Source organism: Anomaloglossus baeobatrachus, chromosome 8 (assembly GCF_048569485.1).
Source record: "Anomaloglossus baeobatrachus isolate aAnoBae1 chromosome 8, aAnoBae1.hap1, whole genome shotgun sequence".
In the NCBI taxonomy this organism is placed as follows: Eukaryota; Metazoa; Chordata; class Amphibia; order Anura; family Aromobatidae; genus Anomaloglossus; species Anomaloglossus baeobatrachus.
Genome location: NC_134360.1, coordinates 241,240,626 through 241,379,631, shown reverse-complemented (window position 1 = coordinate 241,379,631; position 139,006 = coordinate 241,240,626). Strand labels below are relative to the sequence as shown.

Genomic DNA, 139,006 nt, shown 5'->3' with positions numbered 1-139,006 from the left:
ATCCACCCATGCCTGTTAGTTGCACATGTCTGCTGATCAGATTAGCAGACATGTGCAGTGATAAATGCGGGCTCGCCACTCGTGCCAGTTGTAACAGCAGGAAGGCGACCTAGGATGTAAATATACCTCCTGGGTCATGAAGGGGTTAATGTCTAAACTGTTGGCAACAAAAGTGAGTACACCTCTAAGTGGAAATGGCCAAATTGTGCTCAAAGTGTTAATATTTTGTGTGGTCACCATTATTTTCAAGCACTGCTTTAACCCTCAGTCAGAGAGGACAGGCTTGTGTTCAGCCTTTAAGAGAACCAGGCCTCGTTGCCCATAGTGACCAATCACAGCACTTTACCTCAGTAGAGCTGAAAGCTAATCCCTGGTTGCTGTGGGGGATCCAGTCAGTGTTGGTCAGTGAGGCCTCCGCCACACACAGGTAGTCTTTCCTGTGACAACATTCATGGTATATAATTTCATTTTAATTTAGGACAATATTTTGTATTTAAAATAAAACAACTCAGATGCAATTGAAATGTAGACTGTTAGGTTTAATTAAAGGAATTCCACTTAAATATCCTGTGAAACGTTTATTAATTTCAACTATATTTCTACAAATCCTCATTTCAGGGTCTCAAAAGTAATTGGACAAATTTACTTTACTGTAACTAAAATGATCATTTTTAATGCTTTGTAGAGAATCCTTTGCAGCATTGACTGCTGAAGTCTGGAAGCCATGGATGTTACCACACACTGGGTTTCCTTCTTTGTGATGATTCAACGGACTTTACTGCAGAGACTTTGATTGTTTCTTGTTTGTGGATGTTTCTGACTTAGGTTTTGTATGATATGCGAAATGCAGCTCGATGGGGCTGAAATCTAATGATGACTCTGCCATTCCAGAATATTGCACTTTTTGCTTTTGCAGTATGCTTTGGGTCATTCTCCATTTGTCTGTGACGCTCCATCCAATCATTGCTGCATTTGGTGGAATCTGAGCAGAAAGTCTCACCCTGTGCACTTCACTATTCATCCGGCTGCTTCTGCATTCAGTCACATCATCAATAACCACTAATGCACCAGGGCTACTGAGAGCCCTGCATGCCCGGCCATCAGACCGCCTCCGCCATATGTTACAGAGGACGTGCTGTGCTCTGGATCAGGAGTCTGTTCCAAGCCTTCTCCAGACTTTCTTCTTCCCATCATTCTGGTACAGGTTGATCTTAGTCTCATCTGTCCTCTTCTGCTTTTCCAGAACTTTGAAGTGAACAACGGAGAACAGAAGGGGCTATACCATGCTAGTACATGCTAACCCTAACCCTATAGCCCCTTCTGTTCTCCGTTGTTCACTTCATTATGCCTTGGGGTACATGCATCCTTTCACCATCATGAGGTTCAGTTGTCCTGGTCTTTGTTTTTTCTTTTCCAAAACTTTGCGGTTTCTTTAGATATTTTTTGGCAAAGTTTTACCTGGCCTTTCTATTTTTCAGGCTGATTAATGGTTTGCGCCTTGTGGTGACCGCTCTCATGAAGTCTTTTTTTTTGTAGTAGACTTAGATAATGAAACACCAACTTCCTGGAGAAAGCTTTTGAGATAATTGTCCAAATAATTTTGCTCCCTTGAAAAAGATTCAGCTACATATTAAAGAGCTGTAATTCCTAAACCCTTGTGCCAATTAGGATGTGAATACCCTGAAATTAAAGCTGAGGGTCTGCACTTTAAGTCCATAGAGATTATATAACCTTATCCTGAATTTTTTGGTAAACAGCTAAAATGCCAAAATATGTGTCACCATCCAAATATTTTTGCATCTAACTGACTTTTCAAACTGCTTTTTATTCCACATTTTGTGTAGTTGTATTTTGAAAACACACCATTATTGGAATGGTTTTTTTATTATTATTTTTATAATGTTTAATGTACTGTTAATTATTATGACAGTTTTATAGGTTAGGTTGTTCTCAACACAGCAATATTAATTATATGTATTTTTTTGTTATTGTTTTAAGATAAAAGCCATGTTTTTAATGGCAAGACATTTTTCCATCATCATATTGAGGTTTTGGGTTTTTTTTATTCACTTTTACAAATTTAATTGAACTATTTTTTTTTTTACTTCTTTACTTATGCAAACTAAGGGAGTTGAACATGAAATGGGCTGATCACTGTAATGGACTGCTATACTCATATATACAGTACATTAGACCTGCCAGTTTTACACTGATATACTGTATTTAGTCTGTCAGTCCCTGCCTATAGCAAGGCCTGACAGATCTCCAGTGCTGGTGTGACGCCCTGGACTAGCCAGGTAGTCACAGATAGCCCCATGCACTACACCCGTCCCCCAAATAAGGTGTCAGCAGCCAACCTAGTAAACCCTGGTTACCTCCCTCTGTGTTTGATGTCCACACCATGGGGGCGGAGCCTGGCGGTTGGCCACGCACCAACCCCCCCACCCCCAGAGTTCAAATTCCCAGAGGCAGGAAGTTCAAGGGCAGATGAGTTCTGGAGGAGAGGAGAGATTAGTTTGAGGAGTGGAGAGGAGTAGTTGGTAGAGGAGCAACATCTGACTGTGCCCCGGGTAGGAGCCCCGGCACTTTGACCAGGAGGCAGACGGTGGTGGCCGTCTGCAGGAGCCGGGAAGACAGTCCTGGTGGAACCGTAGGTAGCCGGGACAGGGTAGTGGCCCGCCGATACCTAACCGGGGAACCGACTAGAAACTGGAGCACAAGTTGGGGGTACTCAGACCCTGAAACGCGGTCCCAAATCTGTTAATTAACTGATTGAGGTCTGGACTTTAGGTCCTTTCCCACCCAAAGTCCCGAAAGAAGGCAACAGTCCACCAATTCCGGATAATGGCCACCGCCAAGGGCCAAAGATCCACCGGGCCAGCGCCTACGGGCAAAGGGCTCTCCTGACGCACACGCCGGGGAGCGGGACTCCCGTCGCTGAAGCGTGGCTGTCCAAAACGTACAAAAAGGTGCAGGAGAAAAACGGACAGCACCAACCTTTTGGGGACCGAAGCGGCCGGCTGTGGGCACCGACTATCCACCGTTTGGTTTACCAGAGACTCCTGTGTGTTTATCCGAGTGAGTACTACTGGGCTCGCGGGCCGCGCACTGACACTGCACCACACCAACCGGGTCCTGGGGCCACCATCCCCTGCCCACGGAGGGGTTAACATCTCAAGCTGCCCCCAACATCTCCCCCGGGGTGGCCGATAACCGGCAGCGGTAGTGCTACATTCACCACAACCCGTGGGTGGCGTCAAGAACTTTCAACCTAAATACAAACACCCCCACTCGACACGCCAGCCCCTTTACAAGAGCGACGTGACCCCCGGACCGGAGACGCTCGAGCCACTGACACGCGAGCCCAGATCCGAGCGGCTCGGCTGCAGCCGAGCGCGGGGCGGTACACTTGCAATACAGGATATTCCTTGGCATCCAGTTCTCCGTTTGCAACTGGCTGTTGCTGCAGAAGCTCTGCTGTTAGTCAAGCGAAGTCCCCACAATGATTTTGCAGGGCACTGCTCCAGTGCTGATCACTAAGACATAAAAGTACGTCCCTTTTTTCGGGAACACCTTCCCAATGAGGACATTATGGTTCATCCTACACAAAGAAAGGAATTAAAGCCTACATATACATTTATTTTTGGGAAGTTGTATAATTAAAACTCTTGTGGTTTCACAACACCTGAGGTGCCGCAGCTTGCTGAGCACACTCTAGTAACTAAGGCTTGTATAGTTTTCATTAGATAAGACCACAGTATGGAGTTACTACACTTAAACTTTCCTTTACCTATCCTTGTTGCTTTCTGGTTGGGTGATTTTCAGTTACATGGGCCTGGGTTTTACCACTCTCACATGTGAATATATTTTAGGTGCTGGAGTACTGTGCATGCCTAATACATGACCCAACTAGGGCTCAATCCTAACTCTGGGTCCTTTGTTTATACACTAATAGATGATGAAATGCTTCAGGAGGAAAAGAGAATAATGGTAACTAGGAGTTATATAGTGGCAGTCACACAGTTGGGTCCTGCCCTTGTGCGGTTGGGAGCTACTGTAAAGGGAATGACCAGGTTGGTAGAGTAAAGCCTGCTTTACACGGGACGACCGATTGTGCGATTTCACAATCGATCGTACCCGCCCCCGTCGTTTGTGCGTCACGGGCAAATCGCTGCCCGTGTCGCACAAAGTCGTGAAACCCCCGTCACACGTACTTACCTGCTGTGCGACCTTGCTGTGGGTGGCGAACGTACACTTCCTGAATGGGGAGGGACGTTCGGCGTCACAGCGACGTCACACAAAGGCCGGCCAATAAAAGCGGAGTGGCGGAGAGGAGCGGGATGTAAACATCCCGCCCACCCCTTTCCTTCCGCATAGCCGGCGGGTGCCGCGGGACGCAGATAAGCTGTGTTCATCGTTCCCGTGGTGTCACACGGAGCGCCGTGTGCTGCTACGGGAACGATGAACAACCTGAAGCAGGAAAAATAAACGATATTATGAAACTGAGCGACGAGTACACGACTCCCGATTTGTGAGCGATACTGCGTTGCTCAGAGGTTTCACATGAGGCGACGTCGTGTACGATGCCGGATGTGCGTCACGAAAACCGTGATCCCGACGATGCATCGCACGATCGGTCGTCTCGTGTAAAGCACCCTTAAGACTAGAAACCAGATACTTACCTATTGGATTTCTGTCCCACAGAAGCTCTCCTGATTACATGATGCAATCATGGCTGCAAAGCAGAATTTTTTTTTTTTTTTTCGTTATTTCACTTCTTTATTGCGGAGATATCAGCAAAGTATTTCTCACCTGATAAGTTAACGTTTTAAAGTCCAAGTGGATGTTATCAGACAGTTTTCACTGGGGTCATGTACTTCTTCTCACTGCATGAGTTGCTCAAACATAAGCAGAAGGCAAAAAAGAACATACACTAACTATAGCTTTGGTTTCTCAGTGTGTGAAATTTACTTATGCAACTCTGATCTCCTGGTCTAACCTCCTGCATGATTAGAAAGTGCTGGGAGATTAGAGCACAAATGACACACAACTTTCAAATATGGTCCATGTGGGGGATAGGCATCACAACTGAGTTTAGCTGAGTCACATTACAAACCCTATTATCAGGTCTCCTCCTCTCATAGCATTATCAGCTCTGCTGTACTACACCCTCCCCAACACTGAATGTCCAGAGATGAGTCATTAATCGCACTTATGTCTGTTGTGCTCAACCTGTAATCTCTCTGAAGTAGAGATCAGGGCAGAGTCTTATTACATCTCCAGAACAGGAACACTGCTTCTTTGTGTGATGTAAATGACAGCCTATTCTACTCTTGTTGCAGAGAGAAGTTGCTTGAGCACAGCATAAATGAATGTGATTACTGACACAATCAAGAATCAGCAGAGCTGATAGAAGGGTTTGTAATATGACTTTGCTAAACTCAGTTACATTGCATCACAAACCACACTGACTCATGCAGGAGGTTACACCAGGAGATCAGGGCAGTATAATTACATCTAGCACAATAAGAAACCTAAGTGTCACGCTACAAGTGTGGCGAGCGCATTCAGACCAACTGAAGTCTGACGCACAACGAGAAACACACCACTATAACACCACAAACAAGGGGGACACCAGGAATACAATTACAATGGTGGGTCTTGGCGCTAGTGAGAGGGTAGATAGGACACCTCCTATTCTCACCTGTAGCTGTCCTTACTCTCCTAGCCAGTCCCTATATAGTCTCCGCAACTGTCGCCGAGCAGCACCCTGACACCTAAGAAAATCCTATAGATGCTCTGGGTAGTGAGAGGCATGGGAGGTTCACTAAACCCACTGTTGTCCTAATAAGACAAGAGGGTAGGGGAGGCAAACAGGGACTAAACAACCAAAATGAAGAAGATTCAACTTCATGACAAAGCCACAGCAGCTCCTTCCACCTAGGTGGCCACAGTACAAATGGTTTTGTATAATCAGCAACGCCTGCTGGGAAACCTAGCTACTTAAAAACAAGGGTGTGTGAATACAGAGCAGCAGCAGCTGACCTGAACTACTGGAGAGCTGCTAGCAGCAAAACTGACATTAATCAAAAGAAATGAAACATTTAAATGTAGAGTCCCACATGGAGATGAGAGGCTCCAGTCCAAAAACTGTCACTAGTCTCCAAAAACAGGGAGACGACCGTGACGCTAAGTTATGGTGGGGATGTGCTCTTTCTCTCCTATGTTCCTGCCTGCTTATGATTGGGTAACTCATACAGGGAGAAGAAGTACACACCCCACAGTGAAAACTATCCGATAATAAGGATGTAAAAGGGGCAATGAATAATAAGAAAAAGGCATTTAAAAAGCTAAAACAAGAAGGCAGCGAGGAAGCATTAAAAATATATAGAGAAAAAAATAAAATGTGTAAAAAACAAATATATTTAGCAAAAGTAGAAACTGAGAGACTCATTGCTAAGGAAAGCAAAACAAATCCCAAACTATTCTTTAATTATATAAACAGAAAAAAGATTAAAATTGATGGTGTTGGCCCTTTAAAGAATAATGAGGGTAAAATCATAGAAAGCGATGTGGGAAAAGCAAATGTTTTAAATACTTTTTTCTCAACTGTGTTCACACAGGAAAAGCATATGCCAGGGGAAATGCAGAGTGATCATGTAAATGCCCCATTAAGTATGACCTGCCTAACCCAGGAAGAAGTGCAGAACCGACTTAGTAACATTAAAATTGACAAATCACCAGGCCCTGATGGCATTCACCCTCGGGTATTAAGGGAGTTAAGTAATGTGATAGACAGGCCTCTATTCCTTTTATTTAAAGACTCTATAGAAACTGGGTCTGTTCCACTGGATTGGCGGCTAGCAAATGTGGTACCAATATTCAAAAAAGGGTGCAAAAGGGAACCTGGAAACTATAGGCCGGTAAGCTTAACATCTGTTGTGGGTAAAATGTTTGAAGGGTTTTTAAGGGATACTATTATGGAATGTCTCAATGTTAATAACTGTTTAACTCCATATCAACATGGATTTATGAAGGATCGCTCCTGTCAAACTAACCTGATCAGCTTCTATGAGGATGTAAGCTCTCACATGGACCGAGGAGAATCATTGGATGTCATTTATCTCGACTTCGGTAAAGCATTTGACACTGTCCCACATAAAAGACTGCTAAGTAAAATGAGAAAGCTTGGGCTCGGGGAAAATGTGTGTAGATGGGTAGGTAGCTGGCTTAGTGGTAGAAAACAAAGAGTGGTTATTAATGGTGCATACTCAGATTGGGCCAGGGTTACTAGTGGGGTGCCACAGGGGTCTGTATTGGGCCCCCTACTATTTAATATATTTATTAATGATCTGGTGGATGGTTTACAGAGTAAAATATCAGTATTTGCAGATGATACAAAACTATGTAAGGTAGTTAACACAAAGGAGGACAGTTTGCAACTACAGATGGACTTGAGTAAATTGGAGAATTGGGCTGAAAAATGGCAAATGAGGTTTAACACAGATAAGTGTAAGGTTATGCACATGGGAAGGAGAAACAGATGCTACAATTACTTACTAAATGGGAAACTGCTGGGGAAATCAGACATGGAAAAAGACTTAGGCATCTTAGTGAATAAGAATCTAAATTGGAGTGCCCAGTGTCAGGCAGCAGCCACCAAAGCAAATAGGGTGATGGGATGCATTAGAAGAGGTCTGGGGGCACGAGATGAAAACATCATTCTCCCTCTGTACAAATCACTAGTCAGACCACACTTGGAGTATTGTGTGCAATTTTGGGCGCCGGTGCTGAAGAAAGACATTACTGAACTTGAAAGGGTTCAGAGGCGGGCTACTAAAATAATAAATGGAATGGGTGCATTACAATACACGGAAAGGTTATCAAAATTAGGTCTATTTACTCTAGAAAAGAGAAGACTTAGGGGAGACCTAATAAATATGTACAAATATATCAGAGGGCCATATAGAGATCTCTCCCATGATCTGTTTGTACCAAGGACTATGACAAGAACAAGGGGGCATTCTTTTCGATTGGAGGAAAGAAAATTCCTACATCAGCATAGAAGAGGGTTCTTCACGGTAAGAGCAGTGAGGCTCTGGAACTCTCTTCCTGAGGAAGTGGTGATGGCCAACTCACTGAATGAATTTAAGAGAGGAATGGATGCATTTCTTGTTAGCAAAAGTATAGAAGGTTATAAATAGCATAATCTTACAGGTAGATAGAAGAGCGACCAAGATTATTAGAGGAATGGGTGGGCTGCAATACCAAGACAGGTTATTAAACTTGGGGTTAGTTAGTTAGGAAAAACAAAGGCTTAGGGGGATCTAATCACAATGTATAAATATATGAGGGGACAGTACAGAGACCTTTCCAAAGATCTCTTTACACCTAGGCCTGCGACTGGAACACGGGGGCATCCGCTACGTCTTGAGGAAAGAATGTTTAATCATAATCACAGATGAGGACTCTTTACTGTACGAGCAGTGAGACTATGGAGCTCTCTGCCGTATGATGTTGTATTGAGGGATTCACAAGTAAAATTTAAGCAGAGCCTGATCGCATTAATTGAAAAATATAATATTACCAGTTATATATATTGGATTTTATGACAGGGTGTTGATCCAGGGAACTAGTCTGATTGCCGGATGTGGAGTCAGGAAGGAATTTTTTTCCCCATTGGAGCTTATTTGACACATTGGGGTTTTTTTGCCTTCCTCTGGATCAACATGTTAGGCTACGGGTTGAACTAGATGGACTTAGAGTCTCCCTTCAACCTTAAAAACTATGAAACCCACTGGAACTTAACAAAAGGTAAATCACTATGTGCCAAATACTTTGCTTATATCTCTGCAACAAAGAGGCATTTTTTTTAAAAGTTATATTCCTCACTGCAGCCACTATTGCATTCTGTGTCCAGGTCAACACGAAAAATTTGGTGAAAGGTCCTCTTTAAACATCAAAGACACCATTAATAGAGAAATTAATGTAAACTCAGACAAGGTGGAGTATGTAAGTTTAATAGCCAATTAATCACAGGTTAGTAAAATGTTATGTGGTCTGCATGTGTGTATGTATAAATGGATCCAGTAGTTCAGATGGTCCAATAATCTGACACTTGATACCAGATTAATAGAATTTATTATGCTTCTGGATTTGATTGTCATATTTTTTTATTTATAAGGCCACAGATTATATATCAAAATGAGGAAAACCATTACATATATTTATAAATACAAATATCAGGTTGGTCACATTAAATCCTTAAAAAAGAGAAATCATTCAATAAATAGACATAGGAGATAAATAAATGAAGCGCTCATGGGTGAGCTTGATATGTGCATCATGTGCAGCAGGCAGGCGTGATGTTGAACCATTGTCCTGTTCGTCATATAACGTATTCCATGTGTGACCTCTGTCCATCCATTGGTAACGCCAAAATCAGCGTAGACATTAGTGCAAATCCATAGACCTGAATTACATTTCTAACTCCCTATCCTTCCAGATAATTACCAGTGACCACAGCTATGTGCATATTACAAGTATGAGAATGTGGTCTCCAGTATTGGAAGAGGCAGCTGGGAAATGTCAGATTCGTGAAGCAGGGGCTTATTAGGAGATAACAGGAAAGAGGACATGCAATAGTGGTCTTCATCCAGTGTCTCTTCAGATGTGCAAAACACCAATTACCAGAATGGCTGCAGACTATGGAGATTGCTTCTCTTTGCGGTTGCATTGCTAATTTGCAGGCTGTTAGATGTATCAGGATCAGTAATTATTTCTTTACTGTTGCCATTTTCTTTCAGAAATATTGGACGTCTCTCATCGCACTTTGTCCCTTTTAATTTTGTTTATCAGATCATCATTGAATCCACGTCTCTGCCTGAAAGAAAATGACATCAGTGAATTAGATGGATGCAAGCAGCGTCAATCTGGCTTGCCGGGGTACCGGGGAAACCCCCGGTAGGCCCCGACCTTGTTTTCAATCTAACATGTCTTTGAAAGCCTGCAGGGACCCTCGCCGAGTGTATTAACATGACCTGCGGCCGCGGCTCGCTAGACTATCGGCAGGTGATGATATTGTATGCAGCAGTCAGATTATGATAGCGCCAGTAGCTACAGAGGGGGTAGAGGGGGCAGTCCTGACCTGGAGGGGCGTACCTGGAGCTTATGAGCTACGAGTGCGGCAGGGGCAGAGCAGAAGCTCTTCCGAGAGGAAGAAAATGCATCTAGTGGTTTAGGAGCCAGGACCTGTGATGATGTCATGACCATGTGACCGTGTGGAAGATGATAGGCAGGAGCTGCCGAAGGAAATGTGCCCGGTAATGAGAAATGAGGGGTGTATGGGGGGGTGCAGGTTGAGTGACCTATGAGGGGTCCAGACTGTGACACAGGGGTGTTAAGTGATACAGGGTGTATGGATTATGGGGTTTCAGTGTGTTTGAGAGAGAGGGGTAATTTGGGCTACAGCCAGGCTGTGTGAGATATGTGTGATTTGGAGAGTGCAAGGTGTGTGCTCCAGTCCCTGCTGCGTGATATGAGTGAAGTCCAAACAGTAACCATATATCAGTAGAGATTAGGGAAAGATGGATAGCAGCAGTCAGAGCATGGGATGGGATTGGGAAAGTTGGGTGCTGAGCTGAGAGAAAGAGGTTCTTTTCCTCATCACCCAGCTTTTCTATGTTCTGATATCCATCTTGTCCTCAGCTCCCTAGCTCCCAGCTTTCCCATTTTCTGATATTATGGGAAAGCTGGGTGCTGAGGACAAGATGACTATCCGAACATAGAAAAGCAGGGTGCTGAGAAAAAGAACCGAGTGTCCAGAGTAATTATCCTGTACTCCAAGTGTCTTATCCTGTACCAAGTATCAATTGACATTTTCCTGTACCCCAAGTGTCAGTGTCATTATCTTGTACCCCAGTCTCAGTGTCATCCTGTACCCCAGTCTCAGTGTCATTATCCTGTACCCTAAATATCAGTGTCATTATCTTGTACCCCAGTCTCAGTGTCATTATCCTGTACCCTGAATGTCAGTGTCATTATCCTGTACCCCAAGTGTCAGTGTCATTATCCTGTTCCCTGAGTGTCAGTGTCATTATCCTGTACCTTCAGTGTCATTATCCTGTACCCCCAGTGTCAGTGTCATTATCATGTACCTTCAGTGTCAGTATCCTGTACCCCCAGTGCCAGTGTCATTATACTGTACTCCCAGTGTCACTATTCTGTACCCCTACAGGCAGTAGCATTATCATGTACCCTCAGTGTCAGTATCCTGTACCCCGAGTGTCATTGTCATTATCCCGTACCCTCAGTTTCATTATCCTGTACCCCAGGGTCAGTTTCATTATCCCATACCCCCAGTGTCAGTTTCATTATCCTGTACCCCCAGTGTCAGTGTAATTATCCTGTACCCCCAGTGTCAGTGTTATTATCTTAGGCTATATGTAATTACTCTTCAATAGGGCCTCTATATGTGATGATAGTACAGGCGGAGCCTCAATATTAATATATGGAAAAAAAAGCCTGATCTGTCTATAAAGCAGTATTGTCAGAATAAAAAACGGCTAGTAAAGTGTTTATCCAACATGTAAAACTAATTTGGAACCCAAAGTGAGGCTTTTACAGGGCCTCTGTCCCCACAGAATGACTGCTCACATCCAGTACAGACCCTGGGGGCCGATCATTACCTGATAATTATGCAAATGTGTGAAGGTGAAAAGAGAAGAGAATTTACCAGAGTCTCCAAATGGAAGAGTGTATTGGGTGGTAATGCTTCACACCTGCACATACTGACTCTTATAGGAGATTTCCCAAGTCAGTTGGGACAGACCCTATATGGGTGGATAGATGGGGGCATAGGGGGATTAATTTTAGTAAACTTTTCCATTTGAAAATGCTGGATAACATTTTGCTTCACTTTGAATATTGTTTGACTGATGGACTTGGTGGGTACCGTGGACAAGGAATGTCCGTGTGTAAGAAAAACTGCGACTGATATATAACTGATGTATAAGCATAACTTTCAACTATCCTTTTTTTGGGGATATAGTATTTGTTAAAGTGGGTGAGGCGAGTGCAACTGCCCAATAATCTGACTTCATCCAAACACAAGCACATACAGTACAATATGTGATCAGTAACCAACAGAAATTCTCTTACCGTTGCAAGTGCCAAAATTTTAGGCCGGGATGCCACCATTGGGTAAAATAAAGGGCCCAGTAGCAATTCTGGCGACCTAAAAATGAAAATAAATTTATGAATCACACTGGTATGTGAAAAGAAAATCTTCAAAACTACCAATAATGAACTTTACAACCATTTTATACCCTGTGCTTTCTGCATTCCACCTTAATCAGGGACCCCAGTGTTAAATGAAAAGGGCCATACTAATGAAAACCTCTTTAGGAGCATTTCTCATTGTCAACATTCAGTTTCCTTTCCTGATCTAGTCCTGCTCACACAGCTGATGGGCTCCTACAATGTATCTGTCTAGGTAATGGGGGGTCTCAGATGCCTCCCATTACTAATCTAGGGCTTAGTGGCAGCTGGGAGCTGTTATTAACCCCTTATTACCCTGATTGCCACCAAACTAGGGCAATCAGGAAGAGCCAGGTAAAGTTCCGGGATTTTAGCATCTAATGAATGTGACAATCTTGGGCAGCTGCAAGCTGCTGTTTTAGGCTGTGGGGCCCAATAAGCATGGGCCTCCCCAGCCTGAGAATACCAGCTCCCAGCTATCGGCTTTATCATGGCTGGGTATTAAAATTGGGGGGACCGCACACCGTGTTTTAAAATTATTTAAAAATGAAAAAAAGACACATGCGATTCCTCTTATTTTGATACACAGACAAGAAAATAGCATGAAAAGGGAGGAGGAGTGCAGCACAGCCATCCGGTGAGTATAAAATCCAAATTTATTTCAGTTCATTTAAAAATGGTCATAACCCTTTTTAAATAAACTCAAATACATTTTAGATTTTATACTCACCGGATGGCTGTGCTGCACTTCTCCTTTTTCATGCTATTGTCTGCTGCTCTGCACCAGTGTTGGATTAGCACCCTCCGGCTCCAGAGATCTCCTGGCTTCCATATCAAGTCCACGGTGTGATGAGTTCCTAAACCCCCTCCTACAGCCAAGAAAAGCGCACGGCTGGGGGCATGTTTTATCTGCGCAGGGTATCATAATATGGGGGAACCCTATGCTAAGTTATTTATTTATTTTTCCAGAATTAGAGATACACCCAGCGATTCTGTTTGGTTGCAGTCAGGCACGCTGTCACACAAAGTGGGGGCACGTCTGACTGCAACCAATCAGAGACACGGAGACTGCTGGTGGGCAGTGGAAGCAGTCAATATGTATGATGGATAATGAATGGCCCCAGAAGTAGTGTTAGAGTCATGTGGAGACTCAGTAAGTATAACGTGCCTTCTCTAATCCCTGTATCACTTCTACCACCATTTTAAAGGGTCAGATTCTGGTCCCTATAGACTTTTATATAGGGACCAGTGTCCTGCCAGACATTCAGGATCAAGTCCGGGCCTGAACCAGGGCCTGAACCCGGTTGGATCCGCTGATCCTGGGTATCTGTGAGCCCGCCCATAACTACTTAAAGATGACTAGACTGAGCTTCATGAGTAGGGTGTCACATGCTCCCCTAACATAGCAGGTCGACATCATCACTACATTTATAGGAGCCCCAGTAATATTTATCTACATACCACAACAAAGCATACAGGTACAATAACGATAACGACAATGACCAGCACAATTAGGGCAATTCCAAAGGCAGGAATAGTGGCTGGAGCAGCAACCTCAGCAGTAATTCCTGTAGAAAAATAAAATGGGGAAAATTATGTACATAATAAACATTCATAATATTGTTAGGTAAAATACCTTAAAAAAAAGCAGTGCTTTGTATCAGTGATACTGAGACTGGTCTAATTACCTTGTGGCTGATTTGATTGACTTAGAGCTACACTTTGTGTTGTTGTAGTTCCTGAGGTTGATGTTGTTGCAGGTCGTCGGGTTATTGTTGTAAACATGGCAGTTGTTGATGTAGATCTTGTGGTTGTGGTGGATGCAGGCCCTGGGGTTGTTGTGGATGCAAGCCCTGGGGTTGTTGTGGTTGCAGGCCCTGGGGTTGTTGTGGATGCAGGCCCTGTGGTTGTTGTGGATGCAGGCCCTGGGGTTGTTGTGGATAAATATCCTGGGGTGGTTGTGGATAAAGGCCTTTTGGTTGTTGTGGATGCAGGCCCTGAAGTTGTTCTTGTTGTTGAAGGCCCTGGGGTTGTTGTGGATTCAGACCCAGGGGTTGTTGTGGTTGGAGGTCCTGAGGTTGTTGTGGAAACAAACTCTGACATTGTTATGGTTGCAGGACCTGGGGTTGTTGTGGATGTAGGCCCTGGAGTTGTTCTTGTTGTTGAATGCCCTGGGGTTGTTGTGGATGCAGGCCCTGGGGTTGTTGTGGTTGGAGGCTCTGAGGTTGTTGTGGATGCAGGTCCTAGAGTTGTTGTGGATGGATGCCCTGGGATTGTTGTGGTTGTGGTTGCAGGCCCTGGGGTTGTAGTGGATGCAAGCCCTGGGGTTGTTCTTGTTGTTGAAGGCCCTGGGGTTGTTGTAGATGCAGGCCCTGGGGTTGATGTGGATGCAGGCCCTGGAGGTGTTCTTGTTGTTGAAAGCCCTGGGGTTGTTGTAGATGCAGGCCCTGGGGTTGTTGTGGATGCAGTTCCTGGGGTTGTTGTGGATACAGGCCCTAGGGTTGTTGTGGTTGCAGGCACTGGGGTTGTAGTGGATGCAAGCCCTGGGGTTGTTCTTGTTGTTGAAGGCCCTGGGGTTGTTGTAGATGCAGGCCCTGGGGTTGATGTGGATGCAGGCCCTGGAGGTGTTCTTGTTGTTGAAAGCCCTGGGGTTGTTGTAGATGCAGGCCCGGGGGTTGTTGTGGATGCAGTTCCTGGGGTTGTTGTGGATACAGGCCCTAGGGTTGTTGTGGTTGCAGGCCCTGGGGTTGTTGTGGATGGATGTCCTGGGGTTGTTGTGGTTGGAGGCTCTGAGGTTGTTGTGGATGCAGGTCCTAGAGTTGTTGTGGATGGATGCCCTGGGATTGTTGTGGTTGTGGTTGCAGGCCCTGGGGTTGTAGTGGATGCAAGCCCTGGGGTTGTTCTTGTTGTTGAAGGCCCTGGGGTTGTTGTAGATGCAGGCCCTGAGGTTGTTGTGGATGCAGGCCCTGAAGTTGTTCTTGTTGTTGAAGGCCCTGGGGTTGTTGTGGATGCAGGCCCAGGGGTTGTTGTGGTTGGAGGTCCTGAGGTTGTTGTGGAAACAAACCCTGACATTGTTGTGGTTGCAGGACCTGAGGTTGTTGTGGATGCAGGCCCTGGAGTTGTTCTTGTTGTTGAAGGCCCTGGCGTTGTTGTGGATGCAGGCCCTGGGGTTGTTGTGGTTGGAGGCTCTGAGGTTGTTGTGGATGCAGGTCCTAGAGTTGTTGTGGTTGCAGGCCCTGGGGTTGTTGTGGATGCAAGCCCTGGGGTTGTTGTGGATGCAAGCCCTGGGGTTGTTGTGGTTGCAAAACCTGGGGCTGTTGTGGATGTAGGCCCTGGAGTTGTTCTTGTTGTTGAAGGCCCTGGGGTTGTTTTAGATGCAGGCCCTGTGGTTGTTGTTGCTCCAGGTGCTGGAGTTGTTGCGGATGCAGGCAAAGGAGTTGTTGTGGTTGGAAGTCCTGAGGTTGTTGTGGAAACAAACCCTGGCATTGTTGTGGATGCAGGCCCTAGAGTTGTTGTGGATGGATGCCATGGGGTTGTTGTGGTTGTAGGTCCTGGGGTTGTTGTGGATACAAGCCCTGGCGTTGTTGTTGAAGGCCCTGGGGTGGTTGTGGTTGGAGGCCCTGAGGTTGTTGTGGATGCAGGTCCTAGAGTTGTTGTGGATGGATGCCCTGGGATTGTTGTGGTTGCAGGTCCTGGGGTTGTTGTGGATACAAGCCCTATTGTGGTTGCAGAACCTGGGGGTTTTGTGGATGCAGGCCCTGGAGTTGTTGTTGTTGTAGATGCAGGCCCTGGGGTTGTTGTGGTTGGAGGCTCTGGGATTTCTGTGGTTGTGGTTGCAGGCCCTGGGGTTGTAGTGGATGCAAGCCCTGGGGTTGTTCTTGCTGTTGAAGGCCCTGGGGTTGTTGTAGATGCAGGCCCTGGGGTTGCTGTGGATGCAGACCCTGGAGTTGTTCTTGTTGGTGAAGGCCCTGGGGTTGTTGTAGATGCAGGCCCTGGTGTTGTTGATGATGCAGGTCCTGGGGTTGTTGTGGATACAGGCCCTAGGGTTGTTGTGGTTGCAGGCCCTGGGGTTGGTGTGGATTGATGCCCTTGGGTTGTTGTGGATGCAAGCCCTGGGGTTGTTGTGGTTGCAGAACCTGGGGCTGTTGTGGATGCAGGCCCTGGAGTTGTTCTTGTTGTTGAAGGCCCTGGGGTTGTTGTAGATGCAGGCCCTGAGGTTGTTGTTGCCGCAGGTGCTGGGGTTGTTGTGGATGCAGTCAAAGGAGTTGTTGTGGTTGGAAGTCCTGAGGTTGTTGTGGAAACAAACCCTGGCATTGTTGTGGATGCAGGCCCTAGAGTTGTGGATGGATGCCCTGGGTTTGTTGTGGTTGCAGGCCCTGGGGTTGTTGTGGATGCAAGCCCTATTGTGGTTGCAGAACCTGGGGGTTTTGTGGATGCAGGCCCTGGAGTTGTTCTTGTTGTTGAAGGCCCTGGGGTTGTTGTGGATGCAGGCCCTGGGGTTGTTGTGGTTGGAGGCTCTGAGGTTGTTGTGGATGCAGGTCCTAGAGTTGTTGTGGATGGATGCCCTGGGATTGTTGTGGTTGTGGTTGCAGGCCCTGGGGTTGTAGTTGATGCAAGCCCTGGGGTTGTTCTTGTTGTTGAAGACCCTGGGGTTGTTGTAGATGCATGCCCTGGGGTTGCTGTGGATGCAGGCCCTGGGGTTGCTGTGGATGCAGGCACTGGAGTTGTTCTTGTTGTTGAAGGCCCTGGGGTTGTTGTAGATGCAGGCCCTGGGGTTGTTGTGGATGCAGTTCCTGGGGTTGTTGTGGACGGATGCCCTTGGGTTGTTGTAGATGCAGGCCCTGTGGTTGTTGTTGCTGCAGGTGCTGGAGTTGTTGTGGATGCAAGCCCTATTGTGGTTGCAGAACCTGGGGGTTTTGTGGATGCAGGCCCTGGAGTTATTCTTGTTGTTGAAGGCCCTGGGGTTGTTGTGGATGCAGGCCCTGGGGTTGTTGTGGTTGGAGGCTCTGAGGTTGTTGTGGATGCAGGTCCTAGAGTTGTTGTGGATGGATGCCCTGGGATTGTTGTGGTTGTGGTTGCAGGCCCTGGGGTTGTAGTGGATGCAAGCCCTGGGGTTGTTCTTGTTGTTGAAGGCCCTGGGGTTGTTGTAGATGCATGCCCTGAGGTTGCTGTGGATGCAGGCCCTGGAGTTGTTCTTGTTGTTGAAGGCCCTGGGGTTGTTGTAGATGCAGGCCCTGGGGTTGTTGTGGATGCAGGTCCTGGGGTTGTTGTGGATGGATACCCTTGGGTTGTTGTGGATGCAAGCCCTGGGGTTTTTGTGGTTGCAGAACCTGGGGCTGTTGTGGATGCAGGCCCTGGAGTTGTTCTTTTTGTTGAAGGCCCTGAGGTTGTTGTAGATGCAGGCCCTGTGGTTGTTGTTGCTGCAGGTGCTGGGGTTGTTGTGGATGCAGGCAAAGGAGTTGTTGTGGTTGGAAGTCCTGAGGTTGTTGTGGAAACAAACCCTGGCATTGTTGTGGATGCAGGCCCTAGAGTTGTACTTGTTGTTGAAGGCCCTGGGGTTGTTGTGGATGCAGGCCCTGGGGTTGTTGTGGTTGGAGGCTCCGAGGTTGTTGTGGATGCAGGTCCTAGAGTTGTTGTGGATGGATGCCCTGGGATTGTTGTGGTTGTGGTTGAAGGCCCTGGGGTTGTTGTAGATGCAGGCCCTGGGGTTGCAGGCCCTGGAGTTGTTCTTGTTGTTGAAGGCCCTGGGGTTGTTGTGGATGCAGTCCCTGGGGTTGTTGTGGATGCAGGTCCTGGGCTTGTTGTGGATAAAGGCCCTAGGGTTGTTGTGGTTGCAGGCCCTGGGGTTGTTGTGGATGGATGCCCTTGGGTTGTTGTGGTTGCAGGCCCTGAGGTTTTTGTGGATGCAAACCCTGCAGTTGTTTTTGTTGTTGAAGGCCATGGGGTTGCTGTGGATGCAGGCCCTTGGGTCGTTTTGGATGCAGGCCCAGGGGTTGTTGTGGATACAGGTCCTGCGGTTGTTGGGGATGCAGGCCCTGGGGTTGTTGTAGATGCGAGTCCTGGGGTTGTTGTGGATGTAGGCCCTGGGATTGTTGTGGATGGATGCTGTGGGGTTGTTGTGGTTGTAGGTTCTGAGGTTGTTGTGGAACCAAACCCTGGCAATGTTGTGGATGCAGGCCCTGGAGTTGTTCTTGTTGTTGAAGGCCCTGGGGTTGTTGTGGATGCAGGCACTTTGGTTGTTGTGGTTGGAGGCCCTGTGGTTGTCGTGATTGCAAGTCCTAGAGTTGTTGTGAATGCAAGCCCTGGGGTTGTTGTGGTTGCAGAACCTGGGGTTTTTAAGGATGCAGGCCCTGGAGTTGTTCTTGTTGCTGAAGGCCCTGGGGTTGTTGTGGATGCAGGCCCAGGGGTTGTTGTGGTTGGAGGTCCTGAGGTTGTTGTGGAAACAAACCCTGGCATTGTTGTGGATGCAGGCCCTAGAGTTGTTGTGGATGCATGCCGTGGTGTTGTTGTGGTCGGAGGTCCTGAGGTTGTTGTGGAAACAAACCCTGGCATTGTTGTGGTTGCAGGACCTGGGGTTGTTGAGGATGCAGGCCCTGGGGTTGTTGTGGATGCAAGCCCTGGGGTTGTTGTAGATGCAGGTCCTGGGGTTGTTGTGGATGGAGGCCCTGGGATTGTTGTGGATGCAAGCCCTGAGGTTGTTGTGGATTTAGGCCCTGGGGATATTGTGGATGCAGACCCTTGTGTTGTTGTTGTTGTTGCTGCAGGCCCTAGGGTTGTTGTGGATGCAGTCCCTGGAGTTTCTGTGGGTGCAGGCCCCTGAACTGTTGTGGATGCAGGCACTGGGGTTGTTGTGGATGCAGGCCCTAAGCTTGTTGTGGTTGTAGGCCCATGGGTTGTTGTGGAAGCAGTCCCTGGGGTTGTTGTAGATTCAGGCCCTGGAATTGTTGTGGATGCAGGCCCTGGGGTTGTTGTGGATGCAGGCCCAGGGGTTGTTGTGGTTGGAGGTCCTGAGGTTGTTGTGGAAACAAACCCTGGCATTGTTGTGGATGCAGGCCCTGGGGTTGTTGTGGATGCAGGCCCTAGAGTTGTTGTGGATGGATGCCGTGGTGTTGTTGTGGTTGGAGGTCCTGAGGTTGTTGTGGAAACAAACCCTGGCATTGTTGTGGTTGCAGGACCTGGGGTTGTTGAGGATGCAGGCCCTGGGGTTGTTGTGGATGCAGGCCAAGGGGTTAGTGTGGATGCAGGCCCTGGGTTTGTTGTGGATGCAGGCCCTGGGGTTGCTGTGGTTGTAGGCTCAGGGGTTGTTGTGGATGCAGGCCTTAGGGTTGTTGTGGAAGCAGGCCCTGGAGTTGTTGTAGATGCAGGTTCTGAGATTGTTGTGGATGCAGGCCCTGGGATTGTTGTGGATGCAGGCCCTGGGATTGTTGTGGATGCAGGCCCTGAGATTGTTGTGGATGCAGGCCCTGGGGTTGTTATTGTCGCAGGCCCGGGGGTTGTTGTGGGCCTTGGCGTTGTTTTTGTTCCTGGTCCTGGAGTTGTCGTTGCAGGTCCTGGGGTTGTTGTTATCACAGGTCCTGGGGTTGTTGTCGTTGCAGGTCCTTTGGTTGTTGTCGTCGCAGGTCCTGAGGTTGTTATAGGTCCAGAAGTAGCTGATAATGAAGTAGTTGTTTGTGATGTGGTAGGTACTGGAGTAGTTACTATGTCAGCTGTAAGAATGGATAAAAATGTTGGCAAACTTTTATCGTCAATACTAATATATACTGTTAGTAATATTCTATTTATTGTTTGCAGATTTTGCCATGGTAAAAGCTCTATGAAACACATCCTGGACTATTAAAAAAACTGTACCCAGTGGAAGCATGTTTAGATGTGTCTTGCCTTTACATACAAGAAAGGGGAATACAGTGGAACCTCGGTTAACGAGTAACAAGGTTTGCGAGTATTTCGCTATACGAGCAAAGCTTGCTGTAAATTTGTAACTCAGTTTACAAGCAAGCTTTGCTGTATGAGCAAATACTCACCGCACACACTTACGGTTCCATACTTCCACTGCGCTCTAACTCGCTCTTGCTGTCTGCACAAACACACACAAACACATATTATGCTCACCTTACCTTCTGTTCCATCGCCAGCCTCCCGCTTCTTGTAGTTCGCCGCTAACAGATGTATATCGGTTAACCATCACGACGAGGGAGGAACTTCCGCTGTCAGCTGCTACTCAAAGGCAACGCGCTGACCAATCAGAGGCAAGCAGCTCATGCCTTTGACATCAGCGTGCTGGCAACGGAAGTTCCTCCATCGTCGCGATGGTTACCCGATATACATGCTGTAACAGCGAGCTACAAGAATCCGGAGGCCGGCGATGGAAGGTAAGGTGAGCATAATATGTGTGTTTGTGCGTGTGTGGAATGGCACAATAGGGGACCAGGATGGGACATTGAACAAGTTGTGGAACAAATTGTCTGCATTGCAATGATTTCCTATGGGAAATCTTGCTTTGCTAGGCGAGTAACTTGGTTAACAAGCACACTCCCAAAACGGATTGTTCTCATAAACCAAGGTTACACTGTATATATACAAGGATGAGTGATGTGAGCAAAATAGACCATCAGAGGTGGCTGATTGGTTGCAGAGCTCATGCGACATAATTATATCACACAAGGGCAGCAAATTCAGCGCCGACATCACTCATATAAAGCAAAGAGACGTTAAGAATTATGTATCAAAGGAGGATCCAGAAATAAATTAAATATATTAAATCACAGATGAGACAAATACATTGAAAGTACTTATAAAACCTGTAGGTTTGCAAACAAAAAACAAAAATCCTATTTGACACACCCTTTTGTGTATTTTGTTTGTTCAAACCTACAAGTTTTTAATTGCTTTTATTGTATTTGTCTTGTATGGGATTTAATAAATATATTTCATTCATTTGGGGATCCTCCTTTCATACATAGTTCTTTATCTTTGGTTCATATAGTGTTCAGTATTTCATGAGACGATCCTTTTAGAACCAACCTCTCTGTCTCGACATTGCTGGTATGGCACCAATAGAAGAGGTTTCGTTTAAGCTAGTTTTATTTTCAGAAAACTCAAAAATGGGCAAACCCTTTAATCTAGGACAGTATGAAAGGTCAGCAAATAAACGCCAAACAAATAAAATTGAGTCCATACTCCTTTGATGGTCTGTACTTGCTTAGGATGGGCCGGTCTGGCCTTGTTTTTGCCTAGGGAGTTTGTGATACTATTATGTAGTTTGGAATAATCCCAGTGTAGACTTACTTCCAGATTGAATACTCAAAGGCTCAATCAATAAACCATCAATGGTGTTCGGTGGGGTGGCTTTTATCACTCCATTATAGACTGTATCAACCAACATCCTGGACGTAGGGGTTACTGTCTCATTTGCAAATTCTACATCCATCTCAGGCACTAAAGAGCCGCTCCTGCAGGAAAGATCCAAAAAGTCAGGTTAGAAGTGTGGAGTAATCAGTGTATTGTACAGGTGTGTTCAAAATAATAGCAGTGTGTACAAAAACATGAGTTAAGACCCACATGTTTATAATAGTTTTTATTTCCATGCATTGGGAACATTGCACATTGTTTTCTAAATCAAAACATGCAGAGAAATGTATATAATTTTTAACTACATAAAATATAGGATGCTTTGACTACATCCCACACTTTATTTGCACTTGTTGGCTTTGCCTCAGAAACGGCATTTTTTATGTCACCCCACAAGTGTTCTTTTGGAGTAAGGTCCGGGGATTGGGCTGACCACTCCATAACCTCAATTTTGTTGGATTGAAACCAAGATTTTGCTTGTTTACTGTTGTGTTTAGGGTTATTTTCTTGTTGAAACACCCATTTCAAGGGCATTTCCTCTTCCGCATAAGGCAACATGACCTCTTCAAGTATCTTGATATATGCAACAAACTGGCCCATCATCCCTGGTATGTGGTAAATAGGCCCGGCACCATAGTAAGAGAAACATGCCATTATCATGATGCTTGCACCACCATGCTTCATGGTCTTTAGAGTGTACTGTTGCTTGAATTCAGAGACTGGGGATTGTCTGACAAACTGTCCGCGGCCCTTGGACCCAAAAAGAACAATTTTGTTTTCATTGGTCCACAAAATGTTTCTCCATATCTCTCTAGGCTAATTAATGTGTTCTTTGGCAAATTGTGTCCGCTTCAGTATACACAGTGCGCAGAATTATTAGGCAAATGAGTATTTTGATCACATGATACTTTTTATACATGACGTCCTACTCCAAGCTGTATAGGCTGAGAGCCAACTACCAATTAAGTAAATCAGGTGATGTGCATCTCTGTAATGAGGAGGGGTGTGGTGTAATGATATCAACACCCTATATAAGGTGTGCTTAATTATTAGGCAACTTCCTTTCCTTTGGAAAAATGGGTCTGAAGAGGGATTTGACGGACTCTGGAAAGTCCAAAATTGTGAGATGTCTTGCAGAGGGATGCAGCAGTCTTGAAATTGCCAAACGTTTGAAACGTGATCACCGAACAATCGAGCGTTTCATGGCAAATAGCCAACAGGGTCGCAAAAAGCTTGTTGGGCAAAAAAGGTGCAACATAACTGCCCATGAATTGATGAAAATCAAGTGTGAAGCTGCCAAAATGCCAAAATGCCACCAGTTTGGCCATATTTCAGAGCTGCAACGTTACTGGAGTATCAGAAAGCACAAGGTGTGCCATACTCAGGGACATGGCCAAGGTAAGGAAGGCTGAAAAACCACCACCTTTGACCAAGAAACATAAGATAAAATGTCAAGACTGGGCCAAGAAATATCTTAAGGCCTCTGACACACATCAGTTTTTTCATGTACCGGAGGCACGTGCACACGTACACCAATGTTACCATATGGTAACCGGCACATTAACGTAAATCCACACGGAACGTTTGTGCGTGTTTAAAAACGGCCGACATGTCCGTGTTGCTCCGGCATCACGGGTGTCACACGGCCCGCACCCGTACCACACGGATGTAGTGTGGATGCGGTCCCGTGTGACACGTGCCGGAGAAACACGTGTCTTTATTATAAAATAAAAAAAACAAATACTCACCTCCTTCTTACCTGCAGAATCTTCCACTGCAGACAGTTGCTGCCGTCCGGCGCTCATTATGAGCGTGTTAAAGGAGGTGGGCGTGATGTCCCGGGCGCTGATCTCTGACCTCCACTCGTCCGGAAGCAGCATCAGCTGGGAGTGGGCGGGGCTGGAGCCGAAGATCAGCACCCTGGACAGCAGCAAGGACCAAGTGACTATGCAAATTACCGGTTCTCCGTGTGTTATCGCGGATAGCACACGGAGAACAAACGTGGACCGCACGTACCGGAGACAAGTACTTATCTCACGCAGCACGCAAGGTAAATACGTGTCTCGTGGCACGTGAGTGTGACACAGGCCTAAGACTGATTTTTCAAAGGTTTTATGGTCTGATGAAATAAGAGTGACTCTTGATGGGCCAGATGGATGGGCCAGAGGTTGGATCAGTAAAGGGCAGAGAGCTCCACTCCGACTCAGACGCCAGCAAGGTGGAGGTGGGGTTCTGGTATGGGCTGGGATCATCAAAGATCAACTTGTGGGACCTTTTCGGGTTGAGGATGGAGTGAAGCTCAACTCCCAGACCTACTGCCAGTTTCTGGAAGACAACTTCTTCAAGCAGTGGTACAGGAAGAAGTCAGTATCGTTCAAGAAAAACATGATTTTCATGCAGGGCAATGCTCCATCACATGCATCCAACTACTCCACAGCGTGGCTGGCCAGTAGAGGTCTAAAAGATGAAAAAATAATGACATGGCCCCCTTGTTCACCTAATCTCCATCCCATAGAGAATCTGTGGTCCCTCATAAAATGTGAGATCTACAGGGAGGGAAAAGAGTACACCTCTGGGAACAGTGTCTGGAGGCTGTGGTGGCTGCTGCACGCAATGTGGATCGTAAACAGATCAAGCAACTGACAGAACCTATGCATTCTAGGCTGTTGAGTGTCATCATAAAGAAAGGGGGCTATATCGGTCACTAATTTTTTGGGGGGTTTGTTTTTGCATGTCAGAAATGTTTATTTCTAAATTTTGTGCAGTTATATTGGTTTACCTGGTGAAAATAAACAAGTGAGATGGAAATAGATTTGTTTTTTATTAAGTTGCCTAATAATTCTGCACAGTAATAGTTACCTGCACAAACAGATATCCTCCTAAGATAGCCAAATCTAAAAAAAAAAAACCTCCAACTGCCAAAAATATTAAGCTTTGATATTTATGAGTCTTTTGGGTTGATTGAGAGCATAGTTGTTGATCAATAATAAAAAAAAAATCCTCTAAAATACAACTTGCCTAATAATTCTGCACACGGTGTATGTTTTTTTTTTAACAATGGGACTATTGCGGGGACTTCTTGGTCTTCTAAGGCTACGTTCACACACTGCGTTTTTTTGACACTGCGTTTTTGTGCGTTTATTGCGTCAAAAAACGGAAAAACCGCACCCGCGGCAAAAAGACGTGGCAAAAAACGCATTACTCACAGGTAATTTGAGACTGTCTTTGATCATGCTGGAGCTGATCATTGGCTGAGCCTTTGCCATTCTAGCTATTCTTCCATCCATTCGAATGGTTGTCTTCCGTTTTCTTCCATGGCTCTGTTTTTGCTTACCATTTTGAAGCATTGGAGATCATTTTAACTGAACAGCCGATCATTGTCTGCACTTCTTTATAAGGTTTACCCTCTCCAATCAACTTTTTAATCAAAGTACGCTGTTCTTTCTCAAACAACCCATATTTCTCAGGCTTTGAAGGTGAAATGCATGTACAACATGGGCTGGCTTCACCCTTAAATAAGGGCCCCCTTATTCACTCCTGTTTGTTCACAGAATGATTGACCACACTCATTTAACTCCACAGTGCTATTATTTTGAACACCCACACTTTCAATTATTGAAATACACAAAAACCTGCAAATCAAGAATGAATGCCTGGTCTGGTGCTTTTCTAAGGCTGGAAACACATCTATGCGAGTAAAATCGGTCCGAGTTGGCTGAAAAAAACTCGGCTGATTTTAGTTCACGTTAGGCATAGTGCAATCTAACTGCACTGCGATCCTGAGATTTTTCTCATGATTGCAGTGCGTGTGCACAATGCGTGTGCAATGCGTGTGTGATCCTTTTTTTTCTCAGCAGCTGTCATCTGCCATTCAGCTCTGCTACATGGCCGCTGACAGCAGCCACAGACAGAGCCATGTAGCAGAGCTGAATGGCAGATGACAGCAGACACAGACAGAGCTGCACGATCAGAATGAGCTCAGGTGAACTTCACCCGACTTCATTGTCATGCCGCGGCTCTGTCTGTGTCGCGTCCTGATTAGCGGTCACCCGTGAAGGACTCACCGGTGACCGCTAATCCCCTGAGTGACTGAATTGAGCAGCGCGATTAGCGCTGCTGTCACTCAAGTTACTCGCGGTTACCGCTGGATCCTCCCTCGTGACCGCAACTCACCTGTGACTTCATCGCTGTCACTCGGGCGACTTGCTGTCACTGTTGGAGGATCCAGCGGTGGCCACGAGTTACCTGACTGACATCAGCTGATCGCACTTCTCACCTCAGTTGCTGCGTGGAGGTGACAGGAGCGGCGGTGTCTTCTGCAGCTCCTGTCACCTTCATGTAGCACAGCTGGAAGCGACGAGGGACCTCCCTGGATTACGTCGGACATGGATGGGTTTATTGCGTACTTAATAAAGTGGTGAACGAGGGTCTTTGTTATTGTTTATTATTTCAAATAAAGGATTTTTTCACTGTGTGTGGTTATTAACTTTAATTTACAGGTTAATAATTGGGGGTGTCTCATAGACGCCTGACATGATTAATCTAGGATTTAGTGGCAGCTATGGGCTGCCATTAACTCCTTATTACCCCGATTGCCAACGTACCAGGGCAAATCGGGATGAGCCGGGTACAGTCCCAGAACAGTCGCATCTAATAGAAGCGGCCATTCTGGGCGGCTGCTGGCTGATATTGTTAGGCTGGGGGGCTCCCCATAACATGGAGCTCCCCATCCTGAGAATACCAGCCTTCAGCCGTATGGCTTTATCTGGCTGGTATTAAAATTGGGGGAGACCGCACGCCGTTTTTTTAAATTATTTATTTATTAATTTTAATGCACAGCATAGACACGCCCACCGGCTGCTGTGATTGGTTGCAGTGAGACAGCTGTCACTCAGCGTGGGGGCGTGTCTGACTGCAACCAATCATAGGTGCCAGTGGGCGGGTAAAGCAGGGAATACGAGATTGTTTAATGAGCGGCCGGCTTTTTCAAAAGAGGAGAAGCTGCCGGAGCAGTGTGAACGCCGTGCAGCGCCGCGCTGGTGATCGGGAATCGGTGAGTATGAGAGAGGGGAGGAGAGGGATAGACCGACATGGACAGAGAGTGACGGACAGAGATAGTGACCGACCGACCGACAGAGAGAGAATAGAGACCGAGAGGGAAAGACCGACTGACAGAGAATAGTGATTGACAGACATTGTGAGACCACTCGTTTCCAGTGTTTTAGGAAACATGCGAGAAATGTATTTAGAAAATCGGATGTGACTAGGATGGTGTGAGTGCCGTCCCGTGACATCCGATTTTTTACACGCTCCCATAGACTTGCATTGGAGAGACTCGCAGTAGAAACTCGCAAAAATGCAGCATGCTGCGATTTTTTTCTCGTGCGATTTGGACTGAGAAAAAAAATCGCAGATGAGAGCTGAATCATTCACTGACATGTGTCCGAGTGCAATGCGAGAATTTCTCGCATTGCTCTACTGCGAGAAACTCGCAAGTGAGAAGCAGCCCTATGAATCTACTCCACCAACTGGTAAATTGTTTGACATATGGTAATATAATTTATACTAAACAGTGAATAGTCTGGTTAGTTATATTGAACTGCTATTATTTTGAACAGTACTGTATATGACAGCAGACGGGGGGATATAGAGGAGGAGGATCGATCTATTGTAGGGATTACTGATTTTTGACCACCTGGTCATTCATTTCTATACAAATATATATTGACTATCACTTGTAAAATGTTAGAGTTTATCGAAAAGATAATGCAACTTTTCTATTTCAAAGGAACCTTTCACATTCAGAAACGCTATTTATGCCAAGATATAGGATTAATCTTCAGGTAAGTAGCAATTAAATCCTGACAGCTGTCGAGAAGTGCGGCTACAGGGAGAAAATATCTTTTTTTTTCCCCCTGCAGCTACTGGGTTCAGTCATTGAGGAGGTTCAGGGAGAAGTTACGGTCACTACTCAATACACAGTGAGTGCACAGTTATCACTCCTTTGCATGGCGACTGATAGTCTGCCGTGTACATACAATCTGCTGCAGAGCAGGTGGTCTATCAAAGTGTCGGGGAGTGATCAGTGATTGTAACCGCTCCCTGCACCACTGCAATGCCTAGAAGCAAGAATAAATCTTCCTGTAGCCGCTGCTCCATTAAACAAAACGCTGCTCTGTTAAACAAAATTTAAAGGCTTCTTACCTGCAGGTTACCCAAAACACATATTTATATATTTATGTAGGTAAATGGCATTTCTGATAGTGACAAAATGCCTTTATGAAACTGCTAAAGAGCAAAACAATTGTGCCAATTCATCAAACATTGTCAGCCCCTTTTGATGAATTTATAGTAAATTTTGTCAGTGCAAAAAAAAGAAAAAATACTTAAATGGAAGGTGCCGCAATTTTTTATTTTTGAATTAATAATTATTAATTATGTAATAAATTATTTTTAACACAAAATTAAATTCACTGTTTAAGGCCCTGTGCGCACACTGCGTTTTTACCCGCGGTTTTAGCCGCGGTTTTGCTGCAGAAATTTCTTGAGAAATGTTTGTAATCTTTCGGCAGACATTTCCCAGCAAAACCTATGGGGAAAAAAAATAGCTGTGCGCACACTGCGTTTTTTTCTCAAAAAAATTCTTTCTGCAGAATTTCTTGAGAAAAGTTCTTGAGAAAATGTGCATGTCAGTTCTTTTCCGCAGGTACCTGCGGTATTTCACTCCATTCACTGAAATGTAATCGCGAAATACCGCGGGTAGTAAATAATGTGCGGTATACCCTCGCTATAGCCACGATTTACCTGCGGTAATGCTCATCATTGCCTGTGTTTTGCAGGGAGTTATGTCATTATGCCAGGAAGAGGAAGCGGAGCAGAGGAAACACACACTTAACACTCCCTGGACGCCGCACGGAAGCACTTCCGTGTGACCTCCAGGTGCCCGTGCAGTCTGTGTCCCGCTCCAGTCCCGCCGCTGCCCACACTGCAGTGTAAGTGTCTGCCCGCAGTATCAGCAGCTTATCACATAGCAGTGCTGGCAGCCGCGGGGATGACAAGCGCTGCTGTCAGGAGGTTAGATGAGATCATTACATGCTGTGATGATCTCCTGCACTGCTGACGTCAGCGCTGTCACTGCCTTCTCTGCCCATCTTGCGGGCAGCCCGAGACTGTCACTAGCGGTGACGTCACGGGCTCCCGCGATACTGCTGAGAACGCGGTGGACATAGAAGTCAGTGACAGCTCTGACGTCAGCAGTGCAGAAGATCATCACAGCAGGTAATACTCTCATCTAACCTCCTGACAGCAGAGCTCGTCATCCCCTGCAGTGACCTGGGCTAAGCTATTGATGTTAGCTCAGGTCACTGCATTGCTCTCCCAGTCAATGGGGAACGTTCTGTTCTTCATTGACTGGGACAGTGAGTATGGTATGGATCGTCGTGGGACCCCCTTATTGGATTACGCCGGACGTGGAATTGATTGTTCTTTTCAATAAATTGGTGAAAGAGGGAATGTTTTGGGGAGTGTTTTTTCAAATAAAACTTTTTTTGTTGTCTATTTTTTATTTCTTACTGACTTGGTTGGTGATGTCAGGTATCTGATAGACGTGTGACATCACTAACCCCAGGGCTTGATGCCAGGTGACATTACACATCTGGCATCAACCCCATATATTACAACGTTTGCCACCGCACCAGGGCAACCGGATGAGCTGGGGCGAAGCGCCAGGATTGTCACATCCAATGGATGCACCATTTCTGGGGCGGCTGTGGCCTGCTATTTTTAGGCTGGGGAGTGTCCAATAACAGTAAACCTCCCTAGTCTGAGAATACCAGACCACAGCTGTCTGCTTTACCTTGGCTGGTGATCCAATTTGGGGGGGACCCCCACGTTTTTTGTTTTAAATTATTTAATGTAAAATAACAGCATGGGGGTGCCCTCTGTTTTGGATTACCAGCCAAGGTAAAGCTGCCAGCTGTGGTTTGCAGGCTGCAGTCGTCTGCTTTACCCTAGCTGGCTACAAAAGATAGGGGGGACCTCACGTCGTTTTTTTTTTAATTATTTATTTATTTTTTGGCTAAATACAAGGCTAAGCATCCTTTAGTGCCACATGAAAGTCACTAAAGGGTGCCAGCTTAGAATATGCAGGGAGGTGGGACATTGTATAGGTCTATCTATCTATCTATCTCTATATCTATCTATCTATATTTATCTATCTATTCATCTATCCATCTTTCCCTCTATCCATTATCTGTCTGTCTATCGATTATCTATCTATTATCTATATTATTTATTGCAGTTACAGCATAAAAAAAATGCAGGGACCAACCTGCGGAAAAACATGCGTTTATCCCGTGGTTTTGGTGCGTTTTTTTACTGCAGGTGCGGTAATCTTCAACTCCCAGAAGTTTCTCAAGAAATTTTCTTGAGAAAAATCACTTTTCTAGTGTGCACATAGCCTTAATAGTTGTTTTTTTAATTCTATTTTAATTCAAGAACTGAGGGCTGCCATTTTGCATTCGCAGGTGTGTAACGACACTTTCACCACAAAGACAGCAGCCCCTGTACATGGGTCGACGTCCAACCCTATCTCCTACACTGTAGCTGCTTCCTGCAGTGACGTGGGGAGATAGGCGTCATCTTTGTCAAGCCCACAGCATATGATGTGAACTTCCCTTTTGCCCTGTAACCGCTTTGCGCTAAGCATGAGCCCAGGGGTGACAGGAGAGGTTGCTGGGAGTGGAGGCTGGGGATGAGGTAAGTACCGACGGTGGGGAGCGGTGACAGGAGGAGGTACCTGGAGCAAAGATCTGGGATGAGGTGAGTACAGGCGTCAGGGAGCGGTGACAGGAGGAGCTGCTGGGACACCAGGGTGACAGGAGGAGGTACCTGGAGCAAAGATCTGGGATGAGGTGAGTAAAGGCGACAGGGAGCGGTGATTGAAACCTGACATCATTAGCACAATACCAGGCTGCAAATCACTGCTAATGGCCACTGTGTTTAGAACACAGCAGAGAAATCATCACACTGCTGTGCTCTGAACACACTAACACAGCACTACTATATCGCAGTAGACTGATATTGCAGAGTAGCTTACTGTATGGAGCACATTATACAGTGAAACAGTATATGGGGTACATTATACAGAGGTCAGTATATGGGGTACATTATACAGTGGAGCACTATATAAGGCACAATATACAATCGAGCACTATATTGGGCACATTATATAGTGGAACACTATGTAAGGCCCGTTTCACACGTCAGTGAAAAACAGTGACGTTTTTCACTGGCGTGTAAAACACGCACATGTCCCTGCGTGTGCCGTGATTCACGGCACACGTGGGTTGTCTAAGTGCAATCCGGGCTCCGTTCTCCGTGGCCCGTGATTGCACTTAGATAACAACTCACCTGCGCCCGCTCCCGCTGTCCATGGTGCTGATCGCTCCCGCGGTGCAGCATCCGGCCGGTGGTGACCCCCGCAGCAGCTGCTTCCGGGTCGGCTGTGTCGCGCATAATGAATATGCGCGACAATAATGAGCCGGCTCAGAAGCAGCAAGCTGCACGGGCTGCAGAGGACATCGCTGGACGCCGGGTGAGTAAAAATTATTTTTATTTTAAAAGCACGTTTTTTTCTGGCACGTGTTTCACGGACCACACCACTGCGTGGTCCGTGGGACATCAGTGATGCCAGAAAAAATGGACATGTCTCTGTGCGGCAATCACGCACACGCGGGTACGCCGCACGGAGACACGTGCAGTGAAAAATCACTGACGTGTGAGCAGACCCATTCATTATAATGGGTCTGCGTATGTCAGTGATTCTGGTACGTTTAAAAAAAAGCACAAACGTACCAGAATCACTGACGTATAAAAGGGGCCTAAGGCACATTATACAGTGGAGCAGTATATGGGGTACTTTATACTGTGAAGCACTATATTGGGCACATTATACTGTGGAGCACTATATGGGGCACATTATATTGGGGAGCACTATATGGAGCACATTATATTGGGGAGCACGATATGGGGTGCATTATATTGTGGAGCACTACATTGGGCACATTATACTGTGGAGCACTATATGGAGCACATTATATTGTGGAGCACTATATGGGGCGCATTATACTGTGGAGCAGTACATGGGGCACATTATACTGTTGAGCACTATATGAGGCACATTATACTGTGGAGCACTATATGAGGCACATTATACTGTGGAGCACTATATGGGGTGCATTATACTGTGTAGCACTATATGGGGCACATTATACTGTGGAGCACTATATGGGGTGCATTATACTGTGGAGCACTATATGGGGCACATTATATTGTGGAGCACTATATGGGGTGCATTATACTGTGTAGCACTATATGGGGCACATTATACTGTGGAGCACTATATGGGGTGCATTATACTGTGTAGCACTATATGGGGCACATTATACTGTGGAGCACTATATGGGGCACATTCTACTGTGAAGCACTACATGTGACACATTATACAGTGAAGCACTATATAGGGCACATTATACAGTGGAGCACTATATGGGGCACATTATACAGTGGAGCACTATATAGGGCACATTATACAGTGGAGCACTATATGGGGCACATTATACAGTGGAGCACTATATGTGGCACATTATACAGAGCAGCACGATATAGCGCACATTACACTGTGGAACACTATATGCAACACATTATACAGTGGGGCACAAAAAATGTTTTTTGATTTTTTTTTTATGGCACCTTCCCTTTAAAAAGACAGATAACTGAATGTGCAGTAGTGATGTCCCCGGCTGCCGCTGCTGATAATAATTATATTCCTCCCGGCTTATTATCACTGTATCCTTCACACTCATAAAATAAGAACTTACCTATATATTATTATGGTTATTATTCTAACGATGAAATATTTCCTTAAAAACACCAGAACCTGTAGAGAGAGATGAATAATTATATTGTAGGAGCCTTTAACTGAATACATTTTCTTTCCCTTTTTTACATAAATAAGACAACAAAAATGTCACTGCTGATATGTGTGGTTTATAGGAATTAATAAATCCCACAGTGCAGAGGATCAGATATGAGAATATAATCTGCATATATTCCCAAGTAGTACATGATAAGAGATACACATCCTATGACCATGGAGACTAACTACCGTAATTGTTACTTACTTTCTGTATTATTTCAGTGGACTGTCTTTGATAGTCTTCAGATGATCGGTCCTGGAGACTGGGCGTATAGGTTCTGTTTAAAATCTTGAATGTTAATGGTAGTACGTTATTAGCAGTTGTGGTTGTCACTAGCCTAGTAGTTGTTGGAGGCTTAGTACTAGTTGGAGACCCTGGGGTTGTTGTGGATGCAGGTCCTGGGGTTGTTGTGGATGCAATTCCTGAGGTTGTTGTGGTTGTAGGTCCTGGGGTTGTTGTGGATGCAGGCCCTGGGGTTGTTGTGGTTGGAGGCCCTGAGGTTGTTGTGGATGCAGGTCCTAGAGTTGTTGTGGATGGAGGCCCTGGGATTGTTGTGGTTGCAGGCCCTGAGGTTGTTGTGGAGGCAAGCCCTATTGTGGTTGCAGAACCTGGGGTGTTTGTGGATGCAGGCCCTGGAGTTGTTCTTGATGTTGAAGGCCCTGGGGTTGTTGTGGTTGGAGGCTCTGAGGTTGTTGTGGATGCAGGTCTTAGAGTTGTTGTGGATGGATGCTCTTGGATTGTTGTGGTTGCAGGCCCTGGGGTTGTTTTGGATGCAGGCCCTGGTGTTGTTGTGGTTGTAGGCTCAGGGGTTGTTGTGGATTCAGGCCTTAGGGTTGTTGTGGATGCAGACCCTGGGGTTGTTGTGAATGCAGGCCATGGGGTTGTTGTGAATGCAGGCCCTGTGATTGTTGTGGTTGTAGGTCCAGGGGTGGTTGCGGATGCAGAAACTGGGGTTGTTGTGGATGCAGGCCCTGCGGTTGTTGTAGATGCAGGTCCTGGGGTTGTTGTGAATGTAGTCCCTGGGATTATTGTGGATGCAAGCAATGGGGTTGTTGTTGTTGCAGACCCTTGGGTTGTTCTTGTTGTTGCAGACCATTGAGTCGTTGCTGTTGTGGATGCAGGCCCTGCGGTTGTTGTGGATGCAGGCCCTGCGGTTTTTGTGGATGCAGGCTCTGGGGTTGTTGTGGAAGCAGTCCCTGGGGTTGCTGTGGATGCAGGCACTGGAACTGTTGTGGATGCAGGCACTGGGGTTGTTGTGGATGCAAGACCTGGGGTTGTTGTTGTTGCAGACCCTTGGGTTGTTCTTGTTGTTGCAGACCCATGAGTCGTTGTTGTTGTTGCTGCAGGCCCTGGGGTTGTTGTAGATGCAGACCCTGGGGTTGTTGTGGAAGCAGTCGCTGGGGTTGCTGTGGATGCAGGCACTAAGGTTGTTGTGGATGCAGGCCCTAAGGTTGTTATGGTTGTAGGCCCAGGAGTTGTTGTGGATGCAGGTCTTAGGGTTGTTGTGGTTGTTGATGCAGGCCCTGGGGTTGTTTTGGATGCAGGCCCTGGTGTTGTTGTGGTTGTAGGCTCAGGGGTTCTTGTGGATCCAGACCTTAGGGTTGTTGTGGATGCAGACCCTGGGGTTGTTGTGGATGCAGGCCCTGTGATTGTTGTAGGTCCAGGGGTTGTTGTGGATGCAGAAACTGGGGTTGTTGTGGATGCAGGCCCTGCGGTTGTTGTAGATGCAGGTCCTGGGGTTGTTGTGGATGTAGTCCCTGGGATTATTGTGGATGCAAGCCCTGGGGTTGTTGTTGTTGCAGACCCTTGGGTTGTTCTTGTTGTTGCAGACCCTTGAATCGTTGCTGTTGTGGATGCAGGCCCTGCGGTTGTTGTGGATGCAGGCCCTACGGTTTTTGTGGATGCAGGCCCTGGGGTTGTTGTGGAAGCAGTCCCTGGGGTTGCTGTGGATGCAGGCACTGGAACTGTTGTGGATGCAGGCACTGGGGTTGTTGTGGATGCAGGCCCTGTGGTTATTGTTGCTGCAGGCCATGGGGTTGTTGTGGATGCAGGCTCTGGGTTTGTTGTGGATGCAAGCCCTGGGGTTGTTATTATTGCAGACCCTTGGGTTGTTCTTGTTGTTGCAGACCCATGAGTCGTTGTTGTTGCTGCTGCAGGCCCTGGGGTTGTTGTAGATGCAGACCCTGGGGTTGTTGTGGAAGCAGTCGCTGGGGTTGCTGTGGATGCAGGCTCTAGGGTTGTTGTTGATGCAGGCCCTAAGGTTTTTATGGTTGTAGGCCCAGGGGTTGTTGTGGATGCAGGTCTTAGGGTTGTTGTGGTTGTTGATGCAGGCCCTGGGGTTGTTGTGGATGCAGGCCCTGGTGTTGTTGTGGTTGTAGACTCAGGGGTTGTTGAGGATCCAAGCCTTAGGGTTGTTGTGGATGCAGGCCCTGTGGTTGTTGTGGATGCAGACCCTGGGGTTGTTGTGGAAGCAGTCCCTGGGGTTGCAGTGGATGCAGGCACTGGAACTGTTGTGGATGCAGGCACTGGGGTTGTTGTGGATGCAGGCCTTAAGGTTGTTGTGGATGTAGGCCCTGAGATTGCTGTGGATGCAACCCCTGGGGTTGTTGTTGTTGCAGACCCTTGGGTTGTTCTTGTTGTTGCAGACCCATGAGTCATTGTTGTTGTTGCTGCAGGCCCTGTGGTTGTTGTAGATGCAGACCCTGGGGTTGTTGTAGAAGCAGGCGCTGCGGTTGTTATGGTTGTAGGCCCAGGGGTTGTTGTGGATGCAGGTCTTAGGGTTGTTGTGATTGTTGATGCAGGCCCTGGGGTTGTTGGGGATACAGGCCCTGGTGTTGTTGTGGTTGTAGGCTCAGGGGTTGTTGTGGATCCAGGCCTTAAGGTTGTTGTGGATGCAGGCCCTGGGGTTGTTGTGGATGCAGACTCTGGGGTTGTTGTGGATGCAGACTCTGGGGTTGTTGTGGATACAGACCCTGGGATTGTTGTGGATGCAGGCCCAGGGGTTGTAGTGGATGCAGGCCCTGGGATTGTTGTGGTTGTAGGTCCAGGGGTTGTTGTGGATGCAGAAACTGGGGTTGTTGTGGATGCAGTCCCTGGGGTTGTTGTAGATGCAGGTCCTGGGGTTGTTGTGGATGTAGGCCCTGGGATTGTTGTGGATGCAAGCCCTGGGGTTGTTCTTGTTGCAGACCCTTGGGTTGTTGTTGTTGTTGCAGACCCTTGAGTCCTCGCTGTTGTGGATGCAGGCCCTGCGGTTGTTGTGGATGCAGGCCCTGCAGTTGTTGTGGATGCAGGCCCTGGGGTTGATGTGGAAGCAAGCCCTGGGGTTGCTGTAGATGCAGGCACTGGAACTGTTGTGGATGCAGGCACTGGGGTTGTTGTGGATGCAGGCCCTAAGGTTGTTATGGTTGTAGGCCCAGGCGTGTTTGTGGATGCAAGCCCTGGGGTTGTAGTTGTTTCAGACCCTTGGGTTGTTCTTGTTGTTGCAGACCCATGAGTCGTTATTGTTGTTCCTGCATGCCCTGTGGTTGTTGTAGATGCAGACCCTGGGGTTGTTGTGGAAGCAGTCGCTGGGGTTGCTGTGGATGCAGGCACTAGGGTTGTTGTGGATGCAGGCCCTAAGGGTGTTATGGTTGTAGGCCCAGGGGTTGTTGTGGATGCAGGTCTTAGGGTTGTTGTGGTTGTTGATGCAGGCCCTGGGGTTGTTTTGGATGCAGGCCCTGGTGTTGTTGTGGTTGTAGGCTCAGGGGTTGTTGTGGATCCAGGCCTTAGGGTTGTTGTGGATGCAGACCCTGGGGTTGTTGTGAATGAAGGCCCTGGGGTTGTTGTAGATGCAGGTCCTGGGGTTGTTGTGGATGTAGTCCCTGGGATTATTGTGGATGCAAGCCCTGGGGTTGTTGTTGTTGTTGCAGACCCTTGGGTTGTTCTTGTTGTTGCAGACCCTTGAGTCGTTGTTGTTGTGGATGCAGGCCCTGCGGTTGTTGTGGATGCAGGCCCTGCGGTTGTTGTGGATGCAGGCCCTGGGGTTGTTGTGGAAGCAGTCCCTGGGGTTGCTGTGGATGCAGGCACTGGAACTGTTGTGGATGCAGGCCCTGGGGTTGTTGTGGATGCAGGCCCTGGGGTTGTTGTGGATGCAGGCTCTGGGGTTGTTGTAGATGCAGGTCCTGGGGTTGTTGTGGATGTAGGCCCTGGGATTGTTGTGGATGCAGGCCCTGGGGTTTTTGTGGATGCAGGCTCTGGGGTTGTTGTAGATGCAGGTCCTGGGGTTGTTGTGGATGTAGGCCCTGGGATTGTTGTGGATGCAAGCCCTGGGGTTGTTGTTATTGCAGACCCTTGGGTTGTTGTTGTTGTTGCTGCAGGCCCTGGGGTTGTTGTAGATGCAGACCCTGGGGTTGTTGTGGAAGCAGTCGCTGGGGTTGCTGTGGATGCAGGCACTAGGGTTGTTGTGGATGCAGGCCCTAAGGTTGTTATGGTTGTAGGCACAGGGGTTGTTGTGGATGCAGGTCTTAGGGTGGTTGTGGTTGTTGATGCAGGCCCTGGGGTTGTTGTGGATGCAGGCCCTGGTGTTGTTGTGGTTATAGGCTCAGGGATTGTTGTGGATCCAGGCCTTAGGGTTGTTGTGGATGCAGGCCCTGGGGTTGTTGTGGATGCAGACCCTGGGGTTGTTGTGGAAGCAGTCCCTGGGTTTGCAGTGGATGCAGGCACTGGAACTGTTGTGGATGCAGGCACTGGGGTTGTTGTGGATGCAGGCCCTAAGGCTGTTGTGGATGTAGGCCCTGGGATTGCTGTGGATGCAAGCCCTGGGGTTGTTGTTGTTGCAGACCCTTGGGTTGTTCTTGTTGTTGCAGACCCATGAGTCGTTGTTGTTGCTGCAGGCCCTGTGGTTGTTGTAGATGTAGACCCTGGGGTTGCTGTGGAAGCAGGCCCTAAGGTTGTTATGGTTATAGGCCCAGGGGTTGTTGTGGATGCAGGTCCTAGGGTTGTTGTGGTTGTTGATGCAGGCCCTGGGGTTGTTGTGGATGCGGGCCCTGGTGTTGTTGTGGTTGTAGGCTCAGGGGTTGTTGTGGATCCAGGCCCTGGGGTTGTTGTAGATGCAGACCCTGGGGTTGTTGTGGATGCAGGCCCTGGTGTTGTTGTGGTTGTAGGCTCAGGGGTTGTTGTGGATCCAGGCCCTGGGGTTGTTGTAGATGCAGACCCTGGGGTTGTTGTGGATACAGGCCCTGGGGTTGTTGTGGATGCAGGCCCTGGGATTGTTGTGGTTGTAGGTCCAGGGGTTGTTGTGGATGCAGAAACTGGGGTTGTTGTGGATGCAGGCCCTGGTGTTGTTGTGGTTGTAGGCTCAGGGGTTGTTGTGGATCCAGGCCCTGGGGTTGTTGTGGATGCAGACCCTGGGGTTATTGTGGATGCAGGCCCTGGGGTTGTTGTGGATGCAGGCCCTGGGATTGTTGTGGTTGTAGGTCCAGGGGTTGTTGTGGATGCAGAAACTGGGGTTGTTGTGGATGCAGACCCTGGGGTTGTTGTAGATGCAGGTCCTTGGGTTGTTGTGGATGCAGAAACTGGGGTTGTTGTGGGTGCAGGCCCTGGTGTTGTTGTGGTTATAGGCTCAGGGGTTGTTGTGGATCCAGGCCCTGGGGTTGTTGTGGATGCAGGCCCTGGGGTTGTTGTGGATGCAGGCCCTGGGATTGTCGTGGTTGTAGGTCCAGGGGTTGTTGTGGATGCAGAAACTAGGGTTGTTGTGGATGCAGGCCCTGGGGTTGTTGTAGATGCAGGTCCTGGGGTTGTTATGGATGTAGGCCCTGGAATTGTTGTGGATTCAAGCCCTGGGGTTGTTGTTGTTGCAGACCCTTGGTTTGTTCTTGTTGTTGCAGACCTTTGAGTCGTTGCTGTTGTGGATGCAGGCCCTGCGGTTGTTGTGGATGCAGGCCCTGCGGTTGTTGTGGATGCAGGCCCTGGGGTTGTTGTGGATGCAGGCTCTGGGGTTGTTGTAGATGCAGGTCCTGGGGTTGTTGTGGATGTAGGCCCTGGGATTGTTGTGGATGTAAGCCCTGGGGTTGTTGTTATTGCAGACCCTTGGGTTGTTGTTGTTGTTGCTGCAGGCCCTGTGGTTGTTGTAGATGCAGACCCTGGGGTTGTTGTGGAAGCAGGCCCTAAGGTTGTTATGGTTGTAGGCCCAGGGGTTGTTGTGGATGCAGGTCTTAGGGTTGTTGTGGTTGTTGATGCAGGCCCTGGGGTTGTTGTGGATGCAGGCCCTGGTGTTGTTGTGGTTGTAGGCTCAGGGGTTGTTGTGGATCCAGGCCTTAGGGTTGTTGTGGATGCAGACCCTGGGGTTGTTGTGGATGCAGGCCCTGGGGTTGTAGTGGATGCAGGCCCTGGGATTGTTGTGGTTGTAGGTCCAGGGGTTGTTGTGGATGCAGAAACTGGGGTTGTTGTGGATGCAGGTCCTGGGGTTGTTGTAGATGCAGGTCCTGGGGTTGTTGTGGATGTATGCCCTGGCATTGTTGTGGATGCAGGCCCTGGGGTTGTTGTTGTTGCAGACCCTTGGGTTGTTCTTGTTGTTGCAGACCCTTGAGTCGTTGCTGTTGTGGATACAGGCCCTGTGGTTTTTGTGGATGCAGGCTTTGCGGTTGTTGTGGATGCAGGCCCTGGGGTTGTTGTGGAAGCAGTCCCTGGGGTTCCTGTGGATGCAGGCACTGGAACTGTTGTGGATGCAGGCACTGGGGTTGTTGTGGATGCAGGCCCTGGGGTTGTTGTGGATGCAGGCTCTGGGGTTGTTGTAGATGCAGGTCCTGGGGTTGTTGTGGATGTAGGCCCTGGGATTGTTGTGGATGTAAGCCCTGGGGTTGTTGTTATTGCAGACCCTTGGGTTGTTGTTGTTGTTGCTGCAGGCCCTGTGGTTGTTGTAGATGCAGACCCTGGGGTTGTTGTGGAAGCAGGCCCTAAGGTTGTTATGGTTGTAGGCCCAGGGGTTGTTGTGGATGCAGGTCTTAGGGTTGTTGTGGTTGTTGATGCAGGCCCTGGGGTTGTTGTGGATGCAGGCCCTGGTGTTGTTGTGGTTGTAGGCTCAGGGGTTGTTGTGGATCCAGGCCTTAGGGTTGTTGTGGATGCAGACCCTGGGGTTGTTGTGGATGCAGGCCCTGGGGTTGTAGTGGATGCAGGCCCTGGGATTGTTGTGGTTGTAGGTCCAGGGGTTGTTGTGGATGCAGAAACTGGGGTTGTTGTGGATGCAGGTCCTGGGGTTGTTGTAGATGCAGGTCCTTGGGTTGTTGTGGATGTATGCCCTGGCATTGTTGTGGATGCAGGCCCTGGGGTTGTTGTTGTTGCAGACCCTTGGGTTGTTCTTGTTGTTGCAGACCCTTGAGTCGTTGCTGTTGTGGATGCAGGCCCTGTGGTTTTTGTGGATGCAGGCTTTGCGGTTGTTGTGGATGCAGGCCCTGGGGTTGTTGTGGAAGCAGTCCCTGGGGTTCCTGTGGATGCAGGCACTGGAACTGTTGTGGATGCAGGCACTGGGGTTGTTGTGGATGCAGGCCCTAAGGTTGTTATGGTTGTAGGTCCAGGGGTGTTTGTGGATGCAAGCCCTGGGGTTGTTGTTGTTGCAGACCCTTGGGTTGTTCTTGTTGTTGCAGATCCATGAGTCATTGTTGTTGCAGACCCTGGGGTTGTTGTAGATGCAGTCCCTGGGGTTGCTGTGGATGCAGGCACTGGAACTGTAGTGGATGCAGGCACTGGGGTTGTTGTGGATGCAGGCCCTAAGGTTGTTGTGGATGTAGGCCCTGGGATTGTTGTGGATGCAAGCCCTGGGTATGTTGTTGTTGCAGACCCTTGGGTTGTTCTTGTTGCTGCAAACCCATGAGTGGTTGTTGTAGATGCAGACCCTGGGGTTGTTGTGGAAGCAGTCGCTGGGGTTGCTGTGGATGCAGGCACTAGGGTTGTTGTGGATGCAGGCCCTAGGGTTTTTGTGGATGCAGGCCCTAAGGGTGTTATGGTTGTAGGCCCAGGGGTTGTTGTGGATGCAGGTCTTAGGGTTGTTGTGGATGCAGACCCTGGGGTTGTTGTGAATGAAGGCCCTGGGGTTGTTCTAGATGCAGGTCCTGGGGTTGTTGTGGATGTAGTCCCTGGGATTATTGTGGATGCAAGCCCTGGGGGTGTTGTTGTTGTTGTTGCAGACCCTTGGGTTGTTCTTGTTGTTGCAGACCCTTGAGTCGTTGCTGTTGTGGATGCAGGCCCTGCGGTTGTTGTGGAAGCAGTCCCTGGGGTTGCAGTGGATGCAGGCACTGGAACTGTTGTGGATGCAGGCCCTGGGGTTGTTGTGGATGCAGGCCCTGCGGTTGTTGGGGATGCAGGCCCTGTGGTTGTTGTGGATGCAGGCCCTGGGGTTGCTGTGGATGCAGGCACTGGAACTGTTGTGGATGCAGGCCCTGGGGTTGTTGTGGATGCAGGCCCTGGGGTTGTTGTGGATGCAGGCCCTGGGGTTGTTGTGGATGCAGGCTCTGGGGTTGTTGTAGATGCAGGTCCTGGGGTTGTTGTGGATGTAGGCCCTGGGATTGTTGTGGATGCAGGCCCTGGGGTTGTCGTGGATGCAAGCTCTGGGGTTGTTGTAGATGCAGGTCCTGGGGTTGTTGTGGATGTAGGCCCTGTGATTGTTGTGGATGCAAGCCCTGGGGTTGTTGTTATTGCAGACCCTTGGGTTGTTGTTGTTGTTGTTGCTGCAGGCCCTGGGGTTGTTGTAGATGCAGACCCTGGGGTTGTTGTGGAAGCAGTCGCTGGGGTTGCTGTGGATGCAGGCACTAGGGTTGTTGTGGTTGCAGGCCCTAAGGTTGTTATGGTTGTAGGCACAGGGGTTGTTGTGGATGCAGGTCTTAGGGTGGTTGTGGTTGTTGATGCAGGCCCTGGGGTTGTTGTGGATGCAGGCCCTGGTGTTGTTGTGGTTGTAGGCTCACGGGTTGTTGTGAATCTAGGCCTTAGGGTTGTTGTGGATGCAGGCCCTGGGGTTGTTGTGGATGCAGACCCTGGGGTTGTTGTGGAAGCAGTCCCTGGGGTTGCAGTGGATGCAGGCACTGGAACTGTTGTGGATGCAGGCACTGGGGTTGTTGTGGATGCAGGCCCTAAGGTTGTTGTGGATGCAGGCCCTGGTGTTGTTGTGGTTGTAGGCTCAGGGGTTGTTGTGGATCCAGGCCTTAGGGTTGTTGTGGATGCAGGCCCTGGGGTTGTTGTGGATGCTGACCCTGGGGTTGTTGTGGAAGCAGTCCCTGGGGTTGCAGTGGATGCAGGCACTGGACCTGTTGTTGCTGCAGGCCCTGTGGTTAATGTAGATGCAGACCCTGGGGTTGCTGTGGAAGCAGGCCCTAAGGTTGTTATGGTTGTAGGCCCAGGGGTTGTTGTGGATGCAGGTCGTAGGGTTGTTGTGGTTGTTGATGCAGGCCCTGGGGTTGTTGTGGATGCAGGCCCTGGTGTTGTTGTGGTTGTAGGCTCAGGGGTTGTTGTGGATCCAGGCCCTGGGGTTGTTGTGGATGCAGACCCTGGGGTTGTTGTGGATACAGGCTCTGGGGTTGTTGTGGATGCAGGCCCTGGGATTGTTGTGGTTGTAGGTCCAGGGGTTGTTGTGGATACAGAAACTGGGGTTGTTGTGGGTGCAGGCCCTGGTGTTGTTGTGGTTATAGGCTCAGGGGTTGTTGTGGATCCAGGCCCTGGGGTTGTTGTGGATGCAGACCCTGGGGTTGTTGTGGATGCAGACCCTGGGGTTGTTGTGGATGTAGGCCCTGGGATTGTTGTGGATGCAAGCCCTGGGGTTGTTGTTGTTGCAGACCCTTGGGTTGTTCTTGTTGTTGCAGACCCTTGAGTCGTTGCTGTTGTGGATGCAGGCCCTGCGGTTGTTGTGGATGCAGACCCTGGGGTTGTTGTGGATGCAGGCCCTGGGGTTGTTGTGGATGCAGGCCCTGGGATTGTCGTGGTTGTAGGTCCAGGGGTTGTTGTGGATGCAGAAACTGGGGTTGTTGTGGATGCAGGCCCTGGGGTTGTTGTGGATGCAGGCCCTGGGGTTGTTGTATATGCAGGTCCTGGGGTTGTTGTGGATGTAGGCCCTGGGATTGTTGTGGATGCAAGCCCAGGGGTTGTTGTTGTTGTTGCAGACCCTTGGGTTGTTCTTGTTGTTGCAGACCCTTGATTCGTTGCTGTTGTGGATGCAGGCCCTGCGGTTGTTGTGGATGCAGGCCCTGGGGTTGTTGTGGATGCAAGCTCTGGGGTTGTTGTAGATGCAGGTCCTGGGGTTGTTGTGGATGTAGGCCCTGGGATTGTTGTGGATGTAAGCCCTGGGGTTGTTGTTATTGCAGACCCTTGGGTTGTTGTTGTTGTTGCTGCAGGCCCTGGGGTTGTTCTTGTTGTTGCAGACCCTTGAGTCGTTGCTGTTGTGGATGCAGGCCCTGCGGTTGTTGTGGAAGCAGTCCCTGGGGTTGCAGTGGATGCAGGCACTGGAACTGTTGTGGATGCAGGCCCTGGGGTTGTTGTGGATGCAGGCCCTGGGGTTGTTGTGGATGCAGGCCCTGGGGTTGTTGTGGATGCAGGCTCTGGGGTTGTTGTAGATGCAGGTCCTGGGGTTGTTGTGGATGTAGGCCCTGGGATTGTTGTGGAAGCAGTACCTGGGGTTGCAGTGGATGCAGGCACTGGAACTGTTGTGGATGCAGGCAGTGGGGTTGTTGTGGATGCAGGCCCTAAGGTTGTTGTGGATGTAGGCCCTGGCATTGCTGTGGATGCAAGCCCTGGGCTTGTTGTTGTTGCAGACCCTTGGGTTGTTCTTGTTGTTGCAGATCCATGAGTCATTGTTGTTGCAGACCCTGGGGTTGTTGTAGATGCAGTCCCTGGGGTTGCTGTGGATGCAGGCACTGGAACTGTTGTGGATGCAGGCACTGGGGTTGTTGTGGATGCAGGCCCTAAGGTTGTTGTGGATGTAGGCCCTGGGATTGTTGTGGATACAAGCCCTGGGGATGTTGTTGTTGCAGACCCTTGGGTTGTTCTTGTTGTTGCAGACCCATGAGTGGTTGTTGTAGATGCAGACCCTGGGGTTGTTGTGGAAGCAGTCGCTGTAGTTGCTGTGGATGCAGGCACTAGGGTTGTTGTGGATGCAGGCCCTAGGGTTTTTGTGGATGCAGGCCCTAAGGGTGTTATGTTTGTAGGCCCAGGGGTTGTTGTGGATGCAGGTCTTAGGGTTGTTGTGGTTGTTGATGCAGGCCCTGGGGTTGTTTTGGATGCCGGCCCTGGTGTTGTTGTGGTTGTAGGCTCAGGGGTTGTTGTGGATCCAGGCCTTAGGGTTGTTGTGGATGCAGACCCTGGGGTTGTTGTGGATGTAGTCCCTGGGATTATTGTGGATGCAAGCCCTGGGGGTGTTGTTGTTGTTGTTGCTGCAGACCCTTGGGTTGTTCTTGTTGTTGCAGACCCTTGAGTCGTTGCTGTTGTGGTTGCAGGCCCTGCGGTTGTTGTGGAAGCAGTCCCTGGGGTTGCAGTGGATGCAGGCACTGGAACTGTTGTGGATGCAGGCCCTGGGGTTGTTGTGGATGCAGGCCCTGCGGTTGTTGGGGATGCAGGCCCTGTGGTTGTTGTGGATGCAGGCCCTGGGGTTGCTGTGGATGCAGGCACTGGAACTGTTGTGGATGCAGGCCCTGGGGTTGTTGTGGATGCAGGTCCTGGGGTTGTTGTGGATCCAGGCCCTGGGGTTGTTGTGGATGCAGGCCCTGGGGTTGTTGTGGATGCAGGCCCTGGGGTTGTTGTGGATGCAGGCTCTGGGGTTGTTGTAGATGCAGGTCCTGGGGTTGTTGTGGATGTAGGCCCTGGGATTGTTGTGGATGCAGGCCCTGGGGTTGTCGTGGATGCAAGCTCTGGGGTTGTTGTAGATGCAGGTCCTGGGGTTGTTGTGGATGTAGGCCCTGGGATTGTTGTGGATGCAAGCCCTGGGGTTGTTGTTATTGCAGACCCTTGGGTTTTTGTTGTTGTTGTTGCTGCAGGCCCTGGGGTTGTTGTAGATGCAGACCCTGGGGTTGTTGTGGAAGCAGTCGCTGGGGTTGCTGTGGATGCAGGCACTAGGGTTGTTGTGGTTGCAGGCCCTAAGGTTGTTATGGTTGTAGGCACAGGGGTTGTTGTGGATGCAGGTCTTAGGGTGGTTGTGGTTGTTGATGCAGGCCCTGGGGTTGTTGTGGATGCAGGCCCTGGTGTTGTTGTGGTTGTAGGCTCACGGGTTGTTGTGAATCTAGGCCTTAGGGTTGTTGTGGATGCAGGCCCTGGGGTTGTTGTGGATGCAGACCCTGGGGTTGTTGTGGAAGCAGTCCCTGGGGTTGCAGTGGATGCAGGCACTGGAACTGTTGTGGATGCAGGCACTGGGGTTGTTGTGGATGCAGGCCCTAAGGTTGTTGTGGATGCAGGCCCTGGTGTTGTTGTGGTTGTAGGCTCAGGGGTTGTTGTGGATCCAGGCCTTAGGGTTGTTGTGGATGCAGGCCCTGGGGTTGTTGTGGATGCTGACCCTGGGGTTGTTGTGGAAGCAGTCCCTGGGGTTGCAGTGGATGCAGGCACTGGACCTGTTGTTGCTGCAGGCCCTGTGGTTAATGTAGATGCAGACCCTGGGGTTGCTGTGGAAGCAGGCCCTAAGGTTGTTATGGTTGTAGGCCCAGGGGTTGTTGTGGATGCAGGTCTTAGGGTTGTTGTGGTTGTTGATGCAGGCCCTGGGGTTGTTGTGGATGCAGGCCCTGGTGTTGTTGTGGTTGTAGGCTCAGGGGTTGTTGTGGATCCAGGCCCTGGGGTTGTTGTGGATGCAGACCCTTGGGTTGTTGTGGATACAGGCCCTGGGGTTGTTGTGGATGCAGGCCCTGGGGTTGTTGTGGTTGTAGGTCCAGGGGTTGTTGTGGATGCAGAAACTGGGGTTGTTGTGGGTGCAGGCCCTGGTGTTGTTGTGGTTATAGGCTCAGGGGTTGTTGTGGATCCAGGCCCTGGGGTTGTTGTGGATGCAGACCCTGGGGTTGTTGTGGATGCAGACCCTGGGGTTGTTGTGGATGCAGACCCTGGGGTTGTTGTGGATGCAGGCCCTGGGATTGTCGTGGTTGTAGGTCCAGGGGTTGTTGTGGATGCAGAAACTGGGGTTGTTGTGGATGCAGGCCCTGGGGTTGTTGTAGATGCAGGTCCTGGGGTTGTTGTGGATGTAGGCCCTGGGATTGTTGTGGATGCAAGCCCTGGGGTTGTTGTTGTTGCAGACCCTTGGGTTGTTCTTGTTGTTGCAGACCCTTGAGTCGTTGCTGTTGTGGATGCAGGCCCTGCGGTTGTTGTGGATGCAGGCCCTGGTGTTGTTGTGGTTGTAGGCTCAGGGGTTGTTGTGGATCCAGGCCCTGGGGTTGTTGTGGATGCAGACCCTTGGGTTGTTGTGGATACAGGCCCTGGGGTTGTTGTGGATGCAGGCCCTGGGGTTGTTGTGGTTGTAGGTCCAGGGGTTGTTGTGGATGCAGAAACTGGGGTTGTTGTGGGTGCAGGCCCTGGTGTTGTTGTGGTTATAGGCTCAGGGGTTGTTGTGGATCCAGGCCCTGGGGTTGTTGTGGATGCAGACCCTGGGGTTGTTGTGGATGCAGACCCTGGGGTTGTTGTGGATGCAGACCCTGGGGTTGTTGTGGATGCAGGCCCTGGGATTGTCGTGGTTGTAGGTCCAGGGGTTGTTGTGGATGCAGAAACTGGGGTTGTTGTGGATGCAGGCCCTGGGGTTGTTGTAGATGCAGGTCCTGGGGTTGTTGTGGATGTAGGCCCTGGGATTGTTGTGGATGCAAGCCCTGGGGTTGTTGTTGTTGCAGACCCTTGGGTTGTTCTTGTTGTTGCAGACCCTTGAGTCGTTGCTGTTGTGGATGCAGGCCCTGCGGTTGTTGTGGATGCAGACCCTGGGGTTGTTGTGGATGCAGGCCCTGGGGTTGTTGTGGATGCAGGCCCTGGGGTTGTTGTGGATGCAGGCCCTGGGATTGTCATGGTTGTAGGTCCAGGGGTTGTTGTGGATGCAGAAACTGGGGTTGGTGTGGATGCAGGCCCTGGGGTTGTTGTGGATGCAGGCCCTGGGGTTGTTGTAGATGCAGGTCCTGGGGTTGTTGTGGATGTAGGCCCTGGGATTGTTGTGGATGCAAGCCCTGGGGTTGTTGTTGTTGTTGCAGACCCTTGGGTTGTTCTTGTTGTTGCAGACCCTTGAGTCGTTGCTGTTGTGGATGCAGGCCCTGCGGTTGTTGTAGATGAAGGTCCTGGGGTTGTTGTGGATGTAGGCCCTGGGATTGTTGTGGATGCAAGCCCTGGTGTTGTTGTTGTTGTTGCAGACCCTTGGGTTGTTCTTGTTGTTGCAGACCCTTGAGTCGTTGCTGTTGTGGATGCAGGCCCTGGGGATGTTGTGGATGCAGGCTCTGGGGTTGTTGTAGATGCAGGTCCTGGGGTTGTTGTGGATGTAGGCCCTGGGATTGTTGTGAATGTAAGCCCTGGGGTTGTTGTTATTGCTGACCCTTGGGTTGTTGTTGTTGTTGCTGCAGGCCCTGGGGTTGTTCTTGTTGTTGCAGACCCTTGAGTCGTTGCTGTTGTGGATGCAGGCCCTGCGGTTGTTGTGGAAGCAGTCCCTGGGGTTGCAGTGGATGCAGGCACTGGAACTGTTGTGGATGCAGGCCCTGGGGTTGTTGTGGATGCAGGCCCTGGGGTTGTTGTGGATGCAGGCCCTGGGGTTGTTGTGGATGCAGGCTCTGGGGTTGTTGTAGATGCAGATCCTGGGGTTGTTGTGGATGTAGGCCCTGGGATTGTTGTGGAAGCAGTCCCTGGGGTTGCAGTGGATGCAGGCACTGGAACTGTTGTGGATGCAGGCAGTGGGGTTGTTGTGGATGCAGGCCCTAAGGTTGTTGTGGATGTAGGCCCTGGCATTGCTGTGGATGCAAGCCCTGGGTTTGTTGTTGTTGCAGACCCTTGGGTTGTTCTTGTTGTTGCAGACCCATGAGTCATTGTTGTTGCTGCAGGCCCTGTGGTTGTTGTAGATGCAGACCCTGGGGTTGTTGTGGAAGCAGACCCTAAGGTTGTTATGGTTGTAGGCCCAGGGTTTGTTGTGGATGCAGGTCTTAGGGTTGTTGTGGTTGTTGATGCAGGCCCTGGGGTTGTTGTGGATGCAGGCCCTGGTGTTGTTTTGGTTGTAGGCTCAGGGGTTGTTGTGGATCCAGGCCTAAGGGTTGTTGTGGAAGCAGTCCCTGGGGTTGCAGTGGCTGCAGGCACTGGAACTGTTGTGGATGCAGGCAGTGGGGTTGTTGTGGATGCAGACCCTGGGGTTGTTGTGGATGCAGGCCCTGGGATTGTTGTGGTTGTAGATCCAGGGGTTGTTGTGGATGCAGAAACTGGGGTTGTTGTGGATGCAGGCCCTGGGGTTGTTGTAGATGCAGGTCCTGGGGTTGTTGTGGATGTAGGCCCTGGGATTGTTGTGGATGCAAGCCCTGGGGTTGTTGTTGTTTCAGACCCTTGGGTTGTTCTTTTTGTTGCAGACCCTTGAGTCGTTGCTGTTGTGGATGCAGGCCCTGCGGTTGTTGTGGATGCAGGCCCTGGGGTTGTTGTGGAAGCAGTCCCTGGGGTTGCTGTGGATGCAGGCACTGGAACTGTTGTCGATGCAGGCACTGGGGTTGTTGTGGATACAAGCCCTAAGGTTGTTATGGTTGTAGGCCCAGGGGTGTTTGTGGATGCAAGCCCTGGGGTTTTTGTAGTTGCAGACCCTTGGGTTGTTCTTGTTGTTGCAGACCCATGAGTCGTTGTTGTTGCTGCAGGCCCTGGGGTTGTTGTAGATGCAGTCCCTGGGGTTGCTGTGGATGCAGGCACTGGAACTGTTGTGGATGCAGGCACTGGGCTTGTTGTGGATGCAGGCCCTAAGGTTGTTGTGGATGTAGGCCCTGGGATTGTTGTGGATGCAAGCCCTGGGGTTGTTGTTGTTGCAGGCCCTGGGGGTGTTGTGGATGCATGCCCTGGGGTTGCAGGTCTTGGAGTTGATATGGTTACAGATCCTGTGGACATTGTTGCAGACTCTGGGTTTGTCGTGCTTGCAGACCCTGGGGTTGTTGTTGCTGCAGGCTCTGCAGGTGTTGTCGATACAGGCCCTGGGGTTGTTTTGTTTGGAAGTCCTGGATTTGTTGTGGGTGCAGGCCCCTGTGTTGTTGTGGTTTGAGGCCCTGTAGTTGTTGTGGATACAGGCTCTTCTGGTGTTGTGGTTGCAGGCTCTGGGGTGGTTGTGGTTGCAGGCATTGTGGTTGTTTTGGATGCAGGCCCTCGGGTTGTTGTGGTTTGAGGCCCTGGGGTTGTTGTTATCGCAGGCCCTGGGGTTGATGTTGTTGTTTCAAGTCCTGTGGTTGTTGTTTTTGTTGCAGGTCCTGGGTTTGTTCTTTCTGTGGTTGCTGTTTTAGGTCCCGTGGTTATTGCAGATCCTGGGGTTGTTGTGGGTGCTGGGGTTGTTGTTGTTGCAGGCCCTGGAGTTGTTGTTCCCAGTCCTAGGGTTGTCTTTGTTCCGGGTCCTAGGCTTGTTGTTTCAAAGCCGAGAGTTGTCATTGCTGGGCCTGGGGTTGTCGTTGCAGGTCCTGGAGTTGTCGTCACAGGTCCTGGGGTTGTCGCCACAGGTTCTGGGGTTGGTGCTGGTCCAGACGTTGTTGATAATGGAGCAGTTGTTTGTGATGTGGTAGGTACTGGAGGAGTTTCTGTTTGATCTGTAAGAATAGATACAAATATTTTCAAACTTTTATTGTCAATACTAATCTATGCTGTTACTAATATTCTATTTATTGTTTGCAGATGTTGCCATGGTAAAAGCTCTATGAAACACATCCTGAACTATTCAAAAAGCTGTACTCAGTGGAAACCTGTTTAGATGTTTATTGGCTTTATTTCACGAATACTGACATGTTTTCAATTTTGCTGGCTACTGTCCAGTGAAAATGTCATTACTGTTCTTCTACACAAGTTGCTCCTGAGATCTCGAAAGGATCTAGTTACCAACCACATTAATGCTCACATGTTAATTAACTTAAGCGGGCTTTACACGTTGCGACATCGGCAATGAGATATCGTCGGGGTCACGTCGTTAGTGACGCACATCTGGCGCCGTTACCGACATCGCAGCGTGTAACGCAAATGAGCGACGATCAACGAGCACAAAAACGTTAAAAATCGTTGCTCGTTGTCACGTCGCTCATTTCCATAATATCGCTGCAACGACAGGTACGATGTTGTTTGTCGTTCCTGCGGCAGCACACATCGCTGTGTGTGACGCCGCAGGACCGACAAACATCTCCTTACCTCCGTCCACCGGAAAAGGAGGAAGGAAGGAGGTGGGCGGCATGTTCCGGCCGCTCATCGCCGCTTCTCCTTTTCTATTGGGCAGCGGTTCAGTGACGCTGCTGTGACGCTGAACGAACCGCCCCCGTCGCAGCGTATAAAGCCCGCTTTAGTTTATCTGTGAACATTGGTGCAGATTTGGATTTAACTCCTGATGTCCAAGAGGTTAGGGTACTTCTCACACAGCGAGATCGCTAGCGAGTCACAGGTCTTAGAACAGGAATGGCTGTAACAAGATCAGCAGAGTGCAGCAGCCTCAGGCTTCAGTCTCTGTACTCCGTTGAGTCAAATAGACCAAGTATACCATATTAATCCCTTACCTACTGCTTTAGGCCCCCTTCACAACTCTGTGTCTCCTGTGCCCGTGATGTCTGTTTTCAGATATATAGGTGGCACTCTCACATGCATACTAATTAATATCTTAGAAATTATCCTCCTTATTTTTACCCAGCCGTGTGTCCATGTGAAACACCTGCGAGACCGGATGCTCCACATGGAAATAAGTCCATTTTTTTCTGGCAACAGGGGTCAAATCCGAAAAGCACATAGATGACTTCCGTGTGATACCCATGTGACGGGTACCGTAAAAAAATAGATGTAATAAAAAAAAACATTATTTTTATGTGTAAAAGATGTGAAAAGCTAGAAAAATTATAGATAAGTGCTAGATAGATAGATTACATAGATTAGTTACATGAATAGCTAGAGGGATAGATATATAGATAGGGGGATAAATAAAAAAAAAGATAGCAGCACTCCAAAATACAAATAAAACAAAGTGGACTTTATTAGCCCATGTGGTGTGGCAACGTTTCGCCTGTGACCAGCCTTAATCAAGCAACATTGTAAGTGAACATAAGTTATATAGTGAAGTTACATAATTAAATTAAGGCATACAATTACAGTACAAATCAATTGATACATACTAATATATGCATAGTTAACAATAAAGTGCAATGTGCTAATAGTGACTTTACAGCAACTAACATGTTGCAGAATTATGAGACAATATACTGTATAATATCAAATAAAGTGCAAATAGTGTTAGAATGAATAAAGACACAGGTGTACAGTATAAATCCATTTAGCTATGACTCACCCACCAATACAGCATACTAATGTTATTCGCGCCAAATAAAGACATCCTGATCTGTGGTTAAGTCATGCTGTCACCACTCGTCCCTGTCCGCAGCTGCTCACACACTACTGTGACCCACTGCAGTCACCTAGGGTGGATTCATGAGGTCATTTCAAATCACTGCAGTGACTGCTCGACCAGTCAGTGATGAACCATCTATTCTTCATTGACTGGGACAGTGAATCTGAGAAAGTCGTGGAACCCCTTTTGGATTATGCCGTACCTTGGATTAGGGTTTTTGCAGGGCAATAAATTGGTGAATGAGGGTGTATTTTATCTAATCATTTTCTATTTTTTATGTCTTTCAGATTCACTTTTGGGGAACATCATGGAACATTGCTATGGATTACAGCAGACTTTTTTTTTTAAATACATTTTTAATAAATTGAAGAATGTTGAGTTTGAAATTAAGGCTATCTTATACTATTGCATGCCTCTTTTCACTTCAGTATTATGTGATATATTGTGAATTTTTACTATAATATTAAATATATTTTTCTTTTTTCACAGATTCCAGCTTTAGAAGATGACTTATCCACTGTTATTGCATCTTATGAATAATATTTAAATGCATTCTATTAGAATAAAACTATTATGGCTTATTGGCCTGGGAAGTGCAATTATCTGGCTGTTTATCTTTCCACCTCAATAAAGTGGGGTGGGTTTTTTTTGCATTTTATGTTATTATTCTTTTCCATAGTGTATGGTAATAGATAGGTTTGAGGGGGATCAATGAGCCCGGGAGGCCCTTTTATGCCTCTGGTATCCAGATCACCGCTTATATGAGGGAACTGTAGTGTCCAACGACACTAATGGAGGCCATGCCCGGTCCTTACTATGTGAATCAGTATATTTTTTTTATTTTTATTGATATTGACTCTTACACATGGCTCCATTCTTTATGCTTCTGGAGTGATTATCAGCAAAGGAGATTGCAGTCTAGTGGACAGTAAAATGCACTCATGCACTGCCTTGTGTTATTAGTCTCCACTAGATGGCGATTACATCCTTATTGATGTTCATTGCGCAGATGCAGCTTTACCCACTGCCTTTCCTTATCTAAGATGGCGCCCCGAGGCTTCATGCAGTGACTGCACAGATACAGACACTCCCTGCACTTCCTTTCTTCATTTTTAGTGAACTCTGAAGTGACACCCCCTTTAATCTACACTGCAGTTCAAAAGTTTAGGGTCACTTAGATATTTCCTTATTTTTTAAAGAAAAGCAAATTTTTTTCAATGAAGCTAACATTAAATTAAACAGAAATCCACTCTATACAATGTTAATGTGGTAAATGACTATTCTAGCTACAAATGTCTGGATTTTTATGCAATATCTACATAAGTGTATAGAGGTCCATTTCCAAAAACCACCACTCCAGTGTTCTAATTGTACATTGTGTTTGGTAACTGTGTTAGAAGGCTAATGGATGTTTTGAAATCCCTTGAAAACCCTTGTGCAAGTATGTTAGCACAGCTGAAAACCGTTTTGCTGATTTGAGAAGCTATAAAACTGACCTAACTTTGAGCTAGTTGAGAATCTGGAGCATTAAATTTGTTGGTTCTGTTAAACTCTCAAAATGGCCAGAAAAAGAGAACTTTCATGTGAAACCTGACAGTTTATTCTTGTTCTTAGAAATGAAGGATATTCCATGCAAGAAATTAAGAAGAAAGTGAAGATTTCTTACAACGGTGTGTACTACTCCCTTCAGAGGAGCGCACAAATAGGCTCTAACCAGAGTAGAAAGAGAAGTGTGAGGTTCCGCTGCACAACTGACCAACAAGACAAGTACATTAGAGTCTCTGAGTTTGAGAAATCGACGCCTCACAGGTCCTCAACTGGCAGCTTCATTAACTAGTACCCGCAAATTGCCAGTGTCAACGTCTACAGTGAAGATGCTGGCTCCGCAATGCTGGCCTTCAGGGCAGAGTGGCAAAAGAAAAGCCATATCTAAGACTGGCTAATAAAAGGAAAAGATGAATATGGGCAGAAGAACACAGACATTGGACAGAGGGAGATTGGAAAAAAGTGTTATGGACAGACGAATCGAAGTTTGAGGTGTTTGGAACACACAGAAGAATTTTTGTGAGACGCAGAACAACTGAAAAGATGCTGGAAGAGTGCCTGACACCATCTGTCAAGCATGGTGGAGGTAATGTGATGGTCTGGGGTTGCTTTGGTGCTGGTAAAGTGGGAGATTTGTACAAGGTAAAAGGGAGTTTGAATAAGGAAACTATCCCTCCATTTTGCAACGCCACGCCATACCCTGTGGACAGCGCTTGATTGGAGCCAATTTCATCCTACAACAGGACAAAGACCCAAAGTACACCTCTAAATTATGCATGAACTACTTAGGGAAGAAGCAGACAGCTGGTATTCTATCTGTAATGGAGTGGCCGCCCAGTCACCAGATCTCAACCCTATTGACCTGTTGTGGGAGCAGCTTGACCGTATGGTGCAAAAAAGTGCCCATCAAGCCAATCCAACTTGTGGGAGGGGGGAAGCACGGGGTGAAATATCTCCAGATTACCTCCGCAAATTAACAGCTAGAATGCCAAAGGTCTGCAAAGCTGGAATTGCTGCAAAGGAGCATTCTGTGCCGAAAGCGAAGTGTGAAGTATTATTTCAAGTAAAAATCATTATTATTCTAACCTTGTCACTCTCTGGACTAGATTTTCTATTCATTATGAAACTCATTTGATAAATAAAAGTATGAATTTTCAAGGCAAAGACAAAATTGTATGTGACCCCAAACGTTTGAACTGAACAATATAAAAGAAATATTTAGCCAGCTTACTGGTGTCCATGAAAGTTAGTGGATTACTTTCCATAACGGTAGAATATCCGCAGGGAAACAGGGTGGGAGCCAGCCCCACAATCCAGAATTGAGAAGAAAAAGAGCTGTGGAATCCAGCAGAAAACTCATGCAAAAAAATTATTATCTTAAAGTAAAAAATATCATTTTATTGCAAACTTCATTAAAAATGTAGCATTCCACTAACGTGTAGTCCGGTGTACTGTCACCTCTCTCTATTCTTTTTTGCCCCATGTGGTGGAATGCTACATTTTTAATAAAGTTTGCAATAAAATGATATTTTGTACTTGAAGATAAAACATTTTTTGCATCTGTTTTCTACGGCTTTTTCTTCTAAACTTTTGAACTGTAGTGTAAGTATAAAAGGTCACCAAAAGAAATCCCTTGCGAATAAACAATATAAAAAAACAGAGTCTGTACTACTTTAATGGTCTGTGTGTGCTTAGGATGGCCCGGCCTGGGCTAGTTTATGCTTAGGGAGGTTTGTGATACTATTATGTAGTTTGGAATAATCCCAGTGTAGACTTACCTCTAGATTGAAGACTATAAGGCTCTACCTCTAAACCATCAATTTTATGCTGTGAGTTGTTTAACACTCCATTATAGACTGTATCAACCAACATCCTGGGCGTAGGGGTTACTGTCTCATTTGCAAATTCTACTTCCATGTCAGTCACTAAAGAGCCGCTCCTGCAGAAAAGATCCAAAAAGTCAGGTTAGAAGTGTGGAGTAATCAGTGTATTGTATGTGACAGCAGAAGGGGAGATATAGAGGAGGAGGATCATTATGATAAAGAATACTGATTTTTGACCACCTGCTCATTCACTTTTATAGAAGTATATATTGACTATCACTTACAAAATTTTCAAGTTTATTGAAAAGATAATGCAACTTTTTTTTTTTTTAAATGATCCTTTCACATTCAGAAACACTATTGATGCCAATATATATTGTTAATCTGCAGGTAAATAGAAATGTAACCATGACAGCTGGCGAGAAGTGCGGCTACAGGGAGAAAATGAAGTTTTATTCTCCCTGCAGCTACTGGCTCCAGCCATTGAGGAGGTGTAGGGAGCGGTTACAATCACTACTCAACACACAGTGAGTGCACGGTTATCACTCCCCAGCACACATACTATCTACATACACACTGCAGAGCAGGCGTTCTATCAAAGTGCCTGCGAGTGATTACAGGAGGTAAAAGAGAAAGCGGTGTATAACGGGGCGCTGCAGACCATAAATGAAGGAATAATAATTCAATTTATTGCACTACGCGTTTCAAGGAGATAGATATATATATATATAGATATATATATATATATTTATTTAAAAAAACAATAAATTAATCAACAGTTATAACCACTGGGGAACACTTCAATATTAAACAAAGACAGAATTGCAATTCATCATATGTAATATATCTATTGGAATGCAGCTGCAGCCTTCAGTATATTGGTCGTACGATTCAGCCTATGCATTGTCGATTGAACAAACATAGGCACAATATCAGGCAAGGAATGCTGAATCATAGTGTTTCCAAACACTTCGCACAGGAACATAACACCCCCCCCCCCCCCCCCCGATAAATTAAATATAATTATAATTAAACAGATCCCAGACCATGCTGCAGATATTTATGGGGTCCTAATATGGAAGGAGTATTACTGGATATATAAAATGGGCACCCTAATACCTGAGGGCTTGAACATTACCCTTGAGAATGTATAGGGCAGTGTTTACAAGCTGCATTTTTTTGGTAACCACAAAGTTGCACGTTTTGGCCCTAAAAATCACACCCGCTGCAGAAACGCATCCAAAGAAATGCATGCATTTTTGACACATTCAAGGTTCATCTTGGCTGGATCTAGCAAACACCCCCCCACCCCCAAAAATGCACTGTGTTGACTGCAAAATAAAAATCTTATAGACTTACTGGGGAATGTAAGTGCATGTAATTGGGTGCATCTTTGTGATCTCACGTATGTGCCAAGTAACGCAGTAAAAGATGCAGTGTGTGAACATGTCCTAAGGAATTATCTGCAATGTGTTTTTATCCTGAATGATCCTGTATCTTTATTTTTTTTATTTGTTTTCATTAATGTATTATTATTCTTGTAATCTTTTAAATATATTTATATTTTATCAGTGTATTTGATTACATATCCAATTTAAATTGTCTTAATATACAATTGTGCTATCCAGTTCCACTTTATTTATTCTGCCATGTGTGTTATATCTAAAAAAATGGACTAACTGTTGATTACGGTAATTTTTTGTTTTTTTATATATACTAATTGATTAATTGATTTTATTTCCTGTTTATATATATATATATATATATATATATATATATATATATATATAAAGTGCCTTGCGAAAGTATTCGGACCCCTTGAATTTTTCAACCTTTTCCCACATTTCAGGCTTTAAACATAAAGATAAAAATTTTAAATTTTATGTTGAAGAATCCAGAACAAGTGGACACAATTGTGAAGTTGAACGATATTTATTGCTTATTTTAAAGTTTTTTAAAAAATAAACTGAAAATTGGGGCGTGCAATATTATTCATCCCCTTTAAGTTAATACTTTGTAGCGCCCCCTTTTGCTGCGATTACAGCACAACTCTCTTGGGGTATGTGTCTATTATTTGCACATCGAGAGACTGAAATTCTTGCCTATTCTTCCTTTGTAAACAGCTGGAGCTGAGTGAGGTTGGATGGAGAGCGTTTGTGAACAGCAGTTTTCAGCTCTTTCCACAGATTCTCGATTGGATTCAGGTCTGGACTGTGACTTGACTATTCTAACACCTGGATACGTTTATTTGTGAACCATTGCATTGTAGATTTTGCTTTATGTTTGGGATCATTGTCTTGTTGGAAGACAAATCTCCTTCCCAGTCTCAGGTCTTTTGCAGACAACAACAGGTTTTCTACAAGAATGGTCCTGTATTTGGCTACATCCATATTCCCATCAATTTTAACCATCTTCCCTGTCCCTGCTGAAGAAAAGCAGTCCCAAACCATGATGCTGCCACCACCATGTTTGACAGTGGGGATGGTGTGTTCAGGGTGATGAGCTGTGTTGCTTTTATGTCAAACATATCGTTTGGCATTGTGCCCAAATAGTTTGATTTTAGTTACATCTGACCAGAGCACCTTCTTCCACATGTTTGGTGTCTCCCAGGTGGCTTGTGGCAAACTTTAAACAACACTTTTTATGAATATCTTTGAGACATGGCTTTCTTCTTGCCACTCTTCCATAAAGGCCAGATTTGTCCAGTGTACAACTGATTGTTGTCCTATGGACTGACTCTCCGACCTCAGCTGTAGAGCTCTGCAGTTCATCCAGAGTGATCATGGGCCTTTTAACTGCATCTCTGATCAGTCTTCTCCTTGTTTGAGATGAAAGTTTGGATGGACGGCCGGGTCTGGGTAGATTTGCAGTGGTATGATACTCCTTCCATTTCAATATGTTCGCTTGCACAGGATGTTTAAAGTTTTGGAAATCTTTTTGAATACTTTCGCAAGGCACTATGTATATATATATATATATATATATATATATATATATATATATATATATATATACATTTCTGAAGGTAAATAGTATTTCTGGAAGTGATTAAATAAGAACAAAAAGAAAATTGCTCCCATTCATCTAACATTCTCGGCCACTTTTTGAGGAATTTATCATAAATTTTGTCAGCGCAAAAAAAAAAACATGAGGGAAAAATACTTCCAGGGAAGGTGCTGCAAATTTTATTTTTGTATGAATAGTTATTGATTATGTAAGAAAAAAATAATTCAAAATTAAATTCACAGTTTTAATACTTTTTTTATACTATTGTTATTCAAACGCCACAGCTGTGGGAGATCGGCACCATCTTCATGATGCCCGCAATGTACACTATGGTCTACACTTTTCCCCTGTAACCACTCTCTGCTAAGAGTGAGCAGAGACAGGAGGAACAGGCGGGATACCAGGGTGACAGGAGGAGGTGCCGGAAGCGGAAAGCCGGGATGAGGTGAGTACAGGTGGTGGGGAGCGGTGACTGCAATTTGCAACCTGACATCATTAGTATACTACCACGCTGCCGATCACTGTTCATGGGCACCATGTTCTGAGCACAACAAAGATATCATTTGCTCTGAACACACTGACACAGCTCTGCTATATCCCTGTAAACTAATATAGCAGAGCTGTGTACTATATGGAGCACCATGAGGTATATTATTAAGTGGAGCACTACATGGGGCACATTATACAGTGGCGCACCATATGGGGCACATTATATAGTGGAGCACCATATGAGGCACTTTATATAGTGGAGCACCATATGAGGCACTTTATATAGTGGAGCACCATATGAGGCACTTTATATAGTGGAGCACCATATGAGGCACTTTATATAGTGGAGCACCATATGGGGCACATTATATAGTGGAGCACCATATGGGGCACATTATATAGTGGAGCACCATATGAGGCACTTTATATAGTGGAGCACCATATGGGGCACATTATATAGTGGAGCACCATATGAGGCACTTTATATAGTGGAGCACCATATGAGGCACTTTATATAGTGGAGCACCATATGAGGCACTTTATATAGTGGAGCACCATATGAGGCACTTTATATAGTGGAGCACCATATGAGGCACTTTATATAGTGGAGCACCATATGAGGCACTTTATATAGTGGAGCACCATATGGGGCACATTATATAGTGGAGCACCATATGGGCACATTATATAGTGGAGCACCATATGGGGCACATTATATAGTGGAGCACCATATGGGCACATTATATAGTGGAGCACCATATGGAGCACATTATATAGTGGAGCACCATATGGGGCACATTATATAGTGGAGCACCATATGGGGCACATTATATAGTGGAGCACCATATGAGGCACTTTATATAGTGGAGCACCATATGGGGCACATTATATAGTGGAGCACCATATGAGGCACTTTATATAGTGGAGCACCATATGAGGCACTTTATATAGTGGAGCACCATATGAGGCACTTTATATAGTGGAGCACCATATGAGGCACTTTATATAGTGGAGCACCATATGAGGCACTTTATATAGTGGAGCACCATATGAGGCACTTTATATAGTGGAGCACCATATGGGGCACATTATATAGTGGAGCACCATATGGGCACATTATATAGTGGAGCACCATATGGGGCACATTATATAGTGGAGCACCATATGGGCACATTATATAGTGGAGCACCATATGGAGCACATTATATAGTGGAGCACCATATGGGGCACATTATATAGTGGAGCACCATATGGGGCACATTATATAGTGGAGCACCATATGGGGCACATTATATAGTGGAGCACCATATGGGGCACATTATATAGTGGAGCACCATATGGGGCACTTATATAGTGGAGCACCATATGGGGCACATTATATAGTGGAGCACCATATGGGGCACATTATATAGTAGAGAACCATATGGGGCACATTATATAGTGGAGCACCATATGGGGCACATTATATAGTGGAGCACCATATGGGGCACATTATATAGTAGAGAACCATATGGGGCACATTATATAGTGGAGAACCATATGGGGCACATTATATAGTGGAAAACCATATGGGGCACATTATATAGTGGAGAACCATATGGGGCACATTATATAGTGGTGCACTATGGGACACATTATACAGTGCTGCATTATTGGACACATTATACAGTGGAGTACTATGGGGCACATTATATAGTGGAGAACCATATGGGGCACATTATATAGTGGAGCACCATATGGGGCACATTATATAGTGGAGCACCATATGGGGCACATTATATAGTAGAGAACCATATGGGGCACATTATATAGTGGAGCACCATATGGGGCACATTATATAGTGGAGCACCATATGGGGCACATTATATAGTAGAGAACCATATGGGGCACATTATATAGTGGAGCACCATATGGGGCACATTATATAGTGGAGCACCATATGAGGCACTTTATATAGTGGAGCACCATATGGGGCACATTATATAGTGGAGCACCATATGGGGCACTTTATATAGTGGAGCACCATATGAGGCACTTTATATAGTGGAGCACCATATGGGGCACATTATATAGTGGAGCACCATATGGGGCACATTATATAGTGGAGCACCATATGGGGCGCATTATATAGTGGAGCACCATATGGGGCACATTATATAGTGGAGCACCATATGGGGCACTTTATATAGTGGAGAACCATATGGGGCACTTTATATAGTGGTGCACTATGGGACACATTATACAGTGCTGCATTATTGGACACATTATACAGTGGAGTACTATGGGGCACATTATACAGTGGAGCACTATATGGGGCCCAGTATACAGTGGAGAACTATATAAGACAAATTATACTGTGGACCATTATATGGAGCATATTACACAGTGGAACACTATATGGGACACAGTATACAGTGCAGCACTATATGGGGCACATTATACTGTAGAGCACTGCATGGGAAGAATATACAGTAGAGCACTATGAGTCACATTATACATTGAAGCACATAACTGGAGCACTATATGGGGCACATTATACAGTGGAGCAATAAATGGGGCACATTATACAGTGGAGTACTATATGGGGTGCTTTATACAGTGGAGTACTATATGATACACATTATACAGTGGAGCACTATATGGGTCAATTATACAGTGGATCACTATATGGGGCACATTATACAGTGGAGCACTATATGGGGCACATTATACAGTGGATCACTATATGGGGCACATTATACAGTGGAGCACTATATGGGGCACATTATACAGTGGATCACTATATGAGGCGCATTATACTGTGGAGCACTATATGGGGCACATTATACAGTGGATCACTATATGAGGCGCATTATACTGTGGAGCACTATATGGGGGATTTTGTACTGTGGAGCACTATATGGGGCACATTATACAGTGGATCACTATATGAAGCGCATTATACTGTGGAGCACTATATGAGGCACATTATACAGTGGATCACTATATGAGGCGCATTATACTGTGGAGCACTATATGAGGCACATTATACAGTGGATCACTATATGAGGCGCATTATACTGTGGAGCACTATATGAGGCACATTATACAGTGGAGCACTATATGAGGCACATTATTCAGTGGAGCACTATATGTCCACATTATACAGTGAAGCACTATATGAGGCACATTATACAGTGAAGCACTATATGAGGCACATTATACAGTGGAGCACTATATGAGGCACATTATACAGTGAAGCACTATATGAGGCACATTATACAGTGGAGCACTATATGGGGCACATTATACAGTGAAGCACTATATGGGGCACATTATACAGTGGAGCACTATATGGGGCACATTATACAGTGGAGCACTATATGGGGCACATTATACAGTGGAGCACTATATGGGGCACATTATGCAGTGAAGCACTATATGAGGCACATTATACAGTGGAGCACTATATGGGGCACAATATACAGTGGAGCACTATATGTCCACATTATACAGTGAAGCACTATATGAGGCACATTATACAGTGAAGCACTATATGAGGCACATTATACAGTGAAGCACTATATGAGGCGCATTATACTGTGGAGCACTATATGAGGCACATTATACAGTGGAGCACTATATGAGGCACATTATTCAGTGGAGCACTATATGTCCACATTATACAGTGAAGCACTATATGAGGCACATTATACAGTGAAGCACTATATGAGGCACATTATACAGTGGAGCACTATATGAGGCACATTATACAGTGAAGCACTATATGAGGCACATTATACAGTGGAGCACTATATGGGGCACATTATACAGTGAAGCACTATATGGGGCACATTATACAGTGGAGCACTATATGGGGCACAATATACAGTGGAGCACTATATGGGGCACATTATACAGTGGAGCACTATATGGGGCACATTATACAGTGGAGCACTATATGGGGCACATTATACAGTGGAGCACTATATGGGGCACATTATACTGTGGAGCACTATATGGGGCACATTATACAGTGGAGCACTATATGGGGCACATTATGCAGTGAAGCACTATATGAGGCACATTATACAGTGGAGCACTATATGGGGCACAATATACAGTGGAGCACTATATGTCCACATTATACAGTGAAGCACTATATGAGGCACATTATTCAGTGGAGCACTATATGTCCACATTATACAGTGAAGCACTATATGAGGCACATTATACAGTGAAGCACTATATGAGGCACATTATACAGTGAAGCACTATATGAGGCACATTATACAGTGGAGCACTATATGAGGCACATTATACAGTGAAGCACTATATGAGGCACATTATACAGTGGATCACTATATGAGGCGCATTATACTGTGGAGCACTATATGGGGCACATTATACAGTGGATCACTATATGAGGCGCATTATACTGTGGAGCACTATATGGGGCACATTATACAGTGGATCACTATATGAAGCGCATTATACTGTGGAGCACTATATGAGGCACATTATACAGTGGATCACTATATGAGGCGCATTATACTGTGGAGCACTATATGAGGCACATTATACAGTGGATCACTATATGAGGCGCATTATACTGTGGAGCACTATATGGGGCACATTATACAGTGGATCACTATATGAGGCGCATTATACTGTGGAGCACTATATGAGGCACATTATTCAGTGGAGCACTATATGCGGCACATTATACAGTGGAGCACTATATGAGGCACATTATTCAGTGGAGCACTATATGTCCACATTATACAGTGAAGCACTATATGGGGCACATTATACAGTGGAGCACTATATGGGGCACATTATACTGTGGAGCACTATATGAGGCACATTATACAGTGAAGCACTATATGGGGCACATTATACTGTGAAGCACTATATGAGGCACATTATACAGTGAAGCACTATATGAGGCACATTATACAGTGGAGCACTATATGAGGCACATTATACAGTGAAGCACTATATGAGGCACATTATACAGTGGATCACTATATGAGGCGCATTATACTGTGGAGCACTATATGAGGCACATTATACAGTGGAGCACTATATGAGGCACATTATTCAGTGGAGCACTATATGTCCACATTATACAGTGAAGCACTATATGAGGCACATTATACAGTGAAGCACTATATGAGGCACATTATACAGTGGAGCACTATATGAGGCACATTATACAGTGAAGCACTATATGAGGCACATTATACAGTGGAGCACTATATGGGGCACATTATACAGTGAAGCACTATATGGGGCACATTATACAGTGGAGCACTATATGGGGCACATTATACAGTGGAGCACTATATGGGGCACATTATACAGTGGAGCACTATATGGGGCACATTATACAGTGGAGCACTATATGGGGCACATTATGCAGTGAAGCACTATATGAGGCACATTATACAGTGGAGCACTATATGAGGCACATTATTCAGTGGAGCACTATATGAGGCACATTATACAGTGGAGCACTATATGAGGCACATTATACAGTGGAGCACTATATGAGGCACATTATTCAGTGGAGCACTATATGTCCACATTATACAGTGAAGCACTATATGAGGCACATTATACAGTGAAGCACTATATGAGGCACATTATACAGTGAAGCACTATATGAGGCACATTATACAGTGGAGCACTATATGGGGCACATTATACTGTGGAGCACTATATGAGGCACATTATACAGTGAAGCACTATATGAGGCACATTATACAGTGGAGCACTATATGGGGCACATTATACAGTGAAGCACTATATGGGGCACATTATACAGTGGAGCACTATATGGGGCACATTATACAGTGGAGCACTATATGGGGCACATTATACAGTGGAGCACTATATGGGGCACATTATACAGTGGAGCACTATATGAGGCACATTATACTGTGGAGCACTATATGGGGCACATTATACAGTGGAGCACTATATGTCCACATTATACAGTGAAGCACTATATGAGGCACATTATACAGTGGAGCACTATATGGGGCACATTATACAGTGAAGCACTATATGGGGCACATTATACAGTGGAGCACTATATGGGGCACATTATACAGTGGAGCACTATATGGGGCACATTATACAGTGGAGCACTATATGGGGCACATTATACAGTGGAGCACTATATGAGGCACATTATACAGTGGAGCACTATATGGGGCACATTATACAGTGGAGCACTATATGGGGCACATTATACAGTGGAGCACTATATGGGGCACATTATACAGTGGAGCACTATATGAGGCACATTATACAGTAGAGCACTATATGGGGCACATTATACAGTGAAGCACTATATGAGGCACATTATACAGTGGAGCACTATATGGGGCACATTATACTGTAAAGCACTATATGAGGCACAATATTCAGTGGAGCACTATATGAGGCACATTATACAGTGAAGCACTATATGAGGCACATTATACAGTGGAGCACTATATGGGGCACATTATACAGTGAAGCACTATATGGGGCACATTATACAGTGGAGCACTATATGGGGCACATTATACAGTGGAGCACTATATGGGGCACATTATACAGTGGAGCACTATATGGGGCACATTATACAGTGGAGCACTATATGGGGCACATTATGCAGTGAAGCACTATATGAGGCACATTATACAGTGGAGCACTATATGAGGCACATTATTCAGTGGAGCACTATATGGGGCACATTATACAGTGGAGCACTATATGAGGCACATTATACAGTGGAGCACTATATGGGGCACATTATACAGTGAAGCACTATATGGGGCACATTATACAGTGGAGCACTATATGGGGCACATTATACAGTGGAGCACTATATGCGGCACATTATACAGTGGAGCACTATATGGAGCACATTATACAGTGGAGCACTATATGGGGCACATTATACAGTGAAGCACTATATGGGGCACATTATACAGTGGAGCACTATATGCGGCACATTATACAGTGGAGCACTATATGGGGCACATTATACAGTGGAGCACTATATGAGGCACATTATACAGTGGAGCACTATATGAGGCACATTATACAGTGAAGCACTATATGAGGCACATTATACAGTGAAGCACTATATGAGGCACATTATACAGTGAAGCACTATATGAGGCACATTATACAGTGGAGCACTATATGGGGCACATTATACTGTGGAGCACTATATGAGGCACATTATACAGTGAAGCACTATATGAGGCACATTATACAGTGGAGCACTATATGGGGCACATTATACAGTGAAGCACTATATGGGGCACATTATACAGTGAAGCACTATATGGGGCACATTATACAGTGGAGCACTATATGCGGCACATTATACAGTGGAGCACTATATGGAGCACATTATACAGTGGAGCACTATATGGGGCACATTATACAGTGAAGCACTATATGGGGCACATTATACAGTGGAGCACTATATGCGGCACATTATACAGTGGAGCACTATATGGGGCACATTATACAGTGGAGCACTATATGAGGCACATTATACTGTGGAGCACTATATGGGGCACATTATACAGTGGAGCACTATATGGGGCACATTATACAGTGGAGCACTATATGGGGCACATTATACAGTGGAGCACTATATGAGGCACATTATACAGTAGAGCACTATATGGGGCACATTATACAGTGAAGCACTATATGAGGCACATTATACAGTGGAGCACTATATGGGGCACATTATACAGTGGAGCACTATATGGGGCACATTATACTGTAAAGCACTATATGAGGCACAATATTCAGTGGAGCACTATATGTCCACATTATACAGTGAAGCACTATATGTCCACATTATACAGTGGAGCAGTATATGGGGCACATTATACTGTGGAGCACTATATGGGGCACATTATACAGTGGAGCACTATGCCAGCCGTCCTCAGTGACACCTCCCACATTTCAGTATTACTTTGCAGTCACTGACAAAATGGCTCCGCTCTATGATCTGAAACTTCATCCTCCCTTATATTTTTGTAAACACCCAAAAGGGGGGAGGATCTGTGACATCAGACACATGTGACCAGGCCCCACCCCCGACTTTCACTTTAGTTGTAATGCAAGCTAGTTGTACATGAGGTTTTCATGCCAAATTTCAGCAGCTGCTCCCCCTAGTGTTTAAAACTGGAAAAGATCAAACTTTGTAAATTATTTTTCATATTTAACTCCATTAAAACATAGGATCATATTTAAACAAAAAATTAAAACATTAATATTTTATATTTTCTTTCAGTTGTTGAAACTTTTTTTTTTTTTTTTGGCACCTTCCATTAAAAAAAACATAAATGAATGTGGCAGTAGTGATGTCGCGGCTGCTGTTGATTATAATTATTATATTCCTCCCGGCTTATTATCACTGTATCCTTCACACTCATATATAAGAACTTACCTATATGTTATTATGGTTATTCTTATAACGATGAAATATTTGTTTAAAAACACCATCATCTGTAGAGAGAGATGAAAGGAGAGAAGGGTGAGGGTACAGTAATGACAGTGGGAATCCCCCATCATCCTGTGCGGTGGCTTCTAGTCCGCTCTGCTGCAGTCTATACTCCTAGATGGGAGCGACGCAGCAGATGACGGACAAGTCACTACAGGAGGGGAAATGGAGCAAATGTTGTAAATTTCGTACATGTTCATATCAGTCGTAGATTGTTATAGTAACAGTCAAAAAGGAAAAAATCTGAATCGGGAATTATATCGTAGGAGCCTTTCATTGAATACATTTCACCTCCCTTCTTTACATAAATAAGATACAAAACCAATAGAAAATGTAGCCAAAGACAATACAATAGTAAAATATGAAATTTTATTAAAGATCATAATAAAAACCAATAAACTGCAAGGGATAGTAATGAAAAAAGTGCCGAGGCACCACAAGACTCAAACAGTGAATTGCAAACAGACAATAAATAGATTGTATCTATATATATAATTGCCTTATTCTGTCTGTCTGTCTTGCTCCAAAATTGTGTCCTTACGGTGACATGTCCTTACGGTGACAAACAGCTGATTGGCCGCTGGGCTCGCCATGGCTCCGCCCCCCACACGGATTGGCCGCTCACCCAGGCTCTCCCCCCCCCCGCACGGATTGGCCATGTCCTTACGGTGACAAACAGCGGATTGGCCGCTGGGCTCGCCATGGCCTCGCCCCCCGCACGGATTGGCCGCTCGGCCTCACGGATTGGCTGCTCGCCCAGGCTCCGCCCCCCACACGGAATGGCCTCTCGCCCCGAGGTGAGCACATGAAGGTCCTGCAGCGGCGGAACACACACACACGCACACACATAAGAACAGACACACACACACACACACACATCAGATCACACTCACTCTCACACACACATCAGATCGCATCCACATACTCACAACATCCCGTGATATCGCTTGCTTCTCGGCGGCGATACTGTGCAGTGACCTTCCAGGACCTGCCGGAGGATCACATGGCCGGAAGGATGTGGTATCTCCGGATGTTGTGATTGTGTGCGCGCGTATGTGCGATATCGTCAGTGTGTGTGTGTGAGTGTATGCGATCGGATGTGTGTGAGTGTGTTCTGATGTGTGTGTGTGTGAGTGTATGCGATCAGATCTGTGAGTGTCGGCAGAGGAGCACGGCGTGCAGCACAGCTGCTGAGACCGCCCACCGGTGGGCACAGGGAGAAGTGGGGTGTGTGTGTGTGTATGCGCTCAGATGTGTGCGTGTATACTGTCTGATGTGTGACTGTGGAGCACGATGGGGAGTGCGCAGCATGGGGGATGGAGCACGATGGAGGGTGCGCAGCATGGGGGATGGAGCACGATGGGGGGTGCGCAGCATGGGGGATGGAGCACGATGGGGGTGCACAGCATGGGGGATGGAGCACGATGGGAAGTGCGCAGCATGGGGGATGGAGCACGATGGGGGGTGCGCAGCATGGGGGATGGAGCACGATGGGGAGTGCGTAGCATGGGGGATGGAGCACGTTTGGGAGTGCGCAGCATGGGGGATGGAGCACGATGGGGAGTGCGCAGCATGGGGGATGGAGCACGATGGGGAGTGCGCAGCATGGGGGATGGAGCACGATGGGGAGTGCGCAGCATGGGGGATGGAGCACAATGGGGGGTGCGCAGCATGGGGGATGGAGCACGTTTGGGGGTGCGCAGCATGGGGGATGGAGCACGATGGGGAGTGCGCAGCATGGGGGATGGAGCACGATGGGGAGTGCGCAGCATAGGGGATGGAGCACCATGGGGGGTGCGCAGCATGGGGGATGGAGCACCATGGGGGGTGCGCAGCATGGAGGATGGAGCACGATGGGGGGTGCGCAGCATGGGGGATGGAGCACGATGGGGGGTGCACACCTCCCCCTAAAACACACACACACACACACACACACACACACACACACACCGCCACACACGCACTGCACAACACACCAAACACACACTGGGAACCACAAACACTGCCCTATACAGACACCCACACAAACAAACAACGCCGCACACACAAATATACGCACATACCGCACAACACACACATTGCACAAAACATACCTCCCACCAAAACACACACACACACCCCACACCCACACAAACCGCGCAACACACACACACAACGCTACAGACACACAGCGCTCCACAAATAACGCAACACACAAACAACACCACTCTCACCCCCCGCCACACCCAGACAACACCCAGAACATTTACAGCGCCCTACACAAACACTTGGTAACTACACACAACATCTATCTATCTATCTATCTATATATATATATATATATATATATATATATATATATATATATATAACAAAAATCATACATTAACTACACAATACGTAAATTCTAGAATACCCGATGCGTAGAATCGGGCCACCTTCTAGTAAAGATATAAATATGTATTACATTCTAATTATCTGTCCCCATCAAGGGTATAGCAGTAATTGAAATAGATGTAAAACTACAAAAAACGTATAATCTAATTAACTGTTTGCATATCGCTAAAGGGCATGTATACAGGCAAAAGGAGCCAAGGACAAATACCCAAGAGATCCCATCATACGGGTTAATTACTTGTTGCCATTAGCCACTGCTGAGCCACACCAACACGTGTTTCGGCCGTAGCCTTCGTCAGGGAGGTGTGGTGACATCTATTTACATGTGGTTACATCTATTTCAATTACTGCTATACCCTTGATGGGGACAGATAATTAGAATGTAATACATATTTATATCTTTAAACAATCTATTTATTGTCTGTTTGCAATTCACTGTTTGAGTCTTGTGGTGCCTCGGCACTTTTTTCATTACTATCCCTTGCAGTTTATTGGTTTTTATTATGATCTGTAATAAAATTTCATATTTTACTATTGTATTGTCTTTGGCTACATTTTCTATTGGTTTTGTTTGGTGCAGTAGCTCGACTCTATTTTGGAGATTATTCATTTATTATCTATTATTAACTTTGTTTAATTGTGCATATCTCCTTGTGGCGACACAAATCGGTGCTTATAAATAAGATACAATAACGTCACTGCTAATATGTGTGGTTTAGGTTTATAGGAATTCATTACATTAGATAATAAACCCCACAGTGGAGACATCAGATAGGAGATTATAATCTGCATATATCCCCCAATAGTACATGATAAGAGTTACACATCCTCTGCCATGTGTGGACTGGACCCTAATAATATAAATATGAATGTGGAGATGAATTCATTGTTACTTACTTTGTGTATTATTTCAGTGGACTGTAGTTTATATTCTGCAGAAAATGGGTCCTGGAGACTGGGTGTATAAGGTCTGTTTAAAAACGTTATAGTTAATGGTTGTACGTTATTAGCAGTTGTGGTTGTCACGAGCCTAGTAGTTGTTGGAGGCTTAGTACTGGTTGGTGGAGTTGTTGTGAAGGCAGGCCCTGTTGAGGCAGGCCCTGGAGTTATTGTGGAGGCAGGCCCTGGGATTGTTGTGGAGGCAGGACCTGTAGTTGTTGTGGAGACCAGCTCTATGGTCGCAGTTGTTGTTGCTGCTGTGGTGGTGAAGGCCGGTTTTGTGGTCGCAGTTGTTGTTGTTGCTCTGGTGGTGGAGGCCGGCTCTGTGGTCGCGGTTGTTGTTGTTGCTGTGGTGGTGGAGGACGGCTCTGTGGTCACAGTTGTTGTTGTTGCAGCTGCTGTGGTAGTGGAGGCCGGCTCTGTGGTCGCGGTTGTTGTTGTTGCTGTGGTGGTGGAGGCCGGCTCTGTGGTCGCGGTTGTTGTTGCTGCTCCTATGGTGGTGGAGGCCGGCTCTGTGGTTGCGGTTGTTGCTGTGGTGGTGGAGGCCGTCTCTGTGGTCCCGGTTGTTGTTGCTGCTGTGGTGGTAGAGACCGGCTCTGTGGTGGCGGTTGTAGTTGTTGCTGCTGCTATGGTGGTGGAGGCCGACTCTGTTCTCGCTGTTGTTGTTGTTGCTGCTGCTGTGGTGGTAGAGGCCGGCTCTGTGGTCGCGGTTGTTGTTGTTGCTGTGGTGATGGAGGCCGACTCTGTGGTCCCGGTTGTTGTTGTTGCTGTGGTGGTGAAGACCGGTTCTGTGGTCGCGGTTATTGTTGTTGCTGCTCCTATGGGGGTGGAGGCCGGCTCTGTGGTCGGGGTTTTTGTTGCTGCTGCTGTGGTGGTGGATGCCGGCTCTGTGATCGCGGTTGTTGTTATTGTTGCTGCTGTGGTGGTAGAGACCGGCTCTGTGGTGGCGGTTGTAGTTATTGCTGCTACTATGGTGGTGGAGGCCGACTCTGTTCTTGCGGTTGTTGTTGTTGTTGATGCTGCTGTGGTGGAAGAGGCCGGCTCTGAGGTCGCGGTTGTTGTTGTTGCTGTGGTGATGGAGGCCGGCTTTGTCGTCCCGGTTGTTGTTGCTGCTGTGGTGGTGGAGGCCGGCTCTGTGGTCAGGGTTTTTGTTGTTGCTGCTGTGGTGGTAGAGACCGGCTCTGTGGTGGCGGTTGTAGTTATTGCTGCTGCTATGGTGGTGAAGGCCGACTCTGTTCTCGCGGTTGTTGTTGTTGTTGTTGCTGCTGTGGTAGTAGAGGCCGGCTCTGTGATCGCGGTTGTTGTTGTTGCTGTGGTCGTGGAGGCCGGCTCTGTGGTCGCGGTTGTTGTTGTTGCTTTGGTGGTGAAGGCCGGCTCTGTTGTTGTTGTTGTTGCTGTGGTGGTGGAGGCCGGCTCTGTGGTCGCGGTTGTTGATGCTGTGGTCGTGGAGGCCGGCTCTGTGGTTGCAGTTGTTGTAGCTGCTGTTGTGGTGGAGGCTGGCTCTATGGTCGCGGGTGATGTTGTTGCAGCTGCTGTGGTGGTGGAGACTGGCTCAGTGGTAGCGATTGTTATTGTTGCTGTGGTGGTGGAGGCCGGCTTTGTGGTCGCGGTTGTTGTTGTTGCTGTGGTGGTGGAGGCCGGCTCTGTGGTCACAGTTGGTGTTGCAGCTGCTGTGGTAGTGGAGGCCGACTCTGTGGTCGCGATTGTTATTGTTGCTGTGGTGGTGGAGGCCAGCTCTGTGGTCGTGGTTGATGTTGCTGCTGTGGTGGTGGAGGCCGGTTCTGTGGTCGCATTTGTTGTTGTTGCTGCTGCTGCTGTGGTGGTGGAGGCCGGATCTGTAGTCGCAGTTGTTGTTGCTGCTGTGGTGGTGGAAGCCGGCTCTATGGTCGCAGTTGTTGCTGCTGCTGTGGTGGTGGAGGCCGGCTCTGTAGCTGCGTTTGTTGTTACTGCTGCTGTGGTGGTGGAGGCCAGATCTGTAGCTGCGGTTGTTGTTGCTGCTCCTGTGGTGGTGGAGGTGGACTCTGTGGTCGCGGTTGTTGTTGCTGCTGCTGTCGTGGTGGAGGCCGGCTCTGTGGTCGCAGTTGTTGTTGTTACCTCTGTGGTGGTGGAGACTGGCACTGTGGTCGCAGTTGTTGTTGTTGCTGCTGTGGTGGTGGAGGCTGGCTCGGTGATCGCGGTTGTTGTTGTTGCAGCTGTAGTGGTGGAGGCTGGCACTGTGGTCGCAGTTGTTGATGTTGTTGTTGCTGCTGTGGTGTTGGAGGCCGGCTCTGTGGTTGCAGTTGTTGTTGCTGTTGCGGTGGTGGATGCCAGCTCTGTGCTTGCAGTTGTTGTTGTTGCTGCTGTGGGGGTGGAGGCCGGCTCTGTTCTTGCTATTGTTGTTGTTGTTGCTCCTGTGGTGGTGGATACCGGCTCTGTAGTCGCAGCTGTTGTTGTTGATGCTGTGGTGGTTGAGGTCGGCTCTGTGGTCGCAGTTGTTGTTGATTCTGTAGTGGTGGAGGCCGGCTCTGTGGTCGCTGTTGTTGTTGTAGTTGTTTCTGCTATGGTGGTGGAGGCAAGCTCTGTGGTCGCAGTTGTTGTTGTTGCTGCTGTGGTGGTGGATGCCGCCTCTGTGGTCGCAGTTGTTGTTGCTGCTGTGGTTGTGGGCGCCGGCTCTGTGGTCGCAGTTGTTGATGATGTTGCTGCTGTGGTGGTGGAGGCCAGCTCTGTGATCGCGGTTGTTGTTGGTGCAGCTGTGGTGGTGGAGGCCGGCTCTGTGGTTGCACTTGTTGTTTCTGTTGCGGTGGTGGATGCCAGCTCTGTGGTTGCAGTTGTTGTTGTTGCTGCTCTGGTGGTGGATGCCGACTCTGTGCTTGCGATTGTTGTTGTTGTTGTTGTGGCTCCTGTGGTGGTGAATGCCGGCTCTGTAGTCGCAGTTGTTGTTGTTGATGCTGTGGTGGTTGAGGTCGGCTCTGTGGTCGCAGTTGTTGTTGCTTCTGTAGTGGTGGAGGCCGGCTCTGTGGTCGCTGTTGTTGTTGTAGTTATTTCTGCTGTGGTGGTGGAGGCAAGCTCTGTGGTCACGGTTGTTGTTGTTGCCTCTGTGGTGGTGGAGACTGGCACTGTGGTCGCAATTGTTGTTGTTGTTGCTGCTTTGGTGGTGGAGACCGGCTCGGTGATCGCGGTTGTTGTTGCAGCTGTGGTGGTGGAGGCTAGCACTGTGGTCGCAGTTGTTGTTGTTGTTGCTGCTGTGCTGGTGGAGGCCGGCTCTGTGGTTGCAGTTGTTGTTGCTGTTGCGGTGGTGGATGCCAGCTCTGTGGGTGCAGTTGTTGTTGTTGCTGCTGTGGTGGTGGAGGCCGGCTCTGTGCTTGCGATTGTTGTTGTTGTTGTTGTTGCTCCTGTGGTGGTGGATGCCGGCTCTGTAGTCGCAGTTGTTGTTGTTGATGCTGTAATGGTTGAGGTCGGCTCTGTGGTCGTAGTTGTTGTTGCTTCTATAGTGGTGTAGGCTGGCTCTGTGGTCGCTGTTGTTGTTGTAGTTGTTTCTGCTGCGGTGCTGGAGGCAAGCTCTGTGGTCGCGGTTGTTGTTGTTGCTGCTGTGGTGGTGGATGCCGGTTCTGTGGACGCAGTTGTTGTTGCTGCTGTGGTCTTGGACGCCGGCTCTGTGGTCGCAGTTGTTGTTGATGTTGCTACTGTGGTGGTGGAGGCCGACTCTGTGATCGCGGTTGTTGTTGGTGCAGCTGTGGTGGTGGAGGCCAGCTGTATGTTCGCATTTGTTGTTGTTGTTGCTGCTGTGGTGGTGGAGGCCGGTACTGTGGTCGCAGTTGTTGTTGTTGTTGCTGCTGTGGTGGTGGAGGCTGACTCTGTGGTCGCAGTTGTTGTTGTTGTTGCTGCTGTGGTGGCTAAGGCCGGCTCTGTGGTCGCAGTTGTTGTTGTTGCTGCTGTGGTGGTTAAGGCCGGCTCTGTGGTCACGGTTGTTGTTGCTGCTGCTTTGGTGGTGGAGATGGACTCTGTGGTAGCGGTTGTTATTGTTACTGCTGTGGTGGTGGAGGCCGGCTCTGTGGTCGCAGTTGTTGTTGTTGCCTCCGTGGTGGTGGAGCCTGGCACTGTGGTCGCAGTTGTTGTTGTTGCTGCTGTGGTGGTGGAGGCCGGCTCGGTGATTGCGTTTGTTGTTGTTGTTGCAGCTGTGGTGGTGGAGGCTGGCACTGTGGTCGCAGTTGTTGTTGTTGTTGCTGCTGTGGTGGTGGAGGCCGGCTCTGTGGTTGCAGTTATTGTTGCTGTTGCGGTGGTGGATGCCAGCTCTGTGGTTGCAGTTGTTGTTGTTGTTGTTGTTGCTGCTGTGGTGGTGGAGGCTGGCTCTGTGCTTGCGATTGTTGTTGTTATTGCTCCTGTGGTGGTGGAAGCCGGCTCTGTAGTCGCAGTTGTTGTTGATGCTGTGGTGGTTGAGGTCGGCTCTGTGGTCACGGTTGTTGTTGCTGCTGCTGTGGTGGTTGAGGCCACCTCTGTAGCTACGGTTGTTATTGCTGCTGCTATGGTGGTTGAGGCCAGCTCGGTAGCTGCGGTTGTTATTGCTGATGCTGTGGTGGTGGAAGCTGGCACTGTGGTCGCAGTTGTTGTTGTTGCTGCTGTGGTGGTGGAGGCCGGCTCTGTAGTCGCAGTTGTTGTTGATCCTGTGGTGGTTGAGGTCGGCTCTGTGGTCACAGTTGCTTCTGTAGTGGTGGAGGCCGGCTCTGTGGTCGCGGTTGTTGTTGTAGTTGTTTCTGCTGTGGTGGTGAAGGCAAGCTCTGATGTCGCAGTTGTTGTTGTTGTTGCCTCTGTGGTGGTGGAGACTGACACTGCGGTCGTACTTGTTGTTGTTGCTGCAGTGGTGGTAGAGGCCGGCTCTGTGGTTGCAGTTATTGTTGCTGTTGCGGTGGTGGATGCCAGCTCTGTGGTTGCAGTTGTTATTGTTGCTCCTGTGGTGGTGGATGCCGGCTCTGTAGTCACAGTTGTTGTTGTTGATGCTGTGGTGGTTGAGGTCGGCTCTGTGGTCGCAGTTGTTGTTGCTTCTGTAGTGGTGGAGGCCGGCTCTGTCACCACGGTTGTTGTTGTAGTTGTTTCTGCTGTGGTGGTGGAGGCAAGCTCTGTGGTCGCGGTTGTTGTTCTTCCTGCTGTGTTGGTGGATGCCGGCTCTGTGGTCGCAGTTGTTGCTGCTGTGGTTGTGGACGCCGGCTCTGTTGTCGCAGTTATTGTTGCTGCTGCTGTGGTGGTGGAGGCCGGCTCTGTAGCTGTGGTTGTTGTTACTGCTCCTGTGGTGGTGGAGGCCGGCTCTGTAGCTGCGGTTGTTGTTGCTGCTTTTGTGGTGGTGGAGGCCGTCTCTGTAGCTGCGGTTGTTGTTGCTGCTGCTGTGGTGGTTGAGGTGGACTCTGTGGTCGCGGTTGTTGTTGTTGCTGCTGTGGTGGTGGAGGCCGGCTCTGTAGTCGCAGTTGTTGTTGTTGTTGTTGTTGCTGCTGTGGTGGTGGAGGCTGGCTCTGTGCTTGCGATTGTTGTTGTTGTTGGTCCTGTGGTGGTGGATGCCGGCTCTGTATTCGCAGTTGTTTTTGTTGATGCTGTGGTGGTTGAGGTCGGCTCTGTGGTCGCAGTTTTTGTTGCTTCTGTAGTGGTGGAGACCGGCTCTGTTGTTGCGGTTGTTGTTGTAGTTGTTTCTGCTGTGGTGGTGGAGGCAAACTCCGTGGTTGTGGTTGTTGTTCTTGCTGCTTTGGTGGTAAATGCCGGCTCTGTGGTTGCAGTTGTTGTTGCTGCTGTGGTTGTGGACGCCGGCTCTGTGGTCGAAGTTGTTGTTGATATTGCTGCTGTGGTGGTGGAGGCCGGCTCTGTGATCGCGGTTGTTGTTGGTGCAGCTGTGGTGGTGGAGGCCAGCTGTGTGTTCGCATTTGTTGTTGTTTTTGCTACTGTGGTGGTGGAGGCCGGTACTGAGGTCGCAGTTGTTGTTGTTGTTGTTGCTGGTGTGGTGGTGGAGGCTGACTCTGTGGTTGCAGTTGTTGTTGTTGTTGCTGCTGTGTTGGTGAAGGCCGGCTCTGTATTCGCAATTGTTGTTGTTGCTGCTGTGGTGGTTAAGGCCGGCTCTGTGGTCGCAGTTGTTGCTGTTGCTGCTGTGGTGGTTAAGGCCGGCTCTGTGGTCACGGTTGTTACTGCTGCTGCTGTGGTAGTTGAGGCCAGCTCTGTAGCTACGGTTGTTATTGCTGCTGCTGTGGTGGTGGAAGCCAGCTCTGCAGCTGCGGTTGTTGTTGTTGCTGCTGTGGTGGTGGAGGCCGGCTCTGTAGCTGCGGTTGTTGCTGCTGCTGTGGTGGTGGAGGTGGACTCTGTGGTCGCGGTTGTTGTTGTTACTACTGTGGTGGTGGAGGCCGGCTCTGTGGTTGCAGTTGTTGTTGTTACCTCTGTGGTGGTGGAGACTGGCACTGTGGTCGCAGTTGTTGTTGTTGCTGCTTTGGTGGAGGCCGGCTCGGTGATCGCGGTTGTTGTTGTTGTTGTTGTTGCTGCTGTGGTGGTGGAGGCCGGTTCTGTGGTTGCAGTTGTTGTTGCTGTTGCGGTGGTGGATGCCAGCTCTGTGGTTGAAGTTGTTGTTGTTGCTGCTGTGGTGGTGGATGCCGGCTCTGTAGTCGCAGTTGTTGTTGTTGATGCTGTGTTGGTTGAGGTTGGCTCTGTGGTCTCAGTTGTTGTTGCTTCTGTAGTGGTGGAGGCCGGCTCTGTTATCACGGTTGTTGTTGTAGTTGTTTCTGCTGTGGTGGTGGAGGCAAGCTCTATGGTCGCGGTTGTTGTTCTTCCTGCTGTGTTGGTGGATGCCGGCTCTGTGGTCGCAGTTGTTGCTGCTGTTGTTGTGGACGCCGGCTCTATGGTCGCAGTTATTGTTGCTGCTGCTGTGGTGGTGGAGGCCGGCTCTGTAGCTGCGGTTGTTGTTACTGCTGCTGTGGTGGTGGAGGCTGGCTCTGTATCTGCGGTTGTTGTTGCTGCTGCTGTGGTGGTGGAGGCCGTCTCTGTAGCTGCGGTTCTTGTTGCTTCTGCTTTGGTGGTAGAGGTGGACTCTGTGGTCGCGGTGGTTGTTGTTGCTGCTGTGGTGGAGGAGGCCGGCTCTGTAGTCGCAGTTGTTGTTGTTGTTGCTGCTGTGGTGGTGGAGGCTGGCTCTGTGCTTGCGATTGTTGTTGTTGTTGCTCCTGTGGTGGTGGATGCCGGCTCTGTAGTCGCAGTTGTTTTTGTTGTTGCTGTGGTGGTTGAGGTCGGCTCTGTGGTCGCAGTTTTTGTTGCTTCTGTAGTGGTGGAGGCCGGCTCTGTTGTCGCGGTTGTTGTTGTAGTTTTTTCTGCTGTGGTGGTGGAGGCAAGCTCTGTGGTTGTGGTTGTTGTTCTTGCTGCTTTGGTGGTAAATGCCGGCTCTGTGGTTGCAGTTGTTGTTGCTGCTGTGGTTGTGGACGCCAGCTCTGTGGTCGAAGTTGTTGTTGATGTTGCTGCTGTGGTGGTGGAGGCCGGCTCTGTTGTCGCGGTTGTTGTTGTAGTTGTTTCTGCTGTGGTGGTGGAGGCAAGCTCTGTGGTTGTGGTTGTTGTTCTTGCTGCTTTGGTGGTAAATGCCGGCTCTGTGGTTGCAGTTGTTGTTGCTGCTGTGGTTGTGGACGCCGGCTCTCTGGTCGAAGTTGTTGTTGATGTTGCTGCTGTGGTGGTGGAGGCCGGCTCTGTGATCGCGGTTGTTGTTGGTGCAGCTGTGGTGGTGGAGGCCAGCTGTGTGTTCGCATTTGTTGTTGTTTTTGCTACTGTGGTGGTGGAGGCCGGTACTGAGGTCGCAGTTGTTGTTGCTGGTGTGGTGGTGGAGGCTGACTTTGTGGTTGCAGTTGTTGTTGTTGTTGCTGCTGTGTTGGTGAAAGCCGGCTCTGTATTCGTAGTTGTTGCTGTTGCTGCTGTGGTGGTTAAGGCCGGCTCTGTGGTCACGGTTGTTGCTGCTGCTGCAGTGGTGGTTGAGGCCAGCTCTGTAGCTACGGTTGTTATTGCTGCTGCTGTGGTGGTGGAGGCCAGCTCTGTAGCTGCGGTTGTTGTTGTTCCTGCTGTGGTGGTGGAGGCCGGCTCTGTAGCTGCGGTTGTTGTTGCTGCTGCTGTGGTGGTGGAGGTGGACTCTGTGGTCGCGGTTGTTGTTGTTGCTACTGTGGTGGTGGAGGCTGGCTCTGTTGTTGCAGTTATTGTTGTTACCTTTTTGGTGGTGGAGACTGGCACTGTGGTCGCAGTTGTTGTTGTTCCTGCTGTGGTGGAGGCCGGTTCTGTGGTTGCAGTTGTTGTTGCTGTTGCAGTGGTGGATGCCAGCTCTGTGGTTGCAGTTGTTCTTGTTGCTGCTGTGGTGGTGGATGCCAGCTCTGTAGTCGCAGTTCTTGTTGTTGATGCTGTGGTGCTTGAGGTCGGCTCTGTGGTCGCAGTTGTTGTTGCTTCTGTAGTGGTGGAGGCCGGCTCTGTGGTCGCTGTTGTTGTTGTAGTTGTTTCTGCTGTGGTGGTGGAGGCAAGTTCTGTGGTCGCAGTTGTTGTTGCTGCTGTGGTCGTGGACGTCGGCTCTGTGGTCGCAGTCGTTGTTGTTGCTGCTGTGGTGGTGGAGGCCGGTACTGTGGTTGCAGTTGTTGTTGTTGTTGCTGCTGCTGTGTTGGTGGAGGCCGACTCTGTAGTTGCAGTTGTTGTTGTTGTTGCTGCTGTGGTGGTGGATGCCGACTCTGTATTCACAGTTGTTGTTGTTGCTGCTGTGGTGGTTAAGGCCGGCTCTGTAGCTTCGGTTGTTATTGCTGCTGCTGTGGTGGTGGATGCCGGCTCTGTAGTCGCAGTTGTTGTTGTTGCAGCTGTGGTGGTGGAAGCCGGCTCTGTGGTCGCAGTTGTTGTTGCTGCTGCTGTGGTGGTGGAGGCCGGCTCTGTAGCTGTGGTTGTTGTTGCTGTGGTGGTGGAGGTGGACTCTGTGGTCGCGGTTGTTGTTGTTACTGCTGTGGTGGTGGAGGCCGGCTCTGTGGTCACAGTTGTTGTTGTTGCCTCTGTGGTGGTGGAGACTGGCACTGTGGTCACGGTTGTTGTTACTGCTGCTGTGGTGGTTGAGGCCAGCTCTGTAGCTGCGGTTGTTGTTGCTGATGCTGTAGTGGTGGAGGCTGGCACTGTGGTCGCAGTTGTTGTTGTTGTTGCTGCTGTGCTGGTGGAGGCCGGCTCTGTGGTTGCAGTTGTTGTTGTTGCTGTTGCGCTGGTGAATGCCAGCTCTGTTTTTGCAGTTGTTGTTGTTGTTGTTGCTGCTGTGGTGGTGGAGGCCGGCTCTGTGGTTGCAGTTGTTGTTGTTGCTGCTGTAGGGGTGGAGGCCGGCTCTGTATTCGCTGTTGTTTTTGTTGCTGCTGTGGTGGTTAAGGCCGGCTCTGTGGTCACGGTTGTTGTTGCTGCTGCTGTGGTGGTTGAGGCCAGCTCTGTAGCTGCGGTTGTTGTTGCTGATGCTGTGGTGGTGGAGGCTGGCACTGTGGTCGCAGTTGTTGTTGTTGTTGCTGCTGTGGTGGTGGAGGCCGGCTCTGTGGTTGCAGTTGTTGTTGCTGTTGTGCTGGTGGATGCCAGCTCTGTGGTTGCAGTTGTTGTTGTTGCTGCTCTGGTGGTGGATGCCGACTCTGTGCTTGCGATTGTTGTTGTTGTTGCCTCTGTGGTGGTGGAGACTGGCACTGCGGTCGTACTTGTTGTTGTTGCTGCTGTGGTGGTAGAGGCCGGCTCTGTGGTTGCAGTTATTGTTGCTGTTGCGGTGGTGGATGCCAGCTCTGTGGTTGCAGTTGTTGTTGTTGCTCCTGTGGTGGTGAATGCCGGCTCTGTAGTCGCAGTTGTTGTTGTTGATGCTGTGGTGGTTGAGGTCGGCTCTGTGGTCGCAGTTGTTGTTGCTTCTGTAGTGGTGGAGGCCGGCTCTGTTATCACGGTTGTTGTTGTAGTTGTTTCTGCTGTGGTCGCGGTTGTTGTTCTTCCTGCTGTGTTGGTGGATGCCGGCTCTGTGGTCGCAGTTGTTGCTGCTGTGGTTGTGGACGCCGGCTCTGTGGTCGCAGTTATTGTTGCTGCTGCTGTGGTGGTGGAGGCCGGCTCTGTAGCTGCGGTTGTTGTTACTGCTGCTGTGGTGGTGGAGGCCGGCTCTGTAGCTGCGGTTGTTGTTGCTGCTGCTGTGGTGGTGGAGGCCGTCTCTGTAGCTGCGGTTGTTGTTGCTGCTGCTGTGGTGCTTGAGGTGGACTCTGTGGTCGCAGTTGTTGTTGTTGCTGCTGTGGTGGTGGAGGCCGGCTCTGTAGTCGCAGTTGTTGTTGTTGTTGTTGCTGCTGTGGTGGTGGAGGCTGGCTCTGTGCTTGCGATTATTGTTGTTGTTGCTCCTGTGGTGGTGGATGCCGGCTCTGTAGTCGCAGTTGTTTTTGTTGATGCTGTGGTGGTTGAGGTCGGCTCTGTGGTCGCAGTTTTTGTTGCTTCTGTAGTGGTGGAGGCCGGCTCTGTTGTCGCGGTTGTTGTTGTAGTTGTTTCTGCTGTGGTGGTGGATGCAAGCTCTGTGGTCGCGGTTGTTGTTCTTGCTGCTTTGGTGGTGAATGCCGGCTCTGTGATCGCAGTTGTTGTTGGTGCAGCTGTGGTGGTGGAGGCCAGCTGTGTGATCGCATTTGTTGTTGTTTTTGCTACTGTGATGGTGGAGGCCGGTACTGAGGTCGCAGTTGTTGTTGTCGTTGTTGCTGGTGTGGTGGTGGAGGCCGACTCTGTGGTTGCAGTTGTTGTTGTTGTTGCTGCTGTGTTGGTGAAGGTCGGCTCTGTATTCGCAGTTGTTGTTGTTGCTGCTGTGGTGGTTAAGGCCGGCTCTGTGGTCGCAGTTGTTGCTGCTGTGGTTGTGGACGCCGGCTCTCTGGTCGCTGTTGTTGTTGTAGTTTTTTCTGCTGTGGTGGTGGAGGCAAGCTCTGTGGTCGCAGTTGTTGTTGTTGCCTCTGTGGTGGTATAGACTGACACTGTAGTCGCAGTTGTTGTGGTTGCTGCTGTGGTGGTGGAGGCCGGCTTGGTGATGGCGGTTGTTGTTGTTGCAGCTGTGATGGTGGAGGCCGGCTCTGTGGTTGCAGTTATTGTTGCTGTTGCGATGCTGGATGCCAGCTCTGTAGTTGCAATTGTTGTTGTTGTTGTTGCTCCTGTGGTGGTGGATGCCAGCTCTGTAGTCGCAGTTGTTGTTGTTAATGCTGTGGTGGTGGAGGTGGACTCTGTGGTCGCGGTTGTTGTTGTTGCTACTGTGGTGGTGGAGGCCGGCTCTGTTGTTGCAGTTATTGTTGTTACCTCTGTGGTGGTGGAGACTGGCACTGTGGTCGCAGTTGTTGTTGTTGCTGCTGTGGTGGAGGCCGGCTCGGTGATCGCGGTTGTTGTTGTTGTTGCTGCTGTGGTGGTGGAGGCTGGTTCTGTGATTGCAGTTGTTGTTGCTGTTGCGGTGGTGGATGCCAGCTCTGTGATTGCAGTTGTTGTTGTTGTTGCTGCTGTGGTGGTGGATGCAGGCTCTGTAGTCGCAGTTGTTGTTGTTGATGCTGTGGTGGTGGAGGCCGGCTCTGTGGTTCCAGTTGTTGTTGCTGTTGCGCTGGTGGATGCCGGCGCTGTAGTCGCAGTTGTTGTTCTTGATCCGGTGGTGGTTGAGGTCGGCTCTGTGGTCGCAGTTGTTGTTGCTTCTGTAGTGGTGGAGGCCGGCTCTGTAGTCGCAGTTGTTGTTCTTGATCCTGTGGTGATTGAGGTCGGCTCTGTGGTCGCAGTTGTTGTTCTAGTTGTTTCTGCTGTGGTGGTGGAGGCAAGCACTGTGGTCGCAGTTGTTGTTGTTGCTGCTGTGGTGGTGGAGGCCGGCTCGGTGATGGCGGTTGTTGTTGTAGCTGTGGTGGTGGAGGCTGGCACTGTGGTCGCAGTTGTTGTTGCTGCTTTGGTGGTGGAGGCCGGCTCTGTGGTTGCAGTTATTGTTGCTGTTGCGGTGGTGGATGCCAGCTCTGTGGCTGCAGTTGTTGTTGTTGTTGTTGTTGCTCCTGTGGTGGTGGATGCCGGCTCTGTAGTCGCAGTTGTTGTTGTTGATGCTGTGGTGGTTGAGGTCGGCTCTGTGGTCGCAGTTGTTGTTGCTTCTGTAGTTGTGGAGGCCGGCTCTGTGGTCGCTGTTGTTGTTGTCGCTGTTTCTGCTGTGGTTGTGGAGGCAAGCTCTGTGGTCGCGGTTGTCTTTCTTGCCACTGTGGTGGTGGATGCCAGGTCTGTGGTCGCAGTTGTTGCTGCTGTGGTTGTGGACGCCGGCTCTGTGGTCGCTGTTGTTGTTGTAGTTTTTTCTGCTGTGGTGGTGGAGGCAAGCTCTGTGGTCGCAGTTGTTGTTGTTGCCTCTGTGGTGGTATAGACTGACACTGTAGTCGCAGTTGTTGTTGTTGCTGCTGTGGTGGTGGAGGTCGGCTCGGTGATGGCGGCGGTTGTTGTTGTTGCAGCTGTGATGGTGGAGGCCGGCTCTGTGGTTGCAGTTATTGTTGCTCTTGCGGTGCTGGATGCCAGATCTGTAGTTGCAATTGTTGTTGTTGTTGCTCCTGTGGTGGTGGATGCCGGCTCTGTAGTCGCAGTTGTTGTTGTTAATGCTGTGGTGGTGGAGGTGGACTCTGTGGTCGCGGTTGTTGTTGTTGCTACTGTGGTGGTGGAGGCTGGCTCTGTTGTTGCAGTTATTGTTGTTACCTTTTTGGTGGTGGAGACTGGCACTGTGGTCGCAGTTGTTGTTGTTGCTGCTGTGATGACTGAGGTCGGCTCTGTGGTCGCAGTTGTTGCTTCTGTAGTGGTGGAGGCCGGCTCTGTGGTCGCTGTTGTTGTTGTAGTTGTTTCTGCTGTGGTGGTGGAGGCAAGTTCTGTGGTCGCAGTTGTTGTTGCTGCTGTGGTCGTGGACGTTGGCTCTGTGGTCGCAGTCGTTGTTGTTGCTGCTGTGGTGGTGGAGGCCGGTACTGTGGTTGCAGTTGTTGTTGTTGTTGCTGCTACTGCTGTGTTGGTGGAGGCCGACTCTGTAGTTGCAGTTGTTGTTGTTGTTGCTGCTGTGGTGGTGGATGCCGACTCTGTATTCACAGTTGTTGTTGTTGCTGCTGTGGTGGTTAAGGCCGGCTCTGTAGCTACGGTTGTTATTGCTGCTGCTGTGGTGGTGGATGCCGGCTCTGTAGTCGCAGTTGTTGTTGTTGCAGCTGTGGTGGTGGAAGCCGGCTCTGTGGTCGCAGTTGTTGTTGCTGCTGCTGTGGTGGTGGAGGCCAGCTCTGTAGCTGCGGTTGTTGTTGCTGTGGTGGTGGAGGTGGACTCTGTGGTCGCGGTTGTTGTTGTTACTGCTGTGGTGGTGGAGGCCGGCTCTGTGGTCACAGTTGTTGTTGTTGCCTCTGTGGTGGTGGAGACTGGCACTGTGGTCACGGTTGTTGTTACTGCTGCTGTGGTGGTTGAGGCCAGCTCTGTAGCTGCGGTTGTTGTTGCTGATGCTGTAGTGGTGGAGGCTGGCACTGTGGTCGCAGTTGTTGTTGTTGTTGCTGCTGTGCTGGTGGAGGCCGGCTCTGTGGTTGCAGTTGTTGTTGTTGCTGTTGCGCTGGTGAATGCCAGCTCTGTGGTTGCAGTTGTTGTTGTTGTTGTTGTTGCTGCTGTGGTGGTGGAGGCCGGCTCTGTGGTTGCAGTTGTTGTTGTTGCTGCTTTAGGGGTGGAGGCCGGCTCTGTATTCGCTGTTGTTTTTGTTGCTGCTGTGGTGGTTAAGGCCGGCTCTGTGGTCACGGTTGTTGTTGCTGCTGCTGTGGTGGTTGAGGCCAGCTCTGTAGCTGCGGTTGTTGTTGCTGATGCTGTGGTGGTGGAGGCTGGCACTGTGGTCGCAGTTGTTGTTGTTGTTGCTGCTGTGGTGGTGGAGGCCGGCTCTGTGGTTGCAGTTGTTGTTGCTGTTGCGCTGGTGGATGCCAGCTCTGTGGTTGCAGTTGTTGTTGTTGCTGCTCTGGTGGTGGATGCCGACTCTGTGCTTGCGATTGTTGTTGTTGCCTCTGTGGTGGTGGAGACTGGCACTGCGGTCATACTTGTTGTTGTTGCTGCTGTGGTGGTAGAGGCCGGCTCTGTGGTTGCAGTTATTGTTGCTGTTGCGGTGGTGGATGCCAGCTCTGTGGTTGCAGTTGTTGTTGTTGCTCCTGTGGTGGTGAATGCCGGCTCTGTAGTCGCAGTTGTTGTTGTTGATGCTGTGGTGGTTGAGGTCGGCTCTGTGGTCGCAGTTGTTGTTGCTTCTGTAGTGGTGGAGGCCGGCTCTGTTATCACGGTTGTTGTTGTAGTTGTTTCTGCTGTGGTCGCGGTTGTTGTTCTTCCTGCTGTGTTGGTGGATGCCGGCTCTGTGGTCGCAGTTGTTGCTGCTGTGGTTGTGGACGCCGGCTCTGTGGTCGCAGTTATTGTTGCTGCTGCTGTGGTGGTGGAGGCCGGCTCTGTAGCTGCGGTTGTTGTTACTGCTGCTGTGGTGGTGGAGGCCGGCTCTGTAGCTGCGGTTGTTGTTGCTGCTGCTGTGGTGGTGGAGGCCGTCTCTGTAGCTGCGGTTGTTGTTGCTGCTGCTGTGGTGCTTGAGGTGGACTCTGTGGTCGCAGTTGTTGTTGTTGCTGCTGTGGTGGTGGAGGCCGGCTCTGTAGTCGCAGTTGTTGTTGTTGTTGTTGCTGCTGTGGTGGTGGAGGCTGGCTCTGTGCTTGCGATTATTGTTGTTGCTCCTGTGTTGGTGGATGCCGGCTCTGTAGTCGCAGTTGTTTTTGTTGATGCTGTGGTGGTTGAGGTCGGCTCTGTGGTCGCAGTTTTTGTTGCTTCTGTAGTGGTGGAGGCCGGCTCTGTTGTCGCGGTTGTTGTTGTAGTTGTTTCTGCTGTGGTGGTGGATGCAAGCTCTGTGGTCGCGGTTGTTGTTCTTGCTGCTTTGGTGGTGAATGCCGGCTCTGTGGTCGCAGTTGTTGTTACTGCTGTGGTTGTGGACGCCAGCTCTGTGGTCGAAGTTGTTGTTGATGTTCCTGCTGTGGTTGTGGAGGCCGGCTCTGTGATCGTGGTTGTTGTTGGTGCAGCTGTGGTGGTGGAGGCCAGCTGTGTGATCGCATTTGTTGTTGTTTTTGCTACTGTGATGGTGGAGGCCGGTACTGAGGTCGCAGTTGTTGTTGTTGTTGTTGCTGGTGTGGTGGTGGAGGCCGACTCTGTGGTTGCAGTTGTTGTTGTTGTTGCTGCTGTGTTGGTGAAGGTCGGCTCTGTATTCGCTGTTGTTGTTGTTGCTGCTGTGGTGGTTAAGGCCGGCTCTGTGGTCGCAGTTGTTGCTGTTGCTGCTGTGGTGGTTAAGGCCGGCTCTGTGGTCACGGTTCTTGCTGCTGCTGTGGTGGTTGAGGCCAGCTCTGTAGCTATGGTTGTTATTGCTGCTGCTGTGGTGGTGGAGGCCAGCTCTGAAGCTGCGGTTGTTGTTGTTGCTGCTGTGGTGGTGGAGGCCGGCTCTGTAGCTGCAGTTGTTGTTGCTGCTGCTGTGGTGGTGGAGGTGGACTCTGTGGTCGCGGTTGTTGTTGTTGCTACTGTGGTGGTGGAGGCCGGCTCTGTTGTTGCAGTAATTGTTGTTACCTCTGTGGTGGTGGAGACTGGCACTGTGGTCGCAGTTGTTGTTGCTGTTGCGGTGGTGGATGCCAGCTCTGTGATTGCAGTTGTTGTTGTTGTTGCTGCTGTGGTGGTGGATGTCGGCTCTGTAGTCGCAGTTGTTGTTGTTGATGCTGTGGTGGTTGAGGTCGGCTCTGTGGTCGCAGTTGTTGTTGCTTCTGTAGTGGTGGAGGCCGGCTCTGCGGTCGCTGTTGTTGTTGTAGTTGTTTCTGCTGTGGTGGTGGAGGCAAGTTCTGTGGTCGCAGTTGTTGTTGCTGCTGTGGTCGTGGACGCCGGCTCTGTGGTCGCAGTCGTTGTTGTTGCTGCTGTGGTGGTGGAGGCCGGCTCTGTGATCGCGGTTGTTGTTGGTGTAGCTGTGGTGGTGGAGGCCAGCTGTGTGTTCGCATATGTTGTTGTTTTTGCTACTGTGATGGTGGAGGCCGGTACTGAGGTCGCAGTTGTTGTTGTTGTTGTTGCTGGTGTGGTGGTGGAGGCCGACTCTGTGTTTGCAGTTGTTGTTGTTGTTGCTGCTGTGTTGGTGAAGGCCGGCTCTGTATTCGCAGTTGTTGTTGTTGCTGCTGTGGTGGTTAAGGCCGGCTCTGTGGTCGCAGTTGTTGCTGTTGCTGCTGTGGTGGTTAAGGCCGGCTCTGTGGTCACGGTTGTTGCTGCTGCTGTGGTGGTTGAGGCCAGCTCTGTAGCTATGGTTGTTATTGCTGCTGCTGTGGTGGTGGAGGCCAGCTCTGAAGCTGCGGTTGTTGTTGTTGCTGCTGTGGTGGTGGAGGCCGGCTCTGTAGCTGCGGTTGTTGTTGCTCCTGCTGTGGTGGTGGAGGTGGACTCTGTGGTCGCGGTTGTTGTTGTTGCTACTGTGGTGGTGGAGGCCGGCTCTGTTGTTGCAGTTATTGTTGTTACCTCTGTGGTGGTGGAGACTGGCACTGTGGTCGCAGTTGTTGTTGTTGCTGCTGTGGTGGAGGCCGGCTCGGTGATCGCGGTTGTTGTTGTTGTTGCTGCTGTGGTGGTGGAGGCCGGTTCTGTGGTTGCAGTTGTTGTTGCTGTTGCGGTGGTGGATGCCAGCTCTGTGATTGCAGTTGTTGTTGTTGTTGCTGCTGTGGTGGTGGATGCCGGCTCTGTAGTTGCAGTTGTTGTTGTTGATGCTGTGCTGGTTGAGGTCGGCTCTGTGGTCGCAGTTGTTGTTGCTTCTGTAGTGGTGGAGGCCGGCTCTGTGGTCGCTGTTGTTGTTGTAGTTGTTTCTGCTGTGGTGGTGGAGGCAAGATCTGTGGTCGCAGTTGTTGTTGCTGCTGTGGTCGTGGACGCCGGCTCTGTGGTCGCAGTCGTTGTTGTTGCTGCTGTGGTGGTGGAGGCCGGTACTGTGGTCGCAGTTGTTGTTGTTGTTGTTGCTGCTGTGTTGGTGGAGGCCGACTCTGTAGTTGCAGTTGTTGTTGTTGTTGCTGCTGTGGTGGTGGATGCCGGCTCTGTATTCACAGTTGTTGTTGTTGCTGCTGTGGTGGTTAATGCCGGCTCTGTAGCTACGGTTGTTATTGCTGCTGCTGTGGTGGTGGATGCCGGCTCTGTGGTCGCAGTTGTTGTTGCTGCTGCTGTGGTGGTGGAGGCCGGCTCTGTAGCTGCGGTTGTTGTTGCTGTAGCTGTGGTGGTGGAGGTGGACTCTGTGGTCGCGGTTGTTGTTGTTACTGCTGTGGCGGTGGAGGCCGGCTCTGTGGTCACAGTTGTTGTTGTTGCCTCTGTGGTGGTGGAGACTGGCACTGTGGTCGCAGTTGTTGTTGTTGTTGCTGCTGTGGTGGTGGAGGACGGCTCTGTGGTTACAGTTATTGTTGCTGTTGTGGTGGTGAATGCCAGCTCTGTGGTTGCAGTGTTTGTTGTTGTTGCTACTGTGGTGGTGGAGGCCGGCTCTGTGGTTGCAGTTGTTGTTGTTGCTGCTGTAGGGGTGGAGGCCGGCTCTGTATTCGCTGTTGTTTTTGTTGCTGCTGTGGTGGTTAAGGCCGGCTCTGTGGTCACTGTTGTTGTTGCTGCTGCTGTGGTAGTTGAGGCCAGCTCTGTAGCTGCAGTTGTTGCTGATGCTGTGGTGGTGGAGGCTGGCACTGTGGTCGCAGTTGTTGTTGTTGTTGCTGCTGTGGTGGTGGAGGCCGGCTCTGTGGTTGTAGTTATTGTTGCTGTTGCGGTGGTGGATGCCAGCTCTGTGGTTGCAGTTGTTGTTGTTGTTGTTGTTGTTGCTCCTGTGGTGGTGGATGCCGGCTCTGTAGTCGCAGTTGTTGTTGTTGATGCTGTGGTGGTTGAGGTCGGCTCTGTGGTGACAGTTGTTGTTGCTTCTGTAGTTGTGGAGGCCGGCTCTGTGGTCATTGTTGTTGTTGTCGTTGTTTCTGCTGTGGTGGTGAAGGCAAGCTCTGTGGTCGCGGTTGTGTTTCTTGCTACTGTGGTGGTGGATGCCAGGTCTGTGGTCGCAGTTGTTGCTGCTGTGGTTGTGGACGCCGGCTCTCTGGTCGCTGTTGTTGTTGTAGTTTTTTCTGCTGTGGTGGTGGAGGCAAGCTCTGTGGTCGCAGTTGTTGTTGTTGCCTCTGTGGTGGTATAGACTGACACTGTAGTCGCAGTTGTTGTGGTTGCTGCTGTGGTGGTGGAGGCCGGCTCGGTGATGGCGGTTGTTGTTGTTGCAGCTGTGATGGTGGAGGCCGGCTCTGTGGTTGCAGTTATTGTTGCTGTTGCGGTGCTGGATGCCAGCTCTGTAGTTGCAATTGTTGTTGTTGTTGTTGCTCCTGTGGTGGTGGATGCCGGCTCTGTAGTCGCAGTTGTTGTTGTTAATGCTGTGGTGGTGGAGGTGGACTCTGTGGTCGCGGTTGTTGTTGTTGCTACTGTGGTGGTGGAGGCCGGCTCTGTTGTTGCAGTTATTGTTGTTACCTCTGTGGTGGTGGAGACTGGCACTGTGGTCGCAGTTGTTGTTGTTGCTGCTGTGGTGGAGGCCGGCTCGGTGATCGCGGTTGTTGTTGTTGTTGCTGCTGTGGTGGTGGAGGCCGGTTCTGTGATTGCAGTTGTTGTTGCTGTTGCGGTGGTGGATGCCAGCTCTGTGATTGCAGTTGTTGTTGTTGTTGCTGCTGTGGTGGTGGATGCCGGCTCTGTAGTCGCAGTTGTTGTTGTTGCTGTTGTGCTGGTGGATGCCAGCTCTGTGGTTGCAGTTGTTGTTGTTGTTCCCCCTGTAATGGTGGATGCCGGCGCTGTAGTCGCAGTTGTTGTTCTTGATCCGGTGGTGGTTGAGGTCGGCTCTGTGGTCGCAGTTGTTGTTGCTTCTGTAGTGGTGGAGGCCGGCTCTGTAGTCGCAGTTGTTGTTCTTGATCCTGTGGTGATTGAGGTCGGCTCTGTGGTCGCAGTTGTTGCTTCTGTAGTGGTGTAGGCCGGCTCTGTGGTCGCGGTTGTTGTTCTAGTTGTTTCTGCTGTGGTGGTGGAGGCAAGCTCTGTGGTCGCAGTTGTTGTTGCCTCTGTGGTGGTGGAGACTGGCACTGTGGTCGCAGTTGTTGTTGCTGCTGTGGTGGTGGAGGCCGGCTCGGTGATGGCGGTTGTTGTTGCAGCTGTGGTGGTGGAGGCTGGCACTGTGGTCGCAGTTGTTGTTGCTGCTTTGGTGGTGGAGGCCGGCTCTGTGGTTGCAGTTATTGTTGCTGTTGCGGTGGTGGATGCCAGCTCTGTGGTTGCAGTTGTTGTTGTTGTTGTTGCTCCTGTGGTGGTGGATGCCGGCTCTGTAGTCGCAGTTGTTGTTGTTGATGCTGTGGTGGTTGAGGTCGGCTCTGTGGTCGCAGTTGTTGTTGCTTCTGTAGTTGTGGAGGCCGGCTCTGTGGTCGCTGTTGTTGTTGTCATTGTTTCTGCTGTGGTGGTGGAGGCAAGCTCTGTGGTCGCGGTTGTGTTTCTTGCTACTGTGGTGGTGGATGCCAGGTCTGTGGTCGCAGTTGTTGCTGCTGTGGTTGTGGACGCCGGCTCTGTGGTCGCTGTTGTTGTTGTAGTTTTTTCTGCTGTGGTGGTGGAGGCAAGTTCTGTGGTCGCAGTTGTTGTTGTTGCCTCTGTGGTGGTATAGACTGACACTGTAGTCGCAGTTGTTGTTGTTGCTGCTGTGGTGGTGGAGGCCGGCTCAGTGATGACGGTTGTTGTTGTTGCAGCTGTGATGGTGGAGGCTGGCACTGTGGTCGCAGTTGTTGTTGTTCTTGCTGCTGTAGTGGTGGAGGCCGGCTCTGTGGTTGCAGTTATTGTTGCTGTTGCGGTGCTGGATGCCAGCTCTGTAGTTGCAATTGTTGTTGTTGTTGTTGCTCCTGTGGTGGTGGATGCCGGCTGTGTAGTCGCAGTTGTTGTTGTTAATGCTGTGGTGGTTGAGATTGGCTCTATGGTCGCAGTTGTTGTTGCTTCTGTAGTGGTGAAGGCCGGCTCTGTTGTCGCGGTTGTTGTTGTAGTTGTTTCTGCTGTGGTGGTGGAAACAAGCTCTGTGGTCGCGGTTGTTGTTCTTGCTGCTGTGGTGGTGGATGCCGGCTCTGTGGTTGCAGTTGTTGTTGCTGCTGTGGTTGTGGACGCCGGCTCTGTGGTCGCAGTTGTTTTTGCTGCTGCTGTGGTGGTGGAGGCCGGCTCTGTAGCTGCGGTTGTTGTTACTGCTGCTGTGGTGGTGGAGGCCAGCTCTGTAGCTGCGGTTGTTGTTACTGCTGCTGTGGTAGTGGAGGTGGACTCTGTGGTCGCGGTTGTTGTTGTTGCTGCTGTGGTGGTGGAGGCTGGCTCTGTGGTCGCAGTTGTTGTTGTTGCCTCTGTGGTGGTGGAGACTGGCACTGTGGTCGCAGTTGTTGTTGTTGCTGCTGTGGTGGTGGATGCCGGCTCTGTATTCGCAGTTGTTGTTGTTGCTGCTGTGGTGGTGGAGGCCAGCTCTGTAGCTGCGATTGTTGTTGCTTCTGCTGTGGTGGTGGAGGCCGAATCTGTAGTCGCAGTTGTTGTTGTTGCAGCTGTGGTGGTGGAATCCGGCTCTGTGGTCGCAGTTGTTGTTGCTGCTGCTGTGGTGGTGGAGGACGGCTCTGTAGCTGCGGTTGTTGTTACTGCTGCTGTGGTGGTGGAGGCCGGCTCTGTAGCTGCGGTTGTTGTTGCTGCTGCTGTGGTGGTGGAGGTGGACTCTGTGGTCGCGGTTGTTGTTGTTACTGCTGTGGTGGTGGAGGCCACCTCTGTAGCTATGGTTGTTATTCCTGCTGCTGTTGTGGTGGAGGCCAGCTCTGTAGCTGCGGTTGTTGTTGCTGCTGCTGTGGTGGTGGAGGCTGGCACTGTGGTCGCAGTTGTTGTTGCTCCTGTGGTAGTGGATGCTGGCTCTGTGGTCGCAGTTGTTGTTGATCCTGTGGTGATTGAGGTTGGCTCTGTGGTCGCAGTTGTTGCTTCTGTAGTGGTGGAGGCCGGCTCTGTGGTCGCGGCTGTTGTTGTAGTTGTTTCTGCTGTGGTGGTGGAGGCAAGCTCTGTGGTCGCAGTTGTTGTTGTTGCCTCTGTGGTGGTGGAGACTGGCACTGTAGTCGCAGTTGTTGTTGTTGCCTCTGTGGTGGTGGAGACTGGCACTGTAGTCGCAGTTGTTGTTGCTGCTGTGGTGGTGGAGGCCGGCTCGGTGATGGCGGTTGTTGTTGCAGCTGTAGTGGTGGATGCTGGCACTGTGATCGCAGTTGTTGTTGTTGTTTTTGGTGCAGCTGTGGTGGTGGAAGCCAGCTGTGTGTTCGCATTTCTTGTTGTTTTTGCTACTGTGGTGGTGGAGGCCGGTACTGAGGTTGCAGTTGTTGTTGTTGCTGATGTGGTGGTGGAGGCCGACGCTGTGGTTGCAGTTGTTGTTGTTGTTGTTGCTGCTGTGGTGGTGGAGGCCGGCTCTGTATTCGCAGTTTTTGTTGTTGCTGCTGTGGTGGTTAAGACCGGCTCTGTGGTCTCGGTTGTTGTTGTTGCTGCTGTGGTGGTTAAGGCCGGCTCTGTGGTCACGGTTGTTGTTGCTGCTGCTGTGGTGGTGGAGGCCAGCTCTGTAGCTGCAGTTGTTGTTGCTGCTGCTGTGGTGGTGGAGGCTTTATCTGTTGTCACAGTTGTTGTTGTTACAGCTGTGGTGGTGGAAGCCGGCTCTGTGGTCGCAGTTGTTGTTGCTGCTGCTGTGGTGGTGGAGGCCGGCTCTGTAGCTGCGGTTGTTGTTGCTGCTGCTGTGGTGGTGGAGGTGGACTCTGTGGTCGCGGTTGTTGTTGTTACTGCTGTGGTGGTGGAGGCCGGCTCTGTGGTCACAGTTGTTGTTGTTGCCTCTGCAGTGGTGGAGACTGGCACTGTGGTCGCAGTTGTTGCTGCTGTGGTGGTGGAGGCCGGCTCTGTGGTTGCAGTTATTGTTGCTGTTGCGATGGTGGATGCCAGCTCTATGGTTGCAGTTGTTGTTGTTGTTGTTATTGCTCCTGTGGTGGTGGATGCCGGCTCTGTAGTCGCAGTTGTTGTTGCTGATGCTGTGGTGGTTGAGGTCGGCTCTGTGGTCGCAGTTGTTGTTGCTTCTGTAGTGGTGGAGGCCGGCTCTGTTGTCGCGGTTGTTGTTGTAGTTGTTTCTGCTGTGGTGGTGGAGGCAAGCTCTGTGGTCGCGGTTGTTGTTCTTGCTGCTGTGGTGGTGGATGCCAGCTCTGTGGTCGCAGTTATTGCTGCTGTGCTTGTGGACGCCGGCTCTGTGCTCGCTGTTGTTGTTGTAGTTGTTTCTGCTGTGGTGGTGGAGGCAAGCTCTGTGGTCGCAGTTGTTGTTTTTGCCTCTGTGGTGGTGGAGACTGGCACTGTAGTCGCAGTTGTTGTTGCTGCTGTGGTGGTGGAGGCCGGCTCGGTGATGGCGGTTGTTGTTGTTGCAGCTGTAGTGGTGAAGGCTGGCACTGTGATCGCAGTTGTTGTTGTTTTTGGTGCAGCTGTGGTGGTGGAGGCCAGCTGTGTGTTCGCATTTCTTGTTGTTTTTGCTACTGTTGTGGTGGAGGCCGGTACTGAGGTTGCAGTTGTTGTTGTTGCTGATGTGGTGGTGGAGGCCGACTCTGTGGTTGCAGTTGTTGTTGTTGTTGCTGCTGTGGTGGTGGAGGCCGGGTCTGTATTCGCAGTTTTTGTTGTTGCTGCTGTGGTGGTTAAGGCCGGCTCTGTGGTCGCGGTTGTTGTTGTTGCTCCTGTGGTGGTTAAGGCCGGCTCTGTGGTCACGGTTGTTATTGCTGCTGCTGTGGTGGTGGAGGCCAGCTCTGTAGCTGCGGTTCTTGTTGCTGCTGCTGTGGTGGTGGAGGCCAGCTCTGTAGCTGCGGTTGTTGTTGCTGCTGCTGTGGTGGTGGAGGCTTTATCTGTAGTCGCAGTTGTTGTTGTTGCAGCTGTGGTGGTGGAGGCCGGCTCTGTGGTCGCAGTTGTTGTTGCTTCTGTAGTGGTGGAGGCCGGCTCTGTTGTCGCGGTTGTTGTTGTAGTTGTTTCTGCTGTGGTGGTGGAGGCAAGCTCTGTGGTCGCGGTTGTTGTTCTTGCTGCTGTGGTGGTGGATGCCGGCTCTGTGGTCGCAGTTGTTGCTGCTGTGGTTGTGGACGCCGGCTCTGTGGTCGCAGTTGTTGTTGCTGCTGCATTGGTGGTGGAGGCCGGCTCTGTAGCTGTGGTTGTTGTTACTGCTGCTGTGGTGGTGGAGGCCAGCTCTGTAGCTGCGGTTGTTGTTGCTGCTGCTGTGGTGGTGGAGGTGGACTCTGTTGTCGCGGTTGTTGTTGTTGCTGCTGTGGTGGTGGAGACTGGCACTGTGGTCGCAGTTGTTGTTGTTGCTGCTGTGGTGGTGGATGCCGGCTCTGTATTCGCAGTTGTTGTTGTTGCTGCTGTGGTGGTGGAGGTGGACTCTGTGGTCGCGGTTGTTGTTGTTACTGCTGTGGTGGTGGAGGCCGGCTCTGTGGTCGCAGTTGTTGTTGTTGCCTCTGTGGTGGTGGAGACTGGCATTGTGGTCGCAGTTGTTGTTGTTGCTGCTGAGGTGGTGGAGGCCGGCTCGGTGATCGCGTTTGTTGTTGTTGTAGCAGCTGTGGTGGGGGAGACTGGCACTGTGGTCGCAGTTGTTGTTGTTGCTGCTGTGGTGGTGGAGGCCGGCTCTGTGGTTGCAGTTATTGTTGCTGAAGCGTTGGTGGATGCCAGCTCTGTGGTTGCAGTTGTTGTTGTTGTTTTTGCAGTGGGGGTGGAGGCCGGCTCTGTATTCGCAGTTGTTTGTGTTGCTGTTGTGGTGGTTAAGGCTGGGTCTGTGGTCACAGTTGTTGTTGCTGCTGCTCTGGTGGTTGAGGCCACCTCTGTAGCTACGGTTGTTATCGCTGCTGCTGTGGTTGTGGAGGCCAGCTCTGTAGCTGCGGTTGTTGTTGCTGATGCTGTGCTGATGGAGGCTGGCACTGTGGTCGCAGTTGTTGTTGTTGTTGCTCCTGTGGTGGTGGATGCCGGCTCTGTGGTTGCAGTTGTTGTTGATCCTGTGGTGATTGAGGTCGGCTCTGTGGTCGCAGTTGTTGCTTCTGTAGTGGTGGAGGCTGGCTCTGTGGTCGCGGTTGTTGTTCTAGTTGTTTCTGCTGTGTTGGTGGAGGCAAGCTCTGTGGTCGCAGTTGTTGTTGTTGCCTCTGTGGTGGTGGAGACTGGCACTGTAGTCGCAGTTGTTGTTGCTGCTGTGGTGGTAGAGGCCGGCTCGGTGATGGCGGTTGTTGTTGTTGCAGCAGTGGTGGTGGAGGTTGGCACTGTGATCGCAGTTGTTGTTGTTGTTTTTGGTGCAGCTGTGGTGGTGGAGGCCAGCTGTGTGCTCGCTTTTCTTGTTGTTTTTGCTACTGTGGTGGTGGAGGCCGGTACTGAGGTTGCAGTTGTTGTTGTTGCTGCTGTGGTGGTGGAGGCCGGCTCTGTATTCACAGTTTTTGTTGTTGCTGCTGTGGTGGTTAAGGCCGATTCTGTGGTCGCGGTTGTTGTTGTTGCTGCTGTGGTGGTTAAGGCCGGCTCTGTGGTCACGGTTGTTGTTGCTGCTGCTGTGGTGGTTGAGGCCAGCTCTGTAGCTACGGTTGTTATTGCTGCTGCTGTGGTGGTGGAGGCCAGCTCTGTAGCTGCGGTTGTTTTTGCTGCTGCTGTGGTGGTGGAGGCCGGCTCTGTAGATGCGGTTGTTGTTGCTGCTGCTGTGGTGGTGGAGGTGGACTCTGTGGTCGCGGTTGTTGTTGCTTCTGTAGTGGTGGAGGCCGGCTCTGTTATCACGGTTGTTGCTGTAGTTGTTTCTGCTGTGGTAGTGGAGGCAAGCTCTGTGGTCGCAGTTGTTGTTCTTGCTGCTGTGGTGGTGGATGTCGGCTCTGTGGTCGCAGTTGTTGTTGTTGCTGTGGACGCCGGCTCTGCGGTCGCAGTTGTTGTTGCTGCTGCTGTGGTGGTGGAGGCCGGCTCTGTAGCTGCGGTTGTTGCTGCTGCTGTGGTGGTGGAGGTGGACTCTGTGGTCGCGGTTGTTGTTGTTGCTGCTGTGGTGGTGGAGGCTGGCTCTGTGGTCACAGTTGTTGTTGTTGCCTTTGTGGTGGTGGAGACTGGCACTGTGGTCGCAGTTGTTGTTGTTGCTGCTGTGGTGGTGGAGGCCGGCTCGGTGATCGCGGTTGTTGTTGTTCCAGCTGTGGTGGTGGAGGCTGGCACTGTGGTCGCAGTTGTTGTTGTTGTTTTTGGTGCAGCTGTGGTGGTGGAGGCCAGCTGTGTGTTCGCATTTGTTGTTGTTTTTGCTACTGTGGTGGTGGAGGATGGTAGTGAGGTTGCAGTTGTTGTTGTTGTTGTTGCTGCTGTGGTGGTGGAAGCCGACTCTGTGGTTGCAGTTGTTGTTGTTGTTGCTGCTGTTGTGGGGGAGGCCGGCTCTGTATTCACAGTTTTTGTTGTTGCTTCTGTGGTGGTTAAGGCCGGCTCTGTGGTCGCGGTTGTTGTTGTTGCTGCTGTGGTGGTTAAGGCCAGCTCTGTGGTCACGGTTGTTGTTGCTGCTGCTGTGGTGATGGAGGCCGACTCTGTAGCTGCGGTTGTTGTTGCTGCTGCTGTGGTGGTGGAGGCCGGCTCTGTAGCTGCGGTTGTTGTTGATGCTGCTGTGATGGTGGAGGTGGACTCTGTGGTCGCGGTTGTTGTTGATCCTGTGGTGGTTGAGGTCGGCTCTGTGGTCGCAGTTGTTGCTTCTGTAGTGGTGGAGGCCGGCTCTGTGGTCGCGGTTGTTGTTGTAGTTGTTTCTGCTGTGGTGGTGGAGGCAAGCTCTGTGGTCGCAGTTGTTGTTGTTGCCTCTGTGGTGGTGGAGACTGGCACTGTGGTCGTACTTGTTGTTGTTACTGCTGTGGTGGTAGAGGCCGGCTCTGTGGTTGCAGTTATTGTTGCTGTTGCAGTGGTGGATGCCAACTCTGTGGTTGCAGTTGTTGTTGTTGCTGCTGTGGTGTTGGAGGTTGGCTCTGTGCTTGCGATTTTTGTTGTTGTTTCTCCTGCGGTGGTGGATGCCGGCTTTGTAGTCGCAGTTGTTGTTGTTGATGCTGTGGTGGTTGAGGTCGGCTCTGTGGTCGCAGTTGTTGTTGCTTCTGTAGTGGTGGAGGCCGGCTCTGTTGTCACGGTTGTTGTTGTAGTTGTTTCTGCTGTGGTGGTGGATGCCGGCTCTGTGGTTGCAGTTGTTGTTGCTGCTGTGGTTGTGGACGCCGGATCTGTGGTCGCAGTTATTGTTGCTGCTGCTGTGGTGGTGGAGGCCGACTCTGTAGCTGCGATTGTTGTTACTGCTGCTGTGGTGGTGGAGGCCGGCTCTGTAGCTGCGGTTGTTGTTGCTGCTGCTGTGGTGGTGGAGGCCGTCTCTGTAGCTGCGGTTGTTGTTGCTGCTGCTGTGGTGGTGGAGGTGGACTCTGTGGTCGCGGTTGTTGTTGTTGCTACTGTGGTGGTGGAGGTCGGCTCTGTGGTCGCAGTTGTTGTTGTTACCTCTGTGGTGGTGGAGACTGGCACTGTGGTCGCAGTTGTTGTTGTTGCTGCTGTGGTAATGGAGGCCGGCTCGGAGATAGCGGTTGTTGTTGTTGCAGCTGTGGTGGTGGAGGCTGGCACTGTGGTCGCAGTTGTTGTTGCTGCTGCTGTGGTGGTGGAGGCCGGCTCTGTAGCTGCGGTTGTTGTTGCTGCTGCTGTGGTGGTGGAGGTGGACTCTGTGGTCGCGGTTGTTGTTGTTACTGCTGTGGTGGTGGAGGCCGGCTCTGTGGTCACAGTTGTTGTTGTTGCCTCTGCAGTGGTGGAGACTGGCACTGTGGTCGCAGTTGTTGCTGCTGTGGTGGTGGAGGCCGGCTCTGTGGTTGCAGTTATTGTTGCTGTTGCGATGGTGGATGCCAGCTCTATGGTTGCAGTTGTTGTTGTTGTTGTTATTGCTCCTGTGGTGGTGGATGCCGGCTCTGTAGTCGCAGTTGTTGTTGCTGATGCTGTGGTGGTTGAGGTCGGCTCTGTGGTCGCAGTTGTTGTTGCTTCTGTAGTGGTGGAGGCCGGCTCTGTTGTCGCGGTTGTTGTTGTAGTTGTTTCTGCTGTGGTGGTGGAGGCAAGCTCTGTGGTCGCGGTTGTTGTTCTTGCTGCTGTGGTGGTGGATGCCAGCTCTGTGGTCGCAGTTATTGCTGCTGTGCTTGTGGACGCCGGCTCTGTGCTCGCTGTTGTTGTTGTAGTTGTTTCTGCTGTGGTGGTGGAGGCAAGCTCTGTGGTCGCAGTTGTTGTTTTTGCCTCTGTGGTGGTGGAGACTGGCACTGTAGTCGCAGTTGTTGTTGCTGCTGTGGTGGTGGAGGCCGGCTCGGTGATGGCGGTTGTTGTTGTTGCAGCTGTAGTGGTGAAGGCTGGCACTGTGATCGCAGTTGTTGTTGTTTTTGGTGCAGCTGTGGTGGTGGAGGCCAGCTGTGTGTTCGCATTTCTTGTTGTTTTTGCTACTGTTGTGGTGGAGGCCGGTACTGAGGTTGCAGTTGTTGTTGTTGCTGATGTGGTGGTGGAGGCCGACTCTGTGGTTGCAGTTGTTGTTGTTGTTGCTGCTGTGGTGGAGGAGGCCGGTTCTGTATTCGCAGTTTTTGTTGTTGCTGCTGTGGTGGTTAAGGCCGGCTCTGTGGTCGCGGTTGTTGTTGTTGCTCCTGTGGTGGTTAAGGCCGGCTCTGTGGTCACGGTTGTTATTGCTGCTGCTGTGGTGGTGGAGGCCAGCTCTGTAGCTGCGGTTCTTGTTGCTGCTGCTGTGGTGGTGGAGGCCAGCTCTGTAGCTGCGGTTGTTGTTGCTGCTGCTGTGGTGGTGGAGGCTTTATCTGTAGTCGCAGTTGTTGTTGTTGCAGCTGTGGTGGTGGAGGCCGGCTCTGTGGTCGCAGTTGTTGTTGCTTCTGTAGTGGTGGAGGCCGGCTCTGTTGTCGCGGTTGTTGTTGTAGTTGTTTCTGCTGTGGTGGTGGAGGCAAGCTCTGTGGTCGCGGTTGTTGTTCTTGCTGCTGTGGTGGTGGATGCCGGCTCTGTGGTCGCAGTTGTTGCTGCTGTGGTTGTGGACGCCGGCTCTGTGGTCGCAGTTGTTGTTGCTGCTGCATTGGTGGTGGAGGCCGGCTCTGTAGCTGTGGTTGTTGTTACTGCTGCTGTGGTGGTGGAGGCCAGCTCTGTAGCTGCGGTTGTTGTTGCTGCTGCTGTGGTGGTGGAGGTGGACTCTGTTGTCGCGGTTGTTGTTGTTGCTGCTGTGGTGGTGGAGACTGGCACTGTGGTCGCAGTTGTTGTTGTTGCTGCTGTGGTGGTGGATGCCGGCTCTGTATTCGCAGTTGTTGTTGTTGCTGCTGTGGTGGTGGAGGTGGACTCTGTGGTCGCGGTTGTTGTTGTTACTGCTGTGGTGGTGGAGGCCGGCTCTGTGGTCGCAGTTGTTGTTGTTGCCTCTGTGGTGGTGGAGACTGGCATTGTGGTCGCAGTTGTTGTTGTTGCTGCTGAGGTGGTGGAGGCCGGCTCGGTGATCGCGTTTGTTGTTGTTGTAGCAGCTGTGGTGGGGGAGACTGGCACTGTGGTCGCAGTTGTTGTTGTTGCTGCTGTGGTGGTGGAGGCCGGCTCGGTGGTTGCAGTTATTGTTGCTGAAGCGTTGGTGGATGCCAGCTCTGTGGTTGCAGTTGTTGTTGTTGTTTTTGCTGTGGGGGTGGAGGCCGGCTCTGTATTCGCAGTTGTTTGTGTTGCTGTTGTGGTGGTTAAGGCTGGGTCTGTGGTCACAGTTGTTGTTGCTGCTGCTCTGGTGGTTGAGGCCACCTCTGTAGCTACGGTTGTTATCGCTGCTGCTGTGGTTGTGGAGGCCAGCTCTGTAGCTGCGGTTGTTGTTGCTGATGCTGTGCTGATGGAGGCTGGCACTGTGGTCGCAGTTGTTGTTGTTGCTCCTGTGGTGGTGGATGCCGGCTCTGTGGTTGCAGTTGTTGTTGATCCTGTGGTGATTGAGGTCGGCTCTGTGGTCGCAGTTGTTGCTTCTGTAGTGGTGGAGGCTGGCTCTGTGGTCGCGGTTGTTGTTCTAGTTGTTTCTGCTGTGTTGGTGGAGGCAAGCTCTGTGGTCGCAGTTGTTGTTGTTGCCTCTGTGGTGGTGGAGACTGGCACTGTAGTCGCAGTTGTTGTTGCTGCTGTGGTGGTAGAGGCCGGCTCGGTGATGGCGGTTGTTGTTGTTGCAGCAGTGGTGGTGGAGGTTGGCACTGTGATCGCAGTTGTTGTTGTTGTTTTTGGTGCAGCTGTGGTGGTGGAGGCCAGCTGTGTGCTCGCTTTTCTTGTTGTTTTTGCTCCTGTGGTGGTGGAGGCCGGTACTGAGGTTGCAGTTGTTGTTGTTGCTGCTGTGGTGGTGGAGGCCGGCTCTGTATTCACAGTTTTTGTTGTTGCTGCTGTGGTGGTTAAGGCCGATTCTGTGGTCGCGGTTGTTGTTGTTGCTGCTGTGGTGGTTAAGGCCGGCTCTGTGGTCACGGTTGTTGTTGCTGCTGCTGTGGTGGTTGAGGCCAGCACTGTAGCTACGGTTGTTATTGCTGCTGCTGTGGTGGTGGAGGCCAGCTCTGTAGCTGCGGTTGTTTTTGCTGCTGCTGTGGTGGTGGAGGCCAGCTCTGTAGCTGCGGTTGTTGTTGCTGCTGCTGTGGTGGTGGAGGCCGGCTCTGTAGATGCGGTTGTTGTTGCTGCTGCTGTGGTGGTGGAGGTGGACTCTGTGGTCGCGGTTGTTGTTGCTTCTGTAGTGGTGGAGGCCGGCTCTGTTATCACGGTTGTTGCTGTAGTTGTTTCTGCTGTGGTAGTGGAGGCAAGCTCTGTGGTCGCAGTTGTTGTTCTTGCTGCTGTGGTGGTGGATGTCGGCTCTGTGGTCGCAGTTGTTGTTGTTGCTGTGGACGCCGGCTCTGCGGTCGCAGTTGTTGTTGCTGCTGCTGTGGTGGTGGAGGCCGGCTCTGTAGCTGCGGTTGTTGCTGCTGCTGTGGTGGTGGAGGTGGACTCTGTGGTCGCGGTTGTTTTTGTTGCTGCTGTGGTGGTGGAGGCTGGCTCTGTGGTCACAGTTGTTGTTGTTGCCTTTGTGGTGGTGGAGACTGGCACTGTGGTCGCAGTTGTTGTTGTTGCTGCTGTGGTGGTGGAGGCCGGCTCGGTGATCGCGGTTGTTGTTGTTCCAGCTGTGGTGGTGGAGGCTGGCACTGTGGTCGCAGTTGTTGTTGTTGTTTTTGGTGCAGCTGTGGTGGTGGAGGCCAGCTGTGTGTTCGCATTTGTTGTTGTTTTTCCTACTGTGGTGGTGGAGGATGGTAGTGAGGTTGCAGTTGTTGTTGTTGTTGTTGCTGCTGTGGTGGTGGAAGCCGACTCTGTGGTTGCAGTTGTTGTTGTTGTTGCTGCTGTTGTGGTGGAGGCCGGCTCTGTATTCACAGTTTTTGTTGTTGCTTCTGTGGTGGTAAAGGCCGGCTCTGTGGTCGCGGTTGTTGTTGTTGCTGCTGTGGTGGTTAAGGCCAGCTCTGTGGTCACGGTTGTTGTTGCTGCTGCTGTGGTGATGGAGGCCGACTCTGTAGCTGCGGTTGTTGTTGCTGCTGCTGTGGTGGTGGAGGCCGGCTCTGTAGCTGCGGTTGTTGTTGATGCTGCTGTGATGGTGGAGGTGGACTCTGTGGTCGCGGTTGTTGTTGATCCTGTGGTGGTTGAGGTCGGCTCTGTGGTCGCAGTTGTTGCTTCTGTAGTGGTGGAGGCCGGCTCTGTGGTCGCGGTTGTTGTTGTAGTTGTTTCTGCTGTGGTGGTGGAGGCAAGCTCTGTGGTCGCAGTTGTTGTTGTTGCCTCTGTGGTGGTGGAGACTGGCACTGTGGTCGTACTTGTTGTTGTTACTGCTGTGGTGGTAGAGGCCGGCTCTGTGGTTGCAGTTATTGTTGCTGTTGCAGTGGTGGATGCCAACTCTGTGGTTGCAGTTGTTGTTGTTGCTGCTGTGGTGTTGGAGGTTGGCTCTGTGCTTGCGATTTTTGTTGTTGTTTCTCCTGCGGTGGTGGATGCCGGCTTTGTAGTCGCAGTTGTTGTTGTTGATGCTGTGGTGGTTGAGGTCGGCTCTGTGGTCGCAGTTGTTGTTGCTTCTGTAGTGGTGGAGGCCGGCTCTGTTGTCACGGTTGTTGTTGTAGTTGTTTCTGCTGTGGTGGTGGATGCCGGCTCTGTGGTTGCAGTTGTTGTTGCTGCTGTGGTTGTTGACGCCGGATCTGTGGTCGCAGTTATTGTTGCTGCTGCTGTGGTGGTGGAGGCCGACTCTGTAGCTGCGATTGTTGTTACTGCTGCTGTGGTGGTGTAGGCCGGCTCTGTAGCTGCGGTTGTTGTTGCTGCTGCTGTGGTGGTGGAGGCCGTCTCTGTAGCTGCGGTTGTTGTTGCTGCTGCTGTGGTGGTGGAGGTGGACTCTGTGGTCGCGGTTGTTGTTGTTGCTACTGTGGTGGTGGAGGTCGGCTCTGTGGTCGCAGTTGTTGTTGTTACCTCTGTGGTGGTGGAGACTGGCACTGTGGTCGCAGTTGTTGTTGTTGCTGCTGTGGTAATGGAGGCCGGCTCGGAGATAGCGGTTGTTGTTGTTGCAGCTGTGGTGGTGGAGGCTGGCACTGTGGTCACAATTATTGTTGTTATTGCTTCTGTGGTAGTGGATGCAGGCTCTGTAGTCACAATTGTTGTTGTTGTTGCTGCTGTAGTGGTGGAGGCTGGCTCTGTGCTTGCGATTGTTGTTGTTGTTGCTCCTCTGGTGGTGGATGCCGGCTCTGTAGTCGCAGTTGTTTTTGCTGATGCTGTGGTGGTTGAGGTCGGCTCTGTGGTCGCAGTTGTTGTTGCTTCTGTAGTGGTGGAGGCCGTCTCTGTTGTCGCGGTTGTTGTTGTAGTTGTTTCTGCTGTGGTGGTGGAGGCAAGCTCTGTGGTCACGGTTGTTGTTCTTGCTGCTGTGGTGGTGTATGCTGGCTCTGTGATCGCAATTGTTGTTGCTGCTGTGGTTGTGGACGCCGGCTCTGTGGTCGAAGTTGTTGTTGATGTTGCTGCTGTGGTGGTGGAGGCCAGCTCTGTGATCGCTTTTGTTGTTGGTGCAGCTGTGATGGTGGAGGCCAGCTGTGTGTTCGCATTTGTTGTTGTTTTTGCTACTGTGGTGGTGGAGGCCGACTTTGTGGTTGCAGTTGTTCTTGTTGTTGCTGCTGTGTTGCTGAAGGCCGGCTCTGTATTCGCAGTTGTTGTTGTTGCTGCTGTGGTTGTTAAGGCCGGCTCTGTGGTCGCGGTTGTTGCTGTTGCTGCTGTGGTGGTTGGGGCCAGCTCTGTAGCTACGGTTGTTATTGCTGCTGCTGTGGTGGTGGAGGCCAGCTCTGTAGCTGCGGTTGTTATTGCTGATGTTGTGGTGGTGGAGGCTGGCTCTGTAGCTGCAGTTGTTGTTGCTGCTGCTGTGGTGGTGGAGGTGGACTCTGTTGTCGCAGTTGTTGTTGTTAACTCTGTGGTGGTGGAGACTGGCACTATGGTCGCAGTTGTTGTTGTTGATGCTGCTGTGGTGGTGGAGGCCGGCTCGGTGATAGCGGTTGTTGTTGTTGCAGCTGTGGTGGTGGAGGCTGGCACTGTGGTCGCAGTTGTTGTTGTTGTTGCTGCTGTGGTGGTGGAGGCCGGTTCTGTGGTTGCAATTGTTGCTGCTGTTGCGGTGGTGGATGCCAGCTCTGTAGTTGCAGTTGTTGTTGTTGTTGCTGCTGTGGTGGTGAATGCCGGCTCTGTAGTCACACTTGTTGTTGCTTCTGTAGTGGTGGAGGCCGGCTCTGTGGTCGCTGTTGTTGTTGTCGTTGTTTCTGCTGTGGTGGTGGAGGCAAGCTCTGTGGTCGCAGTTGTTGTTGCTGCTGTGGTCGTGGACGCAGGCTCTGTGGTCGCAGTCGTTGATGTTGCTGCTGTGGTGGTGGAGGCCGGCTCTGTGATCGCAGTTGTTGTTGTTGTTGCTCCTGTGGTGGTGGAGGCCGGTTCTGAGGTTGCAGTTGTTGTTGTTGTTGCTGCTTTTGTGGTGGAGGCCGGCTCTGTATTCGCAGTTTTTGTTGTTGCTGCTGTGGTGGTTAAGGCCGGCTCTGTGGTCGCGGTTGTTGTTGTTGCTGCTGTGGTGGTGGAGGCTCGCTGTGTGGTTGCAGTTATTGTTGCTGTTGCTGTGGTGGATGCCAGCTCTGTGGTTGCAGTTGTTGTTGTCGTTGTTTCTGCTGTGGTGGTGGAGGCAAGCTCTGTGGTCGCAGTTGTTGTTGCTGCTGTGGTCGTGGAGGCCAACTCTGTGGTCGCAGTTGTTGTTGTTGTTGTTGCTGCTGTGGTGGTGGAGGCCGACTCTGTAGTTCCAGTTGTTGTTGTTGTTGCTGCTGTGGTGGTGGATGCCGGCTCTGTATTCGCAGTTTTTGTTGTTGCTGCTGTGGTGGTTAAAGCCGGCTCTGTAGCTGCGGTTGTTGTTGTTGCAGCTGTGGTGGTGGAAGCCGGCTCTGTGGTCGCAGTTGTTGTTGCTGCTGCTGTGGTGGTGGAGGCCGGCTCTGTAGCTGAGGTTGTTGTTGCTGCTTCTGTGGTGGTGGAGGTGGACTCTGTAGTCGCGGTTGTTGTTACTTCTGTGGTGGTGGAGGCCGGCTCGGTGATCGCGGTTGTTGTTGCAGCTGTGGTGGTGGAGACTGGCACTGTGGTCGCAGTTGTTGTTGTTGTTGCTGCTGTGGTGGTGAATGCCAGCTCTGTGGTTGCAGTTGTGTTTGTTGTTGCTGCTGTGGTGGTGGAGGCCGGCTCTGTGGTTGCAGTTGTTGTTGTTGTTGCTGCTGTAGGGGTGGAGGCCGGCTCTGTATTCGCTGTTGTTTTTGTTGCTGCTGTGGTGGTTGAGGCCACCTCTGTAGCTATGGTTGTTATTGCTGCTGCTGTGGTGGTGGAGGCCAGCTCTGTAGCTGCGGTTGTTGTTGCTGATGCTATGGTGGTGGAGGCTGGCACTGTGGTCGCAGTTGTTGTTGTTGTTGCTGCTGTGGTGGTGGAGGGCGGCTCTGTGGTTGCAGTTGTTGTTGCTGTTGCGCTGGTGGATGCCAGCTCTGTGGTTGCAGTTGTTGTTGTTCTGTCTCCTGTAATGGTGGATGCCGGCTCTGTAGTCGCAGTTGTTGTTGTTGATCCTGTGGTGATTGAGGTCGGCTCTGTGGTCGCAGTTGTTGCTTCTGTAGTGGTGGAGGCCGGCTCTGTGGTCGCGGTTGTTGTTGTAGTTGTTTCTGCTGTGGTGGTGGAGGCAAGCTCTGTGGTCGCAGTTGTTGTTGTTGCCTCTGTGGTGGTTGAGACTGGCACTGTAGTCGCAGTTGTTATTGCTGCTGTGGTGGTGGAGGCCGGCTCGGTGATGGCGGTTGTTGTTGTTGCAGCTGTGGTGGTGGAGGCTGGCACTGTGATCGCAGTTGTTGTTGTTTTTGGTGCAGCTGTGGTGGTGGAGGCCAGCTGTGTGTTCGCATCTCTTGTTGTTTTTGCTCCTGTGGTGGTGGAGGCCGGTTCTGAGGTTGCAGTTGTTGTTGTTGTTGCTGCTTTTGTGGTGGAGGCCGGCTCTGTATTCGCAGTTTTTGTTGTTGCTGCTGTGGTGGTTAAGGCCGGCTCTGTGGTCGCGGTTGTTGTTATTGCTGCTGTGGTGGTGGAGGCTCGCTGTGTGGTTGCAGTTATTGTTGCTGTTGCTGTGGTGGATGCCAGCTCTGTGGTTGCAGTTGTTGTTGTTGTTGCTGCTGTGTTGGTGAATGCCGGCTCTGTAGTCACAGTTTTTGTTGTTGATGCTGTGGTGGTTGAGGTCGGCTCTGTGGTCGCAGTTGTTGTTGCTTCTGTAGTGGTGGAGGCCGGCACTGTGGTCGCAGTTGTTGTTGTTGTTTTTGGTGCAGCTGTGGTGGTGGAGGCCAGCTGTGTGTTCCCATTTGTTGTTGTTTTTGCTACTGTGGTGGTGGAGGCCGGTACTGAGGTTGCAATTGTAGTTGTTGTTGTTGTTGCTGCTGTGGTGGTGGAGGCCGACTCTGTGGTTGCAGTTGTTGTTGTTGCTGCTGTGGTGGTGAATGCCGGCTCTGTAGTCACAATTTTTGTTGTTGATGCTGTGGTGGTTGAGGTCGGCTCTGTGGTCGCAGTTGTTGTTGCTTCTGTAGTGGTGGAGGCCGGCTCTGTTGTCACGGTTGTTGTTGTAGTTGTTTCTGCTGTGGTGGTGGATGCCGGCTCTGTGGTCGCAGTTGTTGTTGCTGCTGTGGTTGTGGACGCCGGCTCTGTGGTCGCAGTTATTGTTGCTGCTGCTGTGGTGGTGGAGGCTGACTCTCTAGCTGCGGTTGTTGTTACTGCTGCTGTGGTGGTGGAGGCCGGCTCTGTAGCTGCGGTTGTTGTTGCTGCTGCTGTGGTGGTGGAGGCCGTCTCTGTAGCTGCGGTTGTTGTTGCTGCTGCTGTGGTGGTGGAGGTGGACTCTGTGGTCGCGGTTGTTGTTGTTGCTGCTGTGGTGGTGGAGGCCGGCTCTGTGGTCGCAGTTGTTGTTGTTACCTCTGTGGTGGTGGAGACTGGCACCGTGGTCGCAGTTGTTGTTCTTGCTGCTGTGCTGATGGAGACCGGCTCGGAGATAGCGGTTGTTGTTGTTGTTGCAGCTGTGGTGGTGGAGGCTGGCACTGTGGTCACAATTATTGTTGTTATTGCTTCTGTGGTAGTGGATGCTGGCTCTGTAATCGCAATTGTTGTTGTTGTTGTTGCTGCTGTGGTGGTGGAGGCTGGCTCTGTGCTTGCGATTGTTGTTGTTGTTGCTCCTCTGGTGGTGGATGCCGGCTCTGTAGTCGCAGTTGTGTTTGTTGATGCTGTGGTGGTTGAGGTCGGCTCTGTGGTCGCAGTTGTTGTGGCTTCTGTAGTGGTGGAGGCCATCTCTGTTGTCGCGGTTGTTGTTGTAGTTGTTTCTGCTGTGGTGGTGGAGGTCGGCTCTGTGGTCGCAGTTGTTGTTGTTGCAGCTGTGGTGGTGGAGGCTGGCACTGTGGTCGCAGTTGTTGTTGTTGTTGCTGCTGTGGTGGTGGAGGCCGGTTCTGTGGTTGCAATTGTTGCTGCTGTTGCGGTGGTGGATGCCAGCTCTGTAGTTGCAGTTGTTGTTGTTGTTGCTGCTGTGGTGGTGAATGCCGGCTCTGTAGTCACACTTGTTGTTGCTTCTGTAGTGGTGGAGGCCGGCTCTGTGGTCGCTGTTGTTGTTGTCGTTGTTTCTGCTGTGGTGGTGGAGGCAAGCTCTGTGGTCGCAGTTGTTGTTGCTGCTGTGGTCGTGGTTGCAGGCTCTGTGGTCGCAGTCGTTGATGTTGCTGCTGTGGTGGTGGAGGCTGGCTCTGTGATCGCAGTTGTTGTTGTTGTTGCTGCTGTGGTGGTGGAGGCCGGTACTGTGGTCGCAGTTGTTGTTGTTGTTGTTGCTGCTGTGGTGGTGGATGCCGGCTCTGTATTCGCAGTTTTTGTTGTTGCTGCTGTGGTGGTTAAGGCCGGCTCTGTAGCTGCGGTTGTTGTTGTTGCAGCTGTGGTGGTGGAAGCCGGCTCTGTGGTCGCAGTTGTTGTTGCTGCTGCTGTGGTGGTGGAGGCCGGCTCTGTAGCTGAGGTTGTTGTTGCTGCTTCTGTGGTGGTGGAGGTGGACTCTGTAGTCGCGGTTGTTGTTACTTCTGTGGTGGTGGAGGCCGGCTCGGTGATCGCGGTTGTTGTTGTTGTTGCAGCTGTGGTGGTGGAGACTGGCACTGTGGTCGCAGTTGTTGTTGTTGTTGCTGCTGTGGTGGTGAATGCCAGCTCTGTGGTTGCAGTTGTTGTTGTTGTTGCTGCTGTAGGGGTGGAGGCCGGCTCTGTGGTCGCTGTTGTTGTTGTCGTTGTTTCTGCTGTGGTGGTGGAGGCAAGCTCTGTGGTCGCAGCTGTTGTTGCTGCTGTGGTCGTGGAGGCCGGCTCTGTGGTCGCAGTTGTTGTTGTTGTTGTTGCTGCTGTGGTGGTGGAGGCCGACTCTGTAGTTCCAGTTGTTGTTGTTGTTGCTGCTGTGGTGGTGGATGCCGGCTCTGTATTCGCAGTTTTTGTTGTTGCTGCTGTGGTGGTTAAAGCCGGCTCTGTAGCTGCGGTTGTTGTTGTTGCAGCTGTGGTGGTGGAAGCCGGCTCTGTGGTCGCAGTTGTTGTTGCTGCTGCTGTGGTGGTGGAGGCCGGCTCTGTAGCTGAGGTTGTTGTTGCTGCTTCTGTGGTGGTGGAGGTGGACTCTGTAGTCGCGGTTGTTGTTACTTCTGTGGTGGTGGAGGCCGGCTCGGTGATCGCGGTTGTTGTTGTTGTTGCAGCTGTGGTGGTGGAGACTGGCACTGTGGTCGCAGTTGTTGTTGTTGTTGCTCCTCTGGTGGTGGATGCCGGCTCTGTAGTCGCAGTTGTGTTTGTTGATGCTGTGGTGGTTGAGGTCGGCTCTGTGGTCGCAGTTGTTGTTGTTGCAGCTGTGGTGGTGGAGGCCGTCTCTGTTGTCGCGGTTGTTGTTGTAGTTGTTTCTGCTGTGGTGGTGGAGGCAAGCTCTGTGGTCGCGGTTGTTGTTCTTGCTGCTGTGGTGGTGGATGCTGGCTCTGTTATCGCAATTGTTGTTGCTGCTGTGGTTGTGGACGCCGGCTCTGTGGTCGAAGTTGTTGTTGATGTTGCTTCTGTGGTGGTGGAGGCCAGCTCTGTGATCGCTTTTGTTGTTTTTGCTACTGTGGTGGTGGAGGCCGACTCTGTGGTTGCAGTTGTTCTTGTTGTTGCTGCTGTGTTGCTGAAGGCCGGCTCTGTATTCGCAGTTGTTGTTGTTGCTGCTGTGGTTGTTAAGGCCGGCTCTGTGGTCGCGGTTGTTGCTGTTGCTGCTGTGGTGGTTGAGGCCAGCTCTGTAGCTACGGTTGTTATTGCTGCTGCTGTGGTGGTGGAGGCTAGCTCTGTAGCTGCGGTTGTTATTGCTGATGTTGTGGTGGTGGAGGCTGGCTCTGTAGCTGCAGTTGTTGTTGCTGCTGCTGTGGTGGTGGAGGTGGACTCTGTTGTCGCAGTTGTTGTTATTAACTCTGTGGTGGTGGAGACTGGCACTATGGTCGCAGTTGTTGTTGTTGATGCTGCTGTGGTGGTGGAGGCCAGCTCTGTAGCTGCTGTTGTTGTTGCTGCTGCTGTGGTGGTGGAGGCCGGCTCTGTAGCTGCGGTTGTTGTTGCTGCTGCTGTGGTGGTGGAGGCCGGCTCTGTAGCTGCGGTTGTTGTTGCTGCTGCTGTGGTGGTAGAGGTGGACTCTGTGGTCGCAGTTGTTGTTGTTGCTGCTGTGGTGGTGGAGGCCGGCTCTGTGGTTGTAGTTATTGTTGCTGTTGCGGTGCTGGATGCCAGCTCTGTAGTTGCAATTGTTGTTGTTGCTCCTGTGGTGGTGGATGCCGGCTCTGTAGTCGCAGTTGTTGTTGTTGATGCTGTGGTGGTTGAGGTCGGCTCTATGGTCGCAGTTGTTGTTGCTTCTGTAGTGGTGGAGGCCGGCTCTGTTGTCGCGGTTGTTGTTGTAGTTGTTTCTGCTGTGGTGGTGGATGCCGGCTCTGTGGTCACAGTTGTTGTTGTTGTCTCTGTGGTGGTGGAGACTGGCACTGTAGTCGCAGTTGTTGTTGCTGCTGTGGTGGTGGAGGCCGGCTCTGTTGTCGCGGTTGTTGTTGTAATTGTTTCTGCTGTGGTGGTGGATGCCGGCTCTGTGGTCACAGTTGTTGTTGTTGTCTCTGTGGTGGTGGAGACTGGCACTGTAGTCGCAGTTGTTGTTGCTGCTGTGGTGGTGGAGGCCGGCTCGGTGATGGCGGTTGTTGTTGTTGCAGCTGTGGTGGTGGAGGCTGGCACTGTGGTCGCAGTTGTTGTTGCTGCTGCTGTGGTGGTGGAGGACAGCTTTGTAGCTGCGGTTGTTGCTGCTGCTGTGGTGGTGGAGGTGGACTCTGTGGTCGCGGTTGTTGTTGTTACTGCTGTGGTGGTGGAGGCCGGCTCTGTGGTCACAGTTGTTGTTGTTGTCTCTGTGGTGGTGGAGACTGGCACTGTAGTCGCAGTTGTTGTTGTTGCTGTTGTGGTGGTGGAGGCCGGCTCGGTGATCGCGTTTGTTGTTGCTGCTGTGGTGGTGGAGGCCGGCTCTGTGGTTGCAGTTATTGTTGTTGTTGTTGTTGTTGCTGCTGTGGTGGTGGAGGCCGACTCTGTGGTTGCAGTTGTTGTTGTTGTTGCTGCTGTGGTGGTGGAGGCCGGCTCTGTATTCACAGTTGTTGTTGTTGCTGCTTTGGTGGTTAAGGCCAGCTCTGTGGTCGCGGTTGTTGTTGTTGCTGCATTGGTGGTGGAGGCCGGCTCTGTAGCTGCGGTTGTTGTTGCTGCTGCTGTGGTGGTGGAGGTGGACTCTGTGGTCGCAGTTGTTGTTGATCCTGTGGTGGTTGAGGTCGGCTCTGTGGTCGCAGTTGTTGCTTCTGTACTGGTGGAGGCCGGCTCTGTGGTCGCGGTTGTTGTTGTAGTTGTTTCTGCTGTGGTGGTAGAGGCAAGCTCTGTGGTCGCAGTTGTTGTTGTTGCCTCTGTGGTGGTGGAGACTGGCACTGTAGTCGTACTTGTTGTTGTTGCTGCTGTGGTGGTAGAGGCCGGCTCTGTGGTCACGGTTGTTGTTGCTGCTGCTGTGGTGGTTGAGGCCAGCTCTGTAGCTACGGTTGTTATTGCTGCTGCTTTGGTGGTGGAGGCCAGCTCTGTAGCTGCTGTTGTTGTTGCTGCTACTGTGGTGGTGGAGGCCGGCTCTGTAGCTGCGGTTGTTGTTGCTGCTGCTGTGGTGGTGGAGGCCGGCTCTGTAGCTGCGGTTGTTGTTGCTGCTGCTGTGGTGGTAGAGGTGGACTCTGTGGTCGCGGTTGTTGTTGTTGCTGCTGTGGTGGTGGAGGCCGGCTCTGTGGTTGTAGTTATTGTTGCTGTTGCGGTGGTGGATGCCGGCTCTGTAGTCGCAGTTGTTGTTGTTGATGCTGTGGTGGTTGAGGTCGGCTCTGTGGTCGCAGTTGTTGTTGCTGCTGTGGTGGTGGAGGCCGACTCTGTGGTTGCAGTTGTTGTTGTTGTTGCTAATGTGGTGGTGGAGGCCGGCTCTGTATTCGCAGTTGTTGTTGTTGCTGCTGTGGTGGTTAAGGCTGGCTCTGTGGTCACGGTTGTTGTTGCTGCTGCTGTGGTGGTTGAGGTCAGCTCTGTAGCTACGGTTGGTATTGCTGCTGCTGTGGTGATGGAGGCCAGCTCTGTATCTGCAGTTGTTGTTGCTGCTGCTGTGGTGGTGGAGGCCGGCTCTGTAGCTGCGGCTGTTGTTGCTGCTGCTGTGGTGGTGGAGGCCGGCTCCAAAGCTGCAGTTGTTGTTGCTGATGCTGTGGTGGTGGAGGTGGACTCTGTGGTCGCGGTTGTTGTTGCCGCTGTGGTGGTGGAGGCCGGCTCTGTGGTCGCAGTTGTTTTTGTTACCTCTGTGGTGGTGGAGACTGGCACTGTGGTCGCAGTTGTTGTTGTTGCTGCTGTGGTGCTGGAGGCCGGCTCTGTGGTTTCAGTTGTTGTTGCTGTTGCTCTGGTGGATGCCAGCTCTGTGGTTGCAGTTGTTGTTGTGTCTCCTGTAATGGTGGATGCCGGCTCTGTATTCGCAGTTGTTGTTGTTGATCCTGTGGTGATTGAGGTCGGCTCTGTGGTCGCAGTTGTTGCTTCTGTAAAGGTGTAGGCCGGCTCTGTGGTCGTGGTTGTTGTTGTAGTTGTTTCTGCTGTGGTGGTGGAGGAAAGCTCTGTGGTCGCAGTTGTTGTTGTTGCCTCTGTGGTGGTGGAGACTGGCACTGTGGTCGCAGTTGTTGTTGTTGCTGCTGTGGTGGTGGAGGCCGGCTCGGTGATGGCGGTTGTTGTTGATGCAGCTGTGGTGGTGGAGGCAGGCACTGTGGTCGCAGTTGTTGTTGCTGCTGTGGTGGTGGAGGCCGGCTCTGTGGTTGCAGTTATTGTTGCTGTTGCGGTGGTGGATGCCAGCTCTGTTGTTGCAGTTGGTGTTGTTGTTGTTGCTCCTGTGGTGGTGGATGCCGGCTCTGTAGTCGCAGTTCTTGTTGTTGATGCTGTATTGGATGAGGTCGGCTCTGTGGTCGCAGTTGTTGTTGCATCTGTAGTGGTGGAGGCCGGCTCTGTTGTCGCGGTTGTTGTTGTAGTTGTTTCTGGTGTGGTGGTTGATGCCGGCTCTGTGGTCACAGTTGTTGTTGCTGCTGTGGTTGTGGATGCCGGCTCTGTGGTCGCAGTTGTTGTTGCTGCTGCTGTGGTGGTGGAGGCCGGCTCTGTAGCTGCGGTTGTTGTTACTGCTGCTGTGGTGGTGGAGGCCAGCTCTGTAGCTGCGGTTGTTGTTGCTGCTGTTGTAGTGGTGGAGGTGGACTCTGTGGTCGCGGTTGTTGTTGTTGCTGCTGTGGTGGTGGAGGCTGGGTCTGTGGTCGCAGTTGTTGTTGTTGCCTCTGTGGTGGTGGAGACTGGCACTGTGGTCGCAGTTGTTGTTGTTGCTGCTGGGGTGGTGGAGGCCAGCTCTGTAGCTGCGGTTGTTGTTGCTGATGCTGTGGTGGTGGAGGCTGGCACTGTGGTCGCAGTTGTTGCTGATGTTGCTTCTGTAGTGGTGGAGGCCGGCTCTGTGGTCACTGTTGTTGTTGTAGTTGTTTCTGCTGGGGTGGTGGAGGCAAGCTCTGTGGTCGCAGTTGTTGTTGTTGCCTCTGTGGTGGTATAGACTGACACTGTAGTCGCAGTTGTTGTTGTTGCTGCTGTGGTGGTGGAGGCCGGCTCGGTGATGGCGGTTGTTGTTGTTGCAGCTGTGATGGTGGAGGCTGGCACTGTGTTCGCAGTTGTTGTTGTTCTTGCTGCTGTAGTGGTGGAGGCCGGCTCTGTGGTTGCAGTTATTGTTGCTGTTGCGGTGCTGGATGCCAGCTCTGTAGTTGCAATTGTTGTTGTTGCTCCTGTGGTGGTGGATGCCGGCTCTGTAGTCGCAGTTGTTGTTATTGCTGCTGCTGTGGTGGTGGAGGCCGGCTCTGTAGCTGCGGTTGTTGTTGCTTCTGCTGTGGTGGTGGAGGCCGGCTCTGTAGCTGCGGTTGTTGTTGCTGCAGCTGTGGTGGTGGAGGTGGACTCTGTGGTCGCGGTTGTTGTTGTTACTGCTGTGGTGGTGGAGGCCGGCTCGGTGATCGCGGTTGTTGCTGTTGTTGCAGCTGTGGTGGTGGAGACTGGCACTGTGGTCGCAGTTGTTGTTGTTGTTGCTGCTGTGGTGGTGGAGGCCGGCTCTGTGGTTGCAGTTGTTGTTGTTGTTGCTGCTGTGGGGGTGGAGGCCGGCTCTGTATTCGCAGTTGTTTTTATTGCTGCTGTGGTGGTGGAAGCCAGCTCTGTAGCTGCGGTTGTTGTTGCTGATGCTGTGGTGGTGGAAGCTGGCACTGTGGTCGCAGTTGTTGCTAATGTTGCTTCTGTAGTGGTGGAGGCCGGCTCTGTGGTCACTGTTGTTGTTGTAGTTGTTTCTGCTGGGGTGGTGGAGGCAAGCTCTGTGGTCGCAGTTGTTGTTGTTGCCTCTGTGGTGGTATATACTGACACTGTAGTCGCAGTTGTTGTTGTTGCTGCTGTGGTGGTGGAGGCCGGCTCGGTGATGGCGGTTGTTGTTGTTGCAGCTGTGGTGGTGGAGGCTGGCACTGTAGTCGCAGTTGTTGTTTTTCTTGCTGCTGTGGTGGTGGAGGCCGGCCCTGTGGTTGCAGTTATTGTTGCTGTTGCGGTGCTGGATGCCAGCTCTGTAGTTGCAATTGTTGTTGTTGCTCCTGTGGTGGTGGATGCCGGCTCTGTAGTCGCAGTTGTTGTTGCTGCTGCTGTGGCGGTTGAGGCCGGCTCTGTAGCTGCGGTTGTTGTTACTGCTGCTGTGGTGGTGGAGGCCGGCTCTGTAGCTGCGGTTGTTTTTGCTGCTGCTGTAGTGTTGGAGGTGGACTCTGTGGTCGCGGATGTTGTTGTTACTGCTGTGGTGGTTGAGGCCGGCTCTGTGGTCGCAGTTGTTTTTGTTGCCTCTGTGGTGGTGGAGACTGGCACTGTGGTCGCAGTTGTTGTTGCTGCTGTGGTGGTGGAGGCCGCCTCGGTGATCGCGGTTGTTGTTGTTGCAGCTGTGGTGGTGGAGACTGGCACTGTGGTCGCAGTTGTTGTTGTTGTTGCTGCTGTGGTGGTGGATGCCAGCTCTGTGGTTGCAGCAGTTGTTGTTGTTGTTGCTACTTTGGGGGTGGAGGCTGGCTCTGTATTCGCAGTTGTTTTTGTTGCTGCTGTGGTGGTTAAGGCCGGCTCTGTGGTCACAGTTGTTGTTGCTGCTGCTGTGGTGGTTGAGGCCACCTCTGTAGCTACGGTTGTTATTGCTGCTGCTGTGGTGGTGGAGGCCAGCTCTGTAGCTGCGGTTGTTGTTGCTGATGCTGTGGTGATGGAGGCTGGCACTGTGGTCGCAGTTGTTGTTGCTCCTGTGGTGATGGATGCCGGCTCTGTAGTCGCAGTTGTCGTTGATCCTGTGGTGATTGAGGTCAGCTCTGTGGTCGCAGTTGTTGCTTCTGTAGTGGTGGAGGCCGGCTCTGTGGTCGCGGTTGTTGTTGTAGTGGTTTCTGCTGTGGTGGTGGAAGCAAGCTCTGTGGTCGCAGTTGTTGGTGTTGCCTCTGTGGTAGTGGAGACTGGCACTGTAGTCGCAGTTGTTGTTGCTGCTGTGGTGGTGGAGGCCGGTTCGGTGATGGCGGTTGTTGTTGTTGCAGCTGTGCTGGTGGAGGCTGGCACTGTGGTCGCAGTTGTTGTTGTTTTTGGTGCAGCTGTGGTGGTGGAGGCCAGCTGTGTGTTCACATTTCTTGTTGTTTTTGCTACTGTGGTGGTGGAGGCCGGTACTGAGGTTGCAGTTGTTGTTGTTGCTGATGTGGTGGTGGAGGCTGACTCTGTGGTTGCAGTTGTTGTTGCTGCTGTGGTGGTGGAGGCCGGCTCTGTATTCGCAGTTGTTGTTGCTGCTGTGGTGGTTAAGGCCGGCTCTGTGGTCGCGGTTGTTGTTGTTGCTGCTGTGGTGGTTGAGGCCAGCTCTGTAGCTACGGTTGTTATTGCTGCTGCTGTGGTGGTGGAGGCCATCTCTGTAGCTGCGGTTGTTGTTGCTGCTGCTGTGGTGGTGGAGGCCGGCTCTGTAGCTGCGGTTGTTGTTGCTGCTGCTGTGGTGGTGGAGGCCGGCTCTGTAGCTGCGGTTGTTGTTGCTGCTGCTGTGGTGGTAGAGGTGGACTCTGTGGTCGCAGTTGTTGTTCTTGCTGCTGTGGTGGTGGAGGCCGGCTCTGTGGTTGTAGTTATTGTTGCTGTTGCGGTGCTGGATGCCAGCTCTGTAGTTGCAATTGTTGTTGTTGCTCCTGTGGTGGTGGATGCCGGCTCTGTAGTCGCAGTTGTTGTTATTGATGCTGTGGTGGTTGAGGTCGGCTCTATGGTCGCAGTTGTTGTTGCTTCTGTAGTGGTGGAGGCCGGCTCTGTTGTCGCGGTTGTTGTTGTAGTTGTTTCTGCTGTGGTGGTGGATGCCGGCTCTGTGGTCACAGTTGTTGTTGTTGTCTCTGTGGTGGTGGAGACTGGCACTGTAGTCGCAGTTGTTGTTGCTGCTGTGGTGGTGGAGGCCGGCTCGGTGATGGCGGTTGTTGTTGTTGCAGCTGTGGTGGTGGAGGCTGGCACTGTGGTCGCAGTTGTTGTTGCTTCTGTAGTGGTGGAGGCCGTCTCTGTTGTCGCGGTTGTTGTTGTAGTTGTTTCTGCTGTGGTGGTGGAGGCAAGCTCTGTGGTCGCGGTTGTTGTTCTTGCTGCTGTGGTGGTGGATGCTGGCTCTGTTATCGCAATTGTTGTTGCTGCTGTGGTTGTGGGCGCCGGCTCTGTGGTCGAAGTTGTTGTTGATGTTGCTGCTGTGGTGGTGGAGGCCAGCTCTGTGATCGCTTTTGTTGTTGGTGCAGCTGTGATGGTGGAGGCCAGCTGTGTGTTCGCATTTGTTGTTGTTTTTGCTACTGTGGTGGTGGAGGCCGACTCTGTGGTTGCAGTTGTTCTTGTTGTTGCTGCTGTGTTGCTGAAGGCCGGTTCTGTATTCGCAGTTGTTGTTGTTGCTGCTGTGGTTGTTATGGCCGGCTCTGTGGTCGCGGTTGTTGCTGTTGCTGCTGTGGTGGTTGAGGCCAGCTCTGTAGCTACGGTTGTTATTGCTGCTGCTGTGGTGGTGGAGGCCAGCTCTGTAGCTGCGGTTGTTATTGCTGATGTTGTGGTGGTGGAGGCTGGCTCTGTAGCTGCAGTTGTTGTTGCTGCTGCTGTGGTGGTGGAGGTGGACTCTGTTGTCGCAGTTGTTGTTGTTAACTCTGTGGTGGTGGAGACTGGCACTATGGTCGCAGTTGTTGTTGTTGATGCTGCTGTGGTGGTGGAGGCCAGCTCTGTAGCTGCTGTTGTTGTTGCTGCTGCTGTGGTGGTGGAGGCCGGCTCTGTAGCTGCTGTTGTTGTTGCTGCTGCTGTGGTGGTGGAGGCCGGCTCTGTAGCTGCGGTTGTTGTTGCTGCTGCTGTGGTGGTAGAGGTGGACTCTGTGGTCGCAGTTGTTGTTGTTGCTGCTGTGGTGGTGGAGGCCGGCTCTGTGGTTGTAGTTATTGTTGCTGTTGCGGTGCTGGATGCCAGCTCTGTAGTTGCAATTGTTGTTGTTGCTCCTGTGGTGGTGGATGCCGGCTCTGTAGTCGCAGTTGTTGTTGTTGATGCTGTGGTGGTTGAGGTCGGCTCTATGGTCGCAGTTGTTGTTGCTTCTGTAGTGGTGGAGGCCGGCTCTGTTGTCGCGGTTGTTGTTGTAGTTGTTTCTGCTGTGGTGGTGGATGCCGGCTCTGTGGTCACAGTTGTTGTTGTTGTCTCTGTGGTGGTGGAGACTGGCACTGTAGTCGCAGTTGTTGTTGCTGCTGTGGTGGTGGAGGCCGGCTCGGTGATGGCGGTTGTTGTTGTTGCAGCTGTGGTGGTGGAGGCTGGCACTGTGGTCGCAGTTGTTGTTGCTGCTGCTGTGGTGGTGGAGGACAGCTTTGTAGCTGCGGTTGTTGTTGCTGCTGCTGTGGTGGTGGAGGTGGACTCTGTGGTCGCGGTTGTTGTTGTTACTGCTGTGGTGGTGGAGGCCGGCTCTGTGGTCACAGTTGTTGTTGTTGTCTCTGTGGTGGTGGAGACTGGCACTGTAGTCGCAGTTGTTGTTGTTGCTGCTGTGGTGGTGGAGGCCGGCTCGGTGATCGCGTTTGTTGTTGCTGCTGTGGTGGTGGAGGCCGGCTCTGTGGTTGCAGTTATTGTTGTTGTTGTTGTTGCTGCTGTGGTGGTGGAGGCCGACTCTGTGGTTGCAGTTGTTGTTGTTGTTGCTGCTGTGGTGGTGGAGGCCGGCTCTGTATTCACAGTTGTTGTTGTTGCTGCTTTGGTGGTTAAGGCCAGCTCTGTGGTCGCGGTTGTTGTTGTTGCTGCATTGGTGGTGGAGGCCGGCTCTGTAGCTGCGGTTGTTGTTGCTGCTGCTGTGGTGGTGGAGGTGGACTCTGTGGTCGCAGTTGTTGTTGATCCTGTGGTGGTTGAGGTCGGCTCTGTGGTCGCAGTTGTTGCTTCTGTACTGGTGGAGGCCGGCTCTGTGGTCGCGGTTGTTGTTGTAGTTGTTTCTGCTGTGGTGGTAGAGGCAAGCTCTGTGGTCGCAGTTGTTGTTGTTGCCTCTGTGGTGGTGGAGACTGGCACTGTAGTCGTACTTGTTGTTGTTGCTGCTGTGGTGGTAGAGGCCGGCTCTGTGGTCACGGTTGTTGTTGCTGCTGCTGTGGTGGTTGAGGCCAGCTCTGTAGCTACGGTTGTTATTGCTGCTGCTTTGGTGGTGGAGGCCAGCTCTGTAGCTGCTGTTGTTGTTGCTGCTACTGTGGTGGTGGAGGCCGGCTCTGTAGCTGCGGTTGTTGTTGCTGCTGCTGTGGTGGTGGAGGCCGGCTCTGTAGCTGCGGTTGTTGTTGCTGCTGCTGTGGTGGTAGAGGTGGACTCTGTGGTCGCAGTTGTTGTTGTTGCTGCTGTGGTGGTGGAGGCCGGCTCTGTGGTTGTAGTTATTGTTGCTGTTGCGGTGGTGGATGCCGGCTCTGTAGTCGCAGTTGTTGTTGTTGATGCTGTGGTGGTTGAGGTCGGCTCTGTGGTCGCAGTTGTTGTTGCTTCTGTAGTGGTGGAGGCCGGCTCTGTTGTCACGGTTGTTGTTGTAGTTGTTGATGCTGTGGTGGTGGAGGCAAGCTCTGTGGTCGCGGTTGTTGTTCTTGCTGCTGTGGTGGTGGATGTCAGCTCTGTGGTCGCAGTTGTTGTTGCTGCTGTGGTTGTGGACACCGGCTCTGTGGTCGCAGTTGTTGTTGCTGCTGCTGTGGTGGTGGAGGCCGGCTCTGTAGCTGCGGTTGTTGTTGCTGCTGCTGTGGTGGTGGAGACTGGCACTGTGGTCGCAGTTGTTGTTGTTGTTTTCGGTGCAGCTGTGGTGGTGGAGACCAGCTGTGTGTTTGCATTTGTTGTTGTTTTTGCTACTGTGGTGGTGGAGGCCGGTACTGAGGTTGCAGTTGTTGTTGCTGCTGTGGTGGTGGAGGCCGACTCTGTGGTTGCAGTTGTTGTTGTTGTTGCTGATGTGGTGGTGGAGGCCGGCTCTGTATTCGCAGTTGTTGTTGTTGCTGCTGTGGTGGTGGAGGCTGACTCTGTGGTTGCAGTTGTTGTTGCTGCTGTGGTGGTGGAGGCCGGCTCTGTATTCGCAGTTGTTGTTGCTGCTGTGGTGGTTAAGGCCGGCTCTGTGGTCGCGGTTGTTGTTGTTGCTGCTGTGGTGGTTGAGGCCAGCTCTGTAGCTACGGTTGTTATTGCTGCTGCTGTGGTGGTGGAGGCCATCTCTGTAGCTGCGGTTGTTGTTGCTGCTGCTGTGGTGGTGGAGGCCGGCTCTGTAGCTGCGGTTGTTGTTGCTGCTGCTGTGGTGGTGGAGGCCGGCTCTGTAGCTGCGGTTGTTGTTGCTGCTGCTGTGGTGGTAGAGGTGGACTCTGTGGTCGCAGTTGTTGTTCTTGCTGCTGTGGTGGTGGAGGCCGGCTCTGTGGTTGTAGTTATTGTTGCTGTTGCGGTGCTGGATGCCAGCTCTGTAGTTGCAATTGTTGTTGTTGCTCCTGTGGTGGTGGATGCCGGCTCTGTAGTCGCAGTTGTTGTTATTGATGCTGTGGTGGTTGAGGTCGGCTCTATGGTCGCAGTTGTTGTTGCTTCTGTAGTGGTGGAGGCCGGCTCTGTTGTCGCGGTTGTTGTTGTAGTTGTTTCTGCTGTGGTGGTGGATGCCGGCTCTGTGGTCACAGTTGTTGTTGTTGTCTCTGTGGTGGTGGAGACTGGCACTGTAGTCGCAGTTGTTGTTGCTGCTGTGGTGGTGGAGGCCGGCTCGGTGATGGCGGTTGTTGTTGTTGCAGCTGTGGTGGTGGAGGCTGGCACTGTGGTCGCAGTTGTTGTTGCTTCTGTAGTGGTGGAGGCCGTCTCTGTTGTCGCGGTTGTTGTTGTAGTTGTTTCTGCTGTGGTGGTGGAGGCAAGCTCTGTGGTCGCGGTTGTTGTTCTTGCTGCTGTGGTGGTGGATGCTGGCTCTGTTATCGCAATTGTTGTTGCTGCTGTGGTTGTGGGCGCCGGCTCTGTGGTCGAAGTTGTTGTTGATGTTGCTGCTGTGGTGGTGGAGGCCAGCTCTGTGATCGCTTTTGTTGTTGGTGCAGCTGTGATGGTGGAGGCCAGCTGTGTGTTCGCATTTGTTGTTGTTTTTGCTACTGTGGTGGTGGAGGCCGACTCTGTGGTTGCAGTTGTTCTTGTTGTTGCTGCTGTGTTGCTGAAGGCCGGTTCTGTATTCGCAGTTGTTGTTGTTGCTGCTGTGGTTGTTATGGCCGGCTCTGTGGTCGCGGTTGTTGCTGTTGCTGCTGTGGTGGTTGAGGCCAGCTCTGTAGCTACGGTTGTTATTGCTGCTGCTGTGGTGGTGGAGGCCAGCTCTGTAGCTGCGGTTGTTATTGCTGATGTTGTGGTGGTGGAGGCTGGCTCTGTAGCTGCAGTTGTTGTTGCTGCTGCTGTGGTGGTGGAGGTGGACTCTGTTGTCGCAGTTGTTGTTGTTAACTCTGTGGTGGTGGAGACTGGCACTATGGTCGCAGTTGTTGTTGTTGATGCTGCTGTGGTGGTGGAGGCCAGCTCTGTAGCTGCTGTTGTTGTTGCTGCTGCTGTGGTGGTGGAGGCCGGCTCTGTAGCTGCTGTTGTTGTTGCTGCTGCTGTGGTGGTGGAGGCCGGCTCTGTAGCTGCGGTTGTTGTTGCTGCTGCTGTGGTGGTAGAGGTGGACTCTGTGGTCGCAGTTGTTGTTGTTGCTGCTGTGGTGGTGGAGGCCGGCTCTGTGGTTGTAGTTATTGTTGCTGTTGCGGTGCTGGATGCCAGCTCTGTAGTTGCAATTGTTGTTGTTGCTCCTGTGGTGGTGGATGCCGGCTCTGTAGTCGCAGTTGTTGTTGTTGATGCTGTGGTGGTTGAGGTCGGCTCTATGGTCGCAGTTGTTGTTGCTTCTGTAGTGGTGGAGGCCGGCTCTGTTGTCGCGGTTGTTGTTGTAGTTGTTTCTGCTGTGGTGGTGGATGCCGGCTCTGTGGTCACAGTTGTTGTTGTTGTCTCTGTGGTGGTGGAGACTGGCACTGTAGTCGCAGTTGTTGTTGCTGCTGTGGTGGTGGAGGCCGGCTCGGTGATGGCGGTTGTTGTTGTTGCAGCTGTGGTGGTGGAGGCTGGCACTGTGGTCGCAGTTGTTGTTGCTGCTGCTGTGGTGGTGGAGGACAGCTTTGTAGCTGCGGTTGTTGTTGCTGCTGCTGTGGTGGTGGAGGTGGACTCTGTGGTCGCGGTTGTTGTTGTTACTGCTGTGGTGGTGGAGGCCGGCTCTGTGGTCACAGTTGTTGTTGTTGTCTCTGTGGTGGTGGAGACTGGCACTGTAGTCGCAGTTGTTGTTGTTGCTGCTGTGGTGGTGGAGGCCGGCTCGGTGATCGCGTTTGTTGTTGCTGCTGTGGTGGTGGAGGCCGGCTCTGTGGTTGCAGTTATTGTTGTTGTTGTTGTTGCTGCTGTGGTGGTGGAGGCCGACTCTGTGGTTGCAGTTGTTGTTGTTGTTGCTGCTGTGGTGGTGGAGGCCGGCTCTGTATTCACAGTTGTTGTTGTTGCTGCTTTGGTGGTTAAGGCCAGCTCTGTGGTCGCGGTTGTTGTTGTTGCTGCATTGGTGGTGGAGGCCGGCTCTGTAGCTGCGGTTGTTGTTGCTGCTGCTGTGGTGGTGGAGGTGGACTCTGTGGTCGCAGTTGTTGTTGATCCTGTGGTGGTTGAGGTCGGCTCTGTGGTCGCAGTTGTTGCTTCTGTACTGGTGGAGGCCGGCTCTGTGGTCGCGGTTGTTGTTGTAGTTGTTTCTGCTGTGGTGGTAGAGGCAAGCTCTGTGGTCGCAGTTGTTGTTGTTGCCTCTGTGGTGGTGGAGACTGGCACTGTAGTCGTACTTGTTGTTGTTGCTGCTGTGGTGGTAGAGGCCGGCTCTGTGGTCACGGTTGTTGTTGCTGCTGCTGTGGTGGTTGAGGCCAGCTCTGTAGCTACGGTTGTTATTGCTGCTGCTTTGGTGGTGGAGGCCAGCTCTGTAGCTGCTGTTGTTGTTGCTGCTACTGTGGTGGTGGAGGCCGGCTCTGTAGCTGCGGTTGTTGTTGCTGCTGCTGTGGTGGTGGAGGCCGGCTCTGTAGCTGCGGTTGTTGTTGCTGCTGCTGTGGTGGTAGAGGTGGACTCTGTGGTCGCAGTTGTTGTTGTTGCTGCTGTGGTGGTGGAGGCCGGCTCTGTGGTTGTAGTTATTGTTGCTGTTGCGGTGGTGGATGCCGGCTCTGTAGTCGCAGTTGTTGTTGTTGATGCTGTGGTGGTTGAGGTCGGCTCTGTGGTCGCAGTTGTTGTTGCTTCTGTAGTGGTGGAGGCCGGCTCTGTTGTCACGGTTGTTGTTGTAGTTGTTGATGCTGTGGTGGTGGAGGCAAGCTCTGTGGTCGCGGTTGTTGTTCTTGCTGCTGTGGTGGTGGATGTCAGCTCTGTGGTCGCAGTTGTTGTTGCTGCTGTGGTTGTGGACACCGGCTCTGTGGTCGCAGTTGTTGTTGCTGCTGCTGTGGTGGTGGAGGCCGGCTCTGTAGCTGCGGTTGTTGTTGCTGCTGCTGTGGTGGTGGAGACTGGCACTGTGGTCGCAGTTGTTGTTGTTGTTTTCGGTGCAGCTGTGGTGGTGGAGACCAGCTGTGTGTTTGCATTTGTTGTTGTTTTTGCTACTGTGGTGGTGGAGGCCGGTACTGAGGTTGCAGTTGTTGTTGCTGCTGTGGTGGTGGAGGCCGACTCTGTGGTTGCAGTTGTTGTTGTTGTTGCTGATGTGGTGGTGGAGGCCGGCTCTGTATTCGCAGTTGTTGTTGTTGCTGCTGTGGTGGTTAAAGCCGGCTCTGTGGTCGCGGTTGTTGTTGTTGCTGCTGTGGTGGTTAAGGCTGGCTCTGTGGTCACGGTTGTTGTTGCTGCTGCTGTGGTGGTTGAGGTCAGCTCTGTAGCTACGGTTGGTATTGCTGCTGCTGTGGTGATGGAGGCCAGCTCTGTATCTGCAGTTGTTGTTGCTGCTGCTGTGGTGGTGGAGGCCGGCTCTGTAGCTGCGGCTGTTGTTGCTGCTGCTGTGGTGGTGGAGGCCGGCTCTAAAGCTGCAGTTGTTGTTGCTGATGCTGTGGTGGTGGAGGTGGACTCTGTGGTCGCGGTTGTTGTTGCCGCTGTGGTGGTGGAGGCCGGCTCTGTGGTCGCAGTTGTTTTTGTTACCTCTGTGGTGGTGGAGACTTGCACTGTGGTCGCAGTTGTTGTTGTTGCTGCTGTGGTGCTGGAGGCCGGCTCTGTGGTTTCAGTTGTTGTTGCTGTTGCTCTGGTGGATGCCAGCTCTGTGGTTGCAGTTGTTGTTGTGTCTCCTGTAATGGTGGATGCCGGCTCTGTATTCGCAGTTGTTGTTGTTGATCCTGTGGTGATTGAGGTCGGCTCTGTGGTCGCAGTTGTTGCTTCTGTAAAGGTGTAGGCCGGCTCTGTGGTCGTGGTTGTTGTTGTAGTTGTTTCTGCTGTGGTGGTGGAGGAAAGCTCTGTGGTCGCAGTTGTTGTTGTTGCCTCTGTGGTGGTGGAGACTGGCACTGTGGTCGCAGTTGTTGTTGTTGCTGCTGTGGTGGTGGAGGCCGGCTCGGTGATGGCGGTTGTTGTTGATGCAGCTGTGGTGGTGGAGGCAGGCACTGTGGTCGCAGTTGTTGTTGCTGCTGTGGTGGTGGAGGCCGGCTCTGTGGTTGCAGTTATTGTTGCTGTTGCGGTGGTGGATGCCAGCTCTGTTGTTGCAGTTGGTGTTGTTGTTGTTGCTCCTGTGGTGGTGGATGCCGGCTCTGTAGTCGCAGTTCTTGTTGTTGATGCTGTGGTGGATGAGGTCGGCTCTGTGGTCGCAGTTGTTGTTGCATCTGTAGTGGTGGAGGCCGGCTCTGTTGTCGCGGTTGTTGTTGTAGTTGTTTCTGGTGTGGTGGTTGATGCCGGCTCTGTGGTCACAGTTGTTGTTGCTGCTGTGGTTGTGGATGCCGGCTCTGTGGTCGCAGTTGTTGTTGCTGCTGCTGTGGTGGTGGAGGCCGGCTCTGTAGCTGCGGTTGTTGTTACTGCTGCTGTGGTGGTGGAGGCCAGCTCTGTAGCTGCGGTTGTTGTTGCTGCTGTTGTAGTGGTGGAGGTGGACTCTGTGGTCGCGGTTGTTGTTGTTGCTGCTGTGGTGGTGGAGGCTGGGTCTGTGGTCGCAGTTGTTGTTGTTGCCTCTGTGGTGGTGGAGACTGGCACTGTGGTCGCAGTTGTTGTTGTTGCTGCTGGGGTGGTGGAGGCCAGCTCTGTAGCTGCGGTTGTTGTTGCTGATGCTGTGGTGGTGGAGGCTGGCACTGTGGTCGCAGTTGTTGCTGATGTTGCTTCTGTAGTGGTGGAGGCCGGCTCTGTGGTCACTGTTGTTGTTGTAGTTGTTTCTGCTGGGGTGGTGGAGGCAAGCTCTGTGGTCGCAGTTGTTGTTGTTGCCTCTGTGGTGGTATAGACTGACACTGTAGTCGCAGTTGTTGTTGTTGCTGCTGTGGTGGTGGAGGCCGGCTCGGTGATGGCGGTTGTTGTTGTTGCAGCTGTGATGGTGGAGGCTGGCACTGTGTTCGCAGTTGTTGTTGTTCTTGCTGCTGTAGTGGTGGAGGCCGGCTCTGTGGTTGCAGTTATTGTTGCTGTTGCGGTGCTGGATGCCAGCTCTGTAGTTGCAATTGTTGTTGTTGCTCCTGTGGTGGTGGATGCCGGCTCTGTAGTCGCAGTTGTTGTTATTGCTGCTGCTGTGGTGGTGGAGGCCGGCTCTGTAGCTGCGGTTGTTGTTGCTTCTGCTGTGGTGGTGGAGGCCGGCTCTGTAGCTGCGGTTGTTGTTGCTGCAGCTGTGGTGGTGGAGGTGGACTCTGTGGTCGCGGTTGTTGTTGTTACTGCTGTGGTGGTGGAGGCCGGCTCGGTGATCGCGGTTGTTGCTGTTGTTGCAGCTGTGGTGGTGGAGACTGGCACTGTGGTCGCAGTTGTTGTTGTTGTTGCTGCTGTGGTGGTGGAGGCCGGCTCTGTGGTTGCAGTTGTTGTTGTTGTTGCTGCTGTGGGGGTGGAGGCCGGCTCTGTATTCGCAGTTGTTTTTATTGCTGCTGTGGAGGTGGAAGCCAGCTCTGTAGCTGCGGTTGTTGTTGCTGATGCTGTGGTGGTGGAAGCTGGCACTGTGGTCGCAGTTGTTGCTAATGTTGCTTCTGTAGTGGTAGAGGCCGGCTCTGTGGTCACTGTTGTTGTTGTAGTTGTTTCTGCTGGGGTGGTGGAGGCAAGCTCTGTGGTCGCAGTTGTTGTTGTTGCCTCTGTGGTGGTATATACTGACACTGTAGTCGCAGTTGTTGTTGTTGCTGCTGTGGTGGTGGAGGCCGGCTCGGTGATGGCGGTTGTTGTTGTTGCAGCTGTGGTGGTGGAGGCTGGCACTGTAGTCGCAGTTGTTGTTTTTCTTGCTGCTGTGGTGGTGGAGGCCGGCCCTGTGGTTGCAGTTATTGTTGCTGTTGCGGTGCTGGATGCCAGCTCTGTAGTTGCAATTGTTGTTGTTGCTCCTGTGGTGGTGGATGCCGGCTCTGTAGTCGCAGTTGTTGTTGCTGCTGCTGTGGCGGTTGAGGCCGGCTCTGTAGCTGCGGTTGTTGTTACTGCTGCTGTGGTGGTGGAGGCCGGCTCTGTAGCTGCGGTTGTTTTTGCTGCTGCTGTGGTGTTGGAGGTGGACTCTGTGGTCGCGGATGTTGTTGTTACTGCTGTGGTGGTTGAGGCCGGCTCTGTGGTCGCAGTTGTTTTTGTTGCCTCTGTGGTGGTGGAGACTGGCACTGTGGTCGCAGTTGTTGTTGCTGCTGTGGTGGTGGAGGCCGCCTCGGTGATCGCGGTTGTTGTTGTTGCAGCTGTGGTGGTGGAGACTGGCACTGTGGTCGCAGTTGTTGTTGTTGTTGCTGCTGTGGTGGTGGATGCCAGCTCTGTGGTTGCAGTAGTTGTTGTTGTTGTTGCTACTTTGGGGGTGGAGGCCGGCTCTGTATTCGCAGTTGTTTTTGTTGCTGCTGTGGTGGTTAAGGCCGGCTCTGTGGTCACAGTTGTTGTTGCTGCTGCTGTGGTGGTTGAGGCCACCTCTGTAGCTACGGTTGTTATTGCTGCTGCTGTGGTGGTGGAGGCCAGCTCTGTAGCTGCGGTTGTTGTTGCTGATGCTGTGGTGGTGGAGGCTGGCACTGTGGTCGCAGTTGTTGTTGCTCCTGTGGTGATGGATGCCGGCTCTGTAGTCGCAGTTGTCGTTGATCCTGTGGTGATTGAGGTCAGCTCTGTGGTCGCAGTTGTTGCTTCTGTAGTGGTGGAGGCCGGCTCTGTGGTCGCGGTTGTTGTTGTAGTTGTTTCTGCTGTGGTGGTGGTAGCAAGCTCTGTGGTCGCAGTTGTTGTTGTTGCCTCTGTGGTAGTGGAGACTGGCACTGTAGTCGCAGTTGTTGTTGCTGCTGTGGTGGTGGAGGCTGGCTCGGTGATGGCGGTTGTTGTTGTTGCAGCTGTGGTGGTGGAGGCTGGCACTGTGGTCGCAGTTGTTGTTGTTGTTTTTGGTGCAGCTGTGGTGGTGGAGGCCAGCTGTGTGTTCGCATTTCTTGTTGTTTTTGCTACTGTGGTGGTGGAGGCCGGTACTGAGGTTGCAGTTGTTGTTGTTGCTGATGTGGTGGTGGAGGCCAACTCTGTGGTTGCAGTTGTTGTTGCTGCTGTGGTGGTGGAGGCCGGCTCTGTATTCGCAGTTGTTGTTGCTGCTGTGGTGGTTAAGGCCGGCTCTGTGGTCGCGGTTGTTGTTGTTGCTGCTGTGGTGGTTGAGGCCAGCTCTGTAGCTACGGTTGTTATTGCTGCTGCTGTGGTGGTGGAGGCCATCTCTGTAGCTGCGGTTGTTGTTGCTGCTGCTGTGGTGGTGGAGGCCGGCTCTGTAGCTGCGGTTGTTGTTGCTGCTGCTGTGGTGGTGGAGGCCGGCTCTGTAGCTGCGGTTGTTGTTGCTGCTGCTGTGGTGCTGGAGGTGGACTCTGTGGTCGCGGTTGTTGTTGTTGCTGCTGTGGTGGTGGAGGCCGGCTCTGTGGTTGCAGTTATTGTTGCTGTTGCGATGGTGGATGGCAGCTTTGTGGTTGCAGTTGTTGTTGTTGCTCTTGTGTTGGTGGATGCCGGCTCTGTAGTCGCAGTTGTTGTTGTTGATGCTGTGGTGGTTGAGGTCGGCTCTGTGGTCGCATTTGTTGTTGCTTCTGTAGTGGTGGAGGCCGGCTCTGTTGTCGCGGTTGTTGTTGTAGTTGTTTCTGCTGTGGTGGTGGAGGCAAGCTCTGTGGTCGCAGTTGTTGTTCTTGCTGCTGTGGTGGTGGATGCCAGCTCTGTGGTTGCAGTTATTGCTGCTGTGGTTGTGGATGCCGGCTCTGTGCTTGCGATTGTTGCTGTTGTTGTTGGTGCTCCTGTGGTGGTTAAGGCCGGCTCTGTGGTCACGGTTGTTGTTGTCGCTGCTGTGATGGTTAAAGCCGGCTCTGTGGTCACGGTTGTTGTTGTTGCTGCTGTGGTTTTTGAGGCCGGCTCTGTGCTTGCGATTGTTGCTGTTGTTGTTGGTGCTCCTGTGGTGGTGGATGCCGGCTCTGTAGTCGCAGTTGTTGTTGTTGATGCTGTGGTGGTTGAGGTCTGCTCTGTGGTCGCAGTTGTTGTTGCTTCTGTAGTGGTGGAGGCCGGCTCTGTGGTCGCGGTTGTTGTTGTAGTTGTTTCTGCTGTGGTGGTGGAGGCAAGCTCTGTGGTCGCGGTTGTTGTTGTTGCTGCTGTGGTGGTGGAGGCCAGCTGTATGTTCACATTTGTTGTTGTTGTTGCTGCTGTGGTGGTGGAGGCCGGATCTGTAGTCGCAGTTGTTGTTGTTGTTGTTGCTGCTGTGGTGGTGGAGGCCGACTCTGTGGTTGCAGTTTTTGTTGTTGTTGCTGCTGTGGTGCTGGATGCCAGCTCTGTATTCGCAGTTGTTGGTGTTGCTGCTGTGGTGGTTAATGCCGGCTCTGTGGTCGCGGTTGTTGTTGCTGCTGTGGTGGTTAAGGCCGGCTCTGTGGTCACGGTTGTTGTTGCTGCTGTTGTGGTGGTTGAGGCCGGCTCTGTAGCTACGGTTGTTATTGCTGCTGCTGTGGTGGTGGAGGCCAACTCTGTAGCTGCGGTTGTTGTTGCTGCTGCTGTGGTGGTGGAGGCCGGATCTGTAGTCGCAGTTGTTGTTGTTACTGCTGTGGTGGTGGAAGCCGGCTCTGTGATCGCAGTTGTTGTTGCTGCTGCTGTGGTGGTGGAGGCCGGCTCTGTAGCTGCGGTTGTTGTTGTTGCTGCTGTGGTGGTGGAGGTGGACTCTGTGGTCGCGGTTGTTGTTGTTGCTGCTGTGGTGGTGGAGGCCGGCTCTGTGGTCGCAGTTGTTGTTGTTGCCTCTGTGGTGGTGGAGACTGGCACTGTGGTCGCAGTTGTTGATGTTGCTGCTGTGGTGTTGGAGGCCGGCTCTGTGGTCGCGGTTGTTGTTGCTGCTGTTGTGTTGGAGGCCGGCTTTGTGGTCACGGTTGTTGTTGTAGTTGTTTCTGCTGTGGTGGTGGAGGCAAGCTCTGTGGTCGCAGTTGTTGTTCTTGCTGCTGTGGTGGTGGATGCCAGCTCTGTGGTTGCAGTTATTGCTGCTGTGGTTGTGGACGCCGGCTCTGTGCTTGCGATTGTTGCTGTTGTTGTTGGTGCTCCTGTGGTGGTTAAGGCCGGCTCTGTGGTCACGGTTGTTGTTGTCGCTGCTGTGATGGTTAAAGCCGGCTCTGTGGTCACGGTTGTTGTTGTTGCTGCTGTGGTTTTTGAGGCCGGCTCTCTGCTTGCGATTGTTGCTGTTGTTGTTGGTGCTCCTGTGGTGGTGGATGCCGGCTTTGTAGTCGCAGTTGTTGTTGTTGATGCTGTGGTGGTTGAGGTCTGCTCTGTGGTTGCAGTTGTTGTTGCTTCTGTAGCGGTGGAGGCCGGCTCTGTGGTCGCGGTTGTTGTTGTAGTTGTTTCTGCTGTGGTGGTGTAGGCAAGCTCTGTGGTCGCGGTTGTTGTTGTTGCTGCTGTGGTGGTGGAGGCCAGCTGTATGTTCACATTTGTTGTTGTTGTTGCTGCTGTGGTGGTGGAGGCCGGATCTGTAGTCGCAGTTGTTGTTGTTGTTGCTGCTGTGGTGGTGGAGGCCGACTCTGTGGTTGCAGTTTTTGTTGTTGTTGCTGCTGTGGTGGTGGATGCCAGCTCTGTATTCGCAGTTGTTGGTGTTGCTGCTGTGGTGGTTAATGCCGGCTCTGTGGTCGCGGTTGTTGTTGTTGCTGCTGTGGTGGTTAAGGCCGGCTCTGTGGTCATGGTTGTTGTTGCTGCTGTTGTGGTGGTTGAGGCCGGCTCTGTAGCTACGGTTGTTATTGCTGCTGCTGTGGTGGTGGAGGCCAACTCTGTAGCTGCGGTTGTTGTTGCTGCTGCTGTGGTGGTGGAGGCCGGATCTGTAGTCGCAGTTGTTGTTGTTACTGCTGTGGTGGTGGAAGCCGGCTCTGTGATCGCAGTTGTTGTTGCTGCTGCTGTGGTGGTGGAGGCCGGCTCTGTAGCTGCGGTTGTTGTTGTTGCTGCTGTGGTGGTGGAGGTGGACTCTGTGGTCGCGGTTGTTGTTGTTGCTGCTGTGGTGGTGGAGGCCGGCTCTGTGGTCGCAATTGTTGTTGTTGCCTCTGTGGTGGTGGAGACTGGCACTGTGGTCGCAGTTGTTGATGTTGCTGCTGTGGTGTTGGAGGCCGGCTCTGTGGTCGCGGTTGTTGTTGCTGCTGTTGTGTTGGAGGCCGGCTTTGTCGTCGCGGTTGTTGTTGTTGCTGTGGTGGTTGAGGCCGGCTTTGTGGTCGTGGTTGTTGTTGTTGTTGTTGTTGCTATGGTGGTTGAGTTCGGCTCTATGGTCGTGGTTGTTGTTGTTTTTGTTGCTGTGGTGTTGGAGGCCGGCTCTGTGGTCGCAGTTGATGTTGTTGTTGCTGTGGTGTTGGAGGCCGGCTCTGTGGTCACAGTTTTTGTTGTTGTTGCCTCTGTGGTGGTGGAGACTGGCACTGTGGTCGCAGTTGTTGATGTTGCTGCTGTGGTGTTGGAGGCCGGCTCTGTGGTCGCGGTTGTTGTTGCTGCTGTTGTGTTGGAGGCCGGCTTTGTGGTCGCGGTTGTTGTTGTTGCTGTGGTGGTTGAGGCCGGCTTTGTGGTCGTGGTTGTTGTTGTTGTTGTTGTTGCTATGGTGGTTGAGTTCGGCTCTATGGTCGTGGTTGTTGTTGTTTTTGTTGCTGTGGTGTTGGAGGCCGGCTCTGTGGTCGCAGTTGATGTTGTTGTTGCTGTGGTGTTGGAGGCCGGCTCTGTGGTCACAGTTTTTGTTGTTGTTGCTGTGGTGTTGGAGGCCGGCTCTGTGGTCACGGTTGTTGTTTCAGGCTTTACGTGTGCTGTTGTAGTTGTTTGTGATGTTGTAGGTAGTGCAGTAGTTACTACTTCAGGTATAAGAATGGATAAAATGATTTTCAAACTTTTATCGTCAATACTAATATTCTATTTATTTTTTGTAGATGTTGCCTTGGTAAAAACTCTATGAAACACATCCTGAAGTATTGAAAAAACTGTACCCAGTGTAAATGTGTTTAGATGTTTCTTGGCTTTATTCACAAATACTGACAGGTTTTCAGTTTTGCTGGTTACTGGCTAGTGAAAATGTCATTATTAGGGCTGATGTCCACTTGCGTACCGCTTCCGATGCTAGAGCGACTGTGATGCGATCTTGAAGAGAAGCGGAAAAGATGGAGGTAGCACTTTCTCCCCATCTCCTCTGCTGTCTGTCTCTGTGTGCACCGCACTGCAGTCGCAGAACATGCGAGTGCAGTGCGATGTTCGGGGTGCGTGAGCTGAGATTCGGTGCAAAACACAGCATGCTGCGATTGCACCAAGAAAACGATTTGAGATGCGAAAAAAATAGCACTGTCACATAGATTAACACTAATCCGAGTGCAATCCGATTTTTCATGATGAAAATCGCAAGTGGACATGAGCCCTTTGTGTGGTATCCCACAAAGTGGCCATCTCCATGGGATACCAGAAGTATAGAATGCTTATAAATGCTGTAATTTTCTTTGTATATTGTATACCGTAGCGCATACCTCCCAACCGTCCCGGATACAGCGGGGCTCTCACGCTTTTGAGCCTTTGATCCCGAGTCCCGCCCGCGAGCCTATTTATACCGTGCTCCACCCACCCACTGTAGCCCCGCCTCGCTGTTTCTCCCTTCTAATCATTACAGAGTCGAGCGCGCACCTTGAAACTCCTGTGACTGCTGCTGAGGTATGAATCACCCCCTGCAGCAGAGCAGACATCCCCAGCCCTGGAGCCTGCGCTTCTCTGCAGCTGTTCTCTCTGATTACCCGAGTGTGGCTTCTCACTGCTGGAGACACCCGGGGAATCAGGAAGCTGAGGAGAAGACCGTGCAATCAGCACTTATCTCTCCTGCAGATAGCACTGGCCAGTAATGACCTATGCAGAGTAGGCATCTGCCCATGCTTGTAGCGTGTTGTGAAACTCTGCTGACAGGCAGCACTCAGAGGGTTATGCTTCCCCTGTGCATTCAGCCACCATGCGAGTGGGAGGAGCTAACTCCGGCAGTGAAGGATAGAGTTGATTGGGAGACGCAGTTGTGAGGAAAGAGAGGGAGTTGATGTCCTCCATTTTGAGAGGATTTCTAATGCATCTCTAGAAGGATAAGTGCCCTTAGGCTATGTGCACACGCTGCATTTTTCGCGGTGTTTTTCGGGTGCGTTTTTGGTCTTAAAACTGCACAACTTTGCTTCCCCAGCAAAGTCTAGTTTTCATTTTTGCTGTCCGCACAATGCAGTTTTATTTTTGTAGTGACACAAAGATGCAACATGTCATTTATTTCTGCGTTTTTGCCAGCGTTTTTCACCCATGCTATGCATTGGAAAAAACGCATCAACAAAAACGTGCAAGAAAGTATGCTTTTTTATGTGTTTTTACCGCGTGTGCATTTTTGTGCGTTTTTTTGCGGCCAAAAACCGCACACAAACGCTGCATCTTTGTGGTCACAAAAAAACGCAGTGTGCGCACATAGCCTTAAGAGATGAAGAACAACTCAGCCCAAAATAAAGAAAGTCTTCCCTCAGAGGTCTGCCTGTCTGAAAATGTTCACATTTTCAACTGTAAGGGCTTGTTTGCACGTACATGCTGAAATTTGTGCAGCGATTTGACAGCACATGTGCGCTTCAAATCGCTGCAGAAACACTGCGTAATGGATGCAGTGTTTCAGCAGGATACATGCCGATTTCATGTGCTATGGATGCTGGCTCTCCCATAGACAGAGTGGGACCTGCATCCAAAGCACATGGAATAATTGACATGCTGCTTTTTTGAACGCATGGATTTGGGTCAAAATTTTAGCATCCAAATCGCTGCGTTCATAAAAGCAACAATCTACATAGTTTGCGCTGGGGATGCAGGACGCATGCATTTACGCTGCAGTGCTAAACGCAGCGTAAATGCATGATATTACGCAACGTACGCATGAGCCCTTAGGGGTACTTTGCACGCTGCGACATCGCAAGCCGATGCTTGCGATGCCAAGCGCGATAGTACCCACCCCCATCGGACATGCGTATCTTGTGATAGCTGCCGCAGCAAACATTATCGCTACGGCAGCTTCACATGCACTTACCTTCCCTGCGACGTCGCTCTGGCCGGCGACCCGTCTCCTTCCTAAGGGGGCGGATCGTGCGGCGTCATAGCGACGTCACACGGCAGGCAGCCAATGGAAGCGGGGGGGGCGGAGATGAGCAGGACGTAAACATCCCGCCCACCTCCTTCCTTCCGCATAGCCGGCGGGGCGCAGGTAGGAGATGTTCCTCGCTCCTGCGGCTCCACACACAGCGATGTGTGCTGCCGCAGGAGCGAGGAACAACATCGTAACATCGGTCATCCAGAAATGATTGAAATGACCGACGCTACACAGATCGCCGATTTACGACGCTTTTGCGATCGTAAATCGGCGCATCTAGGCTTTACACGCTGCAACATCGTTACTGGCGCCGGATGTGCGTCACTTTCGATTTGACCCCAACAATATCACAGTAGCGATGTCGCAGCGTGCAAAGTACCCCTTAGTGTTGAAAACACCGACCAGCTATCATTACCTGTAAATAGTTATCCATCTGTTATCACCAGCGAAGAGACTGTTCATTGCCAAGGCGTAGTTGTTTCCTTCATGATAGAAGATTAACCGTACCACCATCAGATTCTACCTGAAGGGGCAGCTACTGTGCAAATACTATATTCCACTGTTATAACTTTGTATGTGTACAATTTTGAGGGGACCCACTGTGACTGTAAGCTTGATCACTGTGAAGCGAATTAGAGACTGCAGGGAGCACAACCCCTGCCATGCACCATACGAGGTTACCACACTAGGCATAAGCAAACCCGAACTGTAAAGTTTGGTGTCCGTACTGAACACAGACGATTGCCTGTACGTTTAATTCTTGTTCAGGTTTATCACCTGAATAAAGCTTGTTGAAAGGTTTAGGCTGTGGGCAATTCCGGAGCCATCGCTGTGATTGGCCGATGCACCCTGTGACTTGGCCTGTATAAAGGCCGGATCACGGGCCGAGACACTATTTTGTCTTCACTAGAATAGGGAGAGGACACTGTTATGAGTAGAGATGAGTGAACCCGAGGCTCGGGCTCTAAAAATGACGTAAAAATCACTGTGGTGAGTATTGCACTGTGCTTGTGTCTGAATGATTACCTGCATTGTGCACGCTGCTGGAAGTGTTTGTTCACTGCCAATTCAATTTTGATTCAGTGTACTAAGCTGTTTTGTTCATGGAGAATTTAAAAAAAAAAAAAAAAAAAAACTCCGCCCACTTTGCTCCGGAACTGTTTTGCTATGGGCCTAAAGCAAAACATTTCCGGAGGTGTGTGGGTGTTTTTTTTTTTATTTTTTAATTCTCTGTGAATAAATCAGCTCAGTATGCTGAGTGAAAGCCTAATTTGCGATGAACAAACACTTACAGCAGCGCGCACAATGCAGGTAATCACTCAGACACAAGCACAGAGTAATACTCCCCACAGGGATTTTTATGTCATTTTCCGAGCTTGATTCTCGAGCCTGAGGTTCGCTCATCTCTAGTTGTGAGTGACAGTGACAGGTGCAGTTAGGAAAAAAAATACATTGTATGGATAGGACGCTGCAAGAGTGAGGGACAGTGATCAATTACAAAGCTGCATCACACAGCTTTGTGTAGTAGTAAAAAAACAGTGTACAGCCAGTGTAATCTACAGCATTAGCTCATTCTAGCAAATAGAGTTTTTTCCAGTGTGTCTTGCTGTGGGAATATCTCTGAAACCTTATACTGCTTTGCATCCTGCTTTGTGTAGTGGTACCAAACAGCGTACAGGCTGTGTCTATTACTCATTTAGCGAAAAAACTGAGTTTTTTCCAGGGTGCCTCACTGTGGCAATATTTCTGAATCCTTATAGTGTGTTGCATCCCGCAGCTTTGGGTAATGGTACAAAATAGTGTACAGGCAGTGTAATCTATTAGTTCAATCTATTAAAAAAAAAGTCTTTTCTAGTTTGCCTAACTGTGGCAATATCTATGACACCTTATACTGCGTTGCATCCCGAAAGTTTGCATAGCGGTAGAAAACGTACAGACTGTGTAATCTATTAGCTCAATCTAGCAAAAAACAGTTGTTGTTTTTCTAGCATGCTCTACTGTTGCAATTCCTCAGGAACTTTAAACTGTTTTGCATCCAGCAGCATTGCGTCAAAAACAGCTGCATATAGGCTTTGTGATAATCGTTCTCTGTATACAGGCTGTGTGTTTGTCACGCAAGGACTTCGGGAAGGTCCAGCGTGGGGCAAGACACACAACAAAAAGGGGTTTCACCGACAACAAACAAAGGGTGCATCGGGAACACGTAACAATGTTGGGTCCTGCTGCTAGTGTGGAGGAAGATAGGACACCTCCTGCACTCAACTGAAGCTGCACTATGAACTCCTAGCCAGTCCCTGTACAGGTTCCGCACCTGTCACTGAGCAGGATATCTTAAACCCTGAGAAACCCTGTATTAACCCTGGCTAGTGAGCTGGCAGATAAGGATCACTATTCCCACCGCTGCACTAATGCAAAATGAAGTGAAGGTACAACAGACAGGGGAAACAACAAAAGGATAAAACCCAGCTTCACGGCTGCAGTAAGACACCAAGACTGCAACCTAGACCGCTTCACAGCAACAAGGGCTCCAGCAGCTTCTTCCACCTCAAGGCCAAGCTACAGAATGGAATCAGAATAACCGGCTTCATCTACTGGGAGATGTGACCATATATAGGGAAACACCTGAGGCCAGGAGTCAGAAGCTGCCAGAAAGCAAAAACTGAGAGCAGTAGGATGAGGGTTTTCAAGCCGCGCCAATGACAACCAACGTTAAGCTGTTAGATCAATGTTGCTTTTATTCCAATTACAGGTCTACGCGTTTCGGAAGGCACCCCTTCCTTCTTCAGGACCAAATGGCAAGAGAACATCAAATGGAGACCTGATGAAAACCCTCATCCTACTGCTCTCTGTTATCTGCCAAAACCGAGGGACCACTGCCGTGACCTTGGAATTATCTACACACATGCTGTTATAGGAGTTGTGACTTTCACAACCCCTATAGGTGAGTAGTACCTTATCTCTCTCTCCCCCAATGTAATTTGGGTAAGACCCTATTGCGCTTCTTCTTTCCACAGTTTATTTGGAAAGCAAAAACTGACATTTACCTTTTCAGCACCAAAGGAAAGGGAATACTCATAACCCCTTAATGGCTGGGCGTTTTCTGGGTTTTTTTTTTTTTTGCTCCCCTTCTTCCAAGAGCCGTAACCTTTATACTTTCCATCAATCTTGCCATATGAAGGCTTTTTTTTGTGAGATGAGTTGTACTTTTAAATGAAACCATGAGTTTTCCCATTTAGCGTACTGGAAAATAAAAAAATTTCAAGTGGGGAAACGTAAAAAAAAGTGCAATTGCACGATTGTTTTTGCGGTATTTTATTCACCATGTTCACTATATGGTATAACTGATGTGTCTGTGTGATGCCTCAGGTCAGTGCGAGTTCGTAGATACCAAACATATATAGGTTTACTTTTATCTAAAGGGTGAAAAAAATTCAGACGTTTGTCCAAAAAAGTGGTGCACTTTTTGCGCCATTTCCGCAACCCGTAGTGTTCTCATTTTTCTGAATATGGGGCTAGATGATGGCTTATTTTTTGCGTCTCGAGCTGATGTTTTTAACGGTACTATTTTTGCACAGATGCCGTTTTGATCGCCTGTTTTGCTCACAATTTGCGACAACCAAAAAAACATAATTCTGGGATTTGGATTTTTTTGCCCCTACGCCAGTTACTGATCAGTTTGATTTTAGATTTTGATAGATTGGGCATTTATGAACGCGATACCAAATGTTTGTATATTTATTATTTTTTTGTTTAATTTTCAATGGGGAAAAGGGGGGGAATTTGAACTTTTTAGGTTTTTTTTATTTTTTTTAAATTTTTTAAAACTTTTTTTTATTTTACTAGTTCTCCTCGGGGACTGTAAGGATCAGCAGTCTGATTGTGGCTGCCCTTTTTCTAATCAGAGCTGCACAGCTCTGATTAGAAAAAGGGTACTGTTCCTTTAAGAGCCATCTCTTCCGCGGCTTTTAGAGGATCTATGGTATAGAAGAGTCAGGATGCTACCATAGCAACCATCGTCATCCGCTGCCGAAGGCGGTGGGGAAGTGGACGGTCCCCACTGTGGTCAAATTGCGCTGCTGCACTTTTCATCAGGACAAAGGAAAAATCAACAATGTATGGACATACAGTACATCTCAGAACATCTATATACACACACGTGTCAAATACAAGAACCGCCCACAAAAAAAAGAAAAAAGGGAGAGATAGCCAGTGACTGATATAGAGAAAAATACAATTAATACATGTACATACAGACAATAACAAATGCTAGGTATCAAAAAGCATTACAATTCTTTCTTTTACAAAAATTAAAAAACTGTGTCTAAAAGAAAGAAACTGCTGGAATTTTCTGGAAGAAAAATGAAAAGATGTGAGGAGGTAGGATTCTAACCCAGAAGTTATACAGTGTGTCCACCCATATCCTGTCCACCGCCATTAACTTGAGAACGGCGGCAGCTATAGGCATAGAAGTGGTGTCTAGGTATAGTAAAGTAGCCATGCGCTATGCAATGAAACCACCTATAGCGCCACCTGGTGGAAAACAACGGAATTAGCATTTTTATCTCAAAAACGGACCGAGATAGAGAAAAAAAATGAATTACAAAGTTGTAGGGAATCATCAATTCAATACGAATAGACACCTTGCATACAGAAATGCTATGATTAGAACGTGTAAAACTCGCAAGGCTGCGGACGTGAAGCGATACCTCATGGAGACCTTCCTACAAGTCATTGGGTATGGTGGCTGTGTGGAGTGGCCTCCACGCTCACCTGAACTAATCCCATTGGACGTCTTTCTGTGAGGTCACATCAAAAAGCAGGTGTATGCGACCCCTCCACCAACATTGCAGGACCTATGACGACGTATCACAGGTGCGTGTGGTAACGTGTCACCTACCATATTGCACAACGTGCAGCAAGATACAGTATGCTCTCCAGAGTCCAGATGTGCATTGCAGCTGACGGTGGCCCCTTTGAGCATCAAACTCAAATTAGCGCCATATGTGTGACCAGCATTCAATGTTTGGGGGGGGGGTCATGGGTTTCATATCATAGCATTTCTGTATGCAAGGTGTCAATTAGTTTTGAATTGATGATGCCCTACAATTTTTTAATTCACTTTTTTTCTCTATCTCGTTCCGTTTTCAAGATAAAAATGCTAACTCTGTTGTTTTCCACCCGGTGGCGCTATAGGTGGTTTCATTGCGTAGCGCATGGCTCCTTTACTATACCTAGACACCACTTCTATGCCTATAGCTGCCACTGTTCTCAAGTTAATGGCGGTGGACAGGGTATGGGTGGACACACTGTATATACTCGGGTTGTGTAATGCTATTAGGGTCCAGGACCATGCCTAAGTACAGAAAAACCAGAGAACAAAAAGAAAAGATGGAGAAGGGTAAAAAAAAGGGTGAATATTTCAATTAAATGTTTTTCATTTTCAATAAATTTTATTGATGAATTATTGATTGGTAAGAACAACTTTTTAAATAGTTCCCTAGCAACATTTTTGGTCATGCACAACTAACTACCATTACTTATAAAAATGTTTGCATAATTTTCAGCAGGCCATTAAAATTGCCTAGAACAACTTTTTAGATACTTCCCTAGGAATTTTTTTAGGCCACGCACTTTCAAGTAACAATACCTATAACCGCGTTTGCAGAATTTTGACCAGGCAATTCAAATTGGCAAGAACCACTATTTACATAATTCATGTGCTATTTTTTTAGGCCACGCACTATCCAGTAAAAAGACTTATGACTGTGTTTGCATACTTTTCAGCAGCCAGTAATGCGAAGCAATACTTATTTACATGCTTCACTGGCAACTCTTTAGCAGGCACTACAAGTACCAATCCCTATTTCAATCATGAAATTTGCTGATATGTGGCTTACACACACCTTTCCGTACAATGCATGTCACTATTGTAAACTATAGCTCTCCTATGTGAACTACGCAAAATTAAACCCCTAGCTAAGCTCACCTACAATGCACATCCCTATTATAAACTATCGCTTAGCATATTTCCCCTAGCTAAGCTGACTGGCTAGTATCCCCGGTGGCAGAAGCCTCTCTAACGTTTTCCATTCACAAAATGCCGCCGACAAGATGTCCACGATTTATATGCATTTATATACATCTAACATGTGACTTAGGCAGCCAGTCACATAAGCCCTTCTGTCTGAACCTTGTGGATGTTTTCTGGGCCTTGATTGGCTGCAGCAACATTCACAAATAAAGTTATGAAATTTTTTTTTTAAAAAAAAAATGGAGCCGCACGCATCTGGTTTCTCCTGGTCCAGAGTCCCCACCTCCTCCATTGTGTTTACACATCCCCACATCAAACAGCACCACAATCCTATCCAAAAGTAGAAAATGCTATTAAAAAAACATTTTTGGAAATGCGGCCAGCATTCGGAGGCAGAAAACGAACAAAAACGAACATTAAGGACTTTTGGGGGAAGGGCTTAAGGTTGCCGAGTCCGAACGAACAATCTCAGGCTCGTACCGAATTTGAAATTGGCGAATGTTTACCGAAAACGGTTGCTCATCTCTACTGGTGACCATACCGCCTAACTTTTACAGAACAGAAATAGGGACAAAATATTTGGGCAAATTTTAGTCAAGCCTCTAGCTACATCTAAGTTCTATCCACATACATTTGCCATTTATACCCTAGCAGACCATCTGGAACAGTAGGATATATACCCAACTACAAGAATAGTTCTGGAAATTTGCTTTACTGCAGCAAAATGTGACATCTCATACAGATAAAGGACTTTAACATGTATGGGAGAGAGTATCAGACGTGCTCATTGATATTTACATAGGACACATGTCTACATCAGGTATTGACAATCCTGTGATTCCTGGGAATAACTTTATAGTAGAAGTGTTAGTTTTTATTATAACTCATCCTATAGTGCGAGATCATAAATACCAATAGGCTGTTTTTGATGATAATTTCCTTGAAAAGTATGGGGCTTACAAAGGTTCGCCACTAGTTTTACATTGATGGCCTATCCCTAGGCTAGGTCATCAATGTCTAATCGGCAGCGGCTAAGTACTGCACCTTTACCTCCTATTCAAATGAATAGGAGACGGAAGTGCAGTACTTGGCCACGGCAGCTATCAGAAGATGGAGTCCCTACGGAACTGACCATTTCCAGACACCTGCCGCCGGCACCTAGAACAGCTGATTGGCCTGTCCTTAGAATAGGTCACCAATGTTAAAGTAGTGGCCAACCTCTTTAATATTTATACAAATAGTGAAGGAGAGCCTTAACAATGGTTGCATGTTTAAAGAGTTTTGGAATTTTTGAAAGGATGGAGATGAAGATTGCTTTATCCACTTACCTGCTAGGAGCAGCCCGAGCGTGGCGAGCATCTTCCACTTCATTCTGAGATCAGAGTCTCAGACGTTTCCTTCTGAATCCCCAATATCTGTATATGGATAATTACGAAATTCAGTTAATTGTAGAATTATCTCTCACACAATCACAAAAGTTATTGCAATTGTGACTCGTGGTTTTCATGTGCTTTTGCTATATTTTTGCACATGTGTTCTTCTATACTTGCAGGGTCAGTATCGCTGACATTTTGCAGCACCTATTTACTTTTAAAAATTCTCTAAAAAAATAGAACTTTTTTACAATCATTAAAAATCATCAAAAACAGTTATCAAAACATTGACTTTAATAGTGACTGTTTATTCAGTAATATGAACCACCAAAAACATATGCATAGGCGTATAACAATAGAATTTTATTGAATAAAAATTATTTAAAATCACAAACATAACAGGATACTTACAAAAAACAGACCCCCACAAAAAGGGTAGATGTAAATTTATGTTGGGAACACCAAGTCAAACAACCCCCCTATATCGTGTTGATAATAACATCCAATGGGAATAATATAATAATACCTGGTATAACAAGCAGACAAAATATACAAACACAAGTATGTTGTTTAAAGTAATAAAGAATAACAGGTAGACATTAAATATCCCATGGT

General features: G+C 50.1%; 3 protein-coding genes and 1 long non-coding RNA gene across 4 annotated transcripts; all 4 read right to left on the bottom strand.

Annotated features, from left to right (window-relative positions):
• Positions 1-9,030: 9,030 nt before the first annotated feature.
• Positions 9,031-18,714, bottom strand: LOC142250089 (uncharacterized). Its single transcript, XM_075322153.1, has 4 exons — positions 13,947-18,714; positions 13,720-13,826; positions 12,160-12,235; positions 9,031-9,883 (listed from the first exon to the last, which is right to left on the bottom strand). Exons 1-3 carry the CDS (start codon positions 18,712-18,714, stop codon positions 12,179-12,181), a joined length of 4,932 nt encoding a protein of 1,643 aa, XP_075178268.1. The 3' UTR covers positions 9,031-9,883; positions 12,160-12,178.
• A 2,869-nt stretch (positions 18,715-21,583) lies between these two features.
• Positions 21,584-33,601, bottom strand: LOC142249506 (uncharacterized). The gene is made up of 3 exons (XR_012725070.1): positions 32,790-33,601; positions 32,487-32,545; positions 21,584-21,707 (listed from the first exon to the last, which is right to left on the bottom strand). It is a non-coding gene; the product is annotated as an uncharacterized LOC142249506 (long non-coding RNA).
• A 20,940-nt stretch (positions 33,602-54,541) lies between these two features.
• On the bottom strand, positions 54,542-89,169 carry LOC142250088 (uncharacterized). The gene is made up of 4 exons (XM_075322152.1): positions 88,192-89,169; positions 74,365-74,460; positions 73,939-74,031; positions 54,542-54,562 (listed from the first exon to the last, which is right to left on the bottom strand). The coding sequence occupies exons 1-4, from the start codon at positions 89,167-89,169 to the stop codon at positions 54,542-54,544; spliced, it is 1,188 nt and encodes a 395-aa protein (XP_075178267.1).
• Positions 89,170-107,606: 18,437 nt separating this feature from the next.
• LOC142250087 (uncharacterized) lies at positions 107,607-138,389 on the bottom strand. Its single transcript, XM_075322150.1, has 7 exons — positions 138,347-138,389; positions 125,783-126,428; positions 125,371-125,560; positions 118,918-119,019; positions 117,750-117,903; positions 108,214-108,899; positions 107,607-107,687 (listed from the first exon to the last, which is right to left on the bottom strand). The coding sequence occupies exons 1-7, from the start codon at positions 138,387-138,389 to the stop codon at positions 107,607-107,609; spliced, it is 1,902 nt and encodes a 633-aa protein (XP_075178265.1).
• Between the last annotated feature and the right edge of the window lie 617 nt (positions 138,390-139,006).

Coding starts and splice junctions, on each gene's coding strand:
- LOC142250089 (XM_075322153.1), bottom strand. CDS start 18,714: ATGCCAGGGTTTGTTTCCACAACAACCTCAGGACCTCCAACCACAACA. Junction 13,827..13,946: donor TCAATCAAATCAGCCACAAG/GTAATTAGACCA, acceptor ATTTTTCTACAG/GAATTACTGCTGAGGTTGCT. Junction 12,236..13,719: donor TACCTGTATGCTTTGTTGTG/GTATGTAGATAA, acceptor TTTCATTTTTAG/GTCGCCAGAATTGCTACTGG.
- LOC142250088 (XM_075322152.1), bottom strand. CDS start 89,169: ATGACAACAACAACAGCGACCACAGAGCCGGCCTCCACAACTACAGAA. Junction 74,032..74,364: donor CTACAGAGCCGGCCTCCACC/ACCACAGCAGCA, acceptor GCAACCACAGAG/CTGGCATCCACCACCGCAAC. Junction 54,563..73,938: donor CAACAACAACTGCGACCACA/GTGCCAGCCTCC, acceptor TCTTTTCTGCAG/GAGCGGCTCTTTAGTGACTG.
- LOC142250087 (XM_075322150.1), bottom strand. CDS start 138,389: ATGAAGTGGAAGATGCTCGCCACGCTCGGGCTGCTCCTAGCAG. Junction 108,900..117,749: donor AACTACAGAGCTGGCATCCA/GCACCGCAACAG, acceptor CTGTGAATACAG/AGCCGGCCTCCACCACCACA. Junction 107,688..108,213: donor CAACTGTGACCACAGAGCCG/GCATCCACCACC, acceptor CTGCGACAACAG/AGTCCACCTCCACCACCACA.